At 43.9% G+C, this 129,896-nt stretch overlaps 3 protein-coding genes across 5 annotated transcripts; 2 read left to right on the top strand and 1 right to left on the bottom strand.

The window, feature by feature from the left end:
* Nucleotides 1–9,988: 9,988 nt before the first annotated feature.
* SLC46A2 (solute carrier family 46 member 2) lies at nt 9,989–16,282 on the top strand. The gene is made up of 4 exons (XM_074166711.1): nt 9,989–11,291; nt 12,898–12,981; nt 14,587–14,743; nt 16,225–16,282. Exons 1-4 carry the CDS (start codon nt 10,223–10,225, stop codon nt 16,280–16,282), a joined length of 1,368 nt encoding a protein of 455 aa, XP_074022812.1. The 5' UTR covers nt 9,989–10,222.
* Nucleotides 16,283–22,563: 6,281 nt separating this feature from the next.
* Nucleotides 22,564–71,464, bottom strand: SNX30 (sorting nexin family member 30). Its single transcript, XM_074166185.1, has 9 exons — nt 71,184–71,464; nt 50,036–50,224; nt 42,676–42,786; nt 38,293–38,451; nt 35,753–35,948; nt 34,901–35,100; nt 29,491–29,577; nt 24,499–24,651; nt 22,564–23,007 (listed from the first exon to the last, which is right to left on the bottom strand). Exons 1-9 carry the CDS (start codon nt 71,343–71,345, stop codon nt 22,948–22,950), a joined length of 1,317 nt encoding a protein of 438 aa, XP_074022286.1. The 5' UTR covers nt 71,346–71,464; the 3' UTR covers nt 22,564–22,947.
* A 16,760-nt stretch (nt 71,465–88,224) lies between these two features.
* Nucleotides 88,225–102,765, top strand: INIP (INTS3 and NABP interacting protein). Of its 3 annotated transcripts, XM_074166148.1 has the most exons (7): nt 88,225–88,315; nt 88,512–88,660; nt 89,154–89,240; nt 95,781–95,883; nt 98,488–98,578; nt 99,905–100,026; nt 100,199–100,309. In XM_074166148.1, the coding sequence occupies exons 3-6, from the start codon at nt 89,216–89,218 to the stop codon at nt 99,998–100,000; spliced, it is 315 nt and encodes a 104-aa protein (XP_074022249.1). In that variant the 5' UTR covers nt 88,225–88,315; nt 88,512–88,660; nt 89,154–89,215; the 3' UTR covers nt 100,001–100,026; nt 100,199–100,309. The 3 variants fall into 3 exon arrangements, with proteins under 3 accessions (XP_074022249.1, XP_074022247.1, XP_074022248.1); XM_074166146.1 differs by having other exon boundaries at nt 88,228–88,315; nt 99,905–102,765; XM_074166147.1 differs by having other exon boundaries at nt 88,244–88,276; nt 99,905–100,643.
* The last annotated feature ends 27,131 nt before the right edge of the window (nt 102,766–129,896 follow it).

Genomic DNA, 129,896 nt, shown 5'->3' with positions numbered 1-129,896 from the left:
CTGTTGCTGGCCAGGAAGGTGTATGCAAGGCTGGGGGGAAAAGCAGGAGGCCGCAAACAGTTCCACCAAGACAGGAGGGTTTCAGGTTGGGCTGCGGTGGACAGACTGGAGCAACACACTCCCCCTTGGGGTGTCACCCCCTCTGGGAGTGGGGTGATAGGATGAGGCGTAACAGCTTTAAACTGAAATAGGGGAGATTTAGATTAGATATAAGGAAGAAATTCTTCACAGTGAGGGTGGTGAGACACTGGCCCAGGTTGCCCAGAGTTGTGGCTGCCCCATCCCTGGAGGTGTTCAAAGCCAGGCTGGATGGGGCTTTGAGCAACCTGCTTTAGTGGAGGTGTCCCTGCCCAGGGCAGGTGGGCTGGAATTAGATGACCTTTAAGGTCTCTTCCAACCTGAACCATTCTATGATTCTATGATTCTAAATGGTCTCCCACAAGCACTTCTTCCTCTTGTAGCATCTGGGAAAGCTGAACTCTCTCAGCTTCGTGTTAAAATGAGCATCAAGTCATAAGCCGCAACTGAAAGACAAGGAACCAGGAAAATGCTAGCAAAAACACATGGATAATGACATAACCCTAGTGAAGCAGCACTTTCGCAGCACTCCTGCAAGGCTTCAAAAGTACTGCAAACAAATAACAAGCCATTAGAGAGGAGGGAAGAGCTCAGGTCTCCAAGAAGAGTCATCTCCATGGAGAAAGGTGGAGTTTCCTGATACACAATGGGAATTGACTTGCCAGGCAGTTTTGTCACATCTGCATTGCGTGGAGGAGGCAGAAAGTATTCAGCCCTACTTAATTGGAGGGAATAAGGAAGGTGCTAAAGTAGGGCACTTGTTCACTCCCTGGTAGGACTTGTTTGCTTCTAGGAGCATGGCTTTGGGGCACAACACCAGCCCAAGGTGGATCCGGACTTTCACAGTACTACCCTTCCTTCTCCTTGCCATCTCCTTGCCCTCTGCTATTCTCTTTTGGTTTCCATATGATGCTATACACACCCAAAACATGGCTGGCTTGGGGCAGCAAGGCTAGATGGCTCCCATGAGCACGGGTCTCACCCTGCTTCCACTGAGCCTCACAGTATAGAGAAGACCCTCAATCAGACTGAGTCCCCAGCCACAGGCTCCTTACTGACCACCACTGCAAGGCCCTGTCAGCCTCCAGTCAGGCTCCCTCCCAGGCTGGTTTCATCTCCTGAGGTATTTAACTGGATTTACACTCCTTTGCCAAAGCACCCCCTGGAAGATGGATAAACCAAGACCCATGAGATAAACATTAAGTGGACCAGATCCAAATGTACCAAAGCACTTAGATACCTGAATACCTCCAAGGACCTTGTTCTTTGAGGGCTATACAGCACTGAACTCAGCTGGAAGCCCATGGACTGAGCTTGTGCCAATGCACTATAAAATGATGCGGGTATGTTAGTGGGGTTGATTTGAAAAGGTGTTGGGGGAGAGCCAAGAGAAACAAAAACCTTCTTGTGGTTGCATTACTCATGCCCAGAAGAGCATTATTACAGCTTTTCTTTAACGCTGTGTTTGAGGAAAACAACTGAGCCAAGCTCCAGCCATGGAGTGCTGCAGAGAAGGCAGACTGGGCTGGTACGAGGTGGAGAGGGTTGTTTTTAAAGAGAAGGTTAATTGCAACTTGTGGGACTTGATGTATAAAGTGAGAATTTCTGGCAGGAATGGAGAGAGAAGGGTATAAGTAATGCAGGTCAGAGGGGAGTGGTATAAACAGTGAAAAACAGAAAGATAAATAGGGGAAAATCTTGCTGATGGGAATTCTTTATGCAGGGAGCCATTTCTGAAGCTAGCTGAAAGCACACTCAGACAATGTTTGAGTAGGGATGGAAGCTATATGGCAAAAAAGCATATTTACCCAAGCTCTTTGGAAACCAGGCAAAAACCTCTGCCAGTTACAGCATGTGTCTCGCATGCTGCCAGGTCCAGACTATGCTGGTACAGGTGAAGATTCAGCTCAGCTGTCCTTCTTGGCCACTGTTTGCTGAGTCAGTCTTCAGCAGAAGGGAGTCAGGAAATAGCTGAATGATATCATTGCTCTTGAGTCCCATAATTCATTGACATGCAGACTCTTTGAGTTTATAAATTACAAGATATGTCAATATAGTCTGTCTAAGCTTTGCAGGATGTTTCCAATTAATTTATTATCAAGATGCCCTAGCACTAAAGGATCAAAACAGCATTTCCGTGCCCCAAAGGGCTTTATTTTTTAAATCTTGCTTAATCTCTTGTTTCTTCCTGTACAGAAGTATTAAATCAGTGTGGTTTTAAATGTCAGGGAGGTCACTCTCTCCGTTTACTCTGCAGGCACCTGCCTGCTTTGCCCTAGGCTGCCCTGCCTATGTGTCCTTTCAGAGGGTGCCTGAAAGCTCATGGCCAGATATGACTTGTTAGCTGGTAACAGCTCCCACTGGCATCTTGGAGGTGACTTCCACTGAAGTGGGATAGACACTGGGGATAAATAGCGGGATTGGAAAGTGGTGGTGTGGAAGTACATCACATGTGGCAATGAGTGTCGTGAGCCCACATGACCTGCACGTAGCCCAAGCCCTGCAGCAGCAAAGCAACCTCCTCTACAACAGAAGAAGAAAAGCAAGAGCTTCTGGAGGGAAGCGCATGCACTTGACATGGCCCTCAGCCATGAGCTCTTGATTTTCAGCGAACAAGAGTGTCTCAAGTCCTGTAAGAACTGGGAAGCTCATCAGGTGTTAGCAGTCCTTCAGGAGGTGGCTGCAGCTGGCAGTCCTCCTTTCAAGGCCATCACTGGCACTCAGCTGGTGACCGAGGTGCACTGTGCAAAGCCATGCTGAAATGGGTAAAGCAGCTGGGAGATGTCTCCCCACTGCCCATGTGCAGTTAGCAGGAGGTATGAAACTATTCAGAGGAACTTGCCAGGAAATGCAGAGAGTGTAGTGGGAAGAAGCAGTGCCGCCCTGGACCAGTTTGGGCAATTCAGCAACTACACAATGGGGCATAAAAGCAAAGTCTTAGTTCAACAAAGCTTTGCATACCCCAGCGTGCTGAAATGGAGGGGCAAGGGAATAGCAAACACCAGTTACAGCAGCTTTCTTAAATTTACAGTTGTGTATATATTTATTCATGCTCGGTAGACATTGAAAAATTGCAGCCTGGAAAACATTAGCAGCAACAATACTGCTGGAAAGCTTCCCGGCCTTTCTTGTTTCCCTGGTACCTTTTACCCAATACTCTTCAACTCCAAAATTTCCCGCAGATACAATGTGACCCTTCAGAGAAAGGAGAAGAGGTGTGATATTTTAGTCCTATTAATGACTTCTTGTACACATTCTGAGGTCCTAGGGATACACAAAATTTTCCAAGGCTGTTCAGTCACTAGCTGGCTGGGAGTGTGCTAGCTAAAATTCTCCTGAGTAGCACGCAAAGAGAGCTGCATTGCCTTATCCACATGAGGTTTCTCCAGTGACTGGAGCTTTCTCCTGAAGCACCTTGTCTGATGCACAGCTGTGGGCCTGGGGAACACCAGGTGCATCTTCCCCATGTGTTGAGTGAAGGTGACACTTGGGCATGGGGCTGCAGAGCCTTGGCAGCCCTTGCTGCTTTCCAGGGAGGGCTCCTCCAACACTGAGGCTGCAGCTTGCCCACCCAGGCACACCTCTGCTTTCTCATCTGAAGAAGGTTACCCCATTGGTGGCATAGTCCACTAGTGCCCTGAAGCAAAGTGGGTATGGATACGGTCCCCCATATCCTTCCAGCCCCTTTCATGGAGGGTGCTGGTGCCTTTCTGGGCTGTCCCAGGGACTTCTCCACTCTACCAGCCCCAAACAAGTGCCCCCACCCTCGGGCTGCAAGCTGGCTAATTAGCCAGGCGTGGCTGTGGCATGTATTAAAAAACAGGGTTATCCCTCCTCTGCAGTGCCTCCTGATGCCAGGTCACCTGGAAGTCCTCAGCCAGTGCTGGGGAGTGTTTGCAGTGAGATAAACAGTGATATGCGCTGCCGTGCAACCCCGTACCCCGAAACCACCTTGGGCTGGGTTCAGCAGCCACCACCAGCTGTGCTGAGGGGCTTGCCAGTGGTCCATGGAGGACCTGCCTGGCCCTGAGCAGATAGTGCTCAGTAGTCAAGGAAAGGGTTTGACACCTTGTTATCGAGTTCCCTTTGTTTTTTATTTCTGAGCTTCCGAGGTTCAGTAAACGCCCCCCCGACTGGAAGAGTTGCCACATGGAAAAAGAAGGTGGCGAGGCTCATAAATGTCACCAGAGTGTGCCACAGCATCTACAACTTTTGGGTTGTGTATGCGGTTTCTTGGGGATTTCTAAACAAACAATGTGAATGTGTTTGACAGGATGTTGTGCGTAAAATAGCCTGGAAAATTTAAACACCCAAGTGACTAAAACCATAGTAAATCTTTCTTGCCAATTTCTGTGCTCAGGACCCAGCCCAGCAGAGTAAACAGAGAGAGGCTGTGAGGAGTGAGTTACCATCTGCCTGCTCTGAATCTCTGGGGTGGATATCACTGAGGGCTTACTGCAGGTGATACTGCAGGTACTGAAGAGCTTACTTCAGCTCTTGCTTTATCCGCCTTCAAAATGTAAATTTAGTCATGCAGAGGGCTAACCTGAGATCTGTCAGGTGACAAGGTGGATTACCAGGTGAGAGTGTCTCCAGAAGAACTAAGATTTAGAAAAATAGATTACCTTCCCTCCTCTCTTCAAAAAGCACTATGCCTTATGCAAAGCAAGAGGCAGAGCCTGTATCTTTAAGCATTTACAAAGCTTTTCATTGTTCCCACATCTCACCCTGGAAAATGGGGTGTATTCATCCTTTTCTCTCCGCCATCCTGATGTCCTCTGCCAGCTGCTGTTCTTACCTCCATGGAGCCATAGGCTCACACAGAGATACTCATTCCCTCCTCACTAGTATAATAGTACCTCACTAAGGCTGAGTTATCTAGGAAAGGTCCTACCAACCCAGAAAAATTAGCATTTCTCTTTCCATTGCTCTTCTTATTTTCTTTCCCCCTTTCACTCCACAAGGATGGGTGGCTTACTATTTCTTTTTCCTCCTTTACTCTTCCACATTAACCTTTCCAAGATGGTCTGTGTATAGTCTTCCTCCACACTTAACACACAGTTCCTCTCCAATCTCATTAAATCCCAAGTCAAATTTACTCACACAGTCCTTCTTCTACAGAGCATTTACTTATCTTTAATTCCTTAAACGAATTTTTAGGCTTCTTGGTACCCATTCGCTATTGCCATAAAAGTTTCTAGACCTACATAAAAAATGAAAATGTGAAGTAGATAACCAAAATTATTTTTAACTAGCTTTGGAGAGCACTTGGGAAGGGGAGGGCAGTGTTTGGTTTTGAATGGAGTTTTTACAGATTATTCACTGTAGTTCATTCAGTAGTGAAATTTTTTAATATTCATGTTTTTGCTATTATTGTTATTATTTATTTCATTTTTCCAGACTGTCCATTTTTGCTTTATTCAACATAATATTGCTTAAGCTTTAGTTCTAGTTTGTTTCATCCCATTTCTCAAGATCCTTGTTGCCTGCACACTCCTGAACTTTGCAAAGCTTCCGTGCCAAACCCATATATGCTGACAACAATTTAAAAAAGACATGAATGTTAATGAAATGGAGGACATACACACACACAAAAAATCATTTAGCACCAGGATTATCTGGGGCTTACCCAAGAACTACAGCAGGATTTGTTCTGTGGTCCAGCTGATCAGGCAGGCGCCAGGTAACACAAGAAGCTTTTCTTTTCTTTCCTCCATGGAGAGGATTAATGTTAAGGCATACAGTTAGCTGTCAGCTCTATTAATCGCCTAAATTCATCAAGCTAAAGAAAAAAGAAACCAACTCAGCAAAAAGTGTGTGTCGAGGATGCTGTGCTTTGTCTTTCCAGCAGAGGGAGAAGCCCACAGGAGACTCCAACCAGGTAAGCAGGAAACTGAAATGAGAAATATAGAGAAAAACATGACATCTGGGCTGAAAGCAAGACAACTCAGACTTTTGGAGCTGCTTGGTCAGCCAGCGTCTGTCTGAAAGGAAATCAGTGCTGCTGTTTCCAGCTCCTCACTGCTGTCCTGTGCTGCTCTCAAAGCAGTGGTGAGCACTAGTTTCTTCCAAGGGAAGGATGGTGGACCTCCCCTTCCCTGGCATGGGGTCACCCCTCCCCACCGTGCTTCACGTCAGTGCACCCCATGAAATCTCTCCATGGAGCAGATCCATTCTCCATTTTTTTTGCAGCCTGCACGCTGCCCTGGGCTTTGCTTCTGTGGGGCAGCAAATGAGGTCTCAAGGCATGGGGGAACGAGGTGCCATGTGCTCACACTGCCTGTGGCCTGGGCTTCCTCTTCCTTCCGTGAGCAGCAGAGGACAGCAGATGTCCGCATAGGTGATCCCAACATGTGTGGTGGTGCTGCGCCTCCTGGATGCCAGACTGCTGGCCCAGTGGTCTCAGTGTCTGAGACACCTCAAGGTGCACCCATGAGGGCATGGTCCTGCATTTTATTACAACAATAGTGGACTTAACCAGCTGTTGTGCTACAGACACCGGCACCAGCATCATGAGCTTCCAAACAGCCTGGATGCTGTTTTCCAGAGCCACTGAAACAAGGCTGATGGCCTTTTACATCCAGGCATTAGGATCTGCCATTGGTGGCTCTGGATCCCACAAGACAACTGCCGTGAGCCAGGATGCCACATCCCTGTAGCGATGCAGCAGCTTCCAGGAGCCATTCCCCCGTGCCATGCACCCAGCTTTTCTCGCAGCCTCTGCTTCCCCTTCATCTCCCCCAGCTCTGCAAGCAGAACCACATTCATTGTGAGGACAATATATAATTAAATGCCACCAGAGAGGAAGCCAACCACCCAAACCACAGAGAGAAAGAGCACAGCTTGGCATTACAGTCTGTGGTCATTTATGACAAAGACCTGTTTTCTGAAGGAAAACAGGTCATCGCCAAAATAGATGCTTCTCCCCAGCTCTCCCTCTCTCCGGTGCTGTCCCGTGACCACAGCTCCACCTCTGTCTGGGCTCAGACCTGGGCGCTTCCCAATCCCCAGTCGTGTTTCCCCACCTTGCCAGTGGGGGTGGCAAAGCCGCAGTGTGCATCAGGATGGTCCCCACATACCAAGGAGGAGGAAGAGATTCAGAGCTGGTTTACCAACCCAGAGGCAAAATGTCTTGCCAGCCAGAGACAGATCCCATCAGCAGGCTTAGGTGAGAGAGAATAAAAGGTGCCCACGATGGATTGCAGTCCTGCATGTCAAAAGGACCTTTTCAGACAAGGAGTGCTGAAGACCAAGTTCCAAAATGCTGGTACTTGCCAAGCCCAGCTGCCCCAGCATACTGAAATCCCTACAGCAACCCTGTCCAGAAAGAAGAAGTGATGTAACTGTCATAAATCTTTTAAAAAAGAAAGAAAAAGGAATTCTGCACAGGAATGTATAAAGACACCACAGGGAGATATTAAACACCTTCGTTTGGCCGGACTGACAAATATCCAAGAGCTGGTGCACCATGGTGCTGACCTGGCCTCTGGTGGGCCTCCAGACAAGACAACTGTAGAGAGGGATGCCCTAAAACAACGTGTTCCTTTCCCAGAAGGCTACACCAGTGTATTTTTGCTTTTAGACTAGTCTCAATGATTCTGTAGATGCATTTTTCTTAAATGTCAAGGGCCACTCTCTTAAGACTCCATAGTGTTTATGCTGCACAAACTTATTTTAAAGTGGATGCAAATATCCCTATAAATATTAGTAGTATGAGAACTGGGCCCCATGGAAAAGCTGATGCAAGATAATAGTAATTTTGGAGTCTTTGTGGCATCAAGTGAATGTGGTATTCATGAAAAGTATTTTGAAGTGGGAAATATTCTAGAGCTGGCGTTAAACTCTTGCTTTAGCACTCACTGTTTCACAATTACTGACGTGAAATCATATCCTTCCATGTGAAGTACTTCTAAAAAGTACATTTAATGTGAATGAACACTCAGAGTATCTCGGAAATATGTATGTAATTCATAAGATCACTAATGGCATTTAGCACAGCTGATTAGGTGTCTAGGCCTGAATAGCATTAAGCATAATGCAGTATCACCTAAATGTTAAGAGTGTCAGATGAATAAGCCAAGCATCCTGCATATGCAACAAAGTGTGGAAGAAAAATATCCCTTATTTAAGAGTTAAACAGACCTGCAGTCTCTCAAGCACAGTGCCTGCAACATACCTCTGCATGCCAAGATAACTCATGTCCCAAACTGAAGCTTGAATGGGACAAAGTAATTTATCTTTCCTTCTAAGGTCTGGTGGAAGAGACAGGGCTCCCTGGGTGAAGCAAAACGTGGCAATTCCTCCGGTCGTGTTTGTTGCCTCAACTGGTCACAGGCTGATGCTTTGGGGTTTTTCGTAAGGCTGTCTGGAATTTCCATCCTCTTGAAATGTTCCAGGGATTGGAGAAAAAGATTTGTTCCACTTCTGAATAAAGACTAAAGAAACTAGACACTTTTGCAGAAAATCTGGGGGGAAAAAAAGGCAACTGTTGGAACAACCCATATTATATTTTACAGCTGGCTAGGAGTCTTTTGGCCTAACAAAAAAAACCCAAAAACAAATTCTCTGGTTAAACTGAAATTGTCTAGCAGCAAAACATCCTAGCAGACAATTCCTCTCTCCTTTCCCGGTTAGTTCTTGGGACTTTTTTCCTTGAATCAAATATAAAACAAAAATTATTGCACAACCGAACTAAGAGTGAAAAAATTAAACTCTTGAGCCGTGAGTAGACAGGCACTGAGTAAATATCACCTGAATCAATAGAGAGTGCAACAGATGGAGGTTTTAACATTGTTCTTGCAAATTAATCATTAATTTATTTTTTAAGTAATCATCATAAATCTTCCTAGAACAGATTGTTATTCTCCCTGTTATGATTCATTAAACCAGTGCAGAATGAGATCATTATCATTTAAGTTAGCATTTTTGAGGCTGCCAAATATCGTCCAAGTATTTCCTGCAGCTGGGACAGCAAGCATCTTCCTTGGAGCTGGCAACCTGCTTGTGCCATATCCTGCTCCAAGAGCTTCTTGTGCCTCTGGCCAGCCACACCATTGTCCCCCAGCCACACCATCATCCCTGCTGGAACCCTGAGTCGCTTTTCTTGACCCCCTCGGGTGGCAGAAAAATCAGAGGCTGACTTCAAGCTGAGAAGCTATATGAGGCATCAACGCCTGCAGAGAGGCACAGCCCTCCCCACTGCCCAGAGGAGCTGGGACCGGAGAAGGCTTGCCTGAAGATGGGCTCTCACCCACCCCAGCCTCCAGCTCATCTGGCTGATTAACTGGGGCATGGCGGCCACTGATGCCTTTGGATAAACTGGGACTTTTCTCCTCCTCTTGGAAATTCCCATGCTGTAAAGCCAAAGGATGCAGCAGGCAGAGTGTCAGCTGTGGGAGGCAAGTTACCAAAAATAGGCTTTTTCCCTTTTAATTTCTCTGTGGTGTAATTTCCTGACTGTGTTATTGAAACAACAATGACACAAAGGGCACAATGCTGCAATAGGGCAGATGGGAGCAGGTAAGAGCGAAAGAGCCAACAACATATTTTTGAAAAAGAAAGGGACACTAGCTCGCGGTAAGGGGAATTCAAAAATTACCTGACAAAAAGGCACACACCCATCTCCTGCCCCTGCAGCCACTCTGAGAGACCTCTGGCACATGAAGGATGCCAAAAGGGAAAAAAAAAGCCACCACCAAACAACAAACCAAATGAAAAACAAATCACCCCCCCAAATTGCAGCAATTACTTGATCAGGGCATTTTCACTTCCCAAACTGGGAGAGTGAAATTCCCCCGGGTCATCTGACCTCTGTTGAAACCACACCAGGAAGAGGAGCAGCGGCAGTCGGCGAGTGCAGGGCGTTCTCCGGCTCTACAAAAGCCTCCTGTGCCCGAGCCACGGATCAGAGCAGGGCAGGGATGTGCGTGCGTGCCTATGCGTAGCAAGGCAAGGTGCAAATATCCTCCCAGCCAGATCATCTCTTGCACAACTCTCTGACTCTCCGCAGCCTGGCTGACCTTTTGTTTTTTCCTCTGCTGCTCCTCTCCAAGCATGCCTCCAGAGCAGAGCTTCTGAAGAGCCATTTTCTCCCGTGCATCTCCCTGGAAACAGCTCTGCCCGAGAAGAGGGGATCGCAGGCAGCATGGTGGGGGTGACAGTGATGAGGACGTGGATTGAGCCGGTGGTTGCAGGTTCTCAAGTGGCCAGTGCCTTCTACGACACGGCGCTGCTGCTGGTGGTGAAGAACTACTACAATCAGACCAACTCCACCGCTCCTTCCCATACACTGGAAGATGCTCAGCAGAAGGCTGTCTCTAATTTTTATATCATCTACAACCTAGTCCTGGGCCTGAGCCCGCTGGTGTCAGCCTATGGCTTGTCCAAGCTGGGGGACAGAGTGCATCGGAAGATCCCCATCTGCTTCCCTCTCGTTGGCTACTTGGGCTCCAAAACTCTCCTGCTGCTCCTGATCCTGCTGGGCTGGCCGATTGAGGTGATGTATGGGGCTGCTGCCCTCAATGGTCTGACGGGAGGTTTCACCACCCTCTGGGCAGGCGTCATGGCTCTGGGATCCCTGGGTTCTTCTGAGAGCAGGAGGTCTCTGCGGCTGATCATTATTGAGCTGGTGTATGGTCTCGCTGGCTTTCTGGGAAGCATGGCATCTGGCTACCTGTTTGTTGGCTTCAATGACCGCTACCGAGAGGGCACTGTGCTGGTGGGCTGCAGCATTGCTTGCTATGCTTTCTGCCTCCTCTACAGCATTTTTGTCCTGACAGTCCCCAAGCCAGCAGCTTCCTGCCCAGCCAAAGCCAAGAATGCAGAGGAGGTGGGCAACCAGCTACCGGCCCACAAAGAAGCACCAGCAGCAGGGAGTTCCCAAGCTTCGGAGAGCAGCAGCTCCACTCCAATATCCCCCTCAAAACTCATCATCATCATGCTGTTTGTGGCAGCAATCCTCTATGACCTTGCTGTTGTTGGTGCAATGAATGTACTCCCGCTCTTCTTGCTCAGGGAGCCTTTAAGTTGGAACGCCGTAGAGATTGGCCACGGCAATGCTGCTGGGTATGTCATCTTCATCACCAGCTTTCTGGGGGTGTTTGTGTTCTCCAAATACCTGAGGGACATTACCATGATCATAATCGGAGTGATATCCTTCAGCGCTGGCATCCTCATCATGGCCTTTGTGCGGTGGACGTTCCTGTTCTACATTGGTGAGTTGAATGGCCACTTGCAAGAGTGAGTGCACACTGAGAAAGGGGCTGGGGTGTTTCACTGTCAGGAGAAGGGCTTTTGCTCTGCCTCACCACGAGTTTCAGAGCTGGGAGCTCGGCAGACCATCAAACGAGCGATTCTTGGGAGGGCCTCGTTATCATTCCCCTCTCCCTACATCGCACTTTGTACTCAGCACCCTACAATATCCAGAGGAGGCATATACTCCTGCCAAGGCTTAGTTTAAGGCTGGTTGACTTGTAATTAGTCACTTGGGTATAACAGGGGAACAATGCTCATGACAGAGGGGAGTGGGGACTGTTGCTGGGTGCCTGTACTAATCAGACCACACCACTGCATTAATGGGAAGCACTTGCTTCTTGTGAGGTAAGGCTTAAGCTGCAACAAACAAATTGGCAAAGGTTTCCTGTTAAGCAAACATCTTAAGGTGTGATTTATTTTTGTTACATTAAGGCATTTATGGTCAACGGAAAACTTGATAGTGAAACACTGGAGCTGCTTTGGCAACTAAAATATCATGAGAATGTAGTGTGCAAATCTTACACTATGTATAAATGACCAAGGGACAGGTAACAATAGATGGGGCAGCATCCCACGATGAAGGCAAGGCAAGTTTGTTGTTGGGAGGCAGCCTCGCAGGAACACAGAAAACAAAACCCAAGAACTGCACCCGTTGTGGCAGTGAGATGGATGATTCATATCTGACAAACATAGCATCGTGTGTTACATAGCTTTGAGGTTTTTTCTTCTCAAAGTGAGAAAAAGATCTAAGAGAAAAGGCCTGAAGTGATTTTTCTGTCTGCCCCTACAGGGAATGAGAAATTGAAAATCAAAGTTATTCTAAGGGGAAAGATGGTTGGATATTTTATCTGTGTACTAAGCCAAAAATTGAGTGCAATCTTAAAGAGATTTTATTTGTTTAGGCAATCAGGCTGGGGAAAAAAGGATAAAAAATTAAAATTGAAAAAATGCCAGTTTAATATTAAGTCCATCATGAACACACGCTGCTACACAGTGTGCAGGATGTTTATTCCTTGCTTTACAGAAACACCTCAGTACATTAGACATGGACCAAATCTTCACTGAGGTTGGCTGTGCTGACAGGAAAGTAATTCCAGCTCCCTAAAAGTTTACGCAGTGGAGAAAGCCTAAAATACTGCAAGCCAGAAGCACCGAGATAGAAAACAGCTGTAGTGTTATAAAGGTACCATTGCTGTCAAGGCCATGTAGTATGGGGTGCTCTCTCTGCTGGTTAGACTCAAATCATCAGCCTCACTATCTCAAAGGACAGCGCTCTACTCCATCTGCGCTGGAATTTCAGGCTGAGACCAAGAGACCATGGCTGGTTTGGGGAAAGTACCTCTGCTAGGTGGGAGCAAGAGGTGGCTTAACCACCATCGCTTGGGTGAAGTGAGGTCCTACATTCCTATCAAAGATTAGTATTTCTTTCTGGTACTCAAGGGACAAGAAAATGTGAAACACAGGCCCTGCCCCAGCCAGGGGCACATAGTCTTCACGGGCAGTGGTTGGTGTGTTGGGGGACAATGAGAAGATACTGATGATAACCTCATATTCCTTGCATTGCAGCACGGGCAGTGATGCTCTTTGCCCTCATTCCCTTACCAACCATCAGGTCCGTGTTATCCAAGCATGTCGAAGGATCATCCTACGGTAAGTACTTTGGTTACCTTACCGATCAAAAAACCCTCAAACCCCTCCATTCAGCCCAAGGTACAAAGAGAAAGGTAAATTATTGCTACAATCTCTGCTTTGCGTAATAAAATCAGAACACAAACGGGAAGGGAGGAGCAGAGAAACTTGCAGGACAAGATTGTCACATCCAAACTTCTCCTCCTTGGTTGCATCATCATTTATCCACAAACTTCTCAGCACGTGCTTCAAGCGACTACTATCAGTATGCAGCTCAAAGGCAGAGAAAATATCTGAGGTGCTGCTCAAAAACACAGCGCTCTGGGGAAAACCAAAAGAAGCAAGACGTTGGGTTGAAGCACTGTGATAGACCACTGATATTTGGCTTCTTTTATTTCCAATTTTGGGAAGGATGCATTTATTTCATCCTTTTTCAGTTATGCTCTCTAAACATGTCTCCATGTTTTACCTGGCCGTTTGCTCCTGTCAGACCATGATTTAAGTAACAAAGGACAAGCTTTACCATTTTGGTAAACAGGAGCAGAAATTATTTTCTATTTAAATTTGTATTAGAAAATAGTAAAAAATACATATTTTACAGCACCATATTAAAGGCTACCATTTTTAACCCCAATGAGCTGGATTTGGACACAACAGACGGGCCTGGCCATGCATTCAAATAGCACCTCAGGCCCACATCTGCTTGTGCCTCCTCTGAACACGTTCCCACGGCCGCCCTGTGCACCCTTTTCCCTTCTGCCATAGGAACACAACGTAGGAGCTCTCACCAGTTCATTCCTGCTGCTTGTGCTCCTCGCTTGCCTGCCACACATACCGCAGCTCGCACCCCAAATTAATCATTATTATTAATCATAATGTTTTTTTAACCTCCAGCACGAGCTGCACAGGCTGCAGCTGACTACAGCAGCTCTCGAGCTGGAGCATGCAGCAGAGCAGCCCTCGCCTCCTGGTCGCAGCGTTGTCTCCTGCGGTGGTGGCCACTGTGTGGCTGGAGAAGGCTGCCAGGGCAGCAAGCTCAGCACGCAATCCTGACCTCATTCCCAAGTTGCATATCCCGGCAGGGCTGGGTTACTTCCCCTGCCCCCCGTTTACCATGGCAGGAACAGAAGGGTGCACTTTAGCAGAAAAAGCTGGTTCCACCAGGGTTCATTTCTGCCTTTCCCCCGCCCTAAACATCGCACAACTCACACGCACCTCCCGATTTCAGGCATTATTATAATTTTTAACCCAGTGGACCACTCTTCTGGCCTAGGGCAGAAGCAGACCCTGATTAAAACCTCTCCTGTCCTGCTCAGGACTACCTTACTACATCCTGTGGAAAGGAACACTTACTGCCCAGTTTAGTGCTGCTTTTCCAGGCAGCCACCTTAACATCTAGACTGTTTAAACAGACAGTTTTCTAGGTGGATCTCTTGTCCTATGCCTAAAAGAAGGAAAAGTCATTTAATTGTGGTCCAGAACAGCAGTGGCTGCAAGCTCGTGCCATCTGGCACTTGTGAAGCAATGACCACATCGCTCTTCCACGCAGCAGTGATCCTGGATTCCGCAGGGAGGTACCACAGCTGCTTTTTTCCTCCTGAGTAACAAAACTATGTTCTTTTACAGGTAAGGTATTTGTCCTGCTGCAGTTGTCCTTAGTCACCACGGGAGTAGTGACATCTACACTCTACAACAAGATCTATCAAAACACACTGAACTGGTACAGCGGCTTCTGTTTCATTTTGTCCTTTCTAGTCAGCTGCCTGACTCTCCTCCCTTTAAGGTAAGGAATAGGAAGGGTTTTGTCCAAAAGGACATGCTGTATTTTCTCCATGCTTCCTGATTCTAGATCTAAAGTGTATAATACAGATGGGGAAAAAGAATTTGGAATTTAAAAAGAAAAAAAAAACAGAAAAAGATAAAAATTTTGCAGAAATGAGTTGATGAATATCAAGGAGATTCAAAGAATGAAACTTGCAAGTGATCTCACTGATGTTTTTTAATCTTCTTTTTGTTTAAAGTAGCATGAATTGCTGTAGGAGGAATATTTGGCAGAGTTTAAGAGCTGATAGTCCCAGGGGACAAAGCCTTCACACAAATGTAGTCCTTGAAATTGCAAAAATAGTAGTAAGTAGACTGAGGGAATAATCCTACGCAAAGTAAAACATTTTTTAAAAAATCCATTACAGGTTACTTACTCATTGTGATAGAAAAGAATAACCTGAGTCGCCCCCAGGTGTTCCTTTCAAAGAGAAACCATTACCACATAGTGGAGGAAATGGTTACTTTCCTGATCCAGTGAATTTGCCCAACTGTACAGCTACAGAGCGACTGAGGTGTACAATTTCAAGAACAAGTTTTGAGCAGAAAAACAGCTAAATTTGAAGAGAGAAAGCTGAAACAGCATCTCTGTCTATTATTCCAGAATTTTTTAAGGATCTCCCTCCAATTCTCACCTTGCCTGTTCTCCCCTCCCCAAGACCCTCCATCTCATTGCATTACTAGAAACAGCAAGACTCATCCTGTATGAAGTTAAAGCAAATAGTGATAATATCACTATTTAATCCCTGCAACAATATTTTCATTCAGATATAAGGCAGATACTGGATAGGCTAATGTCTGATCCCAGGCAAAACTTAGCAAGTTTTCCTGTATTTTTTTTTAAAAATAATAGTGGAAAGTCTAAAGGCACTATGTATACTGACTTAAGCATTATCACTTAGATAGGAATAAAAAGCAACGCTAAGGAAAGCTCCCAGACCATCAGCTCTGCCTCCTCCCGAGCACCGAAGGCTTCCTGGGCTCGTGAAACACATTTTACACCTGGTGTAAGGAGGGCTACAAGCACAGGGAAGGCTGCTCCATACTCATCATTCCCCTGGCTCTGCTTTCCTTCTCATCTTTTCCAGACACAAGAGTGACTTGTCTCTTATGCACAACCCTGCTGTTTAACTGAGAGCCACTGCTAGCAACTCAACTGCTTTTTAACACGCTCTCCAAATAGAAATTAGCACCATTATCAGCACAAACACGGGGATTAGGTCTTGAAGTCTGAAAGACGATAAGTAGGGCCAATTTCATTGCTTGTAGGGTAACATACAGAGAGGCTGGCAGATCCTTGCAAGGAATGGCACGAGCACTCAGCCAACACCAGACACCCCAGCAAAGTTTAAGCTGAAGAATTGATGGGGGAAAAGCAAACTGTAGTTTTATGAAGTAGCTTGTTAGCTCTCTTGCAACCTGCATTTTTATCGCTCTTTACAGCATTGTGGCCATCAAACAGCGTTCAACCACTGGCTCCCTTCAGATCCTGACCGAGTGACAGAGGCTGCAACAGCTAAAGCATCTACTGGTCTTTATCAACTCCCTGAGCTGATAAGGTGGAAGGTTTGCCAGCCATTGGTCCCAGCAAGTTACCATCATTTTGGGAAGCCTTTCATTTATATTTCCACTTCACAGCATGCCACAACCTCTCAGCCACTGAGCTCACCCAGGACAATGAAGTCTGCCTTGTTATTTCTGCAGTGCATCATCATGCAGAGTTCATGCACTGGCTGTTGCACACCAGCGGTCCTCAGAGCATTTTGCTTTCCTGCTAGGCTAGGTAGCAATAGTGGAGAGTGACAAGAACAGGGTAGAAATGAAGAGGGCGTTTCTAGACACATCATCCACCATGGAAGGGGAAAGCAGAGGATCAGCTTCCCATTAGTTCCTTCTTGTCTGTTCGTTCAGAAACCTCAGGGCAGTTCTGTGACTTTGGCTGATGAAGCAGGGGTCTACAAGCCGTGCGTGCATGGCTGTCAGCAGGACACACTTGCTCTCCAAGTGGTACAAAAGATGTGTCGGCCCAACTGATCAATGTCACATGAAAGCCCACTAGATATAGAAATACCACTGTAAAAAACAAAAAAAATGTAAAATTAAGACATTTCTAGTAATCCCTAAAATAAACCACTCCTGAACAGATGCCCATGCCCCTGACTTCTGGAGAATGTCCCACTGTCCCCAAAGAGTGTTTTAACAGAGCTGGTGGGAGGATGCCAATGACTCAAGAGCTGATACCGGCATTTCAACTCACACCGCCAGGATGTACTACTCTCCTAGCAGGTTAAGAACAGGTAAGTGCAGCACATGACTCCTCCAGGTGTTACAGAGGTAGGGACACTGATGCCAGGTAGTAGTCACCTTGTTACCCCAGCTTTACGCTGGGTGAAACCCCTACTGAAAGGCACCTCTTACAACATAGCAACTGGCATGAGATGTTGTCATCTAACTCCAAAGGTGATTCAGAAGACTGGCATGCCCCAAAGGGACCAGATCTTAAATTATATGTCTACTTACATGCTAATTGAATCAACAAGGATTAAGTGGCTTCCAAGTTCCTGAACTAAGTGAAGGCAAGTTAAAAGCCCTTCAGTAACTGAAATAATCCGGAGGCAAATCAGGCAGCTTCAGTTTGAGCCAGAGATGCAGAAGTTGATTACTCACTATGCAACTCCTTATTCTGAGGAAGTTCCTGCCACCCCTGTTTCCCCCCTCACACACAAACCCTTGGAACCTTACCTCAGCTTCACTTTTAAGTCATAACAGATGTAAAACAGCAACAGACAGACAACTTTTAGTTAAATCAGCAGTGGAACAAAGTTTCAAGAGAAGGGTACTTCTGCAGTAAGGTAGTGACAGTCTTGTAAAATAAGTGCACACATCATTTCAATGGTGAAGGCTGCAAAAAAATGAAACTTTATATTCTAGGTAAAGGAGTCATCTTTTAATACATTTATTGGTCCATTCCATTAAATTAATTGAGGTAAACAAATGGTGCATTTTAAAAAAATGTACACGCTAATAGAGAATTACAAACAGTTTTACCTCAAAGTGTTTTTCTCCATCAATACTAGTTCCATAGTAAACAATGCACAAAGTATATTTATACAGAGATATATGAAAGGGTATAGAAACATGCCAGCACCAGAAGGCAAGACAACATTTCATAGCCTGCGAGTCTGAACAAGAGCACAGTTGCCAGATTTGGTCGAGTGCAGGAAACAAAAGCCTCCTTCCCATTGTTACATTGTTTACTGGCTAATTCACACAGAGACAAGTCTTTTCACAGCTTTCGTTTTGGTTTTTAATGGTATGAACGGTGACTCTAGTTCCGGCAAGTGCATTTACAAAGGCTGAAAGTGGAAGAGTCCGGGCAATGAGCCAGCACCATTTCAGTCCCCAGTACTGCCACCTTCAACAAGGAGGGGGATGAGGTCCACCTCCGCTCACAGCCAGCTGGCCTCCACCTCCACAGCCCAACTCCCCACACCTTAAGGAAGGGCAGAGGGATGCAGGCACAGAGGAGGAGAGAACAAGGACGGTGCGGCTTTATTTTCATATACTGAAGACAAAAGCCCTTTGGCTGTTTGCAGTTGTAAGACTATCCCCCTACAATCTGTCCGCTGGTGCAGTGGGAACGTGGCATTGGCCCCAACCCTGCTGCTTCACCTGAAGATATGGACACATATCCCAGCAGCAGAATTAAGAAAAAGGTTTAGCTTCAAAGCATAGAGTACCGAGACCTTCCGAGTAGTCCAGGACAGCGACTAGCCTTTAGCGTTCTAGCATGCCACTTACATAAGGGTGTTCTAATTAGGCCTTTTCGGGAAGTGCATTATTTTCTGCACAAGTACTGTGCCTTAGCCATGCAACCTTAAAACCAGCCCAGTTCATTGCCAAGTACTTGTACAAGTCAGATGCCCCAGCAAGACTCCAAAGTGCTAAGCATAGAACTAGGTATTGACATTTAATTTCATACAATTGATTAAACAGCACTCCCAAAAAGTTTAAAATACAATATTCACACCGCCAGAAGGCTAGTTTATTCCTGTGATCCCCAGTTTTACTTTACAAAACAAAAAAAAGTCTGATAAGTAGTAGCAAGTTCCCTACCTTAAAAAAAAAAGACTCCATTTTCCCTGTTTATCGGTTGTTGTAGTAAAAGTTAATATACCAAGGGAAAAGCTGCTCTGCCTTCAGAATTTATGAAGGCTGAACATCTAATGAGCTAGTTTAGTCTATGCAATTTTGCTCAGTGGTTAGCAGCACCAGGATTTTAAACAGTCTGCAACATTAATCACACACAATTAAATTGTGCAAGTTTTAACAACAGCGTGGCTGCTGTTAAAACACTGAACAGTCCCTGGTGGGCTAGGAAGGAATTCTTTTGTACCTTGGCATATGGAGGACCAACACCTGAAGCAATACGCATCATGAACAGTCTGTGCAGAGCCACGGCTGCAAGGCCACCTCATAGCACCTCCACAGGACCACCTCTGCCACTCATGCTTTGCAGATGTTTCTACCACCTATCCCACTAGTCTCTCCTTAGCACAAGTGCCAGTGTGACAAAAATCCAAGTAGACTTCAGTGAAGAATCTGTAGTTTATTCTTTGATACAACTTGCATCAGAAGAGTTCGTGTCTTTAGGGCTACACCTGTTACCTTTTCATTTTTCAATGGATACCTGAAAAAGCCATGATGTTTCAACATCTATGTTTATTGCAAGAGTTAGAACCTGGTAAGGATACATACGAACAATGCACGGTTCATTACCGAGCATGAAAACAAGATCTCAGTGCTTGCTTTATTGTGCTGGTGCCAGTTGAGAGAAGAAACAAACATCCCAGAAATTACACAGAAGTAACCAAGACAGCAGTGAGTTATGCATCCTCTGAGAAAAAGCTTGGTCTGGCTATGGATTACAAGGAAAACTGGGCTAATTTAAGGATTATTGAAGGACCTACATGTTACATAGGCTTACAGAAAGGGTGCAACTACTTTTGATGTCATTTTAGTGCATATGCAGAGGCTGACCTTAAATGACTGAACACTCCACAAGTTATTTGAAGATGAAGCTCCTGCACTACTCCTGCTTCCCTTTACCAACACCTTTTACTTTTCACACTTAAGGTTCAGGCCATCCAAAGGAGAGACTCCTGTCCTGTAAGGGTTACAGGATAACATGTCAGAGTTTCTCTAACAGTTTAGATCTCAGCCCCCCACTAACAGCAGTTAAGTGCACTCTTTACAAGTGCCACTCCTTACATCTTACAGGAGTTTCCTGCTATTTTATGGTTGTCCTGTTTGGCACTGCTCCCCCAAACCTCACAGTCGGGATCTTCCCCATACCTCACAGCCTCTCCCACAGTTAACTACAGATTTACAACAGCTCTTTATAAAGACACTCCTCCATTGCCCATAGGAGCTGAGAGATCCATCACTACACACCCTTCTTACACTGCAGCAATGTATGTAGGAGTCTCTTTCTGAATGTTAAGTTTTACTTTCCTTGTAGGGGCTTAAGAGGTTTTGGTGTTCCAGATGATAATGAAATCCTATTAGTGGCCACAGCCTGAGGCACATGCTCCATCCTCTCCTCCAAATCAACTTGCAGGTGCTACAGAGCCACATACTCCAACTGGGAACTGCAAAGCACACCTGCCTTTCAGCAGCTTAGCCAGAAAGGGATTACCTGAAATTGAAACATGCTTTGGTTGAGGAACAGTTTTAAAACCATGCTGCAGAATCAATGGCATCAGATTAAAAGAAAATCTCAGCTGATCTTCAACAGCTCCAGGCTCAGCAGTTACACATAGATTTCAACTTCACTTGGTACTCCCCACTGTCCATTACGCTTCTCAGGAACAGCTGTGACGTCAATTGCTAAATTCCCCAGAACCAACACTCACTTCAGTTTGACATAAAACTAAGAGGGAACAGGACCTCAGTGTTGTAAGGCATCAGACAAATCCTACTCACATGTAGGAAAAAAACCTACCATCCTTCCTTCTCATTCTGCACTTTTTTTTTTTGATAAGGTGGAGAGAAGACTGTCCAAGTATTAGTGCAAATTACATTTTGCATGACTACCAGTTATGTTGCAGAGTCAACTACAAAATTCCATTTACCACACAGGAACCAGCTCAAAAAAGCATGTTGATCTCTGTTTGTGGGAAATAGGGAAGACTGTAACCCTGAAGGTCCAACTGTTAAATATTACACAAGTGCTTATTTTAGAAGGGAAAGATTGAGGAAAACACTTGATTACTGCTTCAAGATGATCCCCTTAAGCACTTCCCTTGCACAGCCAGAGTAGTTTGTCATTCTGGACCTAACAGCACCTTAAAGCAGAGTTCTCATTTACACCAAGTAAGTGTATATTGATAAACTGTGAGCTTAAAACAAAAAGCATAGTTTTAGTACCACAGACCTGTCAATGGAGGCTAAGTCAAAAAGGAAGACCTCTTAAAATATCTTAAAATTGATTTTTGCACCCAGAGAGCATCATCTCATTAGGCTGACAGCTACCACATTGCTGAAATAATTCATCTTGACAGTTGCTATAAAGCCACCAAGCTAAGTAGGGGGGCTTCAGGTACACTTGGTGTTTATGAAAGGATGAAGTCCAAACCAGAAGGATACCTGGTAGGTCATCACAGGAGAACACAGAAGTTGCATATACTCAATTACTGCTCAGATTCTTTGCAAGAATATTGCCAGAGATCGAGTAATCACTCAAGTTTAGCAGTAAGCGCTCATACCTATTTATTCCCCCAAATCCCAATATTACACTGATATTGGCTCCAAACCCCCTCACTTAGGATGGTTAAGAGGGATTTATCTGCATGCTGTTAAACCAAGACTCTGGGATCCTGGGAATCATGGCAGCATTCCTAAGGCCATTAACACCAAGCAGGCATTTACTTGAGGCTGGCCTGCAAGAGAAAGGGGGAGAAAAAAAAAAAGGGACTTGCAGAAGCAATTACACTTCTAAAGGCCAACACAAACTACTAAGAAAATAGATCTGTACCAAAAGTAGTCTTAAAAGACTTGCTGTGTGTCCAGAAGAGACAGGTATGAACGCTATGTGTAGCTAATAGGGTACTTATGTACCCCCACCAACCTGTTTAAGGCAAGTTTCACACATAATGATGCTTGGTGTAAGCAGGTATTTGACACTTTTTGGCTTTTGGCTGCTGCAAAAAAAAAACACGGGAAGAGAAAGCAGACTTCTGCCTTTATTACAGCAGGCACCTTAACTGACCACGCCCAAAGTGCCTCTAGTTCAGAAAAAAAAAAGTTTAAAGCATGGACCAAGAGAATTCTACCATGCAACTTCCAGAGACGGCATTAGAAAAAAACACACTGAAGACTCACACTTTTTACCACCATTCCCGTAAGCCTCGAGAAGCTGCTCTTCAACTTGCTCCCGCAGCTAGGCTGATTTTGATCCCCAAGTCAGTTACAAGTACACCCCAGCCAACTGACATTACTTCATAATCACCAAGGTAAACAAAGATACTCAGTATGAACCAACAGCATGCCACACTCACAAAAACCACAGTTCATGCTTGCAGGTGGTGTTGGTATGCTCTGTCCAGGACCAGCCCAACTCCCACACAGAAAAGTCTCCAGAAACCGTTTTATCCAGAGGGAGCATATGGGCGGTAGCAAAAAAGAAAATACTCATTTCCAGCCTTTCCCTGTCCATCCAAAAATAGGGATAAGGATTGGTTAGAAAGTACTGTATCATAGGAATAATTTTTTTTTTTTTTTAGCAAACAAAACAGAATGGTAATAAAGATGTCATTTGGCACCTTGCAGTAGAGTTTTATTTTCATCTTTTTAGTGTTCCACTCATCAGTTCCTTCTAGACTAAAGAGGTAAGTTTTATCAAGATCCCCGTGCACTTTCAGTATGAACCCCCAATCACTCCATAGGATAAAGAAGGAACCATTCAAGATAACTCAAAAAGATGAAACATACCCCAGTTTAAACACAGAAAGTGAGGAAAAAAATTCAAATAGTTTTCAGAGCGTCTGTTCCAGCCCAAGTGCAGCTGGCATTTCAGTTAACTTGACAAAAGGAGTCCTTCATAAAGTTCCAGTATGTCTAGTGGTACTGAGCATAGAAGTGCTAGACTGTCCATGAAGGTACTTCTTATTTGGTCTCTGGCTTGTCTTGTAATAGTGGTATAATTGACTCCCACGCCGTAAGGCACTGAAGAAAGAAGTAAAGATTAAAAAAAATGGATTGTACATCAGTTCTTGTAACTTTTGACCAACCCTTCCAGACCAGCGGAATGCAAGTTCACAATGGCTAGCTAGGTCTTTATAGATTATTAGAGAAGAGGGGTGAGGAATCTCTAACAGTCATAACATGTTCAGAACAAAGAGCTGCAGTTTCCAAACAAAGAAAACAAATTAAAGCTTTCCAAAGTCATCATCTGGCCCAAGCTATTAAAAACCATCAGGATACCCAGTATTTTCAAATATCAAGCTAGATTCTTCTAAACTGAAGAACACCACAGCTTTCAGCTAGGGAGACAAACTGTTTCTAGTAGAAATCTACATCTTTGTGGTGTGACTGTGGGAGAGGGCTGATCTGGACACAATGGCAGCTATTAGAGACGTCCTCCAGCAGTCTTATTTGAAAAACGTATACATTTAGGGAGGGTAGTTCAGAGACACAGTGTACTCCAGTACACTTCTGGCACTTGAACTCCACTACATGACAAACTGGTAGCACCCAGTGTAGTAAAATAAAAGTGGAGTCTAGCCTCTGGGTTATTAGAAAGTCACTCCAGGCTTTGAAGTCATTTCCCCAGACACGTATACTTATCCCGTTCTTGTGCTGTGTACCATTACTGCCTTTCAACTGTGTACAGCCCAGAAGCCAAACTGGACAAACATAGACTGTGGAATACATATTATTAAACACCAGCAATGGGCAAACTCATCACCAGCACTTACATCCACAAGTCACTGTTGCCAAGCATCTTCCGTCTAATCTTGCTGATTGTACTGAAAGTGAATAGAGTATTTCTAGATGTGTATCCTGAAGTGATTAAATGCTTTCCAACCAAAGGGCTTCCTTGCTGCAGCTAAGAGCAAAATGAACATGTACAGATTTAACTGTCAATTGCAGGGGCACTGCTGGATTTTCAGTGGACTCTTTAATCCCTCCTGCCACAGCAGTCTCAGAAGAGAGAAGAGACCAGGGTGAAGGAAGTTCTGTGTGACCAGTTATGAATCCCTGACAAGACAGAAATTGGCAGGGGCAAAGGAAGCACATATTAATGTTACATGGATAGGTAATCTAGCACAAGAAGTTGTTTGTAAAGTAGATGTGGAAAAAAGCAACAGGCAAGATGAAGTATGTCACCATGCATAAGCCAAGTAGTGTTTAACATACCAACCACTGCTGCTTAGTAATTTGTTCAGTTCAAGAATGCAAGACAGGCAAGTATACAGGATGAAACGCAGGGCTGCCTTGCAAAGGACTGCTAGTCTCACGCAGATCACTTGAGCATGACCAGCAACTCAACAGATTACACTAAGCTGCTGACAAAGAGCAGCTTCTGCAGCCCCAGATAACTGATTTAAATGTCCAAGATCCTTTTCAAGACAGCCTGAAGATTTCCTGAAGAATTATTACCACCTCAGAGGAAAATGAACTTATTCCTGCCAACGTTCCAGGAGTGTCACATACCTTCTCGTAGTACTGGATGTTTTTATCTGCCATCCCCATGAGTAGCTGCCTAAAGTCTTGTCTTTTGTTGTTCTGCCATCTCTCCATATCTGCTTTCAGGTCAGCATTGAAACACTCTACTCGGTCTTGACATTTCTCAACATCTGTTGGTACCTGCAAGAAAAGAAATGAAGATTGAAACTGTCACTGAGAGTGCCAGACTGCTGAACTAGCTCAAACCTCACTGAGCAAAGCTACAGGAAAACAGGTAAGTTAACTCAGTTATGGCTGCAGGGACAAAAGCCCCAATTCTGTATTCATGAGGAGACATGATTGCTTAATTTGTTTTCTGCTGTTTGAGGTGGTGGGCAGTTGTGCTTGTCCATGTCCACGCCAGAAGTGGAGCCAGGATGAGGAAGAGCTCTCTAGAAACACATGAAGAGGAAAGCCATTTGGGGTAAGTGCTCAGTGCTTAAAGCTCATTTCCCAGTTCTCAAACGGAGCAGCTCAACCGTTTACAGTTGCACCAGGCATTTCCCAATTTACCCTAGTGTCTATGAAACAACAAACATTTTGGTTTGTCCAAAGAGCTGGATAAGAGACCTCAGTGTTACCTCTTGACCATAGTATACAAACAGTAGTCATCAACTATGGCTGCAGAATAAAATTCCTAGCTTCCACTTTTAACCTTAAGGCTGCCTGAAAAAAAATTTAAGTGCAAAGCACTGATGAATCATAATGAAGGGAACAGGAAGCATTTCCCTATGGATTGGCTCATGGGCCTTTGGGCTCAACACTGAGCATGTAGTCACACATAAGCAATGGGAGAAATCTTGAAGGACAGCCCACTGCAAGCCTAGGTAGAGATTTAAATGGATTATGACAGTAGTCACCAGCCCAAGGTAAATGCACATTAGGCCAAAGAAGTTGGTGTTCTTTGCTTATGGTTTAACAAACATCATGTATACCACCAGGCAACTACAGGAACAATTTACAAATGTTTTTTCAAGCAGGAAACCCATGAATATCTTTCTCTCCCTGTATGGTCCACACAGATGGGAAGCCTGCAAGGACATGCAGACTGAGTCCATGACCTCAGAAGAGGAAACTTCTCAGCTTTAGCACCAATGTGAGAAGAGAACTTCTGCTCTGGAACCTGTGACTTGCACAAAGGCAAAGGGCAGAACGATGAAGAAGATTTGCAGTCATTTGTAGTGGCTCCTCTCATACTTGATACTTTCAGGAAATTCCCTTCGGGGAAGGAAGGGTTCCTTCTTTGTGAAGGAAGGAAGAGGATGAACAAACTATGTAAGAAGCTTTTCATGGGTAACAATATAGGATGTCAGAGGTGACCTACAACCTTGCAGTTTGGCAAGGTACACAATTTAGGCAGAAACATATCAACTCTGGTTCTTCTCCAGGATGACAATTAGCACTGATCACATTCCATCAACCAATACTCAAAGGTCCTACGTTAGTTCTCCAATAAAGCTGTTTGAGACACAGGAAGCACCTCCTTCATACTCATGGGATTTGAGTATCCCCTTTATTCACACAACTGAATTTACACTACAGGCAGCTTGGGGGTTCATTACCTACACACTTTCCCCACCCTCTGAGAGCGCTATACCTCTGGCTACAGAATCCACTCTGCCACAGCTCTAGACATGAAGATCTCTCATAGGCTTCAGACAAGAACTACCAAGCCAGTGGCTGGAAGGTTTAGAAATTCTCTCCTCAAGGCACATGTGCCTTATGTCATATTTGTAAGTACTCTACTATCTTAACAGAAAAGGCTAGGCTATCAGGAGAAAGAGACGTAAAGTCTGGAAGAAAAACCACATAAGATTTCCCAATCCAATTAAATTAGTTTCTAAGCACAGCTTCCTGCTTCTTCTGCCATGATCTGAAACCACAGGGAAGCTATTAAAAAAAATATATATATCTGTTCTTTCTCACAGCCAATTCTCCTGCAGGTCAGGCTGAGAGGGCTGCACAAGTTTAGAGCAACAGAGACAACCCAGTGGTCAGCAAATGAGTCATGTATGCTCTAATTAAGGAACAAGGGCAATGAACTCCAGCTAAGTCTCCACAGGCACCATGAAAGCAGAGCCTACATATGCACCAGTCCTGTTCAGGAGTGTAAATACCTTTCCCTCCAAAACTGCAGCTTCCCAGAACAGAATTTGCAACTCAATTTACTCAAACAAAATTTTAAGTTGATTAACAGCTTTTAAGCACTTTACATCTAGTGCAACCTTAATGAAAAGGGAGGTTATAGTTCTATCATCAAATTTGGACATTAGTTGAAACATCAATGCTGATGCTTTTATCTGCTTTTACCACCAGAGACACTAAATATTAGCTATCAACTAGGAAGTGAGAAGAAAGACGACTGGACTTTGGGGAAAGTTGCTGCTTTCTTACTGATGCCTGCAGTCAGCTAACTTAATAGCTCCAAAAAAAAAACCAAAAACAAACCCAACTCCAAAATCAAGTGACAACTGTCTCAAACTGCAATATGCTCCAGAAGGGCCTATCACTATTTTAGTGAGTTAATTTAAACTGATAAGAGATGTATATGCAGGCAAGAACAGAGCATAAAACTATTCAGTATATTCAGTATATTCAGTAGTCTGGTCACCTCATTGTATGATATGAAGTTCTGCACCTACATCTATTCTTCTTCAAATAATTCTTGAAGAGACCAGACACAAAGCATGCCTCGCATCTAGAACTTAGCATAATTGAGTACAGACAGCATCATTTGCAGCATAAACATGTCCACTTTTTTTTTTAAACTCCTCTACAGCATCATTATCAAATAACAAATCATCCTGAAGCACAATGAATCCAGCACTTATTAGGCAACTAATATCTGCATATATTTTTACCTTTCTAGTTCTCTGGAAACACATACTGTTACAAGCCTTTTTTTTTTTTCCCCCCTTTAAATACATATAATAATCTTCTACTTCAAATTCTGCACTGCTATGTTTAATGTTCCCATAGATCACCACACTGCAAAGCCTTCAGACAGAATAAATTAGGTCATCAGAAGTGGACTTCATTTCACCAAACAGAAACAATGCCTGCACTTCACTAAATTGGCTGGATTACTGCAAAAGCAGCTCCAGCGTGGGTCAGAAATGGCTAAGCAGCAATTCACTACTGTACTTGTCAGAAACAGAAAGGCTGCAGATTCCACACTAATACTGCTATGCTAGTGTTAAAAAACAACACACATACTATGCTTTTGGTGAAAGCCTCAGCATTCTGAGCAGTATTTGCTGACAGACACTGACAGTAGCCCTACAAGCCTTCTGCATTTATAGGCCACCAAGTTTTAAGCTGATCATGTCAATGTGAGAACGACCTGATGACACTGACGGAGCTTTCTGAAGCCGGTCTGACTACGTGTACAGCGAGTCCCAGAATGCCTTCCAGTGGAAGAGATTAACAAGTAATGATAGGCCCTTCTTTCATGGTCCAAAAGCAGGTCTTTTTCCCCCGTAAGTTTTAGGGGTGGCGTTTTTTTTAACATAATTTCTGTCAAGTCAGCTAAATATGCCAAAAGGAACACAAATGCCTGTTCACTGCATAACCCAGCTCATGATCATCAGTCTGCTTTTAATTTCCAGCAAGTCATAGCCAGGAGACCTTGCTTAATATAAGACGTGCTTGTAGCCACTGCTCTGAGCTACCAGCTCTTACAGACGAGGACATTCCCTACAGCAGAAAGAATCTGAAAACCACAAGCTAGTGTTTTATGAACATGCAGGGAGTTCTATTAGTTTGTTCAACTTCTGTCTTGTAAATGACACAAAAGACTTACATTAGGAAAAAATCTACAAGGAGTTGCCAAAAGATATGCTTATAGTCTGGAGAGGAGACAAATATTAAAAAAATTCTTAGCTATTTAAGTGCTGTGCTTTACACAACCCACTGAGAGGTAGAAACAAAAGCCTTTTAGCAGGTGAGAGATTAGCAAACATCAGCAGTTCCACTGCATCAAGATCTTGACAGAGTCAAATGCCTAAAAGCCTCAATTGGCTTGCTGGATATGCTAGATTTAGATTCCCCCTTTCCTACACACAACTTGTTGGAATACCTACTTATGCAAAGCTACACTAAGGAAGTAAGAATACGTACCAACCTTGCCAGCAGTGGAGCAGGCAAAAGACCAAAATACAAGAGCACCACAAGATATCCAGGACACCACTATTTCTAGTCACAGACATAGGACCAGAGAAATATCTGTTTACAGTTCTATGCTATGTCTTCTTCAGCTTCTTGGATTAAAGACATTATGTGAACCTCCTGTAGTTTTATTGCACAGTAGTCCTAATATTAGAAAGTGACCCATTAGTTAAAATAGATGAAGGAGAACTAAAAAACCCCAAGCAGAGGAAGGGAACAAAACCTGTTGTCATTGTTGGTTAAAGCTGCAGTGATTTAAGACAGGGCTCTCGCACATTGCTTCATGCAGAAAGCAGGTGGCAGCACAAGCACACCAGTTTACGGCTTCCCTTCTGCGTGAAGCCCAAGCCAAAACCCGTCACCCAGTAACTGCTGCCGTGTCTGTTCAGCATCACACAGGATGGGCTCCCTAGCAGAAGGGGCAAAATACGGAGCCTTCCACAGCCAAAACAGGTGTCCTACAACACAATTCAGCAGCACCAGGGCTAGGACCTTAGCTCAGCTCGCTGACATACTGTTCTACCACTGCTTCAGCCCCCGCCACTAAACTTTCCAACTGATTTCTGGCTGTTGTTCACAGGTTGGAGCCATCCTGCTCCCAATGGCAGGAGATCAGAACTTGCTAGACAGGTTATATATGCTGATACCTCAGTCTTTATTTCACACCAGCTTGCCAACAACAAACTTCTGTTCTGCCAGAAATTGCTTACACTGCAAAGAAGCCACCAGACCCAAACAAAGCAAGTTCTGTTTCTCTGTTCTTCTCAGGACTTAAGTGCAAGCTGGTTTTGTAGGGTAGTTTTAAGTGCTAACCTTTGGACGGTCTTCTTTTTTCAAGGCTACTGCTTCCAGTTTTGCTTCATACTCTGCTTGAACTTGGTCTCTCTTCTTCAACACATTCTATGGGCAAGAGAAGAGAAAGTTGTGAGAGGGATCCTCTTGTTCCTTCCCTCCCCAGCCTGCAAGAAACTGCAAAGAGATACAGCTTAAGTGCTAACTCAATATGAAGTCAGACTTTCAGACTTGCTTTGTCCTATTTTACAGTATTTAGGGAGTAGCTTTTAAAAACAAAGAGCACTTGCTCTCCAGCAGCTGGCAGGGTCAGATAAAATTCAAGTTTTGGACAAGCTGGAGGTATGTAAGATAAAAGCTGACATGTAGTCATGAACATAACCCTGACTAGGTAAATTCAATTCATCAGTTGACCTATTACTAGCATGAAAAGGATATAAACAAAAGCATCAAAGCTGTCAAGGACTACTGCAAAGCTTTTGATAACCTCAAGCAGTGGACAGACAACAGCACAGGCTAAGAGACAGGAAGGCCACCACAGAAGGTATTACATCTTCCTTTTCACTTGTAAAGACTCCTCAAAGTCCTCTATAGCACAATGTTACATTCTCATCTTAGAACAAAAGTTAGCTTTGCTTTTAGATCAGTTTGGGGGGTTTGTTTGTTTAATTAAAAACAGTAAAAAAACCAAAAAGCCCAACTTATTTGAAAGGCACTGAACTACCTGAACAAGTTTCACAAGCAGTAAATATTTCATTGACAGAGTATTCTCAGAAGAGAGAGCAAAAGATGCTACCCTTATCTTGTACCACATCCACAAGGTTATTAGTAATTGTGCTACTAGCTCTACTAAGGTTATACTACAGTCTTATAATTTAAAAATAACCACAGACATTTTTAAGAATATACTACTAAAAAATAAGCAGTTCTGTGTCAGCAAAAGTGGGCAACTTGTTTTCTTGTGAAGACTGAAGCAACTAGTAATTTTTTATAGCTCAGTTGATGCAAAGTTATTATGAAAAATGGTAAGAGGATAGTCAGCCAACACTCATTGCTGAGGTACCTGTAAATTTGAACTTCTCTTGAAGCCCACTTGCCCAGTTCACGCTTCAAATCTTCCTTTCTGCCACCCAGAAGGAATTACCCCATTAGGACAAAAAGAGGTAACTAATTTTAACAGTTTCAGACAAGGCTAGTAAAGCAGGACTAGTCACATGCACTGATGCCTACACAGGTACCTGTTAAACTTCTGAAAATTACTCTTTTAAAGAGCCACTTTAGCCAAGACCTATTTCCTAATTAAAGATGTACAAACCCTGTATCTATTAATCATCATCTTCGCCCTCCTCCTTCATAAGCCAAGGGAAGTTCACCAGTGCAGTTGCTCTAGAGACAGCAGACGTTGCAATCAATATTATTACAAACCTCAGTCCATGATAAATGGGAATGGCACACCATCCACAAAGTTGCTATTGGTTTATGGTAAAAAAGGGGGCAAAATGGAAAAATTCAGCTTGAACAGCTTAACACTCCTTTTTGCTCCCCAAAGAGATGCAAGCAAGCATGCCATTGGTCGTGTTAGCTTGAAGAACGACAGCATTCCCCTTCCTTTTGGAATCTAAGCAACTATGTGGAATAGCCCTTAAGTGATTGAGGTTACCAATGCAACAAAAGCCTGGGAAATTTAACAGGTATTTCTACTTTGCATTGCCTCTTGAGCCTCAGTCAACTGAAATTTCTTCTCAGACAAACAACCGCCTCCAGCAATTGCATTCAGCCTTTAGGAGCCTGGAGTTCATGCAGTAAGCTGGACTTGCACCAGTAGCAGCCAATGATTAACAGGCATCGGCAGACAAGATTCAAGGGGCAGGTGTCTTATTTCTCCTTAAGTGCTCAAATCCATTCCCTGCAGACCATTAACAATATGCTTCTGAACACAGCTTTAAGTAGCCCTTAATGGCTGACCTGTAAGTGATGAGAAAAATATTGCCTTCCCTTTCACTTGTCCCATATGTGAAAGGAAGCGTTTCCTCTGGCACCTCCAGGCAATCTCTTCTCAGCTGTAGATCAATGCATTAATGCTTCAGCAGCTCCTCTGAAAAGCTCTGTACCAAGTACCCCCAGACTTACCACAGCCTATGCAACACTTATGACTAGTTAAGGCCTCACTTACAGAGAAAATTGAAGTAAAAAAAAATTTTAAAAAGTTGGAAGAAACCAACAAACAAAAAAACCCACGCACCACATTTCAGCTATTTGGGGACAGAACTAAACCACTAGTCTCCGTACAAGAAAGGCTTAGCTTGTCTTCAGCAAGGCAGGTCCTTCTCCATTTTCTATTTAGCTGAAACATTTCACCTTAGCCCATCTCTGAAGGATTTTCAGGAGTTTGCCATCAGCCTCCTTTCTCAAATTGCAATCCTATGCCATTTGCACACCCCAAAGCTTCCCACTACAACTAGATCTCACAAGAGGATCCTTATTTACTGCAGGCCTTTAGAGAGATGGCTATTCATGTGCTGCTTGGTTTAAACATGCATTAAAAGCAATGTCCAGGCACACAGCTGGGGATTGCATCATCTGGTAAGCCTTTCTGTGTTAAGTGTTAAGCATAGAGTCCATATAATATTTTAATATCGGCACTGAATTATGTAAAGCAGAGTTCACCCTCTCCACTTGCCTCCCTGGGGAACACCAGCACACCACAAAAAAAGTGGCACCGCACATTTGCTCACGAGGCCCTCACTGCACCAGGATTCAATACATCGTCTAGCCATCTCACACACAGCCTGTATTTTACAAAAGGTCTCTCCTAGACACCACCAGCACACATTTTAACTCAAGCCCACAATGCCAGCCTCTCCCCACTTCTGCAAACCTTTCAAATAAACCCAGAGATGGGGCTTCCCTGGAGCCAGCCAGTATTTGTTCCAACCAGAACCACTGGGCTCTGGCTCCGCACGTGCAGCTCCCTCAGGCTGCCCCCCCTCAGTTACAACAGCACTCCTGAAGACACCAAGGTGAACATTCATCTCTGAAACAGTGAAGATAACCCTCAGAGTAGGAACTGCCAGGTTGTCACCTGGCTAGAGATTGCTCTACAAATCCAGTTCTTACACCTATGCCTGGGGTACAATGTGTAACAGAGAAAGCTATCAAGGTTGCGCTGAACTCTTAGTATCTAAAGACTTACCTGCCATCAAGTACTTTGTCCAAAAGCTGTACTCTGAAAGATCAAAACTGACTTTTAATTTCACAAGCAGGCCTCACAGCAGCTGATGAGTAGGACTGCACTGCTAGAGAAGAGGACAGCCCTTTCAGCAGAAAGCCCCCTGCACCTCAGGAGTAGCCTCCTTTACAGTTAATTGGTTTTAGTGAGTCTGGGAAGACAGTGCTGTAGCTGCTTACTGCAGAAATAGTATCAGCCTGGTATTTTCTAGCATAAGAAAATTGCACTTGGTATGACCTGACACATTTCAAGTTTTGGTGTTTGGGAGTGAAGGAAAATAGGAACAGTATGCCCTGGCTACCAACAGTTTTTATTCTTGATTTTCAGATGGAGTAAAGCTAATGAGATGCCCATGATGGACACTAAGCAGCATAATTCTTATTTGCTATTAACTGTTATTTTGCAAGTGTGATTTCCAGATCCAACCAGTTCGAAAACATCAACACAGTAAGTATTTTCAGTCCATTACCAGAGAATAGCTGACAGGAAGAGTGAATCCTTTAGGGCAGCAGAAAGTCAAATCAACAGCCTAAAAATTAAGCAAAAAAGCAAGGATTTCCTCAGCTGAAGAGGTACTTCAGGCAGTTAAACACCACTTACCAGAGAGAGACTTGCAGCTAGACTACCTGTTGGCTTGGAGACAGCCTCATTCTAAAAGGGCTGTTATCAGATGATGGCAAAGACACTAAGTGCAGTCTCCAAGCCAACAGATAGTCTAGCTGCAGGTCTTTAATGCTGCTCTCCCTGTGGTAAGTGGTGTTTAACTTCCTGAAGTACCTCTTCAGCTGAAGAAATCCTTGCTTTTTAGCTTAAAAAAAAATTTTCCCCTGCTACACTTGTGAAAAGTGCCTCTCACAACTCAGCTTGCCACTTAGATGACATCTCCAGTAGGCCGTGGCATTTGTAGCATCAAAAGCTAGATGTTCCAGGCTAAACGCTTTAACCACTAGCCTCATGTTCTGTATATTTATAAGTACACAAACACCCCTTTCTACAGAATAAACGTAAGTCTGAACACTGTGGGTCAAGGCTTCCAACTACAGCTCAGGGTGTTCCAGCAACACTTGGGTGTTATTAGTCCTGTAAATAAAATGCACCTCATTTTTGCTAGGGTCAATACCAAGACTACAAAAGCAAAGAACATACTCAGGGAACTAGTGCAAAGCCTTCTGTAATACTTCAGCCAGGCAAGATAGGAGCCATACAACTAGCTATCCGAAGCTGGGAAAAGAAATCTGGAAGTGTTTTAATTCTCAGTTGAAGTAGTACAGGATGACTAAGATTAAGATAAAGAAGGACTACCATGTTCAAACTGCAGGTTTACAACAGGCTATTAGATCTCTAAAGGAGTGCATGCCATAGCCTTGTAATGGTTGCTCCAAACGGAAAATTCTCCGAAGGAATTTATCTGTTAGTACCCTATAGAGGGACTGCTAATACCTATTGTATGATGGGCATGTGGTGAAAAGCTCTAGCAGCTGAATTAGAGTCCTTGGTTTCAGTTTTCAATGCAGTTAACTCAGTGATTCTTTTCCCCATGCAACGGGATTGACTACCAACACCCCTTAACTTCAAGAGAATAAAAACTGCACCAGTGGTAAGATACCAAGTTCTTACAGAGATTAAGAGTCACAGAACAACATCTATATGCAGTTACTTGGTATGCAGAACTTAACAGAACTTTACAAGAGACACATCCTGCTTAGGGTATGGGGATGAGCGAGGAAGCAGTGTCTGTCATTTGGACACGTGGTTCTAAAAAGCCACCCAGCTCTGTTACATACAACCGACAGAAGCTGCTAATGCTACCTTTTCTGCAGACACTGACCCAGTAGCAAAGAGCTGAGCCATGACTGTCTTTCTAACAATTCAAAGAGAAGAGTCTAGGCAGCCACAGGATGTCCTCCTATAAAGCATCACCTGCCACTCCAAGGAAGGAGCAACGCTTCAAGATTTTGTGTGCACCCCAGCATTACTGACCTTAGCTTGACTGAATAGCAGAGCTGATAGATAATGCTACCCATGCAGTTACCCTAAACATACCTAGTTTTGTTTTGATTGTGGAAGCATCCTCCTACTTAATGTATTATTTACTTCCCCACTTTTCCCACCACCAACACTTTTCGCTGTTAGAAAGAATGAACTCGCTGCTGTACCATGCAAACACAGTGACAGTGTCTTCTGCCACAGGGCTTGCTTTACCTTCATAGACTCTGAGTACAATATATATTCCCTAAGCACAGGCAGGAATTCTTCTGTCATGTCTTCACTGAGTTCTTCAAGAGCTGTGCAGCAGTTCCCAATACAGGCAGACACCCCCTCCAGTGGCTCTGACAGCTCAACCTCCAGCCCTCCCCAGGTTGAATAAACAGGTCCATATTCTCGTAGTTCCACCAAGTATTCTGCAAGAGGCAGATGGAAAAGTAGATTAACAGAGTAAGAGCAAGGCACAAGGATCTGCAAACACTCACACTAAACAGGAGAAACTAAGCTTGGCAAACATTAACTCCCCCAGGAGTCAAGTCTTGTGTTGCATTTGCATCTTGATAGGCAGAGCTCTGTGGCTGCAGAGGTGACAGGTTCAAGTTGCATCCTGCTTAACTGACCATTCCTACAAGCTTCCAATAAAAAGACACTTGCATCTGTGCAGTAGCCAAAGTAATTTTTTTTTAAACGTATGTAAAGATTTGGCTCTGCTAAGACAAGTCTGTAAAGGTTAACTTTGTCTAGGAAATCCACCTCTACACCTCCAGATGGAATCTACAGGTTTTGTCCCCCTCCCAAAAATCTTTCCAGAAGTAACTCTAGTAAGAAAGCAGGTTCGTATAACACAAAGAGTGACTTTAAAAAAAAAATATTTGGAGAGTCGAGCTAAGATACTCTGTTAGGCTTTGGGCTGGTTTCAAACCTGCAAGAGAGATTAGATTTTGCTCTGTGTGTGGCTCATTACAGGCCAGAATCATTGACACAGGTTGTCTGGATCATGCCATCAACCAGAACGAGATATAGAGCACTCAGACTGAAGTATTATGATAGAGCACCTTGTATCCTTACCCAGCTGTTCCTTGATAATCCGTTGTGCTATTCTGTCAATGGTACCAAGTTTTAGAGAGAATGTGTCTAGGTACTCCCCAATGGCTGCAAACTCCAGTGGACGACTTCTTAATTTGTAGCCTCCTGTGACATATTTGACAGACTCCCCCATCTTTGATAGCAATGCCATTCCTTGCTTTTTGTAGGCATTGAGATCCTAGGATGTTAAAAAAAATTAGAAATATTTCACTTGCATGTTGGAAGAGTAATACAGTGAAAGATACTTTCCAGTCAAGATCAAATCTTGAAGGCAAGAGATTACATGTGACATGTAGCCTTGGACAAAATCTCACTTTGTACAAGTTGTACAGCTGAGCACAGTTTCAAGACCACCTCTAGATGAAGATACGCTATCCAGGAGAAAGGTATGAAGTACATTATAAATGAGGAAGTGGTCCACCTTTGCACATGGCCAGACTTTCCCATGTTCTTGTACTGTCACCAGGGAAGTAGTGGTATTAACAGCTCTGTTTCCACCAATACAGTTTATGCCATTCATCTACATATACTTTTAAAGCCATAGCCCACAATACCAGCATTATGCAAGGCACTAGCTGGCTCCCATAACCAAGCACAGAGCTACATATTGCGTGCCTATTTGGTCAGCAGCCTCCTCACACCAGTCGTGTGCTCAGAGAGGAAGAGGGAAGAGAGTACACAGAAAAAGTGGAGCGTGGGGAGACCAGCACAGCTTCTCTACAAGACAGATTCCACGGCTCAGGCTGGGTCATATGTAGCCTGGTTGCCTGCACTGAACGCTTAAACTTCCTTGCTAATGCTTTACATGTTTGCATAAACGAACATTCAGATGATCGATCTTAACAAAGGTTTTTTTACCTACAGTCTTCAGGGGATTTCACCTTGACAGCACATCAGGAAAAAAATGGGTTTAGTTAGCCAAAATGCCATCAATTTTGCATTTCACTCCTTCCAGCAGGGGTCCCTATTCAACACCTCAAAACTGGCTTAAGAGCTATAACTAGGTCATTCTGTTTAGCCTGAGGAAGAGATGCTTTCAAACCGAGTAGACTTGTAGAGGTCAAGAATCAAGACATGGTGTTACAGACTAGACTAAAAGTTTAAATGTTCTTAAAAAAAAATAAAACAAAACAGCCATCTTCAAAACATGTGCTACACTATTCTTTCCAAGTACTTAAGTAGAAGTAAAACATAAATCTAATTAAGAGAACCTGACATCTTAGCAGCTACTACTACTTTGAATTACATTTGCATTTAAATGCAGTGATTCCTTGACTCTTGCCTTCTGCCTGTACTAAGCACTACCTGCAAGCAGGCACCAGAAAAAGACTTCTGAACTTAAAATTATTTACTCACTCTCTCAAGCATTCTAGTGTGTTACTGGTGCAAAAGGGGAACTTGAAGAAAAGTTGGCCTCTTTTTCAACCAGGAGGTGGTCTCATGACTTTCCGCAGTAACCAAATTCTGAAGTCCCAGCACGCTGAGCTGACTGAACTTGTAATACCACAAGTTCCAACACTTGAGACTGCCAGCTCCTTGGATGCTCTGTATTCTCAAGGCAAGCCCTGCCTCAGGGCTGAGGATAAAGTCCTTATTCATTTTACAGGGGTGGGAGAAGACAGCTAACCAGCTAAGAAAGTTGATCATCATGCTTTGACAGCTGAAAAGCAAGAACAAAGCTGACATTTAACTATCAAGGTGCTGCACAAATTCTGCATTTCCATCTTGTTTCAGCAGTTAAGTTCACCATGGAGAGGAAGTAAAAGGGAACTGGAGATTGGGTCTCACATTACCAGCAAGCAGAACATGAGCCTGAAGCGAGCTCAAATTAAGTGTCACATTTGAGCGAGCAAGTATAACGTGACATTGGAAAGACGTGCTTTTACAGCTCTCTCACTTATCAGGTCAAAACCAAGCATGACTGTAGGTCCTCCTAGCTTATTTAAGATGTAGTTCAAAATACAGCCAAAGAAAATTGCACTGTTCCCAGATGAGTCACGCAGAAGATGAACATGAAGTTGTTGACTGAGAACAAACAAGAATAAGGTCTTAACACTTAGTATTGAGGGCAACAAGTGCAAGCAGTACAGAAGACAAAGACAAGGAAAAAAGTAATGAAATCTGCAAGCTTTTGTGCAAGATAGATCTCTCCTTCTCCCTCACTTCCCTTCTTCCCTCAAGAGGATTTTACAAAGTCTACAATTTTCTAAATTCTGAACATCTCTTGCATCAGAGGAGTATGTACTAGACACAGGGATACAAAACGAGCAGGTCTGGAAAACTGAATTTGTAAATCTGCAGACACCTCTCCCTTCAAGCAAAGGGAACCCATATAGCTGTCACACACAGGGGTCTGTCACATACAACATTCAGGGTCCCCAACAACTCAGGTATTTTAGAGGAAGTTCTGACCTGCACATGTAGTTTTATTAATGCCTTTTTACCTTCATTTCAAAAGAGACTGCAAAGGTGCCTGTTCTGTTGTCCCTGCCAATGATCGTGTTTGGAAGTTACATGCTTACCTTGGCTGTGAGAAACACGTTGAAGTGCTCATTAAAAGAAAGCACGGGGTGATCAGTTATTCTCTTCAGGAATTTGTCTAATGCTTTCCTCCTTGTCTCCACAAATTCTTCAGAAAAGCGATCGACAACACCCTTCACCACAAATTTCTCAGGAAGAGGCTGTCAGAGACAAACAAACCACACAAGATTCAAAAGACCAAAAACTTGCTTCTGGTATTTGGAAACATGCAAAGCAATAAAACTCCAGTCTTAGCAGGAACTGAAATGTTATGTTTGCTAACAGCAACCATACATCAGATGGTATGCAAGCCCTGCTCTGAATTACCCTGGTCTGACCTAATGCTAGCAATTCTACTGAGTGGTTTCAGCTGAGAGCCACATCAGTGAAGACCGGACAATACTCACACTAACTACTTCAAGCACAGCTCAGGGTGTTTTCCCTGCTGCTATCCATGTTCAAACTCCAGCTTTAAAGGAGACACCAGCAGAGCTACACACTATTCCCTACAGCAATGCACACACCCCCCCAGTGTTGAAGCAAGCCTGTCATCCAAGGAAATTAAAAAAAATTAACAGTTCTACTTACTCTTCCCCCCACCATTCTGACTAATTTGCTCCTCCTGGACAGGGCCTTCCTGCAGGAGGCTGATAGTCTTAGTGATTAGCACCACACTGAGCAAAGACAGATGAGCAGGCTTGACACAGCAAATGGATAAGTAGTCCAGGCTGGAGCCGTCCTGAAGCACTTGCACACTTGGTCATTTATCATAGCCGACATTCCTGAGCACATCTGTGTAAGTGACAGAAGTCTGCCAACACATCTACTCTTTCATCTTACTCCTATTTCGACTCCACTAGTTCATCTCTGCAGTTCAGCTTAACATGTAAGACCAAATCTGCCCCCAGACCTGCTAGTTCTGCAGTCCCTCCTGTTACATTTAGACACTACACTTTGAAGTACCACTTCAGACAGAAGATAACTCTTTAAGCTTGAGAGGTTAGCCTCACCTCTACCACTAGATTTGCTTTTGTTCTCTTCGGACAGCATGGACTCCAAGATTAATTTCAGTTTTAAAACTGCTTTGCATTTTATTCTACTTGTTTGTTTTATTTAATAGTCCACCCAGATAACCTGCTTACTCTTTGGCTAGCAATGACAGACATTTTCACCCAATTTAGGAATCAGGATTCTCCTCTGCAAAGAGTCTTTGTCACCTGAAATCTGTGACAAAATCCATTCAAAGGAAAAAAAAAAAAATCTCTGTATGCATATGCCTTTCCCACCAACCCTAGCTGATGTGGGACATACATGTACCTCCTAGAAAAACCCAGCCAGCATGACTTAGTTGCAACACAGCTACATTTTGACCACTATATTTAGTTCTTATAATTTCAGACTTGTCTTATTAAGCATAGCGTTCAGATCAGTCATTCTAGTTAAACCAGCATAAGGTACAGTCTAATCAGACTTATTCAGAAGAATAATGCTTAGTGCAGTAGTCTTCAGGGAGGAAGAAACTCTCTTCGCTTGCTTTGTAAACTTTGGCAGGGACTCCAAGTCACTAACCCAGCAGGGGATTTAGTGCAGGAGGAAAGGCAACAGCTGGAAGACTACAGAACCCTAGTTCAACCAAACACATGGAGACTGTCGCTGAATAATCACTAGAGTTTGAGCATTTGAGACCCAGAGAAGAGTGCACCTCTGTTACAGAGACTTCTGCCATTTAACCTGCTTTTAGCTATAGCAGTAGTTATAGTCCTTTATATTTTAGGCCTTTGGAGGTCCATCCAAAGTAATCAGTATGCAGAGCTAGCAACTGATATCCTGCTTTAACTGTTACTTATCTACCTTATAGTCTGCCTTTCCCTGCTGTGACATGTGAGCAGAGCTCATTGCAGTCATAAATGGCTTCAAGTATCCAAACTTTACCATCCAAAGAAAATATTAGGCTTATCTATCATGTTAGACTTATCTTTCTAGTCTAGAGACAGATCTGAGAGACTTTTTAGTGTTGTTTGCAAGAACAGACTAGAATAAGTCTCAGATCATTTAAAAAAAAAAAAAAGTAAAAATCAGTAACCTAAGAGGCGAAAAGGAACCCATACTCAGTTTAGTTTGGGCTCCTAAGTGTAGTCTATCATGACTTGCTGGACTGAGAAGACATCATTTGTTACAGAAAGGTTTCAGGCAGAGTCACTATACGAAGATTAAGACAACCCCCTTTCAGTATTTTGTTAGACAGAAGGCCTCCAGGGATTGCAGTATCTCCAGTTACAAATACAGATAACTCTGATGTTGCCTTGAAAAATCCTTTCAGAATACACTTGAGTCACAACGAACCTCAAATGGCCTTTAGCTTCTATTCCCCATCAACTTCTAGGCAATAAATACAGAAAGCATTCAGCAATCTCCCTGCCATACCACTGCACGGAAAAGATTAATAGGAAATTCCGTAACAGCTAACTTGTACACAGAAATATAAAGCAGGGCAGTGCATCCTTATGCTTCCAGATTTTCTAGAAGAGAGGCACTTAAGAGACTGCCTTTTTCTGCAGCCAGTTTCACGTCCAGTATTAGAGTCACTTGTGCCAAATTTGCTGTTCTGTGCGCAACAAATTCCAGGTCACAGCAAAGCACTTTGATTCCCTGGCTGTGACTCACCTTCTGCTACTAGACTATTATTTATTGCCTTGCAGCCTTCAGGCAGGACTGGAAGCCTGTTAGTACACTCAAGAATCTGTAGAAGCTTAACCTTGATAGTTCCAGCTGTTCAGAGAACAGCGAGGAAGAAAAGAGTGCCTGGGCAGCTAACACATTAATCTCATGTCTCCACTTTACCCCAGCAAGCTCACTCCCTCTCTTCCCTACCCCTCAGTAAACATATTTGCTGCCAGTTAGTGGTGTCATATGATTTTGTGAAGTATTTCTTATCTTTGAGAGACTGAGCTATTATTTCACTTAGAGGCAAGTCCCAGAGAAATTAAGGACTTAAGTAGTTCTCTACCCTGGAACAGCCTAACTGAATGCTTCTCACACAGCCTAGCCCTTGCTGAGGGAGGCAGAGCAGAGAAACTGCCCCCCATCCCAGATGGTCAAGCTAAGGTATGCTAGCAGTGTTGTTATTTCCTGATATTCACCTCCTACAGGCTTTTTTGAATTTCTTTGTTCAGAAGAGCTGATGGTGGTGATCTTGCAGGCCTCCTACCTTTTCACATCTTCTATGGCATGAAAAACAGACTGCTGAAGATTAGTATCAGCCTTTTTATATCACAGAAAGGTGGTCAGACTGCCAGCTTCAGAGACAAGAATGGGTGCAGTAGTTTAGCTAGTCTCGTTACAGAATCACAGAATGATATGGGGTTGGAAGGGACCTCTGGAGATCATCTAGTCCAACCCCCCTGCCAAAGCAGGTCCACACAAAGCAGGTTGCAGAGGAACGTGTCCAGGTGGGTTTTGAACATCTCCAGAAACAGAGACTCCACCACTTCTCTGGGCAGCCTGTTCCAGTGCTCTGCCACCCTCAAAGTGAAGAAGTTCTTCCTCATCTTTAGATGGAACTTCTTAAGTACAAGTTCATGCCCATTTCCTCTTGTCCTGTCACTGGGCACCACTGAAAAAAAGGTTGCCCCCATCCTCTTGACACCCATCTTTTAAGTATTTATAGGTGTTGATCAGATCCCCCCTCAGCCCTCTCTTCCCCAGACTAAAAAGACTCAAGTCCCTCAGCCTTTCTTCGTAAGAGAGACGCTCCAGGCCCCTAATCATCTCTGTAGCCTTCTGCTGTACCCTTTCCAGCAGTTCCCTGTCTTTCTTGAACTGGGGAGCCCAGAACTGGATGCAGTACTCTAGATGGAGTAACTAAACTTCTGCATACTGAAGCCATGCCATAGCTACCAAGCCAGAGCCTAAGATTCATAAGTGTGTGCTATTGAATGTTAGCACAAATAGTTTTAAGACATTTTCTTTAAAATCAGCTCAAATGGCCATCTTGAAAACTGACTGAGACTGGGACTTGAAGTATACCTGTGTGGCTTTTCATAAGCCCCAGATACTCAGAAATGTAGATTTAATAACTGAGCAAACAGATGAAGCATATTCCATCTGTACCACAACAAATGTCATCACCTTGCAGTCCCTATGGGAGGCTGCCAAAACTCACACCTCAGGCATGCCACCCAAGAAGAGTCTAAGCTTCATTATCAGTCAAGAATGGGAAGCTATTCCCACTCCACTAGAGGAGTATGAAGCACCATATTTAAATCTAAACACTACAAGAGAACGAAATACTGTATTTAAATCTAAAGGGACATATCACCAAAATATCACCCTTGCAAGACAGATACAGAACTGTCCTTAATAGCAGATTCTTGCTTACTACCTACGGGAATGAGATGTGTTGGCTGAGACTCTTCCAGCTTGTTTCTCAACCAGTCGAAGTCTTGGTACCGCCGGCGGACAGAATACTCTGGCAAATCAAACTCTGCTCGCGTGGTCTGGAAAAGAAGAACAGGATATGCTCAGTCTGCACCAAAATCTCCCACTTCAGAGCGTAGCAGCAAATACAGCACAGCTGTCACTGGTAAGGGGGAAGCCAGACAAGGCGTGCACAGGGACTCCATCCCCAAAATCATGTTTGCAGCCAGCATGAGAGAAAGATCCTCTGGCCTTTAAGGCACTCAGAAAGACAGCAATATGAAAAATGGTTACTTGGAGCTGATGTGTTCTTAAGATTTATTCATACTTCATTACATGTTCTGCTCAGATAAAATTTATGGGAGGAGTCTGTGGAGACAAGACAAGTTTGCGGAGAAGGCTGTTTGAAATCTTCATTCCAAGGACAAGACTATTTTAGCCAACAAGAATTAAAAGCAAACATATTCAATGATTTGTTTATTCTATAAGGTGCATTAACCATGGGTGAAAAAATGTTTCACCACTGCCCCGTATTCCAGAAGTGACAGACTAATTAAACTCCTTCAAGGGCAAAAGATTAGAACATAAGCCATTGCTAGATTTGTGAAGCACTTTTTATTGACTTCTGAGAGGAACAGATCAGTTTGCTTACATTATGTATATCTGATTTGAGATACCACTACACTAAGTTAAATCTTTAAAGTTTTCATTCTTCTGTGTAAGGAATAAAACTTGCCATTACAAGTTCAAGACAGAAGGTAAATATGCAGAGAAACTTCCAGCAAATGTTTTATCCAGTCCTCCAACAGTCCATAGCCTGGAAAGCTGACTGCATGGGGCTGCTTGCACAGCACATATTGCAACTGCCTAAAAGCTCAAAGAAAACTGTGCACTAACTAGGAGTCTCTGCCACAGAGCCTAGTATTGTGTATTGTGATAGCCCCCACTGGAAGAGAGATGGCCCTTATCATTATGTCCCACTGAGAAGCACAGCTCACAGAGAAGCCCAGAGGGCTGTATTTAGTTACAGACAGCATCCAGACCATCTTGCAATGAAGGTGATGCTGCAGTGCCAGCCCACTACTTGTCTACAGCTAGATAGCAAAACCACTGCATTCTGGGGAACACACCAGCCCTCCTAGCTTCGAACGGGCAGCGAGTCCAGCACCATATTGCTTTGCTACTCTTAACCACTGCAAACACCTGCTCATTTCCAGCACAGATTTTGTATTTACTTCCAGACTGACAGCAACTGCCCTATATTTGGAGAGCAAAGTAGCAGCCTTTAAAAGCATGGATGTCTCTTCACTCGCCCCCTGGATGGCTCTAGCTCTTCAGTGACTGCACATTACTCTCATCAATCCTTACTGGGGATCCTGTACAAGTTCTATGCCAGAAACCTCTTTCTAGGGAGAAGTCAGCAGCCTTAACACACTATCAACAGAACAGTAGCTCTAGTATACTATAAACAGCATGCTGGTGTGATACTACGTATTAAATGGCTTGCTTTCTAGAAAAGGCAGGCATAGAGAGACAGTAAAGAAGAAATCAAGCTCACCTCCTCCCTCCTTTGACCTGCTAGCTATGGTAAGAGATGTACACATTAGTCCACGGACTAACATAATGAATGCTCACCAATGGAGCAGTTGTATTTGTAGATGAGGGACTACCAAGACCTAGATACCCACTGCAGCTTTGCGCTTTACTCAGCTACACCTCAGAGTAACACCAGCTTATCTAATGCGTTAGAGTGTCACACTATAAATGAGAATTCTGAGACTTCGTATGAGCCATTTTCGCTTGTTTTAAGTAAGAAACTGAAAGGCATCACACTAGAACAAGATAATTCACACACATGTAGACAGCCCTCAACAGGCAATGATGTTGACTGTTTTGTTCTGTTAATAGGGCAGCTATAACCTGAGCCTTGCAGGAGACAACCTGAAATTAAAAAAAAAAAGGTAACAATTTAGTAGCAGGGAGAGTTTTTGTGAACTGGCTGTCACTGAGCAAAGACTTCTTAAAAGATCAGGCAGTGAGTGAGAGTAATCAATGTGCATACACACTATTGTGTCTTACCCTGCACCATGAGGATGAAGGTAAAGGCTCTCATCTGTTAGTGCTGAGAACCTTATTAACCAATATTCTGCTAACAGTTAAGGAAAACTGTATAGGTAGTATTTAGTCCAGAAGTAGGAAAGCAGGATAAGTCCCAGTACACAAACTTTACAGTTGTTATCACTCATCTCTAGCAAACTGCTCCTGCTGCCTTTACATCACAAGCAGATTTGCAAAGTTTTCCATATATCAGGTTTTGTTCCTCAGAGAGAAGCAAATGAAAATACATCATAGTCAACAGCATTTCAGTGTTTGCTGTGTGGGCTGTCAAATCTAGACAGCCAATAAGCTCTTCAAGACTATTTGGACTGAACATAAGGGCCCTTCAAGGTTTTAACGACACTTCAATAATGCTGAAAGAATTTGGATCTCAGATCAAACTGTTCATTAGCTTAGCACGAGTTATTTTTTCCAAACTACACACAAAAGGGAAGAAGATCTTGCCACTGATCAGGGATAGTAAGTGAAATGTCTGCATTTTTGACACAGTTGAATTCCTCCTGCTTTCCCAGTAGGATTCATAGATCTCATATTGCAAGGACAAAGGTCTGTCCCAAAGGAAGATGAGAAACTTATGTGGCAGATCTCAACCTCCTAAAAATAATGGACAAGACATTTCCAGGGATTTATTGAAGACTCCAGCACAGTTCCACTAAGTCAGCACTGCAGTATTCTGGGCTCACATTTACTTGCTGGAAAGCAGGCAGGGTTACAGACACTTTTACCTCTGTTTTTGGAATAGTTTTGACTTGAGGCAATATTAAGGCAAGCACCAAGTCTTGGTCTTGTGTAAGGCTTTGAGAGGAAAAGTGTCTTTTTTGAGAGGACTTCACAGCCAAACCTGTGATGACTATGTGAAAGTATTTCTGTACCCTAGTTCTAGTCTTTTCTCACTACACCTGATTGTGGATTCCCCTCCATGTTACTATTTATTTGGGGAAAAATCTTCAACTAGAAAAAGAAGAGAATGGCAGAGGGGGGAAGGGATCAAGGTTGGTGTTCTTAGCAGTTCTTCAGAGTTTTGTTTGCCTCAAGTAATTTAGTCCCTTTGAAAAAAGAGATCAGCGCACTTAGACCTGCTCCTCTCTAGCAATTTAGCTGTTTCATGTGCTCAGGTAATCTATCCAATGAATGCACTGGAAGCAGGAGGAGAAGGACAGGAAAAAGAAAACAAAACCTCCACTTCAGTGCTGTCTGGTGTGAAAGCCTCTCCCTTTAAGCCTGCAGAGAAACTGCATGGTTTTCAGGAACAGCACGCAGCTGCTCAGACCTCCATGAGGCACATAAAGCAGCCCTGCCGTCCTAGAAAGTACACAAAAGTGAAGTTAGAAGTACACTTACTTACGTTTCCCTCAGGAGAGATGACTACATAAGGTAAGGGTAAGCTTTATTTCCCACCCCTCCCCTCCTCAGAAAGTTCTGCTTGATAAAATCCCTCTAGTGTGCACATCAGTATATCTGAAGAGTATAAAGATGTATCATCTAGAACACCCAAGACACTTCAATCATCACAGACATGACCAATTAAGTTCCAGCCCAGGTCTCACCCACCTTACTGGTTTTACTAGCCTCCCTGTATAAGAAAACAGGGTATGAAAAAATCAAGAGAGCCATGTCTGAATCACCGTTACCATTATTTTGGGGATTCCCATTATGTTCTTTAAATGCGTTCATCCAGAAGACAGGCTGGGGAGTGCTACCTAGCTCTTACTAGGAAGCTGTGAAAGCAGGAGCACAAGCAGGACCAAGTAAACTTCTAAGCTTTCTTCTCAGCTTCCCTGCAAGCCATTGTTTTGGACCAAATGCTTTGGACCCTTCCCCAGCCGCCACCATCTGCTGACAAAGGTATCAGTAGACAAGAGATCTGGGGCACACTGCAAAACTTCTCTTTCTTGCTGTTAGGATGAAGGACCTTTCTAAAGAAAGAAAAAAACACACACAACACAAAAACAAGACTGTAGTCAGGTTACAGTTGTCCCTACAGTGGTGTCCAGTCACAGCCACAAGCACACGTTACAGCAGTAGCAATTACATTCCCCTCTGCTACCTAGTGATGCCACTTTTCAAAGCAAGGAAGTCTTCAGCGTAACTCATTCTAGGACCTACATTTATCCAAACCTTTGAGGTTCCAGTTGCATTCTTCAGTGGAGTAAGAAAAAAAAGCAGCCACCCCTGCACCTCCTCATCCAGAGCCACCAGAGAGACCCTTTCAGTCCTTTACGGGTCTCAAATGCCTCTCATACGAGGCTGCAAGGGAGATGGTGGGAAGGTACAGCCTTATACTGATGGCAAGAGCAAGGTCTGCTATAGAACTTTGACCTACAACCTGAAGGTGCAAGCATCACTCAGCACTGTCTAGGGATTGTTCCTGTGCAGCTTTTTGGCCATGTTTAATTACGGCTTTCAGCTACAATGGCTGGTTAGGCAATTAGCTTGGTATTAAAGAGGCCTTATCTGTATGGCAAGAATGAGTCAGACCATTAAGACTGTTAGTCTTCCAAACACCTTTTATTTTTTTTTCTCTTTTTTAAACAATGGTAGATAGTGCTAGAGGTGCTGACCCTAGAGGTGAGGTTAGCCAGAAATTTACAGGAATAACAAACCCAAAGAGGTGAGGCTTTCATGGTGATTGATAAGAATAAATTATGCACTGTTTCACAACAGTATTCATAGAATCATAGAATGGTTAAAGATCATCGAGTTTCAACCCCCCTGCCATGGGCAGGGACACCTCCCACTAGACCAGGTTGCTCAAAGCCCCTTCCAGCCTGGCCTTGAACACTTCCAGGGACGGGGCATCCACAGCTTCCCTGGGCAACTGTTCCAGTGCTTCACCACCCTCACAGTAAAGTATTTCTTTCTGGTATCTAATCTAAATCTCCCCTCTTCCAATTTAAAACCATTACCCCTTGTCCTGTCACTGCATCTCCTGACAAAGAGTCCCTCTCCGGCTCTCCTGTAGGCTCCCTTCAGATATTGAAAGGCTGCTATAAGGTCTCCCCGGAGCCTTCTCTTCTCCAGGCCGAACAACCCCAGCTCTCTCAGCCTGTCTTCATAGGGGAGGTGCTCCATCCCTCTGAGCATCTTTGTGGCCCTCCGCTGGACCTGTTCCAACACATCCATGTCCTTCCTGTGTTGAGGACTCCAAAGCTGGACACAGTACTCCAGGTGGGGTCTCATGAGTGCAGAGTAGAGGGGGATAATCACCTCCCACGACCTGCTGGCCACACTTCTTTTGATGCAGCCCAGAATCCAGTTGGCTTTCTGGGCTGCCAGTGCGCACTGCCGGCTCATGTTGAGCTTCTCATCCACCAACACCCCCAAGTCCCTCTCCTCAGGGCTGGTCTCCAGCCATTCTCTGCCCAACCTGTATTTGTGCCTGGGATTGCCACGTCCCAGGTGTAGGACCCTGCAGTCGGCTTGGTTGAACTTCATGTTATTTGCACGAGCCCATCTCTCAAGCCTGTCCAGGTCCCTCTGGATGGCATCCCTTCCCTCCAGCATGTCGACCGTGCCACCGAGCTTGCTGTTGTTGGCAAACTTGCTGAGGGTGCACTCTATCCCACTGTCCGTGTCTCTAACAAAGATGTTAAATAGCACTGGTCCCAGTACCGACCCCTGAGGAACACCACTCATATTGTAATGCTATAATATAGCGGATTTACGTGCTACAGTGAGATCCAAAATAAAACAAGTGTTAACAAACAGGTAGGTAGATATACAAAATCAGAAGTACAGGAAGAGGGCTTTTTTAATTTTAAAAAGACACTGTTGGGTAATATGCCTGATCTAAATACAGTAAATACTTTACCCATGTTCCAGAGTTCTGCTTTAAGAAGGGACCCTTGTATGAACACAGGTTTTCAAGCAGAGGAACATTATTCCTCTGTGCAAAGTGCCACTGCTTTGAGATACATTATCTTGACAAAATAATCGGATCTTAATTTAAGGGAGAAACAACTTCAGCCAATTTTAGCCATTCACTTATAGAAAGTTGTGTCTCCTTTTGTGTTTCCTGTTCCTTCTGATCATGTAACAAGTTGCTCCAAATAGAAAAGATCTCTACAATACTTCTTAGCATTTTCTAGTAGCTAACAGCATTTCTTGCAAGAGTAAGACACTGAGAGCAACAAATAATGACAGGGCTATGACAAAAGTGTGCAGTAGGAGGTAGCTACTATTTTAGAAAAACCACATTTTATCCTGTGCATCTTGAAAGAGGAAATTTGGAGTAGGAATTTGGGGGGGGGGGGGGAAGTGTCTGTGGCCTGTAAAGTCTCCCTTATATCAAAGGAAAATATTCTCTCCAGTATAGAGTGCCATTTAAGTAGGCCAGAGGAATGTTAATCTTTCTGGACAAGTGGATCAAGCATATTGCTAGTGAAGTTAGTGAACGCTTTTTGTCTTAGGTAACTGCAAGTGCCCAAAACAGATGTCAACATCACCTAGGAGCTGATGCTAATGAGAATGAGCTAGTTAACAGAAATCAACCTTTCAGTTGCAAGTGCAGTGGACTTTTCAGATCACTTTTCTTATTAGTGTAATTAGACTGCATTAATGCTTGTACTACAACACACGCCAAAAAAAAAAATCTCTAGCATATTTCTTTTGGTAGGCAGTAGCATTCTTAGGCTACTTAGTTTTAGCAGCAGCTATACAGCCTTCTGTACCAACCAACAACTGCATGGAAGCTAGTTTACAGTTGAGGACCAAGAATATGATTTAGGTAAGTGGCTGACAAGAGGAAGTGTGGTAAACACTTAAAGCAACAAGCTTGTAGCATTTCAGAAAAGAACAGACACAAAATGTGAGATGCTTAACAGTGAACCAACAACAAGGCACATTCCCCTTCAGGGGAGGTAACTCAAACCAAATGGGTGTCAGATTACTTTATATGAACAAACTTTCAAGTTAATGAAAGAAACTGGCCTTGCAAGTTTACAAACAGTTCTGTTCAAGAGTCAGAGACAAAAATCTAAGCTGACATGTTAAGAGTTTTGCATAGTTTCACATACTGAAGTTGTAACAGTTCTGCTAAGAGAAGTCACACCTTCGACATATTCACAAGGTACCGAAAGTCACTAAGTTCTTGTCTTTAAGAACCAACTTAAAGATAAGGAAATACAATACAGGGCACAGACGTCCAGAACATACCCTAAAAAAACTCCCTAAAGAAAAAAAGCACTAGGAAAGGTGGATATTACTTTGTACCTTTGTTGTAACCCTGTAGGTGATATATGTCTCCATTGTGCACACATGTTTTTTGGGATCATCAACAGAAACAAAGAGGTCTCTAGTTTCCCCATCCAAGTCATCGTCCAGCTGCAGTCTGTTGAGGAGAGATGAGGAAGAGGCTGGGCTAGAAGTGTCCACAGGCGTGCCATTGGGTAGACTGAGATCCTGTATTGGAGAGGAAAAAACAGGAAGTTTTCAGTAAGTGAACAGATTCACTGTAAAGCAGAATATTCTCAAAGATGCCACTTGCAATAAATAGCCCTTTACACTAATATATTACAAGGGCTATTTATTTCAGCAGCTCCAAAGGATCACCCTTCTCCAGGACACCTGGGAAATCCCTAAGGTCTGGGCTTTGAGCGTTAGGTTGTTCGACTGTTCCACAAGTTGCAGAGAAGCACATTACCGCTGTACCTCCCCCTTGTGTGGTGCAACCTGGCTTCTATTCACGAGGAAGTAGAAGTATTGCTGAACCAACTTAGACGCTGAAAACAAAACAGCTAGGCAAATCAGGAGACCTACTTGTAAGACAGGCTTCAGGCAAAGTGGCAACAGTTCAGTTGACTGGAATGCAGTCAGCCTTCGCCCCTGGAGACTCCCATAGTAGAGGAAGGAAAGACAACTTCTGTCAGAGGCTTCCCATCTAGTCCATTAACTTCCAAACACTTCTGACAGCAGTCAGAGACTGAACTGCCACCGCTGCACTACAGGACAGCCACAGATCATAGACTCACAGAATCACAGAATGATATGGGGTTGAAAGGGACCTCTGGAAATCATCAGATCATCTAGTCCAACCCCCCCTGCCAAAGCAGGTCCTCCTAGAGCAGGTTGCACAGAAACATATCCATGCGGGTTTTGAATGTCTCCAGAGACAGAGACTCCACCACTTCTCTGGGCAGCCTGTTCCAGTGCTCTGCCACTCTCAAAGTAAAGAAGTTCCTCCTCATCTTTAGATGGAAGTTCTTATGTTCAAGTTTGTGCCCGTTACCCCGTGTCCTGTCACTGGGCACCAGTGAAAAAAGACTGGTACCATCTTCTTGACACCCATCTTTTAAATATTTATAGGCATTGATCAGTTCCCCCCTCAGTCTTTTCTTCCCCAGACTAAAAAGACCCAAGTCCCTCAGACTCTCCTCGTAAGAGAAATGCCCCAGGCCCCTAATCACCTTTGTAGCCCTCTGCTGTACCCTCTCCAGCAGTTCCCTGTCCTCTGAACTGGGGAGCCCAAGTTCAAGACTGCAGCACCACTGTCCATGCACACCTCCCTTTTGGAGTCCTAAGGCTGATGAAAACACTGTGTTTTGCTTCTAAGTCTCCTCATTCCCATCCTCCCAACATCAAGAGTATCATCCAGTGCCTAGGGAAGACAGGCTAAAAGAATCAGCAAGTGGCTATATTAGGAAGAGACTCACAAGGGTTTGGGAGGTCTGTAATTCCTTGAAACTGAGTCAGCAGCAGGGAAAAAACAAAACAAAAAAAAACCCAAACCCCAAACTTTATAGCCAACTTGGTATATTCCCACACCTTCAAGTATCACACTTTGATACAGTACTTCCTACAGCTAGTGGTTACTTCAGTTTGCATAAATATCACAGCAACTTCACATGTGTTCTCTGCTCTGGTTTTGTAGCAAAGGGATCTGACAGCATATGACAAGTTGTACGGTATGTGGGAAAATCTGGCAACAGTATTAGGAAGTCCCAAAGATCCATGGCTCTTCTTTTCAAAGAAGAGGGGAAGCTTTTTGTTTGAACTAGTAGCATAAGAATAGATTTATCTGCAGAGTGTTTCCCTTCCAAGGGCAAAGGTTCCTCTGGTTGCTAGACAGAGAAATATCACTACAGCTAAGCAGCATATTAACTACAAGTGTTTTAGTTTTAGAATTAGCCCCAGCTTCACAGAGTCTTTAAGAGGCCAAATGAGGACTGTAATCTTAGCAAAGCAATCCTGTTTGGGTAAGATTCTCTTTGTCCATCAGTACTCCTTATGCAATTGTGGTTTACGTTACAGCTGGACATGGGTAGTCCCTGTCTTCGAAAGAAGCCCTCCTTTGTTCAAGGGTTCAGAATTACAGGTGAGAGCTTCAAGTTAAAGCTTGTTACAAAGGTCTACCTTTGACGATGGCTACAAACAGGGCTAAGTTCCTACCAGTCACAAGCCCATCATGTCAGTAGTGGGATTTTTATAGACTGTTCTCTATCTGGTGCAGTCCTGCAGAACCATCTTAGTACTGCTTTTCACCCCAAGGAGCACCTTATGAAGTAGGGAGAATAATGCTTTAGCCTAGATATTTTGGAAAAGGAGTGGTCTGAATTATTGTCTGCTAACAGAGAGCTGAGGTGGATTCTCCCAGCTAATCCTCAGAAGTGGTTGCCAACAGATGAAAGAATTCAGATTTAACTGGCAAGTGAGCAAGAATTGGAAGGTGGGCACTCAAATGCTCTCTTAAGAGGGCAAAAGAGCAGGATGAGCATGGCATATACATGAGGAAGACAGCTTGAGCTACACAAGCATCTGGCTCAGACTCAATACAGCAGGAGCGTGTACAACAGGAAGAAGCAAGGCTACAATAACTCAGCAGATAAGGAGTTCTGTTGGAGTTACACAAACAGAATAAGCAGAAGACAGGATAAGATTAGCAACAGGAGATGGCTTCAGAAAATCTGCAGTTCAGCTAGGCGGGAGAATTTGGCTGAGCGCAGTAAAGAGCAAAGCAAACCCTGGGACACCACAGTAGCTGTAGACAAATCTGTTCATTTTCAAAAGGAAAAGACAGCTCTTCATTGCCCATGTGCAATAAGCATTAGTATAGGACAAGTTGTGCCAGAACTACAGCCAGTCAAATTCTAACCTTCCAGTATGGAAATGAATTAACTTGCGGAAACAGCTTAAGCCTGGTTGCACAGGAGATCTCAAAAGCTTCCTTCCAAAACAGAGCTTGAAGAATATGACAATTTACTTAAAACATGAAAACTCTGCATCAGGGTGTCAGAACAACTGCCGGAAGGATCAAAGACGGAGCTTGTAGCCACTTGCATGAAGTTAGCAACTTTTCCTCACCAATTCTGTTGGGAGATAACAATATCATAATAGCATGTCTTGCTCTTTTTCAGCAGGGCAGGGATTTGTGAAGGCTGGAATCCACTTCAATCTACTTGAGTGTATTCTTGCAGTCATGGGTCCTGTAGAATGTCTCAGGTCTTAAAATAAAGGCTGTAATAGCTTTGCCTGATCTCAGCCTTGGATGAGACACCCCATATCTAGAAGTAAAGCTTCTAGACCAACTCTGGTTAGGAGCGGGAGGGCTGCTAGCTGCAGTAGGGTGAAAGGACAGAAGATGCGTACATTGAAAGCACTGCTGTGCTATACTGCCTGGTCTGTGATTGCAGAACCCTCCCCTAGCAGTCACAGCTGGCATCACGCCCTGCTACTTGGCTAGTTTTCAGTAGTTGAAGGCCAAGTGAGAAGCTAACTATTTGTCCTTCTTAATGGGTGGAGCCTCCTAGCCAACTGCCCAAGGAACAATGCTGAACCTTCACTTTAACAGTAGGCAGGATCAGTTTGCTGAAGCCTTATGCTATTGCTAGAAAGAGGTAGGCTCTGAAGTGTCACAGCAGATGGCCTAGCAATATAAGGTGTCTCAGGCTATAACCCTTTCAGCAGAGCACCTCCTCATCATGTTAGCTGGCACTGGCTTTCTTCCACGGGACTTGGATTTTTTTTGCAGTTGGGGAAGCAAGACTGCATCATCTGTTCTAGTCTGCTTTTACCACAGAAAGAAGACCATGTCCTGCAGAGCCTAGCAGGAAAGATCTGCAGCCATCTGCATTTCTACTTGTCAGTGTAGTTATCATACTCACAAGGATTTGAAATACTGACTAGTATTAGTTGTTTTATATAACAAGGAGTCTGACTTCAGTGCCAGGGACTCATGCATCAGCTTCGCCTTTAGCGCACCAAGTAGCTGCTCATCCCCCGTTTGAAGTACCTGTCTGCATTATCAGATATCAGCACAGTCCATGTCCCTGCAGGTATCTGCTGCTCACAAAGCTCTTCACAGAAAAAAGCTTTTTCCTCACATCACCTGTTACTCACAATAGTCAGCCTGCCATGATCCTGAGCAGTCCCACAGTGGGGAGGAGGGGAGGCTGCTTCTGGCTGCCAGGCAGATGGAATGGAGGACAGGTTCTGTCAGACATTCTTCAAGTCTTAGAGAGTATCCATGAAGACTTCCTCAAGTTTCAAAGCTTTTTCTAAAGTAAAGAGCAAAGATCCTTAGCCTCTGTCTCTCACCTCCTCAGGACAGTCTCATAGCTTTGTCACCTGCTGAAGCAGGTCAGGTGAAGGTCTAGCAAGGTCTGGATCACAACATACGGCAGAAATAGTATGGCATTCAGACTGTTGATTTACTGGTTAAGTACTAGGCTTTTGTGCACAATTGTACAACCACCTACAGGCAGACTCTTCACCCATTCCTACGGGGTTTGTAGGATTCCTGAGGACACCCAAATTTACAGGTTCATGAGATCAGGTGACTCTAGCAGCACACCTCTGGTATCCAACAGTGCAGGGCAAGCAGGAACTGCCTATGTTGGAAATGCATGAGCCCTGCCAACTATGCAGGCTGCTATCTGGTAAGGAAGCAGCTTCACATTCATTTGTTGTATTATGCAGTCCAAACATCTTGACTAGTTAGCCTGTCCAGAAACAGATACTAAATCTATCAAAAAGTTAATTTCACCCAAATTTAAAATTCAGCTGAATTTTATAAACTTGAAGTCTGCATATGAGATGCAAAATGAGTTGGGAAATATCCAGCTGATGTCATCTACTCCCTCCTTCATTGTCCCAGGAGATTTTTCAAGACTCTGGATTTACAGAGCAGCTTGGATCCACATGAAGTAAAACCTCAGGAGCTTGGTATTCAGTCTTCTGGACGGCAGCCTCCCCAACAGAGTAGTACACACCAGGAAAGGTATCCAGGAGTCAACCCCTGAAGGCTAAAAAAGGGTCTAAAATTCTGTAGGTATTGGCTTGTCATCAAATGAAGATCATACAGTCTCCTGACGAGTTAAGTGCACCTAGTCAATACTGCAGCTTTTACAAATTTAATGTTTGTTTTCACTTATCCTGCCTTAGCAAGTGTACAGCTTAGCCAGGTTAAGACTTGTTATCTAAGCAGCAATACATGAAGGAAGTGGAAGAGGTGGTTCAGCTAGATCTTCCAAGCACAGATAAGCTCATCTCTGGAAAGCGTTAGCCTGAAACCACCTGATGTTGCAAGCCCATTGCTCTCATCCAACAACTATTAAGTGACTGTAAGAGACATTTAGAAGTTTTGCTGTTTAGCAGCATGTGGCACACTTAACCCCAAATACCCTTGCCTAACTTGGGGACCTTACAGCCAGGCCTGTACTACTCACTGCTTCACTTCAGAAATTCAGAGCACTGTACCTTTCTCCTTGTGTTTCAAGGTGTTCTGTGGCTTTTTGCCATCCATTTCCCAGAGAGACACAACCACAGACACAATCATGTTGAGGGGACAACGATTCCACACAACAATTGCAGTTGGTTTCTGGAACAGTATTACCTCCATACCTTCAGCACGCAACAACAGGTCATAGCAGCAATTGTTGCTGATGACTGGAAAACTGAAATGGTTTAGGTGTAAACATTCCCAAGAACACTATAAAAGCTTGCATTAACTTGGCTTTCACAGGGCTGTTCATAGCGCTATTTGTCCCCTCCCAGCAAGTTTTGAAAGCAGATATTTTTTGTTTCTACAGTTCTCTGCCACTGGCCTCCACAGGTCAGCTCTGCACAGAAGGAGAAAGCACCTTTCCAGTGTCCAGCCCGTCTAGATCGGTTCACCTGTCACTGACAGGATAGGATCCTAACAGGAGATCTCACTGAGCACCTGTATAGTGACATCTCAGTCTGCACAAGACTATTATACAACATCAGCTGAAGACAAATACCTAGACTTTTCTTCAGATAAAGAAGAACGAAAGAAAAGGCATTTGCCTCCCCTTTATATATATTCAGTTTCATTCTCCACCAGGCATCAGCATCATCCATTGTCTACTACAGGTCACCTTTGTTTCCCCACACATATCCGAGGTAGAAATGAGATACTGCATGTCCCCTCCTCTTGCACTTGTCTTTGTGCAGCTTACTTTAGTTCAAGAGTGACCAAAGTGAGGATCCAGGCTGAAAAGAAGGGAGAATGCCCTGGACACAGTAGGGAAACGAGGACAAGAAGGCAGTCTTGCTCTACAGAGTTAAAAAAAAAAAACCACACAACAAACACCAAAACAAATGAAAAAAGAAACCCCACAGATAACAAATTCCCAAAACCCCTGTTCGATGCCAGAAGGAAGTACCACATTTCCACACTGATCCACAAACAAGACAGTCCTGAGTTGTAGTTTGACAACAACTACAAGAATCAGCTTCTAAGGCTGGATCTACCATCCTGGGAAAGGGTAAGTGGTTACATGTGTACCAGCTCCTGACATCCTTCTCCAGTAACGGGAAGGAGAGTACAGTATGTGTGGGTGTACTCACAAGGAACAAGATTATACCCACAGAAGAGGTCAGTGTTTTCCACTATATTAATCATCTAGAATCAGACTGCAAGGTTGAGGCTATTTTAAGAGCAATACAGACTAAGCTCAAATCAGACGCAACTCTTCTTGCTCTTACCTGGAAACACGTCAGAGGAGGAGGGATAGTGCTGGGTGTTGAGGACACAAGCCCAGATTTTTACCTCCTAGCCCTGGAGAGTACTAGGCAGTAAGTCTGTGGGCCCTGCTGTGTTGGGTGTAAAGCCCCAAAGTCTAATGGAGCATGCACAGCACACCTGGTCTAACCCTCACCTCTACAGTTCCAGCAGTACCACTGGTATTCTGCCCATCTAACCCAAAAAGCCACTAGATAAAGACTGGATCAATTTGGTCTCAGGATATTTTAAATAGGTGTCAGAGTACAACACACTGCCAAGCCACGAGTCTGATGACTTTGTTCTGGAGTTTATCACTTGAACTAGTGTTTCTGCTCTGTAGGTCAGAGTTGCCTGGAGACAGACTCCTCAGTATCCCTGAAAAATTAAGAATTTCAGGTGCAGCAGCTGATCATAATGGCATGCAGTTTGGTACCACTCAAGGCCTGGGAGCCTTCTTGCTTATAAGGGCATCATTCTTGGAATAGTGTTTCTTTGCCCTTTGGCTGGACAGAGAAACACTAGAACAAGCTTCACAGAGACACTATGTGATTGACATGAGCGCTTTCCAAACTTTCTCATGCAGCTCATGGGATTCCCACCTCTTTCCTGAGGCTATCAGCCAAGTTTTATAGGATGGATTATTTCACTTTGTGGTTTGTTTCCCCATAAGTCATCACAGTTAAGTGAACCAGAGCAAGAATGTGGGCACAGAAGCACTTCCTGCCAGCAGCATTTTCATCAAGAGCAATAAGCCATCTCCTACCTCTGTTGCTGAAGTCTTCAGGGACTTAGCTACAATACGGCTCAGTTTCAGCCCTCCTGTGCACGGGGATAAAGGGGGATATCACAAGAAGGTGTCAAGTACCACATCAGACCATCTGTTCATACAGTCTGGCTATATGTCTGTCTCCTCAGAGAGTCCTTAGGAGGGTGGCATCTTTTCCTAGTCTGGAAGGGGGACTGTGCAATAACGCATTAAAGCTAGATGTGGTTCAGGTTACACTCTAAAAATGAGTATCATGAGTGGCATCTCACAGATGTTTTACAGCAGTTAAGTCCTTCAATATTAGTAATAAATTATGCTACTGTGCTACTTTGTGCACAAAAGGTCAAAAGGCTTTGGGGACCAGGCATTTGGCAGATGAAATAGGTTGTTATTTGGAGCAGACATTAATTAGGCAAAATATAAAGGGATAAGACATACTTTTGTTTTATTAACTCCCACTGACACGTACTTCCCCATATCCTTTGAACAGGAAGGAAAATGCGAGAAGTAACTGGATGCTTGCCATATCTTATTGCTCCCTTACTGTGGCAAGGTATTTTAAATGCAAAGAAGTATTTTAAAACATCCACAGGATGAACTGTTCTCTTGGAAGAAACAGTCCCAGATCCAAGGTTGGCTTCTATATCTGTTTACAAAGCACTAGAGTCCTCACAGAAAGCTTTATCTATCTTCCTAAGCAAAAAGCCAGTCTGGCAGCTGTCCAGCAAGATTAGTTTGGTTATGTTTAAGGTGCAGAAAGTAGTAGAAAAGTGTTTGTGACCCAAAGGAAAGCAAGAAAGTTTAACATTTGGACAGATGTGGATTTGCATCTTTTAACAGAGCTAAAGGTTCTTTCTGCCTTCTACAGTTCTCAGCACAAGGCAACAGGCACAAACTCCACTCTATCTTCAGAGTTCAAAGACCACCACAAACGACAGAAGCTAGTTGTCTTCAGAAACATTTAGAAAAATGCACATCTTTTGAGTGAAGTCTCCAGTTACTCTTCTCTAGCTCTGTTAAGTTCCATGTCCATCTGCAAGGAATGGACCAGAAGGCCAATCACATCCTGGGCTGCATCAAAAGAAGTGTTGCCAGCAGATCCAGAGAGGTGATTCTGCCACTTTACTCTGCTCTGGTGAGACCTCACCTGGAGTACTGTGTGCAGGTCTGGAGCCCTCAATATAGAAAGGACATGGACCTGATGGAGCGGGTCCAGAGGAGGGCCACCAAAATGATCAGGGGGCTGGAGCACCTCTCCTATGAGGACAGACTGAGGGAGTTGGGGTTGTTCAGCTTAGGGAAAAGGAGGCTCCGGGGAGACCTCATAGCGGCCTTCCAGTACCTGAGGGGGGCCTACAGGAAGGCTGGGGAGGGTCTGTTTACAAAGGCCTGCAGTGACAGGACGAGGGGCAATGGTTTTAAGTTGGAGAAGGGGAGATTTAGATTGGATATTAGGAAAAAGTTCTTTACCATGAGGGTGGTGGAACACTGGAACAGGTTGCCCAGGGAGGTGGTTGAGGCCCCTTCCCTTGAGATATTCAAGGTGAAGCTTGATGAGGCCCTGGGCAACCTGGTCTAGTTGGGGGTGTCCCTGCTGACTGCAGGGAGGTCGGACTAGATGACCTTTGGAGGTCCCTTCCGGCCTGGACCAATCTATGAATCTATGAATTTGTTACAAGACTTGAATTATTATCAGAACAATTCAGCAGCTGAGTGCCCAGGAACATCATAACCCATTTTAACATGTTAAAGAGCACCTTGTGCATAAACAAGCCTAACACACCCAGTGTTTTGCTTAAAGCATTTTCAGAACCTGAGCTCTGACCGTCTAAATAGCAAAGCAGCAGCCAGGATTCAGATCACAAGCAGGAAAACTTGAATCCAGCATATGACTAGGAGTCATTCCCAATCCAAGAAGCCAGATTTATATCTGATTACAGATGGAATAGTTTGTTAAGCTTGTCCAAACTAAACTGCTTTCTCCTAGAGACATAGGCTTTTGTGTTAAAGCTCTGCAGACTAACTGTGCAGCCATTTTTTCCTGTTCACACTCTAGAAGTAGATTTAGCTGCATCAACTGTTACCTAGTTATCCAGTGTCACCAAAGTGACAATTTGGCTGAGATGTTTTTGAGAGCAAACAGTAATATTTTTTTAAATGTGAAAAGATGCAAAGGATTGGGGAGAAGCAGAGAGAAGAAATAGGAAGGAAAGAGATGACAGAGGACTGGAAAGCACTGTAGTATCCTGGTGAACACTTTGTTTAAATAAGCAATAACATACTTCCATATTGCATTACAATGTGGGTTTATTTGTGCTCACTGTTTTAGATGAGTTGCAGTAGCATTTCCCCACACAGGATCAGTAGAGTTTTCATGAGAGCAAGCAGACAGACAAGGCATCACTGTGCAAGTAAAGGAGGCAGAGATATTCAAACTCATGTTTTCATCTCAAAGCCTGGAAGCACTGGAGGAGTGTGCTGTTGGAGGAGCTCTCAGCGTAAGTTTGTGCAGGTGTAACTGAAGGGATAGCCCTCCATCACCTTTGCTGATAAGACATTTTTCAGCAGAAAGGCATTTGCTCCCAGAGAGGCAGAGTAAACACAGTGTGTATCTGTTGCAAGAAAAAAAAAAAAGGCAAAACCCACACAGTATGACTGCTTCACTCCCTGCTGTAAAGAGAGCAAGTGAGGAAAAGCAGTCATGTTGTATTTCCTCACAGCATGAAAACTATAGAGACTGATGGAGGGAAGAAACAAGATCTACAGACTAATTCATCTATAGAAACACGCTTTATTTATATGGCCTAGGCTCCTGACAGCCACTGTGGCACATACAGTTGTTTGGCACACATGACTTCGAGTGAAGTGTACTGATCCAGGAGCGAGATGGTCAGCAAATCCTCAAAAGGCCAAGCTGATCACTGGTGATAAGCAGTATTGATTGAAGTGTTCCAGTTATTTTCTTGGCAACAATTCAAGACATAGCTTTGTCTTGGCAGAATCCAAGATTTTCACTTCCAATTTGCCTTACACTAGTATCTAAAAAGCTATGGCAAAGGTCCCATTTTACCCAGATAAGCACAGGTTTGAGTATTGTCTGGGGTAGTCTATCACTTACCACTCCCACACATCAGTGCTTTTACCACCAAGCTAGTTGAAAGTAGCTGTTGCAAACACCATCTGCAGCAGTGAGGGGGAAAGAGGCTTCTCTGCCCTTGAGCAACACCTGCACTGCAGCATATTCCTCCCAAGGAACACATCACATCATTCAAGCTCACTGGAAAAGTGGGGCCATCTATGCAGACAGACTTTAAGACAGGTGGGTTTATATCCTAAGAGGCCCTTCAGAAGGATAAAGCAAGTTCCATTCAAGCAGTGTAAGGCCATACTTTCCCATGAACTGGGACATTGAACCAGTGTAGTAACAGTTTTGCTGGTAGATGTGACAGAGAGAAGCTTCACCCCTTGCTAGTATTTTGGCTTTGAGACACTACTAGCGACTCGTCAGATATGCAGCATTAGGGTGATTTAGAAAAGCTTGACTTTTGAGACTTTAATTCAGCTTGAGGTTAGAGTACACACTAAAAATAAGAATCAAGATTAAAGCAAGTACTTCACTGCTGTAAGCCATGCCATCACTAGTAACACCACATATAGACCACTGCAACTATTCTTTCCCAAGACAGGCAGAAAGGTTGTCATCCTCACAGTAGGGTCTGCACTCCTTAATTTGAGGGTATCATCATGAAGCAAGTAAAGCCAGTTCCTATCTACATTTTGCTTATTTTCCTGGGGATTAGAGTACTACACATGTTGATGATGTCTTTGCTCCCACACACTGGTGTAGTTCTCTTCAACCTAAGACACGTAAGACCACAAACCAGAGTTCAGCAGAAGCCCGTCTTTAGCGGTTAGAGACACCACCACTTTCACTTCCAGACTAACTTCTCACCTACTGCTTATTGCTTCATAGAAGAAGCTGTTTAGAAGCTCTGAACTAGGCTATAAGACAGTGATGTTCTCCAGAGGAATTTATGCTTGGAGGACCACTCTAAATACAGCTATTGGCTAACCTCTTTCCTTGCCTGTTGTATGAATTTTGGATTATTGCCTTTATTTTCAGAACAAGTTCCACTAACCCATGTCACCTACATGCTTATTCAGACATATACTTCATGATTTCTGTTAAATATCTGGTTAAGAATCAACAGGTTTTGTATTATAACATCACCTACAGCTGAAGGCAACACCTCTTTCCATCTCCTGCCCCTCCCAATTTAGAAAATAAAATGTCACAAATTCATCTGTCAATAAACCATTTAAGTTGGACTAGCATTGGGAATGCTAACTCATTAAGATTTGCAGCTCCCTGGATTTGTTTTCCATCTTCAGTTGGTCATTGCAGAATTACTAGAATCTACCTTGCTGTCAGCTATCATCCTTAGAAACTGGAAAAGAAACAGGTTCCCCACGGTCTTGAGAATTTATTAAGACTAAATTCTTACTAAGAGTAAATTCAGTCAGCTTTTACCTTTTACCTCAGGGCTGCAGCTGCCACCACCTCCAAGGTGGAGAATGGAGCTCTCTGCCCCATTTCATCCTAGTGATGGGAGTAGTTTTCCCCAGCCACAACAACTTAAAAGTCTCAACTGCCCGAGCCTGGGTTGCAGTGCCACTAAGTCAGCCACATCTTAAAGAGTCAGTACAGCTCAGCGTTTAAGATCTTGCTCAAGGCAAGAGCAGAGAACAAGCCTCAAAGTTACTTCTGAGAAATACACAGGACCAAATGCCCCTTTCAACTGGCATATTGTCTTCTGCAGACTGAAAGCACATTCAAGTTACAATCTCAAAGATGCAGTTCAGGTGTTGCTAGTAGATTTTCAAGTAGCAGTACTGAGTTAAGTCTCATTGCACCGTAAAAGCTCCTGTCTTGTCTCCTGGCCTATTTTACAGAAAACAGCCTCTCAGATAAGGAAGAGACTGGGTAGTGTGACAGCCAGATGATCTGCTTGAGATACCACAAGAGTAGTGCGCAACGCTAGAAGACACCAGGACAACAGTTTGCAGGTATTCTAGGAACTGATCACACTGTCTCCCAGATCACAGTGTGTCAATCAGAAAGCCTCAGTCTTTAACCTCTGCCCCTCCCATCGTTAATTACAGGGACATGCTGCCTGAGGCTTATCACAAACCCCTGAGGCACCTTACCCTGAGGGTAAGGGAATGATGTGCCCACACAGCTGTAAAAAGAGAGCTTCTTAATCAACCTGGTTATCCCCTGCTCTGACTATCCCCATGGAGGAGCTCAGAGAGCATCCAGCAGCTCAGGCAGGTTTGAGGCATTCCAGCACAGGCAGACCAGAGGATTCTTTCCAACCACCAAGCATAACTTTTTCCACCATGGCCAACAACTTACTGCCAAGACCCACCCTTCTGAAATCCGGCTGAAGAACCAACTTCTTCTATGTACGTTTTGTGTATCTGTTTTCAATACTCTCTCTCATTTAGTACAAAGCAATCCTGTTGAAAAGAATACGAAAGCTGTGCAACACCAAATCCAACCTCAAAGTATACCCCTCCCCCCATTAAGTTGAAACAAGACCCAGGAAGTAATATCATTATACAGTAGAAGCTATGTTCAGTTTTACCAGAGGGAAAGACTAAAAAAAGTAACGGTACTAAGACAGTTATGTTGATGCAAGTGTTTGTCCCAAGTTAAGTGTTAGCTATCCTTCATCTTGTCCAGAAGAGATGGGAATTGCCAATTCCAGAGAAACTCACTGTACTGGCAACTAATGCATCATAAAGAGACCACCGAGTACAGTTTTATGTCAGTACTGCAGCACCTATTGTAAGATATCATTAAAGCACCCTTACCAATAAAATCCTATTTCTATAAATGAAGGTAGCTGTGAGCAAGCAGACCGTGTTGTTCTACGTGCTTCTGCACCATCAAACCCCAGACTGGCCACAAGCAAAGAGGAGACAAGCACTCTATCTTTTCAGCAAAATACCATGGTATTAACCGATCCAAGTGACATCACGAGTTTGAGAGATGAAATAGCTAGAGACAGCAGCTCTAGTTACCACCATTATGAAAGACAGGAAACTGGATTCAGCCCGCAGGTTGGCTGTGGGTAGAGCACTGAGGGCAAGCTGAAGGCCATGCTAGCTTTAAGTCAGTTCTTTTAACCAGGAGACTAGAAAAGAGCTGCCTGATGCACATGCATACACTCACACATATAGTGCAACAGAACAGGAGCTCCTTTAAGCAAGACAACTAGGCTCAGCCTTTGAGAGCCAATGGCCCACTTAAAAAGCATGTGGCAACCAAGCGTTTGTACCTAAAAGCCTCCTGGCCTAAGAACCATGGTTCAGCAACGTAACACGCATCTACTATGGAATATCACCTTCCCATTCTGTGCAGCAACTGGGGGAACAGAACCAAAGGATTTCCCAACACCATGAGAACAGCTTCATAAATAGGTGAAGTCCCAAGCAGTTAGGAGACAGTTTAACCAAAGCAGGAATCCTACCATCCTAGTTGGAAAATAACATTCCTGTGTCCTTCAAGCACTTCTTCTGCAGACAAATACAGGGATTTACTGGAAGAAGCCTCATATTCACAGGTTCTTATGCATAACTTGAATCCCAATGACATATGCTGGAGGAACAACACAGCAGAGACTACATCGATCTAGAAGGTTTCTGAAGTTGATGAAAAGTGCCTGACATGGATGATTGATAAACTGATGACGGGAGATGCTTTGCTGACCTTCAGTCTTACAAAGAAGGAAGAACTGGGCAGGGATGTGAAGGCATGGGGCTGCTTCAGCCACAGTAGCCATGAGCTAGTGGAGTTTGGGATCCCAAGAGGAGGGAGCAAAGCAAAGAACAGAATCACAGCTCCAGACTTCTTTGGCCTCTTCAGGGATCTGCGAGGAAGAAGGCATATGGCCCTAGAGAGACATCCAGGAGAACTAGTTAATTTTCAAGGAGCACCTCTCCAGCCCTGAAACTGGTCCACCCCAATCAGCAGAAAAGCAAGCAAAGGTCGCTGAAGACCTGCATGCATGAACATGGAGCTCCTGACTAAACTTAAATATAAAAAGGAAGCATAAAAAAGGCAGCAGCAGGCACAGCAGACCCAGGAGGAAAAATGAGATACTGTCCGAGAGTGGGTTTAGTAGGATGGAGCCAAATCTGGCAAAGGCTGAGAATATCAACAAGGCTTCTACAGGTAAATCAGCAGCAAAACAAAGAACAAAATGCAGTCCTGATGGGGCAGAGGATCTGGTAACAAAGGACACAGATAAGGCTGATGTACATGGTTCTTTCTTTGCCTCAGTCTTTGAGATGATCAGCCTTCAGGAATCCCAGGACCCTGAGCCCAGTGGGAAAATCTGGACCAAGGCAAACTCGCCATCAGCAGGGGAGGACTAGGTTAGGGAGCATTTCAACAAACTGGACAGACATAAACCCACGATGAGATGGACTCACAAGTGGTAAGGGAGCTGGATGATGCCAGTGTAATGCCACTTGCAATTATCTTATCCTTATTATGGCGATGAGGGGAGATTCCCAAGGAGTGGAAGAAACCAGATGTCACTCCTGTCTTCAAGGCAGCAGATACAAGGAACCACAGGCCTGTTAGCCTCACCTCAATCCCTGGAAAGGTGAGCAAATATTGGAAACCATTTCCAAACACACAAATGATATGGTGATGAGAAGTCAGCATGGACTTAAGGGAAGACATGCTTAACCAACCCAACACCTGCTATGAAGATGTGACTGGCCTGTTAACATGTTTCATCTCAACCATAAGAGGGCTTTCAACATTGTCTCCCATGACATCCTCCTAGACAAGTTGACGAGGTACAAGCTAGGCAGATGTACAGTAAAGTAGACTGAAAAGCGATTGAACTGCTGGGATGAAAGGGTTGTGATCCCACAATTTCCAACTGGAGGGCAGTCATTAATGGAGTACACCAGCAGACAGTAATATGACCACTACTGTTTAACATCTTCATTAATGACCTAAATGATGGGACAGGGTACATACTCAGGAAGTGTGCTGAGGGTACAGAACTAGGTGGAGCGCATGATACATTAAAGGGTTGTGCTATCATTCAGAGGGACCTCAACAGGCTGGAGAAACGGGCTACAGGTACCTCATGAAATTCAACAGGAAGAAACGCAAAGTCCTGCACCTGGCAGGAATAACCCCATACAGATGGGGGTGCCTGGTTGAAAAGCAGCTTGGCAGAAGGAAAGAAAAAAAACACCACAAAAAACCCCACACACAACAGATCCCAACAAAAAAGTTGACTAAGAGCCAATAATATGCTTCATAGCAAAGAAGGCCAACAGCCTGGAGAGGACAATGCTCAGGGGATCTCACCCATATGAATAAATACCTGATGGGAGGGTATACAGAAAGTGGTGACAGACTCTTCTCAATGGATCCAACAACAGAACAAGAGACAATGGGCACAAATTGAAATACTACAAGTTTCACTTAAACATAAGAAAGAAATTTTACCTTGCAGGTGACTGGGTGCAGGAACAGATTACCTAGAGAGACACTCAAGAATCAACTTCACAGCATCCTGGACAGCCTGCTCTTGCTAACTCTGCTGTGAGTCAAGGGGTTGGACTAGAAGACATCCAGAGGTGCCATCCAGCCCCAACTTCTCTATGATTGACAATTTTGTGTTCCTGTAGATTGGAACTGAGATCAACTCATCCATACTGACATTGTTTCATGAGTTCACCAACTTCGGTTCCTGACTTTCTGTACTACTCAGTCTCTCTCAAAACTGAGAATTTACCTTCAGCTTCCTTTAAGAACAATACATGGTGTTTGTCTCAGAGTTCTTATTTAGTCAGAGAAGGAAGAGGTTTGTAGAAGCTCAGGCAGATCTATTTTAAGCTTTCAGATTATACTGCAAACTGGTTTCATCTGTGGGTGGATGAAGTTAAGAGCAATAATTATAAACTAGCTACCAAGAAGGCTGGAAGTAGAACTCCAGACTCTGTTATTTTTTGTCGGAGAGCTACCAGGCTCCCTTCCAGAATATGAGTGTTAAGTAACAGCACTCCAGCAAACACACCAAGTATTTATACTTGATCAGGTGCTAATACAGGCCTTGGGGTTCACCAGTGCAGTAGCTTGGAAGCAGATGAGGAAGGGGTCACATGCAAGCAATAGTTTTCCATTATTGCAGTAGGAGTTTTAATATCCATCTCCATGAATTAGCAAGTTTGAGCTATGTGTTCACATCAGCCCTGCTTGATATACTACCTGTAAAACAGCCTTAAAGCTCACTTCAGCTGTCTAGTGTTAACAGAGCCAAATACAAAGCACACACACCTTCAAAGAAGAAAATCTGAACAGGTTATAGGCAGCTGGCGACAAGTACAGTATCAGGTGGTCAAAGATGTCTCAAAGAGGACAAGGGAGTCTGAGCCCCAGGGCAGGTGGGATATGAAAGCTTTTGGAGTGACAGGCAAGAAACCAGTACTGGGCATCAGGACCCTATCAGACAGCTGCCAGTCTCAAGGCAGACCAACATCAACAACAGCCAACATCACCCTATCAGGAAGGTACTCTCACAACACAAGTCTAGAAGGACTACAAGGACCAGAACTAGAGGACAGTAGGAGTAAGCCATAGAGAACACTTTATCTCTAATTCTGCAGAGCCTGGCACTTCCAACACTTAGCAGCATGTAATTAAATCTGCACAGCCACAGTGGGGCTGCATCCTGAGTCTTATTATAATTCTACAGCCATTTGGGCACAATCACACAGCAGAATACCATCTACTTCTCACCTCTGCTCCAAACCCAGTAATAATATCTTTTCTCCTTAGTGTCAAAGTGTGTGTTTGCCCTAGTGAACAAGCAGATTCACTATTGAAAGTGACAAACCAGTGAACTGGAGTTTAGCAGTCACATGCAAGCAGAACTTCCTTTTTTTTAAAAAAAAAAAAAAAAAAAGGAAAAAAAGGAGAGAAATCAACAGAGACACTTCCCCATTTGTCTTACCTTCCTCTGCAGAGGATCTGCTCTGAAAAGCAGATCTCAAATTAGTTTGCATGCCTTCCAAAAGCTCTGCAAGACAGCAAGAACTCAGTTTTACAGATAACTCTGCAATGGACTTTGCCATGCATCCTGAGGGAGTTTCCTCCTGCATGCTGCCATCTCACCTGATGTCAAAAAAAAAAAAAAAAAAAAAAAAGGGGTGGAGGGTTATTGCTTAGGTTCAGCTTTAGCTGTCTCCTTACTTGGAGGCTAGAAAGGGAAAAGGGAGAATAAGCTCAAAAAAGCTGATGGTGGTCAGGTATCAGGACAAACAATGTTTTATGCAATTAGACTTGAAAGGAACAAAAAGATCTTTATAGAAAGATCTAGCCAATACAGAAATGCTTCAGAGACAAGAATCTACAACTCAAGTGTTTCACTTTTGCTGCAGAACCACTGTGAAAGCCAAGTACTTAGGCAGTAACATCCATTTCATTTGAGAGGTTAGATGCTGCTCAAAAGTCAAGGTTTCCTGGCTCCTAAAACAGCTCTCCCCTACAAGTCAGGATGAAGATGCTATTTCATTCAATGAAAGCTCTGCAGCCCTTTTCATAAGATTCAGAAAACTGGAGACTAGTCTACTTAGAGGGCCTCAGAACCAGGTAACCCACAGAAAGCAACACAGGAGGTTCTCTCCCTTTCCTATGACCTATTCCCATGTTTGAACCAAAAACCATCAGGAGACATGCAGGCAGTATTCCTGTCCTCCAGGTTCCTCCGACTCAGGATAAAGTAGTGGTCTTACTCAGTGACTCCTGAAAAGCAAGGAAAGCATGCTTTAAAGAATGCAAAGCAGTGATGGCACTTCACACTGCACATCTGTGGCACTGCTTTACAGGCAGACAGCTTCCCTTACTTCTGCGCTTTCTCCCCTCAGAGGACTTCAGTCTTCAGTACCTTTATCTTGCAGTAGTGTTTAGAAAGTATTTGCTCAGAGCAGGAAAGAAGAACCAAGAAAAAGCAAGTTATTCAGTTCACGGAGATGGGTCAGCCATTGCTACGATCCCTCTGCCAGAGGGATGTCCTAGTACAGGCCTGGTTAGGGACAGTAGTCCTTACAGAAGCTTTCTGACTCAGAGCCACTTTGAAGCTGGACACTTCGATCCACACTTCTCTTGCAGTGCCAATCTCCACCAGACTCTCCAGAGAGGCCCTTGGAAAGGCCAAGAGAGCAGACAAGCACAGCTCCTATTCAAGAGCCAATAAAGAACAGCTGCAGAGCTTTAAACCCGCATCAGATTTGAATACTGACCCCCTCTGTTTCCCAACTATTGGAGCTATCCACACATTGTTAGCTGATTAGCAAGCCCAGGCTTTCAAGAGATTAATGACCCACAACTAGAGATTAAGACAAGAGGCATACTAAAAGGTGGTTTTACCTATTTACCTCCACTTACCATACTCGCTCCCTGGACTACTCAATACACAGTGCAAGCAGTTCAAGCTTACTACTGCCTTGAAGTTAGGAACATCTGTTTGTCTGCTGAAGTTTTTCCTGAGGTAGGAGAGAAGTTAACTCTTTCTTTCCTTGCCTGTGTATTGGGTATTAAGCAGAAGAAGAGGCATCCCTCACACTGCAAGGCTGTTGGACTCCTTCCGTCAGGAGGATCAGACCTTTGGCTTTTTCTGCCAATTCAGCTAGAAGGAGGAAAAAAAAAAAAAAAACAAAACACACCGAACACTGCTCTTCCTACTGGAAATCCTTTTCTTCTGCAAGGCTCACTACCCTAGTGTCATTTCCAGGACAACCACAGAACTGCTCTTGAGTCTAAAAATTACTTACCCCAGCCCCTTTTTGTTCCCCCTCTTTAGAGTATTTCTGTGCTGCCAAATGCGTACTAGAATGGGGCAGTACTACATACAGGTACTAGAAGATGGACTTCACCTGTGTTGCTGGTGAAAAAAATGGGCAAGAACCTTCCTACTGAGTACTGAGAAGTTAGCTGACCACCACCTGAGGCTAGAGAGGTATTTCTGCTCCTAGGTTATCAGGGATGCTGATACACTTCTCAGACACCTCAAAGCAGTAAAGACGAAAACCTTGCTTGTGCTCCAAAAAAAAAAAAGCTCTTTAATACAGCTGAAGAAAGAAGTTACAGGGTGTGAGCTGCTCCTCAGAACAGAGCTTCTCAGCAGCTATGCAGCAGCGTGGAAAGCAGCTGTGCTAACAGAGTACAGTACCACTGCTGTGCTCATGAGCTGCGAGAAGACCCATGAAGGCAGCCGCCAATTCCTATTGCTACAGGTTGGTCAGACAGCAACATAGTTACATGAGTAAATCAAATCTATCATAGACAAAAAAAAAAAAAATCCACAATTCCTACTCACACACTCACTTCTCAGAGGGCCATCAACTCCTTGATAAGTTTCTTAGATGAAGACAAATCTTAGATGAAGCAAAGCCTGGCTTCTCATTTGAACAATAGTGGGCAAACATTTAAGGAGAAGGCTCCTTACATGGGCAGGAACAAGTGCTGAATCTCTACAGTACACTTATAGGGCTGCAGAAGGGGACACATGGAAGAGACCAGACCACTTTGACTCACTCCACTAGGGCACAGGAGTGTATCAGACCAGACACTGCTGGCAGCCCCAAGGCTATAGGAGGTTAGCAGATCCACCCTGCCCAGAAGCTGCTCCACCATCCCCAGGACAACAGCCATAGGAAGCACCTCTTGCCACCAGCAGCTCTGTAACACCTTGTACATACACCAACCAGCCCAGAACTATTTCAAACCAATCTCACCCCTTGCAACCCTTGCTCCCAGAAAATTTTACCTTAACGCATTTCAGGAAGTCTGCCCACAGAGATACTAAGTCATTGCAAGAGTAGTTAATGTATCAGCAGTGCTGTGCTGCCGCTACTGCTTTCACATTCAGGAATTATCACATCTAAGGCCCACACACAGGCAAGGCACTTCCCAAAGCCTGCTAGCATCCTGCAGACACATGCCAGAGCCAGGGAAGGGAAAGCAGGCACAGGTACTCCTGCAAGAGCATCCTTTCCACATTACACTGTTGTGATGAAGTGAGCAGGAGCTGAGCTCTGGAGAGGACAATCAGGGACAAGCTGATGACAAGCTCGGGGGTAAGGAAGCAACGGCGGCTCCCAACCTTCCCCGTGAGGACTACAGGAAGGAGACAGCGAGGGAGCTGCAGCAATCCCTGAAGCATTCAGACCCATCTGTAGAGGGTATGAGCCACAGGAAGACACGATCAATAAAATCTTGCCTCTCGCACACACTCCAATGGGAGCAGGAGCACTGGTGTCCCAGCTGGTCCCTCACAGAGAGGGACACGATACCTGCAGCCCCCACACCGGGTTCCTTCTCCCCCTCCCGGGCAGCCCCGGGTTCCTGCAATGGATGTCAGCATCGCCCCGGGCTTCATTTCCCCGCGGGGAACCAGGGATGCAGCCGGGGAAGTGGATGTGGCGGGGGAAAGGCACACACAGCCTTCCTCCCTCCTCTCCGCGCTCCCCTTCAAAGGGGGAGACACCCCCTTAAAACGCCGCACCCCCACATCCGCCCCTTGCCCGGGCCGTACCTTGTCGGCGATGCTGCGGGGCAGCAGCAGGTCGGGGCTGGGGGTGAGCGCCGGCCCCATCTCCTCGCTGCTGGACGTGGCCAGGGGATGCGGCATCTCCCGCAACGACTTGGGCCCGGAGGACGGGAGAGGTTTGGGGGCGCCGGCCGCGCCGCCCGACATCGCGCCGGGGGCCCGGGCGGCGACCGGGAGGGAACGAGGAAGGAAGGAGCGGGAGAGGGCCGCTGCGCCGCCCAGGCGGGGGAGCTGCGGGGGCCGCCGCAGGAGCCTGTCCGCCGCCGCGCTACGGGGAGGAGGAGGAGGAGGAGGAGGAGGAGGAGGAGGAGAAGAAGAAGAAGAAGGAGGAGGAGGAGGAGGAGGAGGAGGAGGAGGAGGAGGAGGAGGAGGAGGAGGAGGAGGAGGAGGAGGAGGAGGAGGAGCGAGAGCAGCGCCTCCCCGCGCCGCCGCCCGCCCCCTCACAAAGCACCATCGGCCCCACCTGCTCCCGGCCGCCGGCGGAAGGCGCGGGGCTGCCTCAGCGCGGCGGGAGAGGGCGGAGCCAGAGCAGGCCACGCCCCATCCCACTGCGGGGCGTGGCCGGGGGTGGTGGGGGTGGGGCCCGCTGGCCAAAAGCGAGCGAAAGGCGGAAAAAGAAAAAGGGGTCCTCGACCTCGCGACCTGTTCGCGGTAGCCGGGGAGGGGGGAGAGACCGTATCTGTCGCGATATAGGCGTGAGGATGGGTGAAGTGGCTACAGCCGAGGGGACGCCTCCACCGGGAACACCGACACAGGGACGAGGGTCTTCCTCGGGGGCCTGGGGGTACGGCAACACGCTGTCAGCCACCGTCGCGGCCTTACTGTCACCATGCTCGGGATAGTTCACATCTTTGTTGAATAGTCATTTCCTACCGAAGCCAGTTGGGATTCGTTGCAGGGAATTCTTTTTATATTTGAAAGAATGAGTTTTTAAAAGGATGCACTGAAAAGTTTTGCTATGACCCTGCGAGGAAAGAATTTTTGTAATTTTTCAGGAAACCTTAAATTCAGGCTCTCTTATTTGCTAAAATGAGCCAAAAGATTATATCCAGTCCTGTAGAAATGATCCATGCAAATTTGTCTAACAGCATGTATCAATTAGAAAAATTCAGTGATCTATCCACAGTTAACAACGTGAAAAAAGTATTGATGACTGCTGAATAATTAATAAATAGGAGAAAAATCATGGTCTGGTTTAAGATATTCCATGAGCAGATAAAGCAGCTACATTTGTCTGATAAATTATTCTTTGCAAATAATGTGCTCAGCGCTGATTAGATGTGATGGAGTGTCATGCTGCTGAGGGAAGAGATGGGTCACCGTGAGACTGCCACAATCCCTCCTGGCTAGATATAGATGTATAAAGATACAGATCTGTGACCAACGAGGACTCGGGTGCTGTAAGTGGTTTTTTGCTGCTGTTTTCCCAGGGGAGCACAGCCCATTGAAATCAGAAGGGCAGCGCTGCTACCTAAAGCTAAGTGAGTTTTACAGTACCAATGCCAGGTCACAGGAGGCAACTCTGTGGACCTGCATCACAAAAAGAAATGCCATTTATCACAGGGAAGAACTATGAAAAAAAATCAATACTTACTATAAATAACTACTTAATATTATGTAATGTTTGAACTCTGGGTGATAATCAAAAGCACCAACCGAGTCCCAGGCCCCAGTGAAGAAGAGGCTGTGAAGTATGCCTTGTTTATTAGACTTAGGAAACAACCACCTATTTATCTATCAGGAAAAGGAAACAATACAAATTAGCGAGTATACATGCAGACATCCCAGCTTTCTTCTAGACTACCCAAATCTTAAGTGGAAACTATTGTGATAAAGCAGCAGGCAGGTTCATGTATCTGCTACACTGCTCAGGAACCAGTTCCCTTCAGTTTTGTGAAAGCCTGTATCTCAAAGGCTTAGCAAGAGCTCTTCCTATCTTCTCCCTTAAGCATCCTCACCCAGGTGTGTTTCCAACTCAAACTCTTCTCCAGAGGAAGCCTGTCAGGAATTACATTACAGGTGTTACACCAACACCGTCAAAACTTGGAAACCTGGGCACGTTCTAGCTTTGTGCAGGTACAAATGACCTTCTACTCATTAAACCTGTTGGCTTAGTTGGCAGTGAGCTGAGGACAGACCTGCTGCACCCTTGAAGACCAACAGTATCCAGGCTGCCCAAACAGCAAGCAGCACTGGCAGCAGATTGAGGCCACAGTTTATCATTCTCTACTTGGCACTCATTAGATCTTACCAGAAATACCGTCTCCGATTGTGGGCCCCTAACACAAGAAAGACACTGACACACTGGAGAATGTTCAGAGGAGGGTACTGAGATGGTTGGTGACTGAAGCACTTGCCCTGCGAGCAGAAGCTGGAGCAGAGATGGCTTCATGGGCACTTAATTGCAGCCCCCAGTGCCCCATGGGGAGGGGATGGAAGAGATGGAGCTGGGCTCTTCACAGTGGTACATAGCAGGAGGACAAGAGACAAAGGACATAAACTGAAACAGGAAAATCCTGATGGATGTTTGGAAGAACCTTCTCCACCTGAGGACAGCAGCATCAGAGCAGGTTCCAGAGAGAGGCTGTGCAGCCTCCACCCCTGGAGATTTTCGAGACCTGACAGGGCAAGCCCTGAGCAATCCAGCCCAATCTCATGTCTGACCCTCCTCTAAGCAGGAGACTGGACCAGAGACCTCCCTCGGTCCCTTCCAGCCTGAGTGATTCTGTGATTCAGATAATGTTTGTTGCTATAGAAGTTGTATGTCTAGTTTCTGAAGTGATGTGAGATGACTTCTTAATTTTCCTGTACATAGGATGAAGTTTCAAGCTCCAGTAAGTCACTTACTGGCCTGGCTCCCTGCAATTGCTGTATGTACAGGCAATATATGCCTCTTTGTTTACTAATCTGTGTTTGTCAGATATAATTATCACGCTAATTATCTGTGTTACCTAGATGGCTTTTGCTGGGAGCTGAAACATGTCATCCTTTGTCTTTTCATCTGACACAAACTACTCAGAAACATTTTCAGATAGCTAACTGGATTAGTATATGCAAAGTACAGGAATATTTGTGCACCTGTGAATACAAGCAAGCCGACATCTGGTTGGAAAAATTTCAGAAGACATTAGTAGAAGGACTTTTATCCAGGAAAATAGACACACCTGGTGATTATTACAGTGATACTCCTAAATTCTGACTATGATAATTATGTTTAAATTTCAGAATTCCAAGCATGCTATAAAGTCAAGATGGTTAACTGTTGAGCAGGTCTCCTGACCTCGATCCGTAGGTCACTTCACTATAAATGTTCACTACAACTCATTTCTGATAATAATATGCATTTTGTGAAACCAAGCAGACAGATTAGGGCACTCTCTTAAGAGTAAATCTCTTAAGGACTAAAGGCAAATGTCTGTCTCCCTCTGATTGAAGTCTGTAAATATCTGTATAGCCAGCAATATAGGTTTAACAATGATATATACCTTCAGCAGCAGATGCAAACTATCATACTGAGAACGATGAGTTAAAAAATCATAAATTGTATCTCAAAATATATGAAACACTTTAAATTTGTAATCTGAAAAATCTGTACAACTGGGATCTTTTCTTTGCTGTCTTCTCTGCAAGTTCGTATCACAGACTGAGGCGGGTTTTTAGCTTCCTCTTCAGCCACAAGACAAACCCATTTTTATTTTTTTTCTAACATGGAAGATGACAATTTTATGTACTTGGTTTTAAGAGCTGGACCTTCAAAAACACAGAAGATAAGGCATTTTAGGACTTGCATTTGAAAAATTAGTTAGGACCAAATTCTTGGACCTTGACTAAAACTAGTCACTCATTATCAACAGAGGCCATGAAAAACTCCAAATCTTTTGTGCATGAAACAAACCAGAAAAAAGGTACATGATGCAGCTTGCTTCTTGTAGGAAATTTTTTCCACACACAAATAGAAAACCTGTAAATGCATCAGCATGTGGGTCGTCTGGCTCCAGCAGCAGGGACAAGAATGTACAGCCAAAAACTGAGGAAGGAAAGTGTCTATTTTTCTAATAGTAGTGACAGTGAAATAAGTAAAGGTTTTAATTCTACTAAGAAATTATGAGTGATTTAAAACATGGTACTGTTCCATTCTCCAGTTCCTACTCCATACCACGAACTGTGGTGACACAATTTTACGACTGTAATATTTTCCATGACATTTTTATTGATTGTTTTCTTTGTGTTAAACATTGACCAAGCTAAAAACAATCAACACATGAAATATGCAACCAGCAGAATAAAATACACAATAAGAATCAGAGTCACTGACTGGCTGAAGAGAAACTGCAATTCAATGCCCACCTCTTTACCCCAGTTAACCTGAAAAACTGGCACAGTTTATTGTGCTTACATCATTTCAGCTGGTAAACGAGATAGAACAGGTATGTGCATAATACTAACTGGGCAAGAAGACAAATGGTAAATTTGGGGATCAAGAATCTCACCAATTCAAGCCAAAGGTCACTAGCTTCAGGTGGTTTTTTTTCCTGAAGAAAATAGTTCTGCCTCTGTATCACTGAAAGTCCTACCAGGTGCCTCTTTGGATTGCTACAAGGATAAACAGAGAGAGGACCTACAGGTTCACTTCTCATCCTGCTTTTTCAGTGATACTCTTGCACCTTCATTAAGGCAGTGTTAGTTCAGGAATTTCTCATATTACTTCTGCCGTTTAGCTATACCTTCTCAACCAGGGCTGATATACACCACAATTAAGCACTTCTGGCACCAAATGAAGATCACCCTGTGTATGTTACATCCCCTGTCATTTTTACTAAGGCTAGGACATAGGCCAGCATAAGCAAGAACAGGAATTTTGAAGAGATTCTATGCAGTGCCATTGAGTTGCATTATGTACAACATGCCTACAGTTGTGGGTATAGAAGCAGTTTGGTGGTGGGTTCAACCTCTGAAAAAAGAGCATTTTCTTATTTAATACAATTCCTAATTTTAAAATAAACTAAAAGATGTTACAGTCAGCAGCAAATATACTACATGGCAGCAGTGCAATATTGGGTGGCAAAGTGCTTTCCTTCAAAGCAAGGATTGGAGCCACTCCGTAATAATGACAGAAAGTCACCTGTAGGGAAACCTATTTACAAATTTAAAGATAGGCAGCACCAACCAGTAGTTTACTGCTGTTCTGATCTGGAGTGCCAGGTACTCCAACAATACCACTCAGGATGTTTTTATAATGGCAGATGGCTTTGTAAGTGCTCAGTATGGGCCTGAAAAGGACTCTCAGTTGTTTTGTAACATTATTTTCGTAATGCATCTTCATCTTCTTGTTCAGATAATGAGACATAAAATGGCAATAGGGTTTACAGTGAATAGCAGGAAGGTAACTTCAGGTTGAATTTATTTACTAGACCAGACATGTAAAACCCACCTGCTTTTCATCAAGTATTCTATTTAAAGCCTAAATTATAGGATTCTTCTCTATAGCGCACTCCAGACAGTACAGACAACAAACAATAAGGTAGGCTGGAGTCCTCACCAGCCAGACTGTCAGGCTTGGCTGGTTTGCCAGGTCAATGGCAGTAAAAGCTTTTTTTCTCCCACTGTGGACAGCCTCTTCTTCACCACTTTATCTTTTTTTACCCTTGTGCTGTACCTGGAGAGGATAACGTTTGTGTCTGTCTGCACATAAGCACATGGGAAACTAGCATGAAACAAGACCATTCTAGAGGATGTTAAAAAAAAAAAAACCAACCTAAAATCCATCTGTCATTTGAAAAAAGGTCCTTCCTTCCCCATGCTACTACAGCTCACGTCTGGTACCGCAGAGACTGAAGAGAGCAGGCTTTTGACTCGACCCAGTTAAACCTTACGCACATGGTTGTTGACTCTGTACAGAGATGGGATGACTTTCAAGTCAACAACACCATTCACACACACATTTAAGCTAATGGGTAAGCTTTTGCTGCATCAAAAGCCTTGAAAGCTTTCAAGTTTGATGGGGAAGCAATAAACAGAATCGTGGAAAGATAGGGCACTTGTGATAAGAAGAGGAAGTCTGTGCTAAATGGCTATCAAATGAAAAATCATAGAGAAGGATACTACAACTATGGATACAGTATCTGAAGGCAATTGGATATAAAAAAGTAATGCAACTAAGATGTTTAAAGGCTCTTCAAAACATTCTAATTTGTTTGTTTGTTTGGGGTTTGGGGTTTTGGGTTTTTTTTGGTGACATGCACAATAAATATAGAAATAAAAGGAAGTGTTTAGAATGAATCTGTATAAGTAGCACTGCCAGTTGGAAGTAACAGCACTGTTCTGGAAGATTTTGGTTCAAGCCAAGGAGACATCCTGCACAACCTATTTTCACTTGGGAGAAAAGAAAAAAAAAAAAAAAAAGGAAAAAAATGAGTAAATCACTGTTTTACCACCGCTTTGTCAACTGCAAGCAGCAGACTGTAGTGAATAGAACTGCCGATGGCTATTCTGAAATACTGCCGTTTGTGATCATACAGTATCAAATCCAATTTAACTTAGCTTTTATTTATTTAAGGAGATACTTAGCTCCCTCTACACCGAGATGATGAGAACAGCCAGCCTGAAAACCAGCATTTTATTGGCTCAAGAAGCAGCATGGCCAGATTTGTGAGGCAATGTCCAAAAAAGCCCTTTTCAAACTGAAGATTTTGTAATGACTTTCCAATAGACACACTATAAATGCTGTATTTTATAATTTTTTATTTGATTACGGTGAACAAGAATAGGAATTTTGGGGAAAATGAAAGTATTCTGATGCATGAGAGATTACACTGCATTTATTTCAAGGGCTACATTCCTTCCCGTTTCTACAATCCAAGGGGGAAACTAATTTACTGATACGGAGCTCCTCCCAAAGCCAAAGGATCACTTGACTTGAGGCAGGACCATGTTTTTGTAGAGATGCTCCAAGTTACTACTACGATCAATCTTCATCACACTTGCACAGACCTGCAGAATCAATGAGTCCCAACCTTTCTGCAGCTGAGTTTCCTCGCTGGTGACTTCTCCTTGCCCTGCGAGCTCCTCCTTTTCTACCTTCCTTCCTCGATCCCCAGCCCAGGACCACCGTCCACGACTTAGTTCTTCTCACCAGTGTTAGCTGTGTCAAAGAAGAGCCCAGCAGCTACGCCTCTCTGTCTCAAACTGCAGCTTTTCAGAACCACTTACACCCTCAGTCCCGGCATGACAATGCAGAGAAATGCTCCAGGTAGGATTATTAGCTTGGGCACTGCGCTGCTCTTCACTCACAATGTTTCTCCGCAGTTAAGGATTACAAGCGAGATGTTTAGGTAAAATGGGACTGCAGATCACCCGGGACTGCAGATCACCCAGGACAGCATAATTAAAAGGGAAAAAAACCCCAGCACATATCACAGTTCTCAAGGCACAGTAAGAAATTACAAAAATTTGAAAAAACCAAACCATTAGAAGGAGGGAAGGCACTCAATCAGCTGTTCCGGCAAAGAGAAGAGTTGAAAATAGTGCCTGTATGTGGGAAAGGCAACAGTGTTTGCCATCCACAGTATTAATTTAAACACAGCTTTAAAGCAAACAGAAAACTCCCTGAGATTGTCAGATGTTTGCCAGTTGCTCAGGCGCTGATTTGGGTTCTCATTAACACACACACAAACACACAGAGACTGGTTTTACCAGGCAAACAATCTAGGTAACCAAATTCTAAATCTGGACAAATCTCTAGACATAAATTTGTTCGGTTTTACAATTTTCACACTTAGTGAGGCTTTGAAAAGTAAGTATAAATGCATGGACAGACAGTGTATTTGGTTAGCAGAACATTCCCTGTCTCACAGAACTTGCATGCATAATACCAATTCACACCATTTTAAGTCAAATGAATCGTTATAGATACTGATAGGATTTTTATACATTCTGTATACTCTCAAAAATGTAATTTATTTCCACATCATCCAGTATAGATGGCTGCAGTAGATCTTAAAAATCATTAATTTCTTTGAACAATTATGCCTGTATTTGCTTGTCCAAGCTAACAGACTAGTGTAGCATTCAGACCTGTGCACACCCCATGTATGTTCTTACCAATATAAATAATTCCATCATAACTAAAGGAACAGTTTTTAATAAGCCTTTTTCCCACTTTAAGCCTGGAGAGTGATGAGGTTAAGGACTTTTAAGACTTGACGGAAGAGAACACAGATGAAATTAAATGCCCTGCAGCGTACAGGTTTGACTACCAGATCTAAGATCCTCCTTCCCATAATTAAGTGTCATTTGCTGAGAAATGCCTGTTAATATACACTACCAAAATCTCAGTATTAAAAAGTTTAATATCCTGCAGTAAAAGCGTATCTCAGTAAAGACATCTTGAACTAAGACTTACTAAAAAAAGGTAACTTATTTTCTGTAGTTAACTATAAATTTGCTTCCAAAATCAAAAAGGCCTTTATTTAATGAAAATTGTTTACTGCCTTAAAAAAAAAAACAACCCTGCATATAAAATTTTAATGGGCCAAGTTGCTGATTTCTCGGCTAGCCAGAGGCCAGCATTGGCCCTGTCTCTTTGCAGCCCCTTATATTACTATTTATTGCCATTCTTAAGGACTGATTTTACCCGTGCATGATCAGAGGTGCAGCTGTTATAGGCCACCAGTTCCTCAGCTCAGGTTTGAGCCCCACGGCGGTTACTTTAACCCCAAGGAGGTAAAATAAAAGCCACAGATTGCTGTTTGAAGGCTCAGGCTTGATCACTTAAAGACTCATTTTTAAAGCTGTTACTTGACACTTGAAAATATGAAAAACGCTGACTCACGAATAGAAGTTAGAGAGGACAAAGTCTTCGAAGCAAAGATATAAAAAATTTATTTAAAAAAATGTACGAGTCAGCTGAGTAGGGTGCGTCTCAAAAAGAGGCACACCCAGCTACAAAACTTCAGGTATTTATACCCTCTCCTCAATCACTCGATTTTCTGCCCCTTTTCCCACTGCTTTGGTACTTTAGGGCTCACATTCTTTTGCGATCAGTTAACCTGTCACAGGCACAATCACCATTCTTCCCTTTTAAGCAGTTGTTCTTCTAAGTTACCCAATCTTGCCCACATCTCTTTACAAACGGTTTCACCTACGTGTCATCTCTCTCTGTACAAAATGGCTGAAGCAAACCCCCTGAGTTAATCTCCCACAAAAGCCACCCCCTTTTGCTCATCACGTTTTTGCTGAAGCCCATAACTTTGTTCTAATTTACATAGTATTAGTTGCAGCTTTTCATCTTGTTCTTCTTTATTCCGATCTCTTTTCTTCAATACCATGATCTTCTGAGGCGCTATACTCTGGCCCCAGGATGTCATCTTTGGATTCCCCGGTAGGCTGGTTACTTGCATTCCTTCTACCACACTAGAAATCAATCTTACAAAACATGGTATAAAACAGGGTAAAAAGAGTAACCCAGCTAATGCACATTAGCAGAAGAAGCCCACCTTTTTCCACCAAGCCACTCCCAAAGGCTATCCCACCAGCTGGCGTCTATCATAGACTTCAATTTCTGCACCAGGACATGCGTGATCTTTCGAATATTAGTTGCTATTTCCATTACCGCCTGACCATGATCATCTATCTTCAGACAACGATCAGAAATATTAAACTTTTCTCATACACCTCCTTCTTCTGCCCCCCTCATCTGTATTTGCTGTTTGGCTATTAATTCTAAGGCGGTTGCTGTTTGATCAGTAACCAGTTCTGCTACTGCCTGTAATCTTATTATTGTCTAACACGTATATAGGCGTTTGATAGCCCCAGCTCCCATCCTGTGCCCAAGTGGCTAGTCCGTATGCCTGAATAATTCTTTCTGGAGGCCACTCATCTTCTCCCCAGACCGAACACCCCCAATATTTATAGATCACTTTTACTTCTTTAAATCTTAAACAAGGGTATTCCTAATTTGTCCCCCTCCTTCAGGGATAACATGAAAAATCCAGGTTGGATTATCCCTAACGTACAGCTCCCTCTCCAATTGGCTGGTAGTTTCGAGTAGGCCCTTTTTTCACAGATACAAAATAATCCGTCAGGAGCTTTCCACCAATTTTTAGAAGTATTCCCTAGGTCTTCCCAACACCTTCAAATTTCTGGCACTCCTTGAAGTGGGTTATTTCCTGAGCAATTAAAAATTCCTTCCTCAGTGGTATTGGTACGATGTGTACCATCCTTAGACCAATACCATGAGGGTTCTTCAGGCCACCAGATTCCATGAGTACCATTATATGTATATACCCATTTACAAGGGTTTTTCCCTACCCATTTATCATATTGATTCCCTGTACAGCCTCTGCATTCTATACCAATTACTTCAGAGCTTAGAACCCAACCAATGGGTCTTTTTCCTTCTTCTGAACGTATTGAATGATTCCATTTCAGTATTTGGAGAGGATCTAAACTGGTTCCCTTCCAAGGCCATTCCTCACTCATTAAGGGACCTCTGCATACCCAGCAGTTGGATACATTCAATTCTTTGGCTATCCTTTCAGCCAAATTTACAAACAAATTCTTTCCTAAAGTGGGAAATCCCAATTGTTTTTGTAGTTCCTTTCGGACTTCATTGTATAACTGGCCGTCACTTTTACTGGCTTCAACTGGGGAGGGTCTCTCAATTTCTGTGTGACATCCTGCGTGACCAGTTGTTCCTTAAATTGATCTTGGACTCCCCCACCATCCGCTATGTCCCAATGCCCTGTCTTGCTAAAACACGTACCCATTCTTCTCCCTTTGGGCATTTCACTCCCAGTTGTGTTCCTCCTGGACCTAAGTTCCTTCCCACCCAATACTGGTTTCCCCCAAAGCTACAAGTGGTTAACTGGCTCTGATCGTAGCACTGTCGGTTTATATGGCTATGGTAACTGAAACTGATATAGTAACTTAATTTTTGATAACATTTAGAACACTCATCCGGAGACCGTGGGGTATAATTAGAGGTGAACCCAAGCCAAAATAGGTGAATCCAGGCCATCATGAGTCAAGGTCCTTCCCACATCCGGGTCAGGGTATCTTCTTTCCAGGATTTCACTAGTACCCAGTCTCCAGGTTGTATCTGATGCAGGCTAAAGCGCAGGGGAGCTGTTTGAGGTAACAATCCACACTTTCTTAAGTCTGTAAGAAATTGGGTTATCCCATGCAACTAATTTTTAAGATACACATCATTAATTTCAGGGACTGGTACACCTTCTTCTCTTCCCAAATATGGGAGACCAAATAACATCTCATACACAGACACTCCCAAGTCCTTTCTCGGGGCCGTCCTAATCCTCAACAAGGCTAGGGGCAAGCATTTGCTCCATGGTAGCTTGGTTTCTACCATTAGCTTGGTAATGTGTGTTTTGAGGGTTGCATTCATTCTCTTGGCCCTACCAGAGCTCTGAGGATGCCAAGGAGTGTGGAAGTCCCATTATATCTCCAAGGCCATGCATATCATCTGCAATATTCTTGAGGTGAAGTGGGTTTCCCCATCAGAATCTATCTTCTCTATTATTTCATACCGAGGAACAATTTGCTCTAGCGAGGTCTTTGCCACAGCGGTGGCTGTGGTAGTAGGAAAAGCCTCCACCCAGCGCATGACAAGATCTACTATTACTAATAAATATTTCCACCTTTGTACCTTAGGAAGTTCCGTATAATCTATTTGTATGCTTTGAAATGGCCTAAGGGCTAACATTTGTCCTCCATTAGGGGCTTTTCTCATTACTTTCTTATTTACTTTCTGGCAGACTAAACATTGATCTGTTACCTGTTTAGCCACAGCATATGCTCCTAAACAACTGAGTCCTCAAAAATTGGTCATACAAAGCCTGGGTTCCCCAGTGAGTTTCTGGATGTAGTCTAGACAGTACCTCCCTAGTGATAGCTTTGTTTAACATTTGCCTTCCATCCAGTAGGACCCACCTGCCTTCTTGGGTTCTTACACACCCCGTCTTTCGGAAAGATTTCTCCTCTTCTTCAGTAAATACCGGTAACTTAACCGGTACTTCCTTACTGGGTACTAAGATCTGCATTTCGGCACTCTGCTCCAGAGCCACTTCTTTTGCCTGTTCATCATCCAACTCATTACCCCTGGCTTCTAGACCATTCCTTTTTGGTGCCCAGCCATATGTACCACTGCAATTTCCTCTGGCTTGCTCAGAGCTTCTAGTACTTCCGATACCAGTTGTTCATGTACTAATTCTTTCCCTCTGGAAGAGACTAACCCATGTTCCTTCCATATTTTTCCAAAAGTGTGGACCACCCCAAGGGCATATTTGGAGTCTGTATACATTGTTCTACTCTCCCCTTCCAACAGCTCTAGGGCTCGTTTCAAGGCATATAATTCACACGTTAGAGCTGACCAGGAATTAGGGAGGCTTCCTTTTTCCACTACACTATTCCGTACACCATCTATTATTGCATACCTGCTATGACACTTCCCATTTATATACCAAGACGACCAATCTATAAAAAGACTCCTTCCCTCAGGTAATGGTCTTTCTCCTAAATCTTCTTCAACTTTAGTCTGGTATTCTATGATATCTAGGCAGTTATGTTCCAGTGTCCCTTCCTCAATTTCTCCATAGAAATATTGGGAGGGATCGAGGCTTTTGTCAGTGGTTAAAACTAGATCATCTTTTTCCATTAAGATGGCCTCATATTTTAGAATCCTAGAATTGGTCAGCCACCTTCCGGACTTCTGGCTTAATATTGTTCTGACTACATGAGGGGTGACACTATCAGCGCTCCCCCAGAGGTCAACTTCCTGCTTTCCTCTACCAATAAGGCTGTTGCTGCCGCCGCCTGTACACAGGCTGGCCAACCCCGTGACACTGGATCCAGCATTTTGGATAGATAAACTACCGGTCATTTTTGTCCCCCCCATATTTGGGCTAACACCCCACAGGCTACTCCATTCTGAACATTTACGTGTAAGTGGAACAGCTTTTGTAGGGTGGGGAGAGACAGCACAGGTGCCCGTGTTAGTTTTTGTTTTAATTCTTCAAATTGTTGCTGCTCTTCTCGTGTCCACTTGGGCTTTTCTGTCTCCTCTTGCAATTTTTCATACAAGAATTTAACATGTTGACTAAAATTTTCAATCCACAACCTACAGTATCCAAGAAGACCTAAAAACTTCCTTATTTCCTTTTTACTTCTCGGGAGAGCAATTGCTATGATGCCAGAAATTCGTTCTGACTTTATCCTCCTCTTCCCTCTGCTAATCAAATGTCCTAAGTACTTTACTTCTCTTTCCACAAACTGCAATTTAGTTTTTGATACTTGGAGCCCCTTCTCTCCTAAAAAGTTTAATAATTTAATGGTGGCGGATCGAACCTCCGCTTTCTTTTCCCCAGATACCAACAGATCATCCACATATTGGAGCAATTTGATCCCTGGGGAAAAGGCAATTTCCTCAAGAATTTGTTCTAATACCTGCCCAAAAAGATTGGGTGACTCAGTACATCCTTGTGAAAAGCAGTCCAACAGAACTGTTGTGTCCTTCCTGTCATGGGGTCCTCCCATTCGAATGCAAACATGCCTTGACTTTCTACTGCCAGAGGACAGGTCCAAAAGGCATCCTTAAGGTCTACCATGCTGAACTACTTATGGTCAAGGGGTATCTTACTTAACAGTGTATAGGGGTTGGGTACAACTGGATGATGCATCTGAACAGTTTTATTCAGTTCCCTCAAATCCTGCACTAACCTCCAACCCCCATCCGATTTCCTTACTGGTAAGATGGGTGTGTTGTAGGGAGACAGACATGACTCTAAGAAGCTATCTTTTAACAAACCCTCAATCACGGGTTGGAGCCCTCTCCTCCCTTCTAACACACCAGTTGACTTTCTTTTTTTTAATTCTACTCTTAAAGGGGGTATATTTAATCCTCCTCTATTGCCTTCTGCTACCCAAACTATTGAGCCCATCTCCTTCTCATCTGCTGCTGTTAGTTTAAATAGCTGCACCACCATCTTGTTATCCTTTGGAACTATTCCAATTCCCAATGGAATTTGTAAATCCCTCCCCAATAGGTTCACTCCAGCCTATGGCATCACTATTAAGTCAGCTATAACTTCTTTCTTTTTCCCCTGGATCATTACCTGTTCCACAACAGGGACTGGGAATCCCTCCCCTTTTATTCCGACTACACTAGTCGTAAGTTTTCCTGTTTCATACCCCTGCGGAGTTTTGATTATATTTGTCCTCTCCGCTCCTGAGTTTACTAAAAATACATATTCCTCCTTCTGGGGTCCTAAATTTTAAATTTATCAAGGGCTCAATATGATGATTAGACCGCAGAAGGTAGAGCCCCTGACACCTCTATTCTTGAGAATAATCATCTCGTTCCATCATTTGGAACACCCTACTCTCTTTCTGTCTCATTGGGCACTCTCTTTTAAGATGTCCTTCCTTCCCACAACAGAAGCACCTCTTTGGACCCACTTGCCACCCAGGTGGGGTCTCTCTTTGTCCCTGTTGGACTCTAAAGCCCCCACGTCCCAGTCCATAACTAGGCCCTTGACTGCAATTTGGTAACTTTTCTCTTTCTCTCCCTCTCTCTGGTTGCCGCTTCATCACCTGTTCTACTGTGGCTACCATAAATTTGGTTTTAGCTCTCTGTTTCTCATCACCCATTCTGACATACACCTTTTGGGCCTCCCGCAACAGATCATTCAAATCCTGGTCATGCCAACCTTCCAGCTTTTCCCACCTTTTCTTTGTATCGGGCCAGGCCTTTGTGACAAAATTGACTTTCAACAACTCTCACCCAGCATTGCTCCCAGGATCTATTCCTGAGTATTGTTGCATATTTTTCCTTAATCTTTCCAGCCAATCTGCAGGGGGTTCGTCCTTCTGTTGTTTACTGTCGAAAGCCTTATCAAAATTTTGCCCCTTTGGGATGGCCTCTCTTATTCCTCTGATGACTAATTTCCTATAATCGGACATATTATTCCCCCCCTCAACATTGTTTTGATCGCAAGTAGGCCTTGCTATGGGGACTTTCTGCTTCTCCGGAATCCCTCACTGGATGTTGGGAGCATTTTCCCGCTCCCAGATTCTGATCCCAGTAGCTCGAATCATTTGTCTTTCCTCTGGCGTAAACAGAGCCGCTAAAATAAACTGCATTTCTTCCCAAGTGTAAAGGTTGGGGCCCAAAAACTGGTGAAGTTGTTCTGACAAACCCAATGGGTTTTCCAATAGCTTTTTAAATTTCCTTTTTAAACTCTCGAACTTCAGTACTGGTCAGAGGCACATTCACAAACCCCACTCCTCCCGGAGCTCCTTGCATGGGCACTTCCCTTAAGGGGAACATGATCCTTAGATGCCCTTTTAGAAGAGGGTAGAGGAAAATTCTGGACATCCCTTGGCACCCTCATACTTCCTCAAGTAAGGGGGTGCTCGGTCCTGCGGGATCACCCCCTTTTGCACTACCCTCTCCTTCCTCCTCGTTCTCTACTATTGGATCATGGGGTTCATCCCTGGAGTCATATGGAGGTGTTAGGTGATCTAGGGGATCCCACTTTTCTTCCTTCTTTTTCTCTTTATCTCCCCCAAGGTTCTTAACCATGAATAAGAAGTGAGGCCCTCTCCAACATGAGGGATATTCGCTTTCTTCTTGACATGCAGGCTTTCTATTATTTACGTATAAATTCAGAGCCTGAGAAATCCAGTCTTTCATTGACCCGAACTTTCGCCAATACAATGGGTCAGATCTAATGAGTTCCTTAACCCATTCAAACATACAGCATTGTATCGGTTTTTCCTGTCTTTTCCCCGGGTGCAACCTTGCCCCCAATTCTTGAGCATCACCCTTAAAGGACTGCTGGGTGGAATGCTCAGACCGGGATTCTCGGATCCCCCTCCCTTCTTACGATTTTTTTTACTAGGCCTATTTCCCATTATCCTAGCTTCACACGGGACACCTTCCACCTAAAACCCTTTCGCTTCACCCCTTCACTGGCCAGTCTCCTCGCAGAGAAACTGAAGTGCAGTTAAAAAGGCTCCACACTCGCTTTGCGGCAAACCTGTGTCTCATTCACACACTCTCAGTCGCGCTATCCCAGCCTCCCGAGTAATACTTAACAGTCGATTTTCTTACCCAGGTTCCATGCACAGAAATTATCAGCTGCCGCGCGCAATTCAGTTTTGTCAACTCATCAATTCCTCCTTTACCCCTTTGCTTCAAGAGTCCTCCATCTGGGTAGGACCCGCTGCCCTTCATGAAACGAGACAGGAGGTTAGAGACTACCGGAATTAGCAGGGCGCACCCCTCTGCTCTCGCTGCCCTGTCCCACAGAAATAGAGGTGCTGATCCCAAACAAGCTCCCAGATTGTGAGAACCGCTTGCTCATGAATAGAATAGAGAGAACAAAGTCTTTGACACAAAAATGTAAAAATTTTATTACAAAAATTAACAAGTCAGGTGCATCTCAAAAAGAGGCACACCCAGCTACAAAACTTCGGGTATTTATACCCTCTCCTCAATCACCCAATTTCCTGCCCCTTTTCCCACTGCTTTGGTACTTTAGGGCTCACATTCTTTCGTGATCAGTTAACCTGTCACAGGCACAATCACCATTCTTCCCTTTTAAGCAGTTGTTCTTCTAAGTTACCCAATCTTGCCCATGTCTCTTTACAAACGGTTTCACCTACGTGTCATCTCTCTGTACAAAATGGCTGAAACTTATAAAATGGCTGAAGCAAAAGCCCTGAGTTAATCTCCCCACAAAAACCAACCATGCGTTAGCGCGCGGCCCGTGTCTGGAATCCCTGCCAAAAAAAATAACCAAAACCAAACCAAACCCGCTGTGTTTAAACTCAAACCCGGTGCCTGCGGTTGAAAAAAAATAATAAATAAATTAAACAGGGTTCTCTGACCCGTCGCTCAACCGACCCGCCGTGACGCCCTCTCCCGCCGACCAGGAAGGAGTGCGGCAAGGGGAGCGGAGGGGCGGTGTCGCGCTGATTATGCGTCATGAGGACGTGGCGGTAGCTGATTGGCTGCGGCGGGGTGGGGCGGGATGGCGGTGCTGCGAGCGGGAGGGCGGCGGGTAGGGGACCGCGGAGCGGCGCGGAGGGGTCCGCGGCAGGTGGGTGGCGGGGATCCGCGGGGTTTCCTGGGGTTCCGTGCTTGGGGCCGGCCAGTCGGCGGTCCGCCAGCCCTCCGCCGCCGGCGGAGGGAAGCCCCACAGACCCCGGGGGCCAGGCCTTCCCCGGGCTGCTGTAGGCCAGGCCTGCCCCCCCCTTCATAATTAATGCCGTTGTTTAATTACTTTCTCATTGCAGTAGCGTTGCTGCCCCGGGTGTGCCTATTCTCTGGGTCTCCTGCTGAAACCCGCCCAAGGCTTCTAGCCGTTGCTTCCCGCGGGATCCGGCGCTCCCCTCCTTCCCCGCCGCCCGGCACCTGGATGGAAACAAGTTGATGGTGGCCCGAGGTGACGTAGGGCGGAGCCGCGGGCATCCCTCCCCGTTTTTCCACCGCTGTCAGAGGGGTGACCTTTGGCAGGCCTTGTAGCTGGGATTTAATTTTCTTTCCTCAGTCAGTTTTCCCGAGTTAGAACCTAAACTGAAGTCTTTCAGGGCTTTAGCATTTAAGGAATGTAACGCTTTAATGTGATTCTTAAGTATAGTCTGACATGCTTTGTCAGGAAGCAGTTCTGTTAGGAAAAAGTGTGCATGACTCCAGAATGACTCTAAAGGTTATTCTTAAGTTACTAGAATCTGAAAAAGAATTGATCAGAACTGTTGATATTTCAAGCTAGAAATTTCAATCAGAACAGTATAAATAGTATTACGTATTTTAAGGAATATGCTGTATTTGGCTTATGCTTTGTAACAGTAGCCACGTTTATGAAATCTGTAACAGAATGAAATCCAAGCTTTTGTTTTAAAGGAGTATGTTTATCTTGCCTTGTGCCTGTTTTGCAGATATTTGTGGTGTTAAAAGATTTGAACTGCAGCTGAATAAAACCAGGGCTGAAAATTGAAGGATGGCAGCAAATCCTTCAGGACAAGGTAGGTTTTAATCTAAGTATTCAAGGGCAAGGACTATGTGCAAAATGTCAGTGAAGTCACCAAAACCATAAGTTTATTTTATAGAAAGAGCCAAAAGGGGAAGAGAGGCAGGAAGGTGGGGCTGGAAGCAGCAGAATGTGAGCAAGCCTTCTGGGAGAAGACACACACACTAAATGATTGAAAAAGACCAGTGATGGCTAAGGAGCTCTGCATTACTGTGCATTCCTTCATACTTGGGTTGTGAAGTAGCTGTCATGCCTGTGGTGCTGTGGATATTTCCTAAAGCATATTTCAGACACGCCGTTTAGCACTGAATGTGGCTTACAGCTCTTGTGCTCAGCATCAGCAAACAGCCAGAAATCTTAATATATTTTGTGTCGTGATGGGAGCAACAAGACCCAGGCAGTAATAGCTGTCAAAGATAGATAGCAAGTGGCCAGGCCTAGGAGGAAAAGCCAAATAAAATGTAACGCTGACTCTGATGGCGTATCTGAATTGCATCTGTAAAATCGTTCAAGACGTGGAAATAGTCCATCTGTCTAGCCGAAGCGTTGGAGGGAGCCGAGGGTCTGGCGGGGTGTCACACGGTTTGATTGAAGGAGGGTCTTAAATCGCCCTCTAGAGGTGCTTTCTGGAAATCTGAGTGGAACTTTGGGGCTTGTCTCTTCTACGGAAGAGCTGAGTAGAAGGAAGCTTCTTGGATATGGCTCTTCACTTACTGATTATGAGAAATGAGTTGAGAATTCAGGTTCCCAGCAACCTGAGACTTCCTCATACACATTTGTTCATGATTGTCTTTATCTGGAAAAGCAGTCCCACAAAGTTGGGTGTAATTAATTCTGAAGGGCAGATACTTGAAAGAAGGTACCAGGATCACTTGTGTGGGTCCCTCCCCCTCCCTTCCCAATGGCCCTCTGCTTTCAAAACAAAACCAGAAAAAAAGCCTTAGTCCAACAGACAGACTTTACTTGCCACTTGGCAAAAAGGAGGTAGTTTTTCTAACCCTTACTGAGCTTTTCTAAAGCGTTGAGAAGGGAGTACTGCAAATTGCAGATAGTTGTCTGATTGCAAATTTTAACTCTGAGAAGCTTTTGGTACACAATGGTAAATCTTGCTTTATTCTGCAAATACCAGGTCAGCGTTATTGCAAGGTATAGAATGTTGTCATAGAATCTTAACAGCTACTTTTTCTTAAATATGACAATTTACTGAGAAGTGGGATGGGGTTTTAGTGCCAGGATGCCTTTGCTTCCCTCCAAATTCCAGAGGCTTATAATGTAATAGAACCACAGAATCTGCTTTTATACTTTGAGATACCCTTTAGAGACTCACTAAAGGAACTGTTTAATTATATGAAAATTATTTGCACTAAGCAGGCAGGAAACATTATCAAGCTTAATGACTCAAATGAGCCTCTAAATAATACATCTAGGAAAATTAGAAAGGAACGGGTGAATACAAGCAACAGTTCAAGCCTTCTGTATCTTTCTCTTGGCCAGATGCAGTCTCATAATGAAAGCGATTGAGAGAAATAATGCATTTTCAGCTTGCTGAAACGGCACACATATTGGTACCGTTCAGGCAATTCATTCTGTTATTTCCTCCTTGGTCAAAAGGAATAGAGATTTACTGAAACTGGAAGGGTTATGAATGGTAGCACCTGGACAGAACTGAAAGGATGAATTAAGCATTAGCCTTCTACACAGGTAGACTGTGTTTATAATTTTTTTTATACCGAGTTTTTTTCTTTCACCAGTACTGGGTATTTTCCTGGGAGTTAATTGAGTTTTCTGTTAATTTCAGACTCGGACTACCAAGGTTAAGATTTTGTGGATTGAACTTTTCTTTAATTCATCAGACCTTCAGGAAAGCAGTCTTTTGATTAGAATTTCAAAAATTTGGAGCTGCGTATGAGTACACCAAAACCAAATAGAATTGAATGAAAGCCTTACTTCAGGGCGTTAGTACCACATAGTATATATTACCACATAGATTGAACTGATTGCATGAGACTGATTACAGCATTTAAAAGAAACGGAAAAGCTTTTTGCATGCTGTGTATTGTTCATATGATGAGCTCATAGACCTGAGTGGTACACTTTAGTAGCAGGGGAAAAAACCAGCTTTGAAATTACTTTCAGGTGCTTGGTAATACTTGCATTAATTGGGCTGGTCTTGTAATGCTTTTGCTTGTGCAGCAAACCCAGAGCATACCTTGTGTGTTATTAAATTAAAGACTCCATGTCTGGATTGTCCCAGAGGAAGCCCTCTGAGGTGAGAGAACTGTGACTGTGTGCAGGAAGGAACTCTCCTTCCTGTTCCACAGGTTCCACGGGTGGAAAAAATACAGGTCCTGCTGTAGATGGGGCTGGATTTTTCTGTAAAGAAGAGTTCCAGTACATTGGAAGAACCAAGCTCTTGAAATACATACAGAATTCTAAGCCTCAGGCTTTAGCAATTCTATGAGGTCTTTTTCTGTCCAGGTTGTTGTTTATGTTTTTGGCCCAAGGTTTTGTGAGCACATTCGCGTAACACAGTCTGAGTAGCTGGATTTAGCATTCTGTTCACCGAGTCTGTGTTAAAAAGGCAGATTATACTGTTCTGCATTGAATTATGTCATCAGCTACAAACTTTGCTGCTCTGCATCTGAGTTTGATCTGTGTGCAAGTGTAGTGCTTAAGAGATATGCTACAGTCCTCCCCTGGAGAACTTTGCGGCCAGAAAGCACTCAATGACTTACATTCACCTATGCATGTAGCTGTTTTCTGGAGGGACAGACAAAATATTAATATATCTTTTAGTAATTTATGTTAATTTACTGAATTACTAATATGCCTTTCATTGTCACACAATGAATATGAAAGCATATACGAATGTAAGTTGTTACTGAAAAGTATTGATGCACAGCAGACTATCAGATGAGGTTTTCTGATGCCAGTAGTCATAAGCAGAAGAGGAAATCAAAATACAGTTTATCCATCCTTTTTCCCCAAACGTTGTGTGTTTAATAAGGTCTTTAGATTCTGTTTTTTAAAAGGTTACTGCCTCATGTCATGAAGGATACCAGTTATGTATCCTGGAAGTGTTCAAGACCAGGCTGGATGGGGCTTTGAGCAACCTGGTCTAGTGGGAGGTGTCCCTGCCCATGGCACAGGGGTTGGAACTCGGTGATCTTTAAGGTCCCTTCCAATTCTATGAATTATTGAAGCATGCACTTCAGTAAGGGAATTGCTGTGAAGCGCTTTCTGAATTGAGCAGGCAGAACAATGTGCAGTGCCAGTGTACAGAGCCGAGAGTAGACATCCAGCTTTGAAACCGTTTTTCCAAGTAGACGTGTATCTTGAACAGATAGCGGTGGAGGGCTCTTTTGTGCTGTTACACATCTATGGACAAATGATAAATAATGCATACTAGGAAAAACTTACATGTACTGTGAATTTGAATCAACCAACAGAACAGGGGAAAGAGATAAGATGAAAAGCAAAAACTTTAAAGTAGATAAAGGTAAAACTGTTTCCTGCCATGCAGAGTTACCTAGTAGAACTAACTGATATCAGTAAGGCAAGGTGGTAGTATTAGGTGTAAGGATTAGGTTAAAGGGCGAAGCTGGCTGTGAGCTCTTAAAGCTACCAGTATCACTCAGCAAGGCTTCAACTTTCTCTGATTTTCTGCCTTTCACACGCAGAACATCAGTGCAAGTAAACATGTAGCTCCTGCACAGAGCACATAATACAGTGCCTGATGTCAGAAATAGAGGTGTCAGAAAGAACAGGTTAAAATTTTAAATGTCCTGAATCTGCTACCATAGAAAGAAATCTGAGGACCCAGGTGTTCAGTTTGACATCTGACACTGCCATTAATCTGTTTAGCTGCCTTGAACGGGTCATTTTGTGTCAGGACTCTTCGTGTCTGCAAAGCAGAGAATATCAATGCACTGCAATATTCATGAACTGTTCAAACTCAAAATAGTAGGCCAACTTGGCTTAGTTAAGGGGAGTCTAAACTTAAAACTTTATTAAGAAGTTACTATGTTTGAAAATCTACGCTTCCTTTCACAGATGAGAATCCGGTCTGTACTAAGGATGGCTGGTTTTTTTTTTTTGCATGTCCCCTTTTTTCAGTACTAGAAAGCAGAACAGACATTTCAAACCTACAGATGAAAAATTGCTTTCTTTGTAATTGAAATAGGAAACTTATGTAGCTGTTTCAAGTTGGTCTTTATGGAAGCATTTTGGAGTCCTGGACAGGGAAGAATCTAAATGGCGGTCTCACTTATGTATGGCCAGATATGATGAATTATTTTGTAAGGATGCCAAATTTTATCTCTAAAATGAATTTCTCATGTCCCACCCTCTCCATTGTTACCTTTAAACTAAGAGGTTTTACTTCACATTTTAAAAAAGCTGTATTTTAAAATACCTGTAGGAACTTCACATTGCTCAGGTGAGGAGCACTAACATGTACATATTGGGTACATCCATTTTCTCAAGTAGGCTTTTTTTCTACTCACCATTAACAAATTCTCTTAAACCAGTGACTTTTCCGTACAGCAGATTGCTGATGGGCACTGTCTGAATTCTCAAGCAAAAAACAACCTTTTTTTTAAAAAAAACCCAACCCATCTTCTCTTAGTAGTAGAGGGCTAGAAAAAGGAACAAAAAATACTTGGGTTTCTTCTGAATCCCTCTAGAGTTTCTGACATATGATACTATAGCAAGACTCGTACTAAAATGGAAGACTGTGATAATCTTGCACAGTTTCTAATCACAGTTTAAAAACAGCATTTAAAATTTTATTCTTACACGTCTCAAACCTTTCTGAATCATACCATCTGCTTCATGATAAGTGTGAGAATATTTAGTCTTTATTTGTTAACTGACAGCAACTTCTATTAAAAAGTGGTCTCCTCTTTCTTGCCTCAATCACCATATCATCTGAATTCCAAACATGCGTTTAGTTTTATGCACTTTGTGGTAAACAAGCACTAGCAGAAGGCTGTTGAGTAATGTGTCAAGTATTAAGCTTTTTGGCTGAGAATGCTCTGTAGAATTAGCATACAGACCTGATGACTTTAGCTCGGACCCTCTTAGCAGTACTTCAGTAGTCCGTTGTCTTCAGAATTTACAAGAAAGTAAAATCTGGGGTAACTGCAACTCAGAAATGTTGAATCTTAGCTTGTTGGCAAGATCTCTCAGCCTTTCTGTCTCTTGGAGCACGCGTTCAGCTGTGTTTTAATGTTTCAAACTCATTGTTCAAAAAAAGATAGTGTACAGTACCTAAAGAGCAGAGACACATCTAAGACCTGAATCAATACACTTATAAAACAGGGAGAGTTTAAGTGGAACTAATGCCATGTGGGAAAGAGAGATTAACAGAAAGGGAAAATAGCAGTTAATTACATTTAATTTGAAAATCTGTTAACAAATGTAAAGATGATTATGGGTGATCTTGCATAAAACCACAGTAAAATCTAATCAAACAACTGTTCCTTTTGAGAACTCTGAGACACTGAGGCTCAGGGGTGCGTATGTTAGCCATAGTAAAAGAAAAAGGTGAGGGTTTGATGGTAAGGCAATACTGATGCAAATTATTATTTAGAGTGGAAGGTTTCTACCTGATAATGGTCTCCTTCATTGAAACATGCAGATGAAAGGAATATCGGATCATGTAATTGAGCAGCAACAGAAAGTCTGTCAAAGGGAATGAACTTTGAGTGCAGCTACTGAAAATAAATTTGAAATAATTTTACCTCGACATCCTAATACTCCCCTTAAGAGTTACCTGTCTGGCCTTCCTAACGGGCTTGTGGGCTACCATTTTTTAAGTGGTATTACTAAAACATAGCACTCAGGATGGGGACAGGGGCGCAACATGCAGGAGTTTCCAATGGCCAATGTCTTTAACTATTTGTATGAAGGAAATAAGGGAGAGAACTTGACTTTTCCATCTTTTACATATGACATTGTAGTGCCTTGATATTTATAGAATAGCAGCAGATTAGAGATGAAAAAAGTGTATATTCTTGACATGAGGTAATTTTTTGTGTAAGCGCATGTGCAAGCTTAGTGTTCCTCAAATTCTTACCTGTTAACATATGTAAAACTTTTATTATAGTTTGATTTCACTGGCATGAGAATTAGGCCCTGTGAGTATATTACTCCATTATTATCATTGAGTTGTACATTCAGTGACTACATTTTAAATCTAGAACCTGGTAAGTTTAGCTTTTTTTTTTTGAAGCCAAGTATTTGAGCACATACCTTGTTTATAGCTCCAGAGCTGGCTTGGGAACGGGTAGGATCTGACTTGAGATACAAACCTGTATTTTAAAATGTATTAATATGTATGATAGCCTAAGGAAGATATTTCATATTGTAAAATGAGAAAAGGAAAAATGAAACCTATTTATGGGTGCAAAGCCTTTAAGAGTAGTATATTCATCATAATGTCCTATTGTACAGAGACTTTTAATTCCACAAGGTTAGAGTTGGGCCACAGAAATCAAGTAAATCTCTAATATTTTTCTGTCATTCCCACCAGGTTTCCAGAATAAAAATAGGGTTGCAATCCTGGCAGAACTAGACAAGGAGAAGAGAAAGTTACTTATGCAAAACCAGTCTTCCACAAATCACCCTGGAGCCAGGTATTTTATGTTCTTAGACCTGTTTGGACATCACTAATTAGATTAAAGGGAAAAAAAAATAGCAAGTGAGCTGTAAAGTTACATAAACACTAATCAGAAGTGTTTTCTGACCATCCTCAATAACCAGGCAGATAGACCCTGCACTTCAGGAATATACTAGTATTTAAAATTGTTTACAGACCCTGACTTTTGGCTTATGTAATTTCCATTTGAGAAGGGAAGAAGCAGATATGGTTACTCAACTGTATTAGAGTCTACCTTAAAGAAGAATCAGGGAGCGGGCACTGAGAAAGCGTTTAATTATTAAGCTAAAATGCCCTAAGGAATGGAAGTGGCAGAACATTAGTTTCAGGGTACTGTGTGTTTAGAGAAGAGCAGTTACGGCAGGGAGTGAGTTATCCTTGAAGCTCCCTGTGTGCCAGACAAAGCCAGTTTATGTTACTGCAGATCTTCTCGTAAAAGATGGTGTGTTGTAAGATGATTCTACACCAGAAGGTGTAATAATCTAATATGAGCTTGGGAGCTGTCACTGGGATTTCTCCCATTTAAGACAGAAAGATTAGATTTTTATTATAAATCTGTAACTAGAAAATCACACGCTGATTTACATGGAGAAAGTGAGATAGTTGAGCTTTTGGGTTAGCATGAAGTGAGTGCAGTGCTGTATTTTAGACATAGTGTGTTACATACAGTCTATCATGCTACATGCAGAGTCAAATACTTCGAATACAGTCTGAGCGTTGCCTGTATCTTTTTTCCAAGGAAATTCTAGGTCACCTTTAATTCCTTCATACGGTGAAAAAGCATGCAGAATATTTAAAATTGCCCGAGTTGGATCTCTGATTCGCTCTGTGTACAGTTGTTATTCAAGGAAAATTATTGATTAGAGAAGAAAACAGGAATATCATACTGTTACATACAACCTCTGCCTCCTGGCAACAGTGTTTCCACACTTCATTGCAAGTCTGACAGAGTTTCAGGCCATGCTTGTTTGCTTGCTTTTTTCTTTAAGGAAATATAACACTGTATGCTAATGAGCAGAATTAGAATTTACTAATTTTGAAAGTGGGGACGTGGGGGGGAACCTACAAAGCAGCAGTCAAACTCTCTGCTTTGACATGGTGGGCTGATGTGTGATTTTTTGAGAAGCTGGTGGTCCTGTGGCAGGGATGCTGTGCCAAAGGTTTTGGGCCATGGAGTTGTCAGAAATGAGACCATAGAAATTCTGCAAACTTGACAGAAAAAGAGCTTGATGTACCTGAAGCCCAATAGTGGCATGGCCAGCATAAGGGTGAATGTGTTAATTGATTTCTGGCCTTGGCGTACAGGAATAGTCTATCTAAGAACAGAAGACTTCTGTTGAAAAGTGTCAGCTTATGATGAAGCCTTAAGATTATCTACAGAAATCATATTGAAGAATTAGAGGGTACAGAATTAAAGGCAAAATACATACCTTCAAAATAACTGGAAATATTATGTTACAAATAAACTGAGTAGTTCTTTTCCCCAGCAGTGAAGCTTATCTTAATATTTGTCAGAAAATCTGTTCAGGGGATTGTTACTTAGCTTTCATTATGCATTTAGGCATAGATTTTACTGAAGGTCTCTTCATGAGCATGGCTGCTTTTGATTTACTAAATCAGCTGTTGACATTGAAGCTGCTGGGAAAGGTCACTTGATGGGTTTGCTTGGATCCCTTGTTGTCCTTCGTACTTTTGTCTCTATGACTGAGGAGAGCTGGGCTTTCAGCACCAGCCTCCCAAGCCAGTTTCAGAGGTAGTTGTGAATTGCCTTGCAATATAGCTCCAATGGCAGTTCTCACTGATTTCTATCTGGAGGATGGCTGATCATGTTACTTATATAATGTTGGGGGGGTTGGGGAAAGTCGTCTTCTTATTTCTTCTTTTTTTGGTTAACAAGGTGGACAAGCCTTAAGATATAAAAGCCAAGAAAACATATTTAGAAATAAATTTAGAAAATATATTTAGAAATTTTAATTTGAAACCTAATGTCTGCTGCACTGAGATAGATAAGCAAAATCAATTTTAGGTTCTCTAAGCCATCACCAGAGGATTGTTATTTCAGTTAACGTCAATAGGAAGTTCCTTTACGATAAGCAGTGAGCTGCTGCCCACCTGCCGAAGAACTGGTCTTACACTGAAGACTGCTGAGTTCTTATTTTCTGTTTCTGTTTATCACAGTTTTTTAGAACAGTCACTGAATGACTGGATAATGGTGAAAACAAAAAGCTGTTTTTTTAAAAATTGCTGACGTCTAACATTGCACCCAGTGGTTCCACTGACTTCAGTGGGACTCCACCCTTGAACAAAATCCACAACAGGCTTCAGGACTATGAGTCTTCCAGGTTTAGTTTGGCATCAGTTGTTTATGCTAGGTCAAATGATACAGCTGTGGTCGGTCCATTTTCCTTTCCCCACTTATGTTAGCCAAATAGTAATTCCAAACAATAGTTAACAATTGTCAAGCCATGAGTCAAATAAATCGTGAGCTGTGGAAGTCACGGAATCTGGCTAGAATGGCAAGGGCAAGTTGGTTTTTTGGTTTTTTTCTGTGGTATGTATCATGCCATATTCTTTCTTGCAGCATTGCACTTGCAAGATCACCGCTGAACAAGGATTTCCGTGATCATGCTGAGCAACAGCACATCGCAGCACAGCAGAAGGCTGCACTGCAGGTAAGCCAACAGTCAGGTTCAGTTTAGCTTGGCTCTGTCTGAGATATGCAGTCGTGCGCCTAGAGAGAATGAAAAGCCCCTTTTAGAGGTTAGGTTTCATATGTTTCTGAAATTTCTTCTTCTGCTACGATGAAAGCTGAAATCTATGGGCTCATTCTCCCTCGATACGGTTGTAAGAATGTAGCCTACAGGATCATTATAGCTGTTTTGTACATCTCAGTCGAGTCAGTTTTATTATACATCTGAATGTCTCATCAAGTGTAGGGGGAAATAGCCACACTTTTTTGTACATTTACAGACTTCTATTTGCTGCTATTTTGTTCATGTCAGGTGAGGTTGATTTCGGTGTTGAAATTGGAAATTGTGCAGGAAAGCCAGCACATGGCCACTTGCCTTCCTGGCACTCCAGACAGAATGATTTGGCAAGGGGCACAGGAACAGGAAAAAGCTTTGAGATGCAAACTAGCAACGCTGTTCACATATCCTTGTTGTATTTCTGTTACCCAGTACAGGTCCCCACACTGCTTCTCCTAAAACGAATGGGAACAGAAGTGAGCTCTGGCTGGTGTCCTGTGTTGACCACAGAACATTGTAGGCTGGAAGGAATCTCAGGAGGTTTCTAGTCCAGTGCCTTGCTCCAGGAATGACTAAGAGTAGTGCTGTATCACATTGTTCAGGGCATGGTCCAGTCAGGTTTTGAAGCTCTCCAGGGGTAGACTTCTTGTGCCCTTTCTTGGCTCTGAGTCTGGTTCGGTCTCCTCTGTATCCCGTCACTGGGTATCTGAAAATAGCATAAGATTTCCCCTCAGCTTTCTCATCTAACAAGAAGCTCAGCCCTCCCACCACCCCCTTGGACACTGGGAGATCCAGTGCAGCCCCCGGCCTTCTCTTTGGGTCTCTGTTGGACTCCCTCCAGTTTGTGTCTCAAACCAAACACAGTATCACAAATGCAGCATCATGAGTAGCTTTCCTTGGCCTGCTGGCTGTGCTGTTGCTGGTGCAGCCCGCTGACCTGGGAAGCTGGTTATAGATGGGAGCGAAAGCAGGGGGTCGAGGCAGAGGAGAACAATCAGGAGTTCATTTACCATTCTTCCTCCCCCGCCATGAGACTTGTTGAAAAAGAAGCAGCAGGGAATGACCAAGTTAATTCCTTTGATGGGCCCTGATCAGGTGTGGTCGGTCTAAAGTGCTGGTTTTGAATTTGACTATCAGAGTTGAAGAGCAGACTGGGAGAAATAAATAATCAATGCTGCTGAAGCTGTAAAGTCTTGAATTATATCAGTGCTGCGGGGAGTTATGCTTTAACAAATGTTTTTCTCTTTCCAGCACGCACACGCACATTCCTCAGGATACTTCATAACTCAAGACTCTGCATTTGGAAATCTTATTCTTCCTGTCTTACCTCGGCTTGAGGCAGAATGAGGAATGCTGTTTCTCAGAACTGCAAGGTCTGATTTTTGTCCATAGCAGGAACTGTCTGACCTTCTAATTTCTTTACTTAACTTAAAACCTTTTTTTTTTTTTTCTGGATTTTTGCCTTTCGGGAGTGTGAGATCTAACAATGAAAAAGCAATGTTGTTGAACAGCAATTTTTATCCTATATTTCTGCTCCTCTGTCAGGTCAAAGGCAGACAGAAGACTTCCTTGGTGTGTGAAGTGCATAGCGCTTGCTCTTCCCTGTTTCTGTGCTTCCTTTAAATAAACGTACAAACCTGAGTCATCAACAGATGCACACTCTGTCAGCATTTGTGTTTCTTATTATTGTGTACAGGTACTACACTTGACTTCAGTGAGAGACAAAAGTTACTTTTGTCCATCAAAACAGATATGAATTTATCTAATGCATCAGTTAGTCTCTTCTTTTTTTTTTTTTTCCCCCCCTCTGTATGCAGGAACATTGCTAGTGTACTGTTTGCTGTTGTAGTATCATCTGGTGTCACATCCTTAGCTATAGTGTGCCTGCCTCTTATTTTCTTCTGTGAAATGTGAAAATTAAAAAGTGGGGAAAAAGCAATTGTTTCAAACAGTCTTTTAACAGACAAAATAAAAGAAGCCTTTTAACTTCTCTGGAGATTTCAGATGGAAAGTGTTGTCTGCAAGGATAATTCTGTTTAGAAGTTCATATTTTTCTAATCGTACCTTTTCCAATGCTTAGTGTATTTCATTTTGTTTGCTTTTTTCCTTCCTGTTTTAATCTGTGGTAACCAAATCCAGCTCTGTGCTGAAAGAAAATCTGTTGATCCTAAGGTAAATTATTTTGGAATTGTAATCATGTTACTAGTAACCAATTAACTTAGAGTGAAGCATAGTCCTTACATAGATGTTTGTATATCTCCACACCTTTACTAATACAATTATACTAGTACACAGATTGCTTTACCTATGGAGGCAAGTTTTAGAAAACAAAAAGAACAAGAGAACTTCACAAATCCAAAAGCATCTGTTAAATTGGTGCCCATTTGAAGCAGCTCCGACCTTTGCAGAAACTTAGCTGTCTGATGAGGTTTCCGAGGTTTTTCCTTAGTGATTTTCTTAGTGACATTTCCTTAGTGACATTCAGGTGTCCTGTTTCCATCTGCAGGGGATTCCTGAATCCAGGGAGCATTCCTGACCTATAAGCACTGCTAACAGTTCCATTCCTCATGAGAAAAAAAACAGAGCGAAGAGATCAGTGTGGGTGTGAGGAAAATGCCATCGCTTTCATATACATCAGCTGAGGGCAGACCCTTGCAGAATCTGTAGCATACTGAAACGTTTTCAAGGAGACTCTTGTGGAGGAGCCCCGATAGAGCTTAAAGATGTGCAATTGTAGAATGAACTACTCATATCGTGTGCGCTTTTGGGGGTCTGTTGTGGTAGGTCTTTGGAACAATGATGGTTTCAGTGGGCAATGGAGAAAGGAGTACTGTCATTTCTGTTTTCAGTGGTTGGCTCTGTGTAGCTTTTTCCTTTTAATTACCAAGGGTAACTTGACCATGAAGCTGTCCTGACTACTCATTATTCTGCAGTGTGAGCCGACTATCTTAGATGCTTTGAAGCAAAAGATCTCTTCTCAGTGGTGCCTGGTGACAGGACAAGGGGCGACAGGCACAAACCGGAACACAGGAAGTTCCGTCTGAACATGAGGAAAAATGTCTTTACTTTGAGGGTGGCAGAGCCCTGGAACAGGCTGCCCAGAGAGGTGGTGGAGTCTCTTTCTCTGGAGAAACTCAAAACCTGTCTGGATGCGTACCTGTCCAGCCTGCTCTGGGTGACCCTGCTTTGGCGGGGGGGGGTGAACTAGATGATCTCCGAAGGTCCCTTCCAGTCCCTTCCATTCTGTGATCTGCAAATCTCTGTGTGTAGAAGAGGCAGATATGAATCAGTCCAAGCTTGGAAGCATACAAAGGCAAGAAGGTAAAGCAGATGCAGCAGGAAGTTTGGATTTTAGATTCTAGTTGAATTTCAAAAGTAGGCTGGGCGTTTCAACATTAAAGGAGCTTTTTTTTTCTTTTTGCCTTTAGAGAAGTGGCAAAGGAATGTCTGCTTTCTCTAGAAACACACCCTCCATGCTAACAAATTGAACGATAGAATCTCTCAGTGTAACTCCATCATAGACTGCATATGATCACGCAGTGAAACAGTAAAGGTCCCTCTTTGGCAAGCTACTGCTCCACTGAAGGAGTTAAACTTGTTTTCATCTCAGGTATCGAACGATCTGCTTTTGGAAATCCAGGGCCTGGGCTCAAAGATGGAGGTACTCGAAGAGGGGAAAAATTGACACAGCTGTGGTAATATTTTTAAGTTATAATGCCTCAAATTATTCTATGTCATCATGAGGGACTTGGCGATATATGTAGATATAATTAACTGTCAAAGATACAAATGTTGTATATGGAAGCTTCTCTCTTCGAAACCACAGACTCTAGCAATTAGTGTCAGATGCATCAATTTGTCTTGCCACTCTTACTTTTTCTTTTCTGCTATTAATCAGTATTAAAACCATTAATCTATCCCTGTGCAGTAATTTCAGCAAAATCTCTTGTCCTGCTGGAATTGCATGTTCAAATTCAAATCATTATTAGTTAGAATATACCCAAACCAGGAAGTGCCTGGGATGTCTTGCTTCTGGCAGTAACCATTACCTGTAAAAGCAGAGCGCTTGTAATCTAGTGCTGACCTGTGTACCTAAAAGTATCTTAACACACAAAAATTACTCAAGAGTCATTTTATTTCATTTGCTACAGCAGTAATCGGCCTTTTCACTCAACACAGGTGGGTTGCTGTAGGGTCCATATCAGAGCTGGATGGTGGGGTGAGAGCAGGTCACTGGGTAGGTGTGACACTAAACAGATACAGTAGATGGGATGTGGGCAAACAAACAGGGAAGTCAGGCTTTCTAAGTGGTGGCAGAGTCACCATCTGTCAAGAACAGATGAGGTAAATAAGTCAAAGATCTTGGACTGAAGCACTGGAAGAACTGAAGCACAGCTTCTTTATTCTCAGCTCTGTGCTTTTTGTCTTCCACTAGACAAGTTTTCTCTCCACACCCTTATTTTCCAAGATCACTCACCATTTCCCCACCATTACAGGCTCTGGAAAATGCTCAGTTTTAACACGAGAAGCCTGACCTGTAGGACCACACATGGTTTCCTACCACTACAGGGTTTTACTCTCCATTTATTCTTAGTATTTTCACTCTACTGATCTGTTAGAAGCAGTGGTATGAAATTAATCAATAGCACCTGATGTTATATTTGCACTTTGCATCAGAACATGGAATACCCCATTAAACTTATTATCGGAAAGGAATTTCAGCCTCTAGTGTCACTTGCCAGGAACTTCCTAGTTGCCGTGATGTGTCCAATCAGTTAAAATAGCTAAATGCTACTTCTGCCTTCCTGTACAGTCAGCACAGGACAAACCAGCTGCAATTTGCAAGTCCTATGAAGGCAGCTGATCATGCTGAGGGGTCCTGTCTGAGAGAGACACTTTGGGTGGCTGCATGTTTTCTGTTGGATCACCGGTGTCACTTAAAGGCTGGACGTCATTTATCATCTTGGTGCACCACAGAGGTCACTGACCCTGACCTTGTGGAAATGCCTGAAGAGGACAGGCTTTTCCCATCTTCTGTAGAAAGAAGAGGAAGGTGCCAATTATCAGCCAGATAATAGAGAACATGAGCTCAAACTGGTGGAAGGAAATGCGGGCAACTATGTCTTGGAGTGCAGAGCTTTTTGTGGTGTGACTTACAATTGCGTTTGCAGTGTTTCAGTGACAGAGCACAAGGGCTAAAGGAGGATGAGGAGCCTAGACAGTGCACAGGCGTGCAGGCAGGCAGTGACTATCTTAACACATCCTCTGAAGCATTACAATAGTTAAAACAGGGCTTGGTGTCTTCACCAGGAAGAAGCATTGCTAAGAATAGCTTTCTTATGAGAATGATGTTCTTTCATGTTGTATCTCCTTAAATGTATATTCGAAGTCAGGAGGATGCCTGAGAAAGCAGCCAGATGATTCCTGTTGGTCAAAATTATGGCACTGATGATTCCTCCTGTCAAGCCAGCTCAAGCTTTCTTGGAAGGACAGGGTCTGTGCACTGTGCTATGGACTTCTGCCAAAACTGAAGCTGTTTCCCATGTCCTAGGGAACGGGTGGCAACCAAAATGAGACGTGAATCCTAAGGGAAAAGCTAAGAGGAGGCAGCTCTCTGTACCTCCGAAAGAGGAGGTGGAGATTGAGAGAAGGATTGCCTGTACCTAGCTGGAAGAGTGTTCCCATCCAGAGCTTTATGAACCTGATATATGTTTTGCTAACACAGGGACAAAATCCTATAGTCTCTGCTAGTAACACCCTTCTGTCTGGATAGTCTGGTAGTCACTGTTTTGTGAAACACTTTTGGAGTCTGTAGGGAATCCTTGGGCTAAAATACACTGTATGGAGCTCTCTAAAGCGAACAGAAACTTTGAAGATTAGTGGGGGAAGTGGATTTCACGTGCTGTTGGGTTAAGAGCTTGCTCCAGTGAGTTTCTGGATTTGTTGGAACCGCAGAGCTTGCCCCAGGCTCTTTACAACAAAGACAACGCCTTCTACTTGTTTCCTGGTTCTTGCTCTTGATAGAAGGAATCAAGTGACGTGCCTCCCTGGGGATGTGATTTTTACACTCCTTGAATATAGGTTTTTCAGAAAGGAAGAAAGCAGGTTAAACACACTAAGTGGAGAAAATTTTATTAGTGCAGTGGGACATGAAAAAGGATACTTAACAACTGGTGAGGGAATGGCTCTTCTTGGTTACTCTGTTCTGCAATGCTCATTGGAGTAGCAGGGTTCTCAACTTGTGCTCATTAAGGCCCCTAATCCTGGATACTTTAGTGTCAGTGGATGCTACTTTTGTCATGCAGGCTCTGTAGATTGTGGTTAGAAGTTGTTCAAAATCTACCTTGTATTTGTCCCAAGAGTTGTATTGGTTCATTTAGAAATGCGAATCACAGGCTTGCACACCACCTTCCCTGTGCACTTACATTGTACTGCTCATTAGCACGTGTGTATTGCTGGTTCGTAGAGTGTGAGTTTCTTTCAGTAGGGAAAGATGTCTCATTTTACAAAAATATACGTAGATTTATGGACATTTTTACATCTTCATAGGCTTTTTCAGTACACTATCTGAATCCTCACTTGAGGCAAACTAAGTTCTGTTATCTTTGGTTTTGCAGATGGAGAAAAAGGCAAAGGGGTTGCAACACCTGCAGGTACACAGAAAGCCTGTGGAGTTGTCAGGATTAGCTCCTGGTTAGTGAGCTGGTGTGAAGCATCCTCTGGAGGATATCATTCTGCATCCTACACCAGCAGCTGCCTCATCTCCCCTCTCCTAGAAGATGCTGAGCTCTTTGGTTTCTGGTTTGTCTTTGCTGTCATGGGTAGCTCAGCGCTTGGGTTGGTTTGGGTTTTTTTTTCAGATAGCGAAGACAACAAAGTAGGGCAGGGTTTGGGTCTTTCATGCCTGAAATTTTTTGGTAGGGAGGATGGTGATAACAACAGTGGTTGTTGTTTTATCAACAATATCAAGGCAAACAATATGTGGTGTTTGGAAGCAAGGGCAAGGGTACTTCCTTCCTCACAACAGTGACCAGATAAACTTGCCCATTATGCTTGGGTTTAGCCATCACTTCATGCCCTTCAAGCAGAAGTATGTTAGAGCCTCCATCTGCCTGGGTGAGTGAAGACCTTCTCCGTCTGTCAGTGGGTGGCCACTTGTGGAAGTGGGAATGGCCAGTTATGGGCCCACCTTTGGAGAAGCCAAAGCTGGCGTCTCCACCTTTCTCTGCCAGCAAGAGCTGTGCACATCTGGCTGACAGCTGGGACAGGGGGATGGTATGTTTGCAGCCATGAATTGTTACAGCCTGTCAAGAAGAGAAACACCATAAGTAACAAGTTTTCAAGCTCTGCCCTAGCAGATGGCTTGTTAGTTCAAAGGAAGCAAAATGGCCATGCCTTGACCTGTCTACAGCTGGCTGATGTCCGTGCTGCAGGGCCAGCAACCCTGACAGTCCCTCTGAGAACCAGGCAGCTTCTGTCCCATCCAAATGAAGGTGAATTGTGCTGGCTTGGCTTGAAGCTACTCCACTCTGAATACAGCCTGCTTTCCTGGAGTTCGAGGTTTTCAAAGGCTTGGTTACCCTCTGAGCTGAGCCTGGATATATGTCCCAGCCTCACACATGCACAGAGAATGTTTTTGGTAGGTTCAAGACATTCAGTGTCTTGAACCAGTCAGTTTGCTCTGTCAACAAACGAGCCTGATGATTGTTTTGTTGATAGACCATCTTTCATTGACGTGTTTGTTCATCATTTGACACAGTGGAGTCCTGACATATACGGGTTGCTAAACACAGGAAGTCATTTATAGTGGCAAGCGCTGCTGGTTCAGCCCCTGTTACTGGTATACGTTTCACCTGAGAACTTATAGGGGAGTCACAAAAAAATTATTGCCATTTATATTAATATCCCCCATGCTACTTTGTATTTTATTCCATGATAAGCTCAGAGACTGGGTTTCAGAGAGACCTGCCAGTATGATGTCCTGATCACCACATGGGGCTTTTAGCGGGGGTGCTGTGATACATCAGAGAGAGCACGATGCCAGCATCACTCAGCAGAGCTTTCTGAGGATGCAGTCTGTTCGCATATGTTAAGGGTAGCAGGCGATATTCAGCCATCTGAGAGTGGGAAGTCTCAAATCTAATAAAAGATTGCTTATCCAAAACCCCTGCTCGATGATATTCTCCAGGTCTTAGTCAGCAAACTGCCTGCCTCAACACGTGGCTGAAGACACCTCAGTAAAGCAACTGAGCCCTAAAGCAGATAGAAAACTTGGTGGTTCTTGTTTCCAGGATTATTACTTTTCAGCCTTTCCATGCTAATGTGGTCTGTAATTCTAGCTGACCTGTTCATTATATCCTTTTTGTCCTTTGGAAGGCTTTTCAGCATTTTCTGGACGTTCTAGGGTAACGCCCACCAGTGCTACCATTTCTTCCTCTGTCGCACACGTTCATCTCTCAATTATGCTGTGTTCCTCCTCTGACTCCACTTATTCCTCCCCATCAGCCTCCCTTCCTGGCAATGTCCCTTACCTCAGCTACCTTGTTGTACCATAGCAAATGTACTTTAATGAAGCTCTATTTCAGTACTAAACAAGATGTAATTAAGTTTCTTGACAGATGCAAGCAAGACTGGGATCAGAAAGTTACTCTTGGGAACTCTGAGAATGAGTTCAGCAGTGGAAGGGTCCATGACACTGTTGGGAAAGTCGCTCAGCATCACCCTAATGCACTCGGATTCATTCATGAGCAAGTTGTCTTTTGCAGCGCTTAAACAGTTCTGTTATTATTAGAGAGTGACATCTGGTTGTCTAGAGCTTGGCAAGCCATGTCAAAAGAAATGCCACCCTTGCCCACAGAGAGCACGTGCAGCCCTCACGTGGGCAGTGCGCCTCATCCCCAGGCTCTGACCCACTGGAAGGCGACTGGCACAGCGCTCACAGAAACTCATTTTGCCACTGGATTGTAGGTATCAAAGAAAGGGGGCAAAGCAGGTGAGTGGTAAGTGCAGAATGGTTTCTCTTGCGGGCTAGGGGTTGCAAGGTGAGATGCCAGTGCCTAGTTTTCCGACACAGGTTGGCATTGTGCGTGTGGGAGAACCTCCATCCTTTTAGCCCTGGAGAGATCCCAGTCCCGGTTTGCTCCCCAGAGACAGCCTCAAACTCCAGCCCTCTGCTGGGAAGAGAAAATGTCAACTTAAATGCAAAATGATGATTAGACATGAGTGGGCGATACTTCTCCCTTTCCCAGGAAGCTTTTGGGACTGCAGAATATTCTTATTCTGTGCTGGTCCTTCTCAAACCATCCCAGAAGGCAACCAGAAACCCCAGAGGTAAAAGTTCACCACCCAGGAGCAGTCTGTGCACCGCTCTGTCCACACCTGGAGTATGAACCTGACCTCCCACTGACACATACCAGTCCCATGAAAGAGAGTGTCCACATTCACGTTTACAAAGGCAGTGTGCTCTCTGTCTCCTCGGATGGAGCACCCTCTGGATAAATGGTGAAATAATCATTGGAACAAGGACCCGACCCTGGGTGTTCCACGGGCCAGGTGAGAGCCAGACCCTCACAGTAACAAGGCCAGTTTTGCTCCAAGCCAGTGCATATCCATTGTCCATAAACAGGATCAGTTCCAAAGAGGGAGGTTGAGAAAGGTGGGTCAGGAAAACACCCATCCTGTGCTAGGGAGTATTTTTATGCACGGGCAGGACTAGCAGAGCCCCAAACTGACATGAGATGAGGAAGCTACAACTCCTCTCAGTAGTTCACACCCAAAGGGAATTAATAGAGGGCTTTTCCCTTGCTCACAGGACACAAATCTCCATCAGATGCCAATTCACTGCCTCCCAGTTCTATGCTGTGTGTTCAGTATGCATTGTGCGTTCCATGTAAATGTCTTTCTTGCTTTTGATACTTAGAGTAATGAAAGCCAGTGCATGGGCTTTTTCCCCCTCCGTGACTCTGTTTTTCTTTCCTGTAAGCTATTTCCTGCAATATTGGTTTCAAGTGGCAGAAGGAAATACACCTCTGGGATTTACCTAACACATACAGTGTAGTGTAAATTATACAGCCTTCTATCTGACAGCCAAATTGATTTCAGAAATATCCCTGTAAATAAAATTTCAGTGAGTTACAAAATGCACCTTGCAGTCCCCCATAAATATGACAGCTTTTCAAAACTGAGACCATTTTCAGGAGGAACAAAGCAAAACGCTGGATCACTGCTGTGGTTCTTACTAGTCTGACATATAATGCATAATTTACCAGCAAATGTTAGCTTTCCTGCATCTCATAACGTTGGTATTTCACATGGTGGGTGGGAATTGTGCCTTTAATTCTTTTGTGTTGAGTGTCTGGATTTGGAGGTGAAGAGAATTCAAAACTCAGATGAGGGAGGAATCATCCTTTGGTGATATAGGGATGCCAGTTGCAGGTAAATCGGTTGAAAGGTCTTACTCTCATTAGCAGTCAGATGATGGTCGACAGTTATGCCCTGGTGCTCTGTTTTATTCTGACAAGGTGGGAACCTCTAATCTCAGAGTAGAGCACTCCTTGCAATGAGAGCGTTTGTTCCAAGTGCAGAGCACCTCTTTGACATCCTGTCCCCAGGTTTGTGGAAGAACGTTATCAAGGAGTAGCTGTTGGTTTTTTTTTCACTGAACAGCAACACAAAACAAGTCACAGAAAGGGGAAGTTCCTTGCTGAGGTCATCTAGTTATGTGTTGGCAGAGTACGGGTGAGAACCCAAACCCCCATATACCAATGGCCCAGTCAACTACCTTCTCCTTCTTCAGTTTGTGCTGGGGATGCCCGGTGCCTTGTTGGGTGGTGCCCGTTCTCTGGGCCTAGCAGATCTCAGTGGTAAGGTACCTCAGAAAGAAAGAACCCACCCCCCTTCCACCACCAATATCCTCATTACTGCACATTCTCCCCTCTCTCGCCTTTAGAAACGTGTGTGTATTTACACTTGATAGGTTCTCTAATGACTCTGCCAGGATGAGCTTTTAGTCATGCTGTCTAGATTAATTGTAAAGCAGAATATATACAGTGCTCTACAAATATATGGATTCATGTCACCACAGTAGTGATATATTCATTTAACACACATAGCTCTGCTGTTTATCACGCACCTTTAAACTTCTATGCCTCACTGTTCTCCCATCACAAACTGTCCTGGAGCGTTTTTGAACAGCAGAGTAAACCACCTCAAACAGCTTATATGTATTCTTTTTTTTTTGTTTCCTTTTTTTTTTCCCAAATGTTTTTTAATATCCCTTTCATAGGATCAATCATCTGCACTTAAAAACATCCTAGATAAAAAGGTAGAAAGAGGAATTTCACTGGAAGAGAGCTGAGAGCATTTCTGTTGGGAACACAACTGTAGAAGAGCAAGAGTGCAGAAGAGTCCAAAGAAGGTGTATTTTTTTCATATCTCAAGAAACTGTTTTGAAGTGATTTTGGCTCCGAATAATCACGGAATCACAGAATTGTTGGAGTTGGAAGGGACCTCTAGAGACCATCTAGTCCAACTCCTCTGCCAAAGCAGGATTGCCTAGGGCACGTTACTCAGGACTGCATCCAGGTGGGTCTTGAAGATCACCAGAGAAGGGGACTCCACGACCTCCCTGGGCAGCCTGTTCCACTGCTCTGTCACCCCCACCGTAAAAAGTTCTTCCTCATATTTGAGTGGAACTTCTTATGTTCCAGCTTGTGCCCGTTGCCCCTCATCCTGTCACTGGGAACCACTGAAAAGGGTCCAGCTCCATCCTCCCTCAACCCACCCTTTAGGTAATTGTAAACATAGATAAGGTCTCCCCTCAGCCTTCTCTTCTCCAGGCTAAAGAGCCCCAGCTCTTTGAGCCTTTCCTCGTAAGGGAGATGCACCAATCCCTTAATCATCTTTGTTGTCCTACGTTGGACTCTGTCCAGAAGTTCCCTGTCTCTCTTGAACTGGGGAGCCCAGAACTGGATGCAGTATTCCAGTTGTGGCCTCACCAGTACAGAGTAGAGGGGAAGAATGACCTCTCTCGACCTACTGGCCACTCTCTTCCCTATGCAGCCCAGGATCCCATTGGCCCTCTTGGCAACAAGGGCACATTGCTGGCTCATGGTAATGATGTTTTTGGACATCTCATACCTGTTTTGAGGTAGCTGTTCTGAAGAAGCTTAGCAATGCCCTCACTTGCCCAAGAGTGGTTCCAGACTATTGCTCAAGACACAGTCAAATAATTTAAAGCCTAGGTGTCGAGGCAGGAGGCGGTTCAGCTGCTCACAGCTTTTATCCCTGCTACCCTTCTGGTCTTTAATATCCTGTTAGAAATCCCCCTGAGCTGAACAGCACTTCCAAGCAGCAACAGCACTGCATACTGTATCTCCTGGAGACAATCCCACACTGATTCTCCATGCAGCACTAGGGAACGAAGTCTCTGATGTGAGTTGTAGGGCACGTTTCCATTCAAAGCGTTGGGACCTATCCCAGGGAAAGGTGATTCCTGTCATGATGTATGGTAGTTTCTTTAGACCTGCCTAGAGAGCTCTGAAACACCAAAAACAGGCCAAGAGCCCCATTTCTGAGTGTTGGCACCTGGCACGAAGGCAAGTGCACATAGTTCAGCTGAAATGCAAAAAGGTTTAAGGTAAAAATGTACATTTTTTTCCCTCTGAAGTGCAGGGTTTTCCTTGCTGCTCAGCCTGTACCCATATGATCTAAATGGGATTCCTCTGAGACCTTTATGAACTTAAGCCTTGACAGGGCTTCTCTCTCTTCATCACATCTACAGCGTTCAGGATTTGCTGTGGAGCAGTTGTCCCAGTCTAGAGCAGGGGGGGAAGGAGGACTGCATTTGCGTTTGTTCACTGGGTTATTACCCTCTGCAGCCCTAGGTCTGTGGCTTCTGTTTGGCCCCTAGCAGCCAACAAGCAAAGTCCCAGTCCTGCCGGAGTGCCCAAGTGCTGCACTCTCTGTTCCCCTGCAGATACCAGGGGGCAGAGCTATCACAGGAGGTGGCTGAGACCAAGCTTCTATGGCTATGGCTTTGGGGACCATGTCTCTGATGTAAGAGCTCTCCATATGGACCACAGGCTTCTTACATACATGCAGCACATTCAGATCTCCTGCAAGTGTCTCGGTCAGTGAGCGATCATGAGATATCACTTTGTTCCAGAGCTCAGAAAGGCTCAGAAAAAAAGCCCAGCAGCTAAAGCCCCCATCAGGGGTGAAACAAGCTTTAGGTGTCCTTCCAGAGCACAAGTCAAATGTACGACCTCTCAGAAATTGACTCCAGCTATTTGAACAGTCCCCTAGGATCAGCATGACAAAGAGGAAGCCTTACTTCTCACTGTGATTTAGCTTAAAGACTCTACGGTGGTGATTCTTCATGTTGCAGAGGAGTATTACAAAGGGCACAAGAAGGCAGTGTTGAAATTATAAAAATGATTTTGCTGTAACAGGATTTTTATAGAAGTCCAAGGTAGCCAAGGGAGATTTCAGGATTTTATTAAATAACGTTAACGTCAAAACTACAAACTATCAAGTGCAAAAGCCAATGCTATTGATACGGCAAAAGCGAATCTCTCCTCCAGAAATGTGTTAAAAAAAATATGTGCTTGTCCTGTCATTTGGCTCTTCTGACAACTGCTGTATCTCTAGACATAATAACTAAACAGATGACACCAAGTAGCCAGACAAGTTTTCTTGTGGTGTGATACAGTGAACACGCTCATGTCTCAGGCTGGCTCCGTTTAGCATTGCAGCAGTCTGCAGTAACGGCTGTCTTTATAGAGGTCACCATTAGATCCCATTAACCTCCGTAACAGGCTGGTGGCAAAGAGTCAGAAAATAATCAAGTGCCTGATGAGAAAGGCTGCAACGCCCTGACGTGGACTTCATGTTACTAAATCACAGGGTAGTGTGTGACTTGGCAGGCAAGTGCGACTTGGCAGCTGGTTACGTTTCACCCAGTGCTGTCGGGGAGAGACGCACTGTCAGCACGACTTGCACGGATATGAAGGAATAGGTCCGGCCAAACTCAGTCAAGATGCTCCAGCATCCCATCGGACCACAAAAATGACACAGCCTCCGTAAGGAAGACACCAGTCACAAGACCATGGTGGGAGGCGGATCAAACACTCCTTACCCAGAGAGACTCCCACCCGAGAAAAATGGGCAGCAATGTCCCTGTGTGGCAGAGGTGGGAAATTAAGGATGTGATTGCTTTGCTCGAAGGGGAGAAGAGTGCAGAGGAGCCCCGGCACATGGTAGCCTCAGGGCAAGGGAATGTTCTTCTTCCTTGCAGGAGCAGGGCTGCTCTTGGTGGGGCTTTGCAGCCTCATCTCCCTGGGGTACTTGAGGAGCCCTGCCAGCACTCCAGGGCCAAACCGTTGCTGAACAGCAGAGGGTGGCTCTCCCCTGGGGCCAGCGCTGGTGGGAAACGCTAGGGAGAAAAAAGCCTGGCTCAGAGACATGGTGCACCCAACAAACATGCAGGGGTGGTTCCTTGCCCAGCTTTCAGTGCCACTGCCAGAAAGACTTAGGCCCGGAGAGTGAAGACTTGAGTTGCATCGTGGACAGCTTCTCTCTAGTAAATCCTTGCTTCTGACGAACTGGGATTGCTTCTGACAAGCAAGAGCTTGCTTCTGAAGCTGATGCCATCTTCAGCACACAGGTTTGTCATCTCCTGTTTGTCTCCTATTTTCGTTGAAACTTTGCTCAGCTGTGACTTACAGCTGGTCAGTAGCTGTTCACGTTCTAGATGAATGCCCATTTGTAAGTTTAGGTGTATCCTTCAGGAAATAAACAAGGTGATCAAGTAGGAAAGGAAAAAAGAGAGGCATGTTGCTCCTATCTCTCAGCCCAGCTTGACTCAGCTTGCGTGTTGTGTCAAAATGATGCCAGACACAACAGATTGTCCCTGTGGGGACACTGTCCCACCCACTCTCCTGCATTTGAATGAACAGCAGAGTAATCTATATGGCATCGCTCGACTTCACAATGAAATCCCTGCTCACATAAATAGCGATCCTGTCCCTCAGACCTGCTGTCCCAGACATCACAGCTTTGGTTTATAAAATCTGCAGGTGTTTAAAAGAGAGGTGTTCTCCTTTAACAAAAAGCAGAAGTAAGTTCTCCCCAGAAAACACCACTGCTTTGAAAAGCAATCATGAGCTGGCCCCTCAGTTTGTACCCATTTTAAATAGCCAACATATTACACCAGAGGAGCCATTCAAATGTCATGGTGTTCCCGCCAGTCTCTGTTAGCATCTTCCTCCACCCTTGTCCCCAGAAATCTCCCCCCCAGCCCACAGCTGCTCTCCCTGTTGGTGAGTGCAGCTGCACCCCAGCAATGGAATGATGGTAACCCCAAAAAGCAGCAGGTGCTGGAGCAGACAGACAGACCCTGCTGCTGTTAAGGAGGGTGGCTTCAAGCCTACTTGGTGACCTTCTCACCCTTGGGACAGGGCTACTTTGCAGCTGTACAGGCAGATGACAGGAAATCAGGTGAGGTCCTGTCCTCCCCACAGACCGCAAGGAGGGTCTCAGCAAGATGCTAAAGGTCTTGGGTGAGGTTTTGCAAAGTGAGAGACCCTCATAGGGCAGGGTTATGGGTTAAGCTTTCAAGCAGAGCAGAAATCCACCCCATGGACTCACACCTGACTGTCCAGGCCTTACCCTGAGCTGCTCCCAATGCACACTGACAAGTTGGGAGTAAGTTTTAAAAAGAAACAGCTTTAATTAAAAGCTCCAGATTAAAAAGCTCCAGCCACATTGTGCAGGACTGTTTCCAGACAGACTCTTCTTCCACACCAGCAGAAAGCAGAAAGAATGCAAAAGCACAGAAAATACTCCAGAATTGTCAATGGGACTTTTTCAGGTAAGATCATGCACAACAGCTTATTCTCCAACTACCAGCACACCTGTGACCTTGCTGGTAGATCTGAACTAGATTCCTCCAAGCTCCTGAGAGATCAATGACTGGTGTGGTTTCCTTTGGGATTGTGTTCTAGCCTGGTATGAGAAGCTCTGTTTTGAGAATAACCACTGTGGCTCAACCTCATTTCTCTTGCTCCTGTGTGACATGACTTGATCACATCCTATCTCACCGTTTTCCCCCAGACAGGCTCCATTTTCCCACAAACCTCATCAGTAAGCTCAGTGAAATCAAATTATCCACCATACAAACCTACAGAAGTCAGCTCAGGCCCCTTCAGGTAGGTTCTGAAGAGTCTTGGCAGCACCCTAAGGATTGTGTGGCTCACCCAGCAACTGGCCACATTGCAGTTGTCCTGAGGATGACTAGAGGCCCTCATTCACCAGGCAGGGACCTTCTCTGCAGCTGTAGGACTTTCTCCATCCCCTGTTCATTTCGTGTCTCTGGAAAGGACTGCTTTAATCACCTTCCATTCCCTCCTGGAGCCTCTGGGAATGGTCTGTGATTCTCTGCTCTGCTTCCTGCATCCACATCTCTTTCTTAATGCCATCTTTTTTCTCTCTGCACTTCTTGATAAATTGATAAATTTATAAATTGTCTTGATAAATTGTTCACCTGCCTCTTCTTCCACAGTTGCCCAGTTGCTTTTCTCATCCTAGCATTAGCACCAAAAAAGACAGTTCTTGTTTCTATCAGGGAGCAAGTTATTCAGGGAGGTATAGAGTTCAAGGTAAGCTTTTCCTTCAGAGAAGAAAAATAGTCAATAATTAGCAGATCGTATTTGATTGTGGCTCTGCAGACTCTCCCACATCCAGACTTGGGCCTGCTGGTTGAGGCTGGGAGATATTTCCTGGCCTGAGTGTACTTCCAAGCAGAGTTTTTCTAGGTGACATTTTCCTGTGCCTTCGACTCCTTCATGGAGATGTGAGTGTAGGATTTACAGCTCTCTGTCTGCCTTTTCTTCCCTAATTTTGACCTGGTGATCTGCAGTCCTGGTTAGTTCATGTCTGGTCATTCCCTTGTTCGGTCTGGGTCACGGGATGAACCCGATATGCCCGGTGGATGCTGCAGTGTCTGCCCTCAATAGGAGTGATTCCTTCTCACTCCTTGTGTAGTGAATAGCCTGCCTACAGTGAAAATTGCAATTACCCTTGGGCCACCACAGCAGGCAGGGACTTCCAGTCCAGAAAAATGGACTACAGCCCTTCTACCCAAAGCATCCAACTCCTTTATGCTGGGCCCCCCCCAAGTCATCAGATTGGCAAAGAGACAACAAAGGGAGTGGAAAAAAGCACAATGCATGAGATTTTTTTTTTTTTTTGTTAACTACATGATACATCTCTAACTGTTACCATTTTCCCTTCTCATTCATCTTTGAGTCCACGCGGGTCCACGCGGAAATGCGGGTGTGTTACAAATACAAGGTTTTTTGGACTCGTCCTATGTGCAGGTGTAATGCTGCATGGCCTGGCTCAGGACTGCGGTATGTGGCATTTCTGCTTTTGTTTTTTTTTTCAGGAAAGCCTAGTGACTTACTAAATAGCGTTGAGCAGATAAGGTCTGAAATCAATGTTCTGAGTAAGTGAAAGCCTGCCAAAGAACAGAACGCTTTACTTGATTGAATTAAACATATTTCTCACATGGGTTTCAGAAAAAGCATTTTCTTGGAGCAAAACTGAAACATCACTTAATTTCAACTTCAACCAAGTGGACCGAACAGCATCGTGCCAGATGCTCTGCTGGCTCCGTGCTCTTGTAATTTCAAGTGTCAGGAGGACACATTTCAAAGTGAAGAGACAAAAACACACACACTCTGACTCTACTTAGCTCTGTTCTGTGTAACGGGAACGTCTGCCTCCCTCTCCAGCGCACAAGATAGTGTAGGAGGGCATTGTACTACTCATCCATCCTGACAACAAAGAATATTACAACTAAAACATCAGGTCGGTCTGCTATAACATGCTTAAGTGTACAGCCCCACCCTGATAAGGAGATGGATATGCGTTTCCCCTTTCACCCATGCCCATGCTGGTCACTCTTAGCTCTGCCAAGGTCTTCCAAAGCAACTAGCAATTTCGAGGGCCCAACCTGCAGAAAAGCCTCAAAGGCCTAAAAATCATAAGTCTTATCTCTAATTCAGCTAGGCAGTATTTTGACAATCTTGGGCATAATTCTGTAGCCTGCCAGGGTGGGCATATGTCTCATATCATACATATGTTTGGTCTGTGGTGAGTGGGGAGGGAACGCAAATTAAATCCCTGCAGTTAACAGCAAATTCTGAATGAACACAATCCTATCTGTTTCAGAACCCAGAATAGGAATAATGCTGTGCCAGAGTAATCTCCATGACCCACAACAACTAATAAAGGCAGGATTTGCTAAGTAAGTGCTCTAATTTTACAATCAGAGAGGTATTTTGAAGGAAGGTGCTGAGTGCAAGAAACACCCACTGAATAATGCGTGCCTGGCTGGAAGTCTGCAGGAGCTAGCTTCTCAACAAGGACGGAGCACAACCCAGCGTGTGAGACATGGATGGAAAAATAACACTCATGGCCTAGCTCTCCAGTGCACTGCAGAGGCATAAGGCTGCTAAAAAACCCATTTACCTGGAATTTTGGGTGTTTGGGCACAGAACAGATGATACCTGCTTCGGTGAAGCAGAAAATGAGGTTGTGCCAGAGATGCCAAGGGGTTGTTTCTTTGTCCTTTGCAGCATTTGATTATTTGCTAATAGTCAAAAAGGGTAAGTGCTGCTCTTGACATATCCTGATTTTCTTTTTGGCTAGGTGATTCTAGAATACCAGCTCTTATAGGGGTTTCAGAGGAGTTCCACTTACCAATAGGGATCTTGCAGGTGCCACAAGTGGACGCAGCTGAGTCAATGGCCATACTCTGCTACCGAACCCTTGTTGTGGCCATTGAGAAGTCATATCACACCTCTTCCGGCCTTGTCCTTTTGGCTTTTGGAAGGGATTGCTTCTTGAGGGAAATTGTCTCCTTCAGATAAAACTAACATGCTAATATGATACTGGTCTCATTAGAGCACATTAACCACTATTGAAATACAGGTAATTATATGCTGAGCCAAAGAAGTCAAATGAGTTAAATAAACTCACGTTTATGATATATGTTATAATAATGATAATGTTATAATATAACATTATTTAAATGTTAGATAAAACTTAGGTTTGGGGATACCACGGATTTGAGGAGCTACCAGAAAAAAATGACCTTGAGTACTGAAGAAGAATTTTGGCTAGTAGGCAAATAGTCCTTGAACAAAAATTGACAGTTTAACACCACATATTCTTCCCCATATCCAAATAATTTCAGTAACAGTTCAGTTCATAACAGTTCCACAGTTTACAAAGGTGATATTGCTTTTATTTCAGAACAAACGCTGCTTGTAAGTGAGAAAAGAGACATCAAATTGTCAAACCCAAGGACGTCAGACAAAGGAATAAGACACACTGTGAGACAAAATCAAGACCAACTCTTCTTCGCAAAAGCACTCAGTAACACATTTTTTTCCTCTTTTTCACTCACTTTATGTCACTATTAAAAACCCCCTCATAGTACTCTGATGCACTGTGAGCATTTCTTCTATGATATCAAATGCTGCTGCAGGAGAACAAGAACGGGACAACAAACAGGGTAACTCAAAGTCAGTCTGATTTGTACAATACCTACCAACCCTGGGGATTTACCCAGTTTTCATATATAGAATATTCAGTGCTTTGCCAAACATAGAAAACGAACTATCTTCCCACTTGAGACACTGGGCAGAAGCTAAACGCTTTCCTTGGATATTTATGGACCCTTACAAACAGCATATGCATGAGCAGAGGAGTGCTGTTTAGTTACAACCACTGCTTTAATGCCTTGACACTGTTGGGGGGAAGAGGGAGAAGCTTGCAATTGTTGAGAGAATCCACAGCAGTGCCTATCACCATGCCTTAAAGCAACCAGTCCTACTGCTCTATATGTTCCCTCTGCTAATATATGGAACAAGTTTTTAGTTTTGCAGAGGTCTGGATCCAGTCAAGCCCACCTCTCCTGCAAGGCCAGATTTCCCCTGGGCACATAGGCAGAGAAGGGAGCTGAGGTCTTCTCTAGGAAACCCAACTCAGAGCATTCCTGACCCACCAAATACAGCCACATCAAAAAAGAAACACATGCACAAAAAAAGAAACACGCACAAAAAAAAGAAACACACACAAAAAATAAGGGCAAAAAAACTTCTAGAGATTAGAGGAATGGCCACTGGGCTTTTGTAACTCCTACGGATGCCTTAGGAAACCCTACCATGACTGATTTTATTGCCACCAGAGGTCCCAGCCTGGCACTCTTGGTGGCAGTGACTGCAGGACAAGCTCCAGCAGGTCAGCACCTCTGAAGAAGAGGTTCCTCAGTTATCAAACAAAGGGTCTGATTTTCTGGGGTCACTCAACTTTCAAAATGGTTTGTATTAGGACAGCTTCTTCTGCTCCTTTCAAAGACAAATAAACCCTACCCCTGCCTAGCTTCTGCTTTTCCTCAGTCTTAACTACTGATTTGCTCTGCAGAACCCAGAATGGTATTTTTTACCAAGGAATGCCTTTCCCATTGCCCATAAAATAAAAGAAAATGATGACAAATAGCATTTTTCCTCTGGGACCAATGCCCACATTGCACACCTGAAACCTTGTTCAGGCAGAAGCTCCTATTTCCACTACATGAGCTGGAAATCCTGAACACCCTCTGCCTCCTCCAGCAAAGGCTGCCAAGGCTGCCAAGGCTTTTCCTAGCAGATGTTTCCCCCCTAAAGTTGATGCTACTCTGTGTTTCAATATCCAGTGGATTACTTTCTAAAAATTAAAATATTGCTGTGCAAAAGCATTTAAAAGACAGGACTGATACTGTATTTTGCAACTTAAGAGATCCTAGAAATCAAACTCATATTTAAAAAAAAAAAGAGAATTCAAGCAATTTGGGGGAGGGAGAAGCTGTCTTTCAAAAAAAGTACAATGAAATGTCATTATTTTATCTTCGCAATCATGTACCTATTGGACTGAAGCTGTGATTTTAAGGTGCCATATAGTACTTAGAAAATCAATGACTGTATAGTGGGCTCGGTAAACCTCATCAATCCAGCAGATTGCACATCATGAAATTGCATGTCCCCAACTCTGTTTTAGGTCTTCCAGGTTTTCTTCTTTGTGACTTAAAGGCTTGCCACAGCTCCAGCTGAAATGAAGTTTTCCTCTCAACAGGAAATGGACCAAGACATAGCTGTAGAAGTCTGAGGAAATTATTTTTACCATTTGACTACCGATTTTTGAAAATTACATCATTTGGATGCCAGACTTGAAACACCTTAGGGTGCTTTCAATTTTAAAGATGTTGAGCATTTGACTTCTGATATAAGCCCCCTTTAAGATGTCTTAAGACCTGGACATCCCCAAACTGCTGATTTTTCTGCTCACCATTTACAAATGACTGGCTGAAAATACTGTCCTTTCGGGATGCTGTAATTAATTTAATTTGTTTGTTTGTTATTTCGTAAAGCCAATAGTAATTTCTAGCACCTACAAATCCAGTGTAAATGACCAGGTATTGAAAAATATCTACAGTTACAATACACCAAACAACTAGAGAAAACTGTGAACTATAAAAAGAAATGGTTCCCAAGAGAGTAACTTTTGTACAGTAGCTCTGAAAGAAAGCATAGGCACTTCTGCTTCAAAAGTTCTTGGTCCCCAAGACTCAGTCTCCAACCTCCCAGCTGTGCTTGCTAAGGAGGAAAATCCACGCTACACGCACTGCTGCCTCCGACAAGGAGAAAGTTCTCCACTACCTCTTTGCTCAGAAGACATGGCAGTGGTGAAGGAGACCACTTTTCAGAACAAAGCTGTATTCATCCCCAAAATGGGACTATGCCATGTGCGGTTCTCCTCAGGAAGAATTTAATCCTGTCTTTCTGCTTTTTGCTGTCCTTTGAAAGCAGCTAACCCTCTTCACATCACACTAAAGCTACTGGGTGAAGCGCTCCCTTGGGACGCTGGCTGGTAGGAGCCAAGAGGGACAAACTTCCTGGAAGCCTGAATGAAGGAGACAAAAGTAAAATTTTCGCAGTGCTCCATCTTCACTTCCTGCTAGCCTGGGGATGACAACCCTGAGGGAGTAGAGCCCCATCCTCCGCTCCTCATACCAGACATTCCCCATGCCGCTGATCTCCTTCTGGGCCATCAGGTAGAAGGGAGACTTGGCCTCCATCTGCGTGGGGGGCCGGTGTACGTACATGTACTTGTAGAGGAGGCAGTAGGTGCAGAGCTTGTGTCCTTTTGAGTGCTCATGGTAGATCCGGCTGTAACATGCTCGGTTTGTGTTCACCCTGTTTTTTTGCTTCAGGCTATCCATTCTGGCAAAAAAAAAGCCTGTTCTGGGGGTCTTTGAGCAACTCAATGTCACCAAACATTAAGTCCATGTGCTCCTGTAAGGTTCACGTGTTCAGGTACTGGCTGTTGTATTTCACCACCATGGAGAGCAGGGATATAGGGCTGTCATCTCCCAGGCATCTTGTCCTCCATATCTCCTCCTCATCAGGAAGGGAGAAGTAGACAACGTTGCGAGAGCGGGCACCAGACATCCCAGCTTTACTCAGGACCTTAAGCTTCTCCTTGAGCTTTCTGGCAGAAGAGCTGAAGGTGCTGCTGGTGATGGAGAAACCAGCACCAGCATTCTTGAGAATTTGGTCCAGGCCTTGTTGGATAGTGTGGAGGGACATGGTTAGAAAGTCAGACCCATCTGTCTTCTTTACAGAGGTGTAGAAGTCCTCCAGGAGTTCATTGATCTTCACTGCTGGGATCTGGAACAAGAGGAAGGGGAAAGATGTGTGAGGGTACTTATGGGAAGGAAATGCATCACAGGTTGGGGAAGACGCATTTAGGGCTGCTCCATGCTCTGTCTGAAGAAACCTGCAGCAGCTTCCATGCTTCCCCAGAAGTTTGTTTCTGGGCAGCCTTAGAAAATTAGAAAGATTCTTGTTTATCTAAGATAAAGGTAAAAGAGATGCAATGAATCCCCATGGTGTAAGGATGCTCAAGCAGACCAGATCCGTTTCACTGGCTGGCACCACTATTGCTCCAGCTGTAGAAATCCAGACTCAGAAGAAAGGAGCCAAAATCCTGGCTTTTTTGAAGTGAATGAAGGCTTCAGTCGCCCTGAGGTGTGACTGTGTGCAAATGTGTGACCTACCACTTGGGTGTAAAACTCTGTACTCTTGCAGTAATGTGCTACATATAGAAACTTTTCAGGCAGAGGAGGAGGAGGAGGAAGACAAAGAGAATGAGGAGGAGGAAGAGAAGAAGGAGAAAAAGGAGAAGCAGCAGCAGCTTCTTTTTTGGCCATGAGATGTCAGTATTGCAGTCAGGCTGCTTTAGCCTGCCTGGTCTTAGAACAACCTAAGAGAGAAACTTAGATATAAAAATGTGAGTGGGTTTTTTGTACTTTGGCCCTCAGCCACAGTCCTTATTTTGGTGTCTACACTGATTTTGCTGGGAGTTCATTTTTGGAGAAAAGTCCTCAAATGCTCTGAACTGCGTTGGCTAGCTCTGGGAGCAGAAATCACGCAAAGAGGATGTCCTTAGGGTAACGGCAGGAAATCTTGTCACGTGGCAGCATGAGACTGTGTACAAGTGTTATGTTCACGGAAATCTTTACTACCACTCTGGATTTCCAAGCTACTGGCTCAACCATGAAGGCACTAGGGTGTGAATTAGAAGAAGTTACAGCTTTATGAAGAGAAACTTGGAAGGTCTCAAAGACCATAAGGACATAAAGGAGGCTGAAATCTCATCTCTTTTCAAACATTATAATAAATTCATTTGACCAGGGGAGCTGGCTCCCACCCCCAAAATAAACAGTATTTTATTAAGTTTTCTGACTTTAGTGATGTCCATGTAATCTCTGAGTCCTTTGGTCAGGTACCAGTATCTCCACACGTGGAGAGCATAGAGGGTGGTGTTGGGGCTCACAGCACTGATACGCAGGTACTTGAGGTCGTCATTAAAATTAAAGATGGGAAACTTGTTGTGCTTAGTTGAATATGCTAGAAAACAAATAAAGAAAGGGATAAAACCAGCTTGTCCTAATGACATGCTGCCACCATTTCTGGCCAACAGCAACTTGGTGTTTCTCACAAAATGCGAGGAATTTAAGAAAGATGAAACACAGCACTTCCCGGATGATTCCCCACAAGTTTGTGCACTGAAACCTCAGATGTGGCAGAAGGGGCACCAACGTGAAGTCACCCTAAGGTTTCCGTAAAGCTGAAAACATACTGCCTCAATAAGCCAGTGGTAGAGAGGGAGTAACACAGCATCTTTTAACTTCCTGTAGAAACAGTGCGAGGATGACAATGGCAAAAGTTTTCACTTTGTTAATCAACTCAGGAGCAGGGGAAAAGCTCCTCTTATTCACATACAGCCTGAATCTGTGCTGCTGGTGTGTCACACCACCACGACTGCCTGTGCAAGCAGGACAGGCAACACTAACCAGGGAGGATTTTCCACTCATACCCACTTTCTACTCCCTGTTAGGCACAACAGAATCAGGCCCTGTTGCTTCAGTGGACCAAAGGCAGGTGCATCTTCATGAATACCATGAGTTAAGTGAAGACACGTGGTATGTTTTTCTTAAAAGGTGAGCCTCAGCCACACAGACAGGAACTGAAAGTAGAGGATTGATGGAGAACCTCTTTATAGATGTTCAGACACTTAATATCCTTTATGAAAGAGTAATATGTTTTTATGATACCACTATAATTTTATTATATCTACTATACTTTAACTCTACTTTTTACAGGGCTAAAGCTAATGGATTTTGCAGCCCAATGCACATTAGCTGCGAAAGTTTGCTCTGAACATCCACGCACTGAGCCTAGTGATCCCCACAGCGACCATCTCAGCACAGCCGAAAAAGGGAAGAGGTTACACTCAAGAGGAGGGAGATGTTGGATTTCTCCTTCTAACCTTCAATTCTGCAGCCAAATCTCACCATTAGTGCAGTCCCAGAGGTGTAACTCCACACGTGAGGAAGAGGTGATTTTAAAAAGAGGTTTCTATTGTTGCAGCTTTTGCTGCTAATACGGTATATAAAAGGTAAAGGAACTGCGTAAACCCAGCTGAAAAACCCACTGCGAGCAAAGCAAGCTGGAAAGCTGAACAGATGCACCATGCACAGGCTATCAACATAATAAGCATTTTGTCTGGTCCTCTGAGCTCTAGACACCTCTATAACAGGAGTCCTCAATCTGTGGTTTGCAGAACCCTGACAGCCCAGGGTCTCCTCCTGAAGACTCCAAGAAAGATTGCTGGCAAAAAGCACACTACACAAAGGGCATATCTGAAAAATGCACATTGCTGTGCAAGCCTGTCCAGGGCAGAGGTCTCACAAACTGAAGGGACCCTCACTTCCTTCCATACATTGAAAGGTAGGCTGCAAGTATTTTTTCTAAACTGAGCTACGTTTACAAACTTTGCTCATGGCAAAGGATCCTCTGTCTGTGCTGACGACTACTGCCTGTGGTGCCTGGCAGCTGCCTTCCTCCCTATCTAGCCCAGGGATGGTGCTGCAGAACATGGGTTATGACAAAATTGTGGTGGCATGAAATTGGGTGGAAGTTCCTCTGGACAGTGGTTTCACGAGCTCTGTGGGGTGAGTTATTCGGCAGACAACCCTGCTAAAGAAAGTCTGGGATGCTCATGGAAATGACAAACTGTTCAGTGGCCATCACTCTCCTTGGCAAGCGTTTGCCCCCTTGTGCCCTCAGGCCTTGCTACAACCCCCTCACAATGACACTGTTTGCCCCCTACCAATAAGCAGATCTTAGTTCAGTTCTCCGTAAAGCCTTGCACCTCCCAGGATGTTCATCTGCCCAGTCCATGGATTGGTGATATTCACCCCCACGCCACATTTCCCTGCAAGCTGCTTGCTACTCTGCTTCTGAAATTGCCATTTCATGAGCTGCCAGTGGCTCACACTGCTGTCTCACCCGAGGACTACCCCTGAGAGCACCAAAAGCACTTTGGGAAACAGTTTTCTAAAATCAAGAGCAGGACAATGCAATGGCTTCCTAGTAGCCCTGGAAGATATAACAGCATCAACCTCACTGAAGTTCTCAAACTGCAATTAATCCCACAGGGATTAATTAACTTTTGACAGGCCTCCATTTGAAAATTATGGTGGCCATTTCCTGAATCACAGTATCACTTGAGCAATTTATTGAACCACAACAGAAGACAGAGACTTAGATTTTTCCTGGCTTCCCAAGGCAGGGTTTGTCATGTGGAAATGAAGTCATAGTTCCTGGTTTCTCCAAATGCCAGATTTTAAAAATTGGGTCATCTGGTTTGAGCAGAGCTCTGATACTTGATAGTCCTAACAGCAACAGCCTGTTATTAGTGCTGCTTTGGTCCTGAACTGAGGCTGTGAGTCAAGTGCTGCACCAGAACAGGATACACAGATGGCCATTCAGGGATGTTTCATACCTGATGCACAGTGACGTCCACTGAAGTCTACATCACTTTTTTCTTTTCTTCCCACTAAACACCTTGTCCTCATAAACTCAAAAACCTCCAAAAATTGACACGTGTTGCTCTAAGGCTTGAAAGCCTTTAGCCAGATTGGAAAGTGATGGCTACTGTGAGCAGCTGCAGCTCTAATACTTGCAGCAAAGGAGCCTTAGCATGAGAAAATAAAAATTAAATAAAATGATGGCATTGTGATGCTAGGCATGTATCAGCTACCACCTGTAAGGGTGTTGTATCATCAGAAGGCTGGAAGAAGAATTACCCGATTTTCCACTCCTGCAGAAAACAGATCATCCTTGATTCTCTTCATTTTATCAGAATAATGAATACTTGCTTTCTTTTGTCTGGGAGAAACCAGCTTATCCCTTTCATTCTCGGACAGTGTGGAGGAGTTCTGGAAAAGGCTGAGGTCTTGGTTCAAAAGCTCACCAGTGCATGGGCTTGTTTAAAGAGAAGGGTATTCCCATCCTGCCTTCATCACTGACTTCAGCGGCTGATACCAAACCACAAAGCTCTTTGCCCGACACTGCCTGTCAGCAGCCAGATCACACACTAAGAGTTTTAAATGATGTCTGAACACCTCATGGTGTTGGGACGCAGCCAGGAGACACTAAGAAAACCTACACCCTTACCAAGCGTGGACAGGAGTTCTCACTGGGAGAGACAAAACTTGGAAAAGCATTAAGCGGCCAGGAACACACATCCCATTTCCAGAAGAGCCTTGCAAACTCTGCTCTGGAGCTCTGGGTTATAATCACACCAACACTTGCATGTTCTGGATAAAGTCCCAGGAGACTGCATTTTTATGTGTGTAACTCACAGGTTGCCTGTGAAAGCAAGTCCTAACTCAGTACTGCTGTAAGTACAGCATGAGTAAGTAACAAACACAGAGGAGATCTTGCACCTCAGTCTCAGAGACCTGCTCCCTCACCCCCAACCGCCTTTTGCCTCCCTCTTCCTGGAGATTATTTACAAACAAAATTTCAGGGGATGCGGGCAGGTACGTGAACACGCAGCACTGGAACATCTCAGAATGATGGTTTCTTTGAAAAAGTCATCTTTGTGTTCAGTTCACCTGACACCACAGCCGCGGCAGAAACCCTGTGGAATCACACAAACCGGCCATCTGCACAGGCACGAGCCCTCGCGCCAAACTTCTGTCACTGAGATGATACATCGTGCAGGAAAAAAACAGTTATATTTGTCATCGCTTGCCAAAACATGTACACACCCTAAATCTACGCAGACAACCGTGCTATTATCTGATGGTTTGTAGCTGCTCCGTGCCAGACCTTTTAAGTTGAAATGCACGTGGAAAATGTCTAGACGCCTAATGCTCTGCTCCGTGCTGAGGCCAGGAGTTGCACCCTGCCAGTGTTTGGTGAGGGAAGAAGAGGATGCCACACAAGAACTTGCCACACAAGCTAGTAAGATGCCATCAGAACTGGTGAGGTCTCAGATCTGATTGCTCTTTACATTTCTGCATTCGTGCCCTAAGGCAAAGGCAGTTCCTCACACAGTGCCTGCTGCTGTTCGGGCTCCAAAATAGCAGTCACTGTCTCAGTGGCACTATGTCAGAAAAGCTGGGGGACTGTATTCATCCTCCCTCTATGGAAGGAAACATGCTAATCCCCCACCCATCTACCTTAAATAAAAAAAGATAAAGATCTCTGCAATATCTGGATGTTCCTAAAATCCCCAGATTCTGCTGGGCCTTTACTCACTTTTGTGATAGCCCATGCTGCGAAGGTCACACGTATCACAGGCTTCTGGCAGGTAGCACTGCTTTCCAGAAAGAGCAGGGACTTTAGATGCTGTTTAGAGGCCACCTGGCTCTCAAGGCGAGCAAGGAGATGCTCCTGTGCACCCTGCTGTCTTGCAGGCACCAGGCATCTGATACAGCACCAGTGCGGCCCAGCCAATTTCTGGTCTGCTGAGCAGTTTGATGACCACATTTTACAGCCTTGTAACCAGTCCCTCTTCCAGAAGCGGCTCCAGACCCAGGAGGCTGAAGGACACAGATGATGTGGAAAGGCAACCCTCACAGCAGATGTCTGGTCTTGTAGGATGGGCAGTACTTGCCTGCTCAACAGTTTCCCCAGGCAACCCTCTGTACACGAGAACATCTGACCGCCCTAAGCCTCCAAGAACGTTTCTGAGTGTCCCTCACCAAGGTCCAGACACACAGAATCCTCCTTCCAAATGCAGATGAATGGCATCATCTTGTATTATGGTGTTAACGGCTCCATGGCTTGCAGCATCCTATCTCCTCAACACTCAATGCTTCTTTCTGTCTGCCCTTCCCTGGCTATTCATTCTAAGCAGCTTTTTCTCCAGTCCTGTTCTGTTTGCCACATTGCATAGAGACAAGAATAACTAGAAATGTGTAACTTGCAAGTACAGGAGGAGCTCTGAGGTGAATAATCATGGTACACACAAGATTTTGTCTTCAAGCTCTTCTAGGTATTGCTTCCTCATACCTTTCAGAGGAGAAGCAATAAGTGTTTCTCATGTGTTGCCACTCTTGCGTGTGAATTCTATCCTGGGTACCTGTAGGAATTTCGCCCTCAGAACAAAGTGTCCATATACAGATCGCTGTATCTTTTTACACATAGCCATTTCCTTCCTTCCCTCTTTCCTTCCTTCCTTCCTTCCTTCCTTCCTTCCTTCCTTCCTTCCTTCCTTCCTTCCTTCCTTCCTTCCTTCCTTCCTTCCTTTCTCTCTTTCTTTCTCTCTTTCTTTCTTTCCTTCTTTCTTTCTTCCTTCCTTTTTTCTTTCTCTTTCTTTCTTTTTCTTTCTTTCTTTCTTTCTTTCTTTCTTTCTTTTTCTTTTTTTCTCTTTCTTTCTTTCCTTCTTTCTTTCTTTCTTTCTTTCTTTCTTTCTTTCTTTCTTTCTTTCTTTCTTTCTTTCTTTCTTTCTTTTTCTTTTTTCTCTTTCTTTCCTTCTTTCTTTCTTTCTTTCTTTCTTTCTTTCTTTCTTTCTTTCTTTCTTTCTTTCTTTCTTTCTTTCTTTCTTTCCATTCTCTTTGAGAGCTAATCAATGCTATCACTAATAAAGGTTTTAACACAGTAAGCCATCAGGCTGTTCTAAAAAGAAATCTTATGGATCTTTCCAGTGGTAGCTGCTAATTTCCACTTTACTTTGGTGTATACTACAAAGTAAACCACCAGCAGGTTACAGACCCTGCTTTTCCATCTCCAAAGCCTGTCTGAAGAGGCAACGTGCCGTAATGTCCCTGAGCAACTTCCACGTCAGCTGCACTCATGATTTTCTTAAGCAATGTCTTAAGCACAATATTTGGATATATTCAGCTGCAACCAGGAGACTTCATCATGCCTGTGAGATCATCCCAGGGAAGCACTCCGGATTGCCCAAGCCAAATTCCTCAGAGCTGTTTGCCGACCTACCCAGAAGGCCTGGACCCTGCAAGACTGCACAAAAGGTGTGCACACTGCTGCTGGTTATCCTCGGGTACGAGAGGAGGAGGAGGAGAGGACAGGCAGCCATCCCTTGGGCTGTGGAAGCACGGAGGTTCTTAAAGTGGCAATCTGGGTGAAAACAGTGCACAAAGTGAAAAGTGAAAGCAGCTGAGTTATAAGAACTTTACCAGTTTGCTTAACTGAACCTGCATTAACCACGTTAACCATTAGCCACCACCAGCATACTCACTTTTAGACCAAAAGAAAGCACATTAACATCAACCTCCATGAAGACAGCTTAATTCAAGCTGTAGAGTTTAATTCAACAGTTTCACTGTACATTTGCAACAGACAGCAAAAGCACCTGGTAGACCCTGTCCATCACCTGTTCATACCTCATTCCTCTGTCTCTTCATCCGGAGGCCTCCGTTTTTCCTTTCCACTTGTCACTGGGGCAGGACCTTCGACACAATGCCTGTTACGTGCTGTTGTGCTGAGTAACAACACACAGAGACACCACTAGCACCAAGCAACAAGAAGGCGATTTATTCAGCAGAAATTCCCAGGTGATGGGAACACACTCCCAGAATACCTGGTGAAAATCACGTTCCTCTATCCCTCACCCACAGTCACTTTGCTCTTACAGTTCTGCACTGATGTCCTCACACCAACACAAACACATTGCTCTTCCCTAGATGGCATCTCCCTGAGGGAATTGGCTTTTTCCTTTTTCTTATGTTCCTTGCATAGACCCTGAGACGCTCTGACCTTCACCAACACAGTTGTCATCCCATGTGGATGACAGTGGATGCTCAGTGGAATTTTGTTTGAGCTCTCAAGGGATTTTCCACTTGGGATGTTTCTCATTCACAGTGTAAGGGCTTTACTAGCTTTAGTTTTCTGGTCTTTTAATTTTAAAACTTCTTGAACACACAAAATGCAGACCTGACAAGCAACTGTCTTAAAAGATGCATATCCTTGGGAGGGCATTTAATTGTATTCTAGACAAACATTAGAACAAAACTACGTGGAGAGCAGAACCTTACTGCCGAAATTTCAACTGCAAAACAAATAATTCCAAGCCAAACTGTGCCTTGGAATTGATGTAACCAGATCATGTTCAGGAAAATGTCTTTAATCCAAAAAGGCTCCCAGGACGTAGGCTTTCAGTCCTGCTGAAGTGAGATTAAATGAGCACATGGTTCAAGTCAAGCTTGCCTGTAAGTACATTCCTGGGCAGGGAAGGACTTAACCAATTGTTTAAACGTTTTCCTGAAACACAACCCCAGAAGTTAAAGAGGGTATGACAGCAGCTATTTCTTGGT

This window comes from Numenius arquata, chromosome Z (assembly GCF_964106895.1).
Source record: "Numenius arquata chromosome Z, bNumArq3.hap1.1, whole genome shotgun sequence".
Taxonomy (NCBI): domain Eukaryota; kingdom Metazoa; phylum Chordata; class Aves; order Charadriiformes; family Scolopacidae; genus Numenius; species Numenius arquata.
The sequence above is the reverse complement of the archived record's forward strand: the minus strand, read 5'-3'. Positions and strand labels throughout refer to the sequence as shown.

What these genes read in the sequence shown, in the direction of transcription:
- SNX30 (XM_074166185.1), bottom strand. Translation starts at nt 71,345, where the DNA reads ATGTCGGGCGGCGCGGCCGGCGCCCCCAAACCTCTCCCGTCCTCCGGG. An exon ending in ACGTGTTTCTCACAGCCAAG is followed by an intron (nt 35,949 to 38,292) that starts GTAAGCATGTAA and finishes TTAACATCCTAG; the next exon opens with GATCTCAATGCCTACAAAAA. An exon ending in GATTATCAAGGAACAGCTGG is followed by an intron (nt 35,101 to 35,752) that starts GTAAGGATACAA and finishes TGCCTCTTGCAG; the next exon opens with AATACTTGGTGGAACTACGA.
- INIP (XM_074166146.1), top strand. Translation starts at nt 89,216, where the DNA reads ATGGCAGCAAATCCTTCAGGACAAG. An exon ending in AGCAAATCCTTCAGGACAAG is followed by an intron (nt 89,241 to 95,780) that starts GTAGGTTTTAAT and finishes CATTCCCACCAG; the next exon opens with GTTTCCAGAATAAAAATAGG. An exon ending in AGCAGAAGGCTGCACTGCAG is followed by an intron (nt 98,579 to 99,904) that starts GTAAGCCAACAG and finishes TTCTCTTTCCAG; the next exon opens with CACGCACACGCACATTCCTC.
- SLC46A2 (XM_074166711.1), top strand. Translation starts at nt 10,223, where the DNA reads ATGGTGGGGGTGACAGTGATGAGGACGTGGATTGAGCCGGTGGTTGCA. An exon ending in TGTCGAAGGATCATCCTACG is followed by an intron (nt 12,982 to 14,586) that starts GTAAGTACTTTG and finishes GTTCTTTTACAG; the next exon opens with GTAAGGTATTTGTCCTGCTG. An exon ending in CTGACTCTCCTCCCTTTAAG is followed by an intron (nt 14,744 to 16,224) that starts GTAAGGAATAGG and finishes CGCTCTTTACAG; the next exon opens with CATTGTGGCCATCAAACAGC.